Source organism: Schistocerca cancellata, chromosome 2, assembly GCF_023864275.1.
Source record: "Schistocerca cancellata isolate TAMUIC-IGC-003103 chromosome 2, iqSchCanc2.1, whole genome shotgun sequence".
Classification (NCBI taxonomy): Eukaryota; Metazoa; Arthropoda; class Insecta; order Orthoptera; family Acrididae; genus Schistocerca; species Schistocerca cancellata.
The window spans coordinates 872,522,802-872,666,980 of NC_064627.1; the positions used below are offsets into that span (position 1 = coordinate 872,522,802).

At 39.8% G+C, this 144,179-nt stretch overlaps 1 protein-coding gene across 1 annotated transcript; it reads left to right on the forward strand.

The window, feature by feature from the left end:
- Positions 1-22,888: 22,888 nt before the first annotated feature.
- On the forward strand, positions 22,889-117,304 carry LOC126162833 (E3 ubiquitin-protein ligase RNF169-like). The gene is made up of 10 exons (XM_049919595.1): positions 22,889-23,356; positions 24,415-24,566; positions 28,486-28,575; positions 38,276-38,365; positions 52,428-52,605; positions 64,408-64,524; positions 89,064-89,166; positions 99,764-99,882; positions 112,106-112,925; positions 115,482-117,304. The coding sequence occupies exons 1-10, from the start codon at positions 23,023-23,025 to the stop codon at positions 115,504-115,506; spliced, it is 2,028 nt and encodes a 675-aa protein (XP_049775552.1). The 5' UTR covers positions 22,889-23,022; the 3' UTR covers positions 115,507-117,304.
- Positions 117,305-144,179: the final 26,875 nt, after the last annotated feature.

Genomic DNA, 144,179 nt, shown 5'->3' on the forward strand with positions numbered 1-144,179 from the left:
GAACAACCAATCACCTCAATGTATAACTGTCATTTCTCGTGGTGGTCGCGGCGAGGCGTCACTACAAACGCGCGTGCCACCTCTGCCTACACGTGTTCACCATGAAGAACTGGACAGCCAGAGAGACCAACGTACACAGCGACGGCCGCGGTCCTATGAAGATGCGGCGTGGCCACCACCTCAACACAGTGCCAGAGAGCCTCGAAACAGACTGCGTGGTGCGCTAGCACCAGCTTTCACTGACATCGCGAATTTGCTGATCACTTGCAGCTAAAACTAATCACCATCCTCACGCTCGTAGATAACTTAATTAAAGCCTTTGAATCGCCTTAAATGGAGCCACATCACCACACCACCCACCTACGGCTATTCATTTGGAATGCTAACTGCACAAAGACAGAGGAGACCGAACTGACGGGTTTTCTGATACGCCATAAAATCGACTTCGCTTTCATCTCAGAGACGCATCTCCAGGCGTCAACGTAGTTGCGAATTCGCAACAAGCACGTCTATCGTACAGATAGGACAGGACAACTCGAGGACAGAAGAGCCATCCTCGTACGAGGAGGGAGGAGATTAGTGTTTAACGTCCCGTCGTCAACGAGGTCATTGACGGAGGAAAAGCTCGTGTTAGGGAAGGACGGAGAAGGAAAGCGGCCGTGTCCTTTCGAAGGAACCACCCCGGGATTTGTCTTAAGCGATTTAGGGAAATTACCAAAACCTAAATCAAGATGGCCGGATGCGGGTTCGAACAGTCGTTCTCTCGATTGTGGGTGCAACGTGCTAACCATTGCGCCACCTCACTCGATGCCAGCCTCGTCCGCCAAAAAACCAAGCATCACCAAGAACAGTTATCATAGCGTCCGAACACTGAAGCCACGGTAGTTACTATCACAACTCGTGCTCGGTAACTTAACGTGCATAGCGGCGTACATCAGCCCTAATAAACATCTACTACCTGACGACGTGCACCGTCTACTGGATGGCTTTGAACTCTCGGAGGGTTAACCCGAAAGAACAGCGGTTTTCGAATTAGAAGGCGAGATGGAGATAAATGTGATCGGCCCACAGGAACCAACAAGGATTCCGCCTTTCGCATGCCAACATCCAGATGTTTCAGATATCGCTATTGTGAAGAACATCAATGCAAATCTCCAATTACGGACAATAAATCATCTGTCGTCGGAGCGTAAGCCCGTGATTGGAGTTCTGGAGCGAGGATCACTACATCTACCCCCATAATGACGATAACTGTCGACTGGGACCAGTACCAGCACTATTTGGCTAGCAACATGAGGCCGACTATGGATGTCTCCACCAGGACAACCATCGACGCCGCCAAAATAAAGACAGCGAGAGCCAGAGCCACCACACAACTGTTTCAGCCGGACTTCGAAGCTTTCCCACCGAGACTTCAAGATATCAAGACCCAAAGAAACCGAGCCCGGCGGCGTAGAATCAAGTTCCGAAATCCGGTGGACAGGCGAGTACTTCAGAGACATAATAGAGACCTCCATAAATATATAACGGAATGGCGACAAGGGGTCTGGGAGCAAAAAAACGTTGGCCTTCTTACTTCGCACACTGGAGGAGTGGCAGATTGTCAGGAATTCACGACGACGGCCCCTACCGGAACGTGCCATACAAGGCCCTCAGTGGCTGTTGTTCGACACCCTGGCGCAAGCAGAGCCTTATGCAGACACATGTCAGGACGAAATGAAGATCACCCCACTACCACCGGTCAATAACGAACAGTTGCTCCGCTTTGAAGACCGCGTCGCTGAAGCCTTGGCAGCACGCCAAGCCGCTCCCACCCGAACATAACTGCTGCCCACCACGCCAGCCAATGTGAAGCATATCATTAGAAGGACGATTAACAACTGCCCAGAAACGGATTTCATCAACAACGAGGACTTCAAACATCTTCCTGGAAACCCGATAATCCTTATTACTGGGATCATCAACAGCAACCTTCAGCAAGAATACTTCGCAGGGGCCTGGGAAGTGGCACGCATTACACCGATTCCAAAGCCGGGCAAAGACCTCTCGCAGTCCAATAATTATCGACCCATTAGTCTTCTGCCGACTTTGGGGAAAATATTAGAAAGAATTCTACTCAAGAGGTTATCCATCCTGAACAGTTTGGTTTTCAATGTTGCTTGTCAGCATAACTCAATCTCCTACGCATAATTGGAGTCATACGAGACAACTGTAATAAACGCAAAATGACAACTGGGGTATTTTTAGATCTGGAAAAAGCGTACGATAAAGTATGACGAGACCACCTCATCCTAAAACTTCACCAGGACACGCTGATAGCGACTGTTCTGTTAGAACGATTGAACGGCAAGTCTACGTTCGACTAGCAAACAAAAATTCTGGAAAGAAATTGGTGGTGACTAGGATACCCCGGGATTGAATCATCTCTCCCACATTTTCAGCATCTATATAAATGATATCCCGACTGTACCTGATGTATCAGTCAGCTTCTGCACCGACGACACGTCCTTCCTCACTACTGGGAGAAACTTGGACCACATCATCACACGGATGCAGTGTCAAATCGACCTGATGAAGCAGTAGGCCCCGATGAAAATCGATCACTATCAATCCGACGAAGATGGTGAATGTACTTTTCATGAAACTGAAGCCATTCGTGAACACGAGCCCACAATCAACAGTGAACCTATCCAATGGTCCCCAATAGTGAAATACTTGGCAATCCATTTGGATAAGAAACTTCTCTTCACATACCACGAGACAGAGAAGAGAAAAGCAGGACTACAAATGCTTCGACCATTGGTACCATCTTTCAAGAGCACTCACCTGAACACTGGCACCAAGATACGGCTTTACAAAGCAACAGTGGAACCTACGTTGCTCTATGGTTGAACATCTTGGGGAACGACATTTACAACGAATGTCAGGTCACTTCAGGTGGTACAAAACCGATGTCTTCGGATTGCACTGGGTGCCCGTTGGTGGACAAGCACAATGGAATTTCACGACGCGTTACAGGAAAAGTACCCGCAGAAAAAAGTCAAAGCACATAAAATGTTCGGCACAATCGACAACTTACTCGGCACAACTTGGCAGCTGCAGGCGGAAGGAACAGTCCAACTGGTGACTTGGCACAAATATTGGGTTCACATCTTTGGCAACAAACATCCCGCTATCACTCTACACAGCTACATACCACCTTCAGTGAACCAACAAAGCAGGTGTAAGGACCCAAATATGAGCCCAAGTCCTGTCTTATATGAGTTATATGGGTAATAAATAAGGAAGTGTACCCTCTCACCCTATATTCCACACAAGCAGCGAAATCGGCAAGTCATTAACGCAGGAGTCACCACCACCACAAGAAAAGGTTCTGTAACTTTTTCTTCTACTCCTTTCGACTATTAGGCTTTCATCTCCTTCTACGTGCTGAATTACACATTCAGTATCCTCGTATACTTTCTCTATTTCTTCATCCTGTCATTGTGATGTCGGCATGTGTACCTGAACTATCGTTGAGGTGTTGGTTTGCTGTCGATTTTGATAAGAATAACCCTATCACCGAACTGTTCAAAGTTACTCACACTCTGCCCTACCTTCATAACGGATCCTACTCCCATTATGCCATTTTCTGCTGCTGTTGATATTATCTTATACTCATCCTGTCAGAAATCCTTGTCTTCTTTCCATTTCACTTCAGTGACCCCTACTATAACAAGATTGGGCCTTGCTTTCCTACCACGTTCAGACTTTTGACTTTCCACGCCCCTACTTCCAGAATGTTATCGTTTCGTTGGTTATTCAGTATTTTTCTCATGGTCACTTCCCCCTTGGTAACACCCTCCCGGACATCAGAGTAGGGGACAATTCTGGTACCTTTTGCCAATGGAGAAATCATTATGATACTTTTTCAGTTACAGGCCACGAGTCCGTGAACACATAATGTGACTTTAATGGATGGTTTCCATTGCCTTCTGCATCCTCATGCCGTTGATCATTGCTGATTCTTCCGTCTTTAGGGGCAGTTTCCCATCTCAAGGGTAAGAGAGTGCCCTGAACCTCTGTCCGCTCCTCCACCCTCTTTGAAAAGGCCGTTGGTTGAATGAAGGCGACTTCTTGGGCCGGTAATCTTCGGCCGCCACTCAATATGTAAGCGGTGATAAGGGTCGAAGACGGGACCGAGGACGTTCTGACTGGTAAAAAAATGACGCTACAGCTAGATCACGGTCTACATCTACGTCTATACTCCGCAAACCACCGTGAGATACTTGGCAGATGGTTCGTCCCATTGTACCAGTTATTGGGGTTTCTTCCTGTTCCATTTACGTATGGAGCGTGGTAAGAATTATCGTTTGAATGCCTCTGTGCGTACAGTAATTATTCTAATCTTACGCTCACGACCCCTGTGTGGGTGATACGTAGAGGACTATAGTATATTTATAGAGCCATCATTTAAAGCCTGTTCTTGAAACTTTGTTAATAGACTTTCTCGGGATCGTTTACCAGAGGAGGAAGTATACTTAGAAAAGGCCGGGTGATACGGAAAGATTTCAGTTAGATTACATCATGGTCGGATAGAGATTTCGAAATCAGATACTGGATTGTAAGGCGTACGCAGGAGCAGATATAGACTCAGATCACAATATAGTAGTGATGGAGAGTAGGCTGAAGTTTGAGATTAGTCAGGAAGAATCAATATGCAAAGAAGTGGGATACGGAAGTACTAAGGAATGACGACATATGCTTGCACTTCTCTAAAGCTATAGATGCAGCAATGAGGAATAGCTCGGTAGGGAGTACAGTTGAAGAGGAATGGACATCTCCAAAAAGGGAAATCACAGAAGTTGGAAAGAATAATGTGGGTACGAGGAAGGTAACTGCGAAGAAACCATGGGTAGCAAAAGAAATACTTCAATTGATCGATGAAAGAAGGAAATACAACAATGCTCAGGGAAATTCAGGAGTATAGAAATACAAGTCGCTGAGGAATGAAATAAATATGAAGTGCAGGGAAGCTAAGACGAAATGGCTGCATGAAGAATGTGAAGAGATCTAAGTTAAAAGCAAGGGCGGTAATATTAAGTGTGCGACGGGAATACCATTGTTAAATGCACAGCAGAGAGCGGAGAGGTGGAAAGAGTACATTGGAGGCCTCTATTGGGGGGAAGATTTGTCTGATGTGATAGAAGAAGAAACAGGAGTCGATTAAGAAGAGATAGGGGATCTAGTACTAAAATCATAATTTAAGAGAGCTTTGGAGGACTTAAGATCAAATAAAGCAGAAGGGATAGACAACATTCCATCAGGATTTCTAAAATCATTGGGGGAAATGGCAACAAAACGACTATTCACGTCGGTGTGTAGAATGTATGAGTCTGGCGACATACCATCTGACTTTCGAAAGAATGTCATCCACACAATTCCGAAGACTGCAAGAGCTGACAATTGCGTGAATTATCCCACAATCAGCTAAACACCTCATACATATAAGTTGCTGACAAGAATAATATACAGAGGAATGGAAAACAAATCTGTTTGGGTTAAGGAAAGGTAAAGGCACCAGAGAGGCAATTCTGACGTTGCGGTTGATAACGGAAGACTAAAGAAAATTCAGGACACGTTCATAGGATTTGTCGACCTAGAAAAAGCGTTTGATGAAGTAAAATTGTGCAAGATGTTTGAAATTCTGAGTAAATAAGTGTAAGCTATAAGGAGAGACGGTTAATGTACAATATGTACAAGAGCCAAGAGGGAATAATAAGAGTGGACGACCAAGAACGAGGTGCTCGGTTTAGAAAGTGTGTAAGAGTGGGATGTAGTCTTTCGCTCCTACTCTTCAATCTGTACACAGAAGTAATGATGGAAATAAAAGAAAGGTTCAGGAATGGAATTAAAATTCAAGGCGAAAGCATATCAGCGATACAATTCGCTGATGACATTGCTACCCCGAGTGAAAGTGAAGAAGAATTACACGATCTGATAAGTGAATGAACCGTGTAATGGGTACAGACTGTGGACTGAGAGTAAATCGAAGAAAGGCGAAAGTAATGAGAAGTAGCAGAAATGAAAACAGCGACAAACTTAAAATCAGGATTGATGGTCACGAAGTAGATGAAGTTAAGGAATTCTGCTTCCTAGGCAGCAAAATAACCAATGGTAGACAGAGAAAGGAGGACATCAAAAGCAGACTAGCACTGGCAAAAAGGGCACTTCTGGCCGAGAGAAGTCTACTAGTAACAAACATGGGCCTTAGTTCGAAGAAGAAATTTCTGAGAATGTACGTTTGGAGCACAGCATCGTGGGTGATAATGAAACATGGACTTGACTGTGAGGAAACCGGAACAGAAAGGAATCGAAGCATTTGAGATGTGGTGCTACAGACGAATGTTGAAAATTAGGTGGACTGATACGGTAGGGAATGAGGAGGTTCTGCACAGAATCGGAGAGGAAAGGAGTAAGTGGAAAACACTGACAAGGAAAAGGGACAGGATGGTAGAGCATCTGTTAAGACATCAGAGAATGACTTCCATGGTACTTGATGGAGCTAAAGAGGCCAAATCTGTAGAGGAAGTCAGACTTTGGAATACATTCAACAAATGATTGAGGACGTAGGTTGTAAGTGCTACTCTGAGATGAAGAGGTTGGCACAGGAGAGGAATTCGTGGCGGGCCGCATCAAACCACTCAGAAAATCCTAAGAAATTTTGGTCTTATGTCAAAGCGGTAGGTGGATCAAAACAAAATGTCCAGACACTCTGTGACCAAAATGGTACTGAAACAGAGGACGACAGACTAAAGGCCGAGATACTAAATGTCTTTTTCCAAAGTTGTTTCACAGAGGAAGATTGCACTGTAGTTCCTTCTCTAGATTGTCGCACAGATGGCAAAATGGTAGATATCGAAATAGACGACAGAAGGATAGAGAAACAATTAAAATCGATCAAAAGAGGAAAGGCCTCTGGACCTGATGGGATACCAGTTCAATTTTACACAGAGTCCGCGAAGGAACTTGCCCCCCTTCTTGCAGCGGTGTACCGTAGGTCTCTAGAAGAGCGTAGCGTTCCAAAGGATTGGAAAAGGGCACAGGTCATCCCCGTCTTCAAGAAGGGACGTCGAACAGATGTGCAGAACTATAGACCTATATCTCTAACGTCGATCAGTTGTAGAATTTTGGAACGCGTATTGTGTTCGAGTATAATGACTTTTCTGGAGACTAGAAATCTACTCTGTAGGAATCAGCATGGGTTTCGAGAAAGACGGTCATGTGAAACCCAGCTCGCGCTATTCGTCCACGAGACTCAGAGGGCCATAGACACGGGTTCACAGGTAGATGCCGTGTTTCTTGACTTCCGCAAGGCGTTCGATACAGTTCCCCACAGTCGTTTATTGAACAAAGTAAGAGCATATGGACTATCAGACCAATTGTGTGATTGGATTGAGGAGTTCCTATATAACAGGACGCAGCATGTTATTCTCAATGGAGAGAAGTCTTCCGAAGTAAGAGTAATTTCAGGTGTGCCGCAGGGGAGTGTCATAGGACCGTTGCTGTTCGCAATATACATAAATGACCTGGTGGATGACATCGGAGGTTCACTGAGGCTTTTTGCAGATGATGCTGTGGTGTATCGAGAGGTTGTAACAATGGAAAATTGTACTGAAATGCAGGAGGATCTGCAGCGAATTGACGCATGGTGCAGGGAATGGCAACTGAATCTCAATGTAGACAAGTGTAATGTGCTGCGAATGCACAGAAAGATAGATCCTTTATCATTTAGCTACAAAATAGCAGGTCAGCAACTGGAAGCAGTTAATACCATAAATTATCTGGGAGTACGCATTAGGAGTGATTTAAAATGGAATGATCATATTATGTTGATTGTCGGTAAAGCAGATGCCAGACTGAGATTCATTGGAAGAATCCTAAGGAAATGCAATCCGAAAACAAAGGAAGTAGGTTACAGTACGCTTGTTCGCCCACTGCTTGAATACTGCTCAGCAGTGTGGGATCCGTACCAGATAGGGTTGATAGAAGATATAGAGAAGATCCAACGGAGAGCAGCGCGCTTCGTTACAGGATCATTTAGTAATCGCGAAAGCGTTACGGAGATGATAGATAAACTCCAGTGGAAGACTCTGCAGGAGAGACGCTCAGTAGCTCGGTACGGGCTTTTGTCAAAGTTTCGAGAACATACCTTCACCGAAGAGTCAAGCAGTATATTGCTCCCTCCTACGTATATCTCGCGAAGAGACCATGAGGATAAAATCAGAGAGATTAGAGCCCACACAGAGGCATACCGACAATCCTTCTTTCCACGAACAATACGAGACTGGAATAGAAGGGAGAACCGATAGAGGTACTGAAGGTACCCTCCGCCACACACCGTCAGGTGGCTTGCGGAGTATGGATGTAGATGTAGATGTAGATGTAGAAGACCGTTCGCGGATGATGCTGTTGTTTAATGGAAAGGTGTAGTGTTACTTAGCTGTAGCGAACTAGCGAACTGTAGGAAGAAGCAAGGAAAGATGGAAGATTAGGGTTTAACGTCCCGGCGACATAGACGCTATTAGAGATGGAGCACACGCTCCAATTGTGTCAAGGCTTGGGAAAGAAATCGGCCGTGCTCTTTCAAAGGAACCATCACGGCATTTGTCTGGAGAGAATTAGGGAAATTAGGGAAAACCTATATCAGAGAAGCCGGCACGGATCTGAATCTTCGCCCTCCCGAATGCGAGTCCAGTGTGGTAATCCTGCAGGAAGAGTTACAAAGAGCCGTCGTTTGGTGTAGTGACAAGTAGGTTACGCTGAAGGTAAACAAACGTAACGTACTGAGTACAAAGAGTCGAAGATTTCCATCACTATTCGATTATACTATTGGCGGCGTATCACTTGACATAGTAATAGCAATAAAATAGCGGGAGTAACCATCTGGAGCGACCTAATGTGGAACGACCGCATGAAACAAACAAAAGGAAAAACAGATTCCCAGCAGAGATTCATTGGGAGAATGTTAAGGAAATGTAATTCAAGCGCGAAGCAAAGTCTTAACAAAAACTTGTTGGACCGCTCCTTAGGTATTGTTCATCGGTGTGAGACTCTTAGCAATTTGGATTAACAGAAGAGATGGAAAGGATAGAACTAAGAGCCACCAAGAGATTGATGCAATTTTGTCATATGATGACATGGTTGGAGACCGTGGCTGTTATTTAAAGACAAATGTTGATGGTGTTGAGACAGCAACCAGCCACAAATTTACTTTCAGTTCCTTTATTCAAAGGCTACCGTTACCTGTTTCGAATCGTTATGATTCATCTTCAAACGGTTTACATGCTTTCCTTACACCATGTGGTGCGTTTTTTTTAGATTAATTGTCCTGAAACATAAATAATACATAATTATAAGCACGCTACACAGATGGTTGCGTTACAGATTTTTCATTGGATGTGACTTACGTGAAATGTCGGTTTGGAGTGTTTGTTTTCATAACATTCGTCCAACAGATGTGAATACATTCCCACTGCATTCTTATCGTTGCACACGTAAATTTTTCTCACTGAATACCCCTTTCCTGAAAAATTTCCAAAAATTATTTTCCACCCTCCAAAGCAAATAATATTCCTACGCCTATCTGCAGATCAAGTAGCAAATTTATATGTTACTATAATTCTCATGATGCTAAATGTAAATAAATAATGTTACTATATGTTACTATAATTCTCATGATGCTAAATGTAAATAAATAATGTACTGTTTTACCCACACAGCACTAAAAAAAAGGAACAATTTTATGATTAATGTAACAGTATCCGCTCAAAAACTCACAAAATCAATGTCTCTCTGTACTAGTGTAAAAGGCGTTTCAGTTGCATAAGTGAATATATGATCTTTTTTCAAACATAGGACATCTTCAGATGTTACGATATATCATAGCATCTTTGACACTCATATGTTTGTAAGCACTTTGTACGTATCAAAACATGTGGTGCATGGTAGAAATCTTTTCTGTGACAAATCTAAAGTGTTCAGTGAGAAAAATTTACGTATGCAACGATGAAAATGAAATGTCGTGTGGCTAGGTCCTCCCGTCGGGTAGACCGTTCGCCTGGTGCAGGTCTTTCGAGTTGACGCCACTTCGGCGACCTGCGCGTCGATGGGGATGAAATGATGATGGTTAGGACAACACAACACCCAGTCCCTGAGCGGAGAAAATCTCCGACCCAGCCGGTAATCGAACCCGGGACCTTAGGATTGACATTCTGTCACGCTAAGAATGCAGTGGGAATGTATTCACATGTGTTGGACGAATGTTATGAAAACAAACATTCCAAACCGACGTTTAACGTAAGTCACATCCCATGAAAAATCTGTAACGCAGCCATCTGTGTGGCGTGCTTATAATTATGTATTATTTATATTTTAGGACAATTAATCTGTAGAAAAACGCACCACATGTTGTAAGGAAAGCATGTAAACCGTCTGAAGATGAATCATAACGATTCGAAACCGGTAATGGTACCCTCTGAATAAAGGAACTGAAAGTAAATTTGTGGACATTTGTTACAAGAGATTGTTTTGTCGTCGCGAGAGCGTTACAGAGATGCTCAACAAACTCCATTGGCAGACATTACAAGAGAGGCGATGTGCTTCATGGAGCCGTTTACTGCTGAAATTCGGAAAGCATGTTCTAGCCGCGTATCTTTGTCCGCGGCAGACGCGCATATTGAATACGCGATTTCACTCCGTGGCGGGTGTTCTCTGATAATCGATGGTTACTCAGTGCGTCCGAGAACACCAGGAATAAAAATGCAGGGGCTGCCTTCAGACTGACGTCGGAAAGAATAAGAATTCGAGAAGTGCGTTGATGGATGAGAGAACTGTATCGCCAAAGAACGCAGTATGGAAACAGACTTATCCACGGCAAGAATTTAGAAGCGGTGGAAGGTACAATTAAATATTTTTCGATTGTCATTACATGATCTGAAACAATTAAACCCGATGATAGAGCCGAAAATGAAAAAGTAGGCGTCCTATTCCGAAAAGTTATTACTTTTGTGCAGGAAGCCAGTAAAGATGTACTTTTCTTTTTTAATTTCTGCATCTGTAGCTTCATTTTGATTCCTTCCGCGCGTCCTCACGTGTATTTTTTACGCAGTAAGCTCTGTCCTTTGGATTCCACAACACCACTTTTGTTTTGTAGAGCCCTATCAGGTGAAGACACGCCTCGCTGCTCTTCCCCCCCCCCCCCCGCCCTACCCCCCTCCCACCGCGAACTATCAGCGGAGTTACCGCCTCAACTGCACGAGCACTCTCTTTGCGCGGGAAGATAGAACCCCTCCACTTCAGATCGCTGCGCGGCAAGTTCGAATGCGGCAGCGGCGAGCGACAACATAGCATCGACTGCACGAGGCCCAAGTGGAACGTGGTCGCGGACGGCTGCCGCGCTCTGTGGATACGTGGCTCAAGAAGAATCGGACGACATATTGATTCCTCCCACATGGGACTCGCGAAATGACCCGACGAGAAAATGAGGGAAATTAGAGCTTCATCTACATCTACATTTATACTCCGCAAGCCACCCAACGGTGTGTGGCAGAGGGCACTTTACGCGCCACTGTCATTACCTCCCTTTCCTGTTCCTGTCGCGTGTGGTTCGCGGGAAGAACGACTGCCGGAAAGCCTCCGTGCGCGCTCGAATCTCTCTAATTTTACATTCGTGATCTCCTCGGGAGGTATAAGTAGGGGGAAGCAATATATTCGATACCTCATCCAGAAACGCACCCTTTCGAAACCTGGACAGCAAGCTACACCGCGATGTAGAGCGCCTCTCTTGCAGAGTCTGCCACTTGAGTTTGCTAAACATCTCCGTAACGCTATCAGGCTTAGCAAATAATCCTGTGACGAAACGCGCCGCTCTTCTTTGGATCTTCTCTATCTCCTCCGTCAACGCGACCTGGTACGGACCCCACACTGATGAGCAAAACTCAAGTATAGGTCGAACGAGTGTTCTGTAAGCCACCTCCTTCGTTGATGGACTACATTTTCTAATGACTCTCCCAATGAATCTCAACCTGGCAACCGCCTTACCAACAATTAATTTTATATGATCATTCCACTTCAAATCGTTCCGCTCGCATACTCCCAGATATTTTACAGAAGTAACTGCTACCAGTGTTTTTTCCGCTATCATATAATCATACAATAAAGGATCCTTCTTTCTATGTATTCGCAATACATTACATTTGTCTATGTTAAGGGTTAGTTGCGACTCCCTGCACCAAGTGCCTATCCGCTGCAGATCTTCCTGCATTTCGCTGTAGTATACTTCTCTGTATACTACAGCATCCTTCGAGAAAAGCCGGATGGAACTTCCGACACTATCTACTAGGTCATATACAGGGTGTTTCAAAAATGACCGGTATACTTGAAACGGCAATAAAAACTAAACGAGCAGCGATAGAAATACACCGTTTGTTGCAATATGCTTGGGACAACAGTACATTTTCAGGCAGACAAACTTTCGAAATTACAGTAGTTACAATTTTCAACAACAGATGGCGCTACGGTCTGGGAAACTCTATAGTACGATATTTTCCACATATCCACCATGCGTAGCAATAATATGGCGTAGTCTCTGAATGAAATTACCCGAAACCTTTGACAACGTGTCTGGCGGAATGGCTTCACATGCAGATGAGATGTACTGTTTCAGCTGTTCAATTGTTTCTGGATTCTGGCGGTACACCTGGTCTTTCAAGTGTCCCCACAGAAAGAAGTCACAGGGGTTCATGTCTGGCGAATAGGGAGGCCAATCCACGCCGCTTCCTGTATGTTTCGGATAGCCCAAAGCAATCACACGATCATCGAAATATTCATTCAGGAAATTAAAGACGTCGGCCGTGCGATGTGACCGGGCACCATCTTGCATAAACCACGAGGTGTTCGCAGTGTCGTCTAAGGCAGTTTGTACCGCCACAAATTGACGAAGAATGTCCAGATAGCGTGATGCAGTAATCGTTTCGGATCTGAAAAATGGGCCAATGATTCCTTTGGAAGAAATGGCGGCCCAGACCAGTACTTTTTGAGGATGCAGGGACGATGGGACTGCAACATGGGGCTTTTCGGTTCCCCATATGCGCCAGTTCTGTTTATTGACGAAGCCGTCCAGGTAAAAATAAGCTTCGTCAGTAAACCAAATGCTGCCCACATGCATATCGCCGTCATCAATCTTAGCGAATGTCTCTCGTGCAGCAATGGTAGCGGCGCTGAGGGGTTGCCGCGTTCGAATTTTGTATGGATAGAGGCGTAAACTCTGGCGCATGAGACGATACGTGGACGTTGGCGTCATTTGGACCGCAGCTGCAACACGGCGAACGGAAACCCGAGGCCGCTGTTGGATCACCTGCTGCACTAGCTGCACGTTGCCCTCTGTGGTTGCCGTACGCGGTCGCCCAACCTTTCCAGCACGTTCGTCCGTCACGTTCCCAGTCCGTTGAAATTTTTCAAACAGATCCTTTATTGTATCGCTTTTCGGTCCTTTGGTTACATTAAACCCCCGTTGAAAACTTCGTCTTGTTGCAACAACACTGTGTTCTAGGCGGTGGAATTCCAACACCAGAAAAATCCTCTGTTCTAAGGAATAAACCATGTTGTCTACAGCACACTTGCACGTTGTGAACAGCACACGCTTACAGCAGAAAGACGACGTACAGAATGGCGCACCCACAGACTGCGTTGTCTTCTATATCGTTCACATCACTTGCAGCGCCATCTGTTGTTGAAAATTGTAACTACTGTAATTTCGAAAGTTTGTCCGCCTGAAAATGTACTGTTGTCCCAAGCATATTGCAACAAACGGTGTATTTCTATCGCTGCTCGTTTAGTTTTTATTGCCGTTTCAAATATACCGGTCATTTTTGAAACACCCTATATATATATATATATATATATATATATTGTGAAAAGCAATGGTCCCATAACACTTCTGAGGAGTCACACATTCCACGTCCCATTCACGAATGGAAAAGAAAAATAAATAAAATATGACACGAAAAGTACCATTCGCCACAAACACTAAGACGGCTTGCGAAGTGTAGATGTAGATGTAGATAACGAGCGTCTTGTCCGTTCGGCAGTCCGTTACCCAAGTCACGTGAATCATCACCCTAACCACAGGACCAATGTTTCCACAGCACCACACCTGACACAAACTAAATGTATGATAAGCAAGCTTCTCTCCCATAATTTGGAAAGTAAAGAGATCCATTAACACATAGAGTAGTATTTCTGTCGCTTGCAGATGGGTGTTTATGAAGGGAAAAACAAGCTCCAAGGTAAATGCAAAGATCTTCGTTCAGAAGTCAGTCCATCACTGTTATCTGCGAGGGCCGTTCAATAATTCATGCAACGCATTTTTTTCTCGGCCAATTTCGGTTGAGTAAACGCAGACTTTGCTGTCGGATTTCGTCGATTATTCCCACTTTCGATAGGTGGCGGTGCTATACGTAGCCTTCAAAATGGCGCCTGTAACGGCCGTGCATTCTAAGGAGAGAGCTGTCACTGAGCTCTTTTGGCGGAAAACCAGAGCATTGCAGATATTCATATGCGCTTGCAGAGTATCTACAGAGACTTGGCAGTGAACAAAAGCCGTTGGGTGGGGCGTCTGTCATCACCGCAACAAGGTCGAGCAAGTCTGCCCCTTCTCCCTCGTGCCAGCCGACCGCACCCAGCTTGTGGGCCCTTCAGTGTTGAAACGTGCAGATACTCTCATTCGAGGCGATCAATGGATTACAATCACACACCTCGCTCCACAACTGGACGTCTCTGTTGGTAGCGCTGTCACGCTCGTCCACCAGTTAGTGTACAGGTTTGTGTCTGCCGGTTTCGTCGTTGCCTAACAAAAGACCCTGAAGAGCAACGAATGACCTTCTACAGGGTGGTCCATTCTACTTCAACAACTACATCTACATACATACTCCGCAATCCATCATACGGTGCGTAGCGGAGGGTACCTCGTACCACAACTAGCATCTTCTCTCCCTGTTCCACTCCCAAACAGAACGAGGGAAAAATGACTGCCCATATGCCTCTGTACGAGCCCTAATCTCTCTTATCTTATCTTTGTGGTCTTTCCGCGAAATGTAAGTTGGCGGCAGTAAAATTGTACTGCAGTCAGCCTCAAATGCTGGTTCTCTAAATTTCCTCAGTAGCGATTCACGAAAAGAACGCCTCCTTTCCTCTAGAGACTCACACCCGAGTTTCTGGAGCATTTCCGTAACACTCGCGTGATGATCAAACCTACCAGTAACAAATCTAGCAGCCCGCCTCCGAATTGCTTCTATGTGCTCCCTCAATCCGACCTGATAGGGATCCCAAACGCACGGGCAGTACTCAAGAATAGATCGTATTAGTGTTTTATAAGCGGTCTCCTTTACAGATGAACCACATCTTCCCAAAATTCTACCAATGAACCGAAGACGACTATCCGCCTTCCCCACAACTGCCATTACATGCTTGTCCCACTTCATATCGCTCTGCAATGTTACGCCCAAATATTTAATCGACGTGACTGTGTCAAGCGCTACACTACTAATGGAGTATTCAAGCATTACGGGATTCTTTTTCCTGTTCATCTGCATTAATTTACATTTACCTATATTTAGAGTTATCTGCCATTCCTTACACCAGCCACAAATCCTGTCCAAGTCATCTTGTATCCTCCAACAGTCACTCAACGACGACACCTTCCCGTACACCACAGCATCATCAGCAAGCAGCCGCACATTGCTATCCATCCTATCCAAAAGATCATTTATGTAGATAGAAAACAACAGCGGACCTACCACACTTCCCTGGGGCACTCCAGATGATACCCTCACCTCCGATGAACACTCACAATCGAGGACAACGTTCTGGGTTCTATTACTTAAGAAGTCTTCGAGCCACTCACATATTTGGGAACCAATCACATATACTCGTAGCTTAGTTAGGAGTCTGCAGTGGGGCACCGAGTCAAACGCTTTCCGGAAGTCAAGGAATATGGCAACCGTCTGATACCCTTCATCCATGGTTCGCAAGATATAATGTGAAAAAAGGGTGAGTTGCGTTTCGCAGGAGCGATGCTTTCTAAAGCCATGCTGATGCATGGACAGCAACTTCTCTGTCTCAAGGAAATTCATTATATTCGAACTGAGAGTAGTGACCGCACCAAATATCTCACGAAATAAGCATCAGACGAAAAAACTACAAAGAACGAAACTCGTCTAGCTTGAAGGGGGAAACCAGATGGCGCTATGGTTGGTCCGCTAGATGGCGCTGCCACAGGTCAAACGGATATCAACTGCGCTTTTTTTTTTTTTTTTAAATAGGAACCCCCTTTTTATTGCATATTCGTGTAGTACGTAAAGAAATATGAAAGTTTTAGTTGGACCACTTTTTTCGCTTTGTGATAGATGGCGCTGTAATAGTCACAAACGAATAGGCACGTGGTATCACGTAACATTCGGCCAGTAGGGACGGTGTTTGCTTCGTGATACATTACCTGTGTTAAAATGAACCGTTTACCAACTGCGGGAAAGGTCGATATCGTGTTGATGTATGGCTATTGTGATCAAAATGCCCAACGGGCGTGTGCTATCTATGCCGCTCGGTACCCTGGACGACATCATCCAAGTGTCCGGACCGTTCTCCAGATAGTTACGTTATTTAAGGAAACAGGAAGTGTTCAGCCACATGTGAAACGTTAACCACGACCTTCAACAAATGATGATGCCCAAGTAGGTGTTTTAGCTGCTGTCGCGGCTAATCCGCACATCAGTAGTAGACAAATTGCGCGAGTATCGGGAATCTCAAAAACGTCGGTGTTGAGAGTGCTACACCAACATCAATTGCACCCGTACCATATTTCTATGCACCAGGAATTGCATGGCGACGACTTGGAACGTCGTGTACAGTTCTGCCACTGGGCACAAGAGAAATTGCGGGACGATGTCAGATTTTTTGCACGCGTTCTATTTAGCGACGAAGCGTCATTCACCAACAGCGGTAACGTAAACCGGCATAATATGCACTATTGGCCAACGGAAAATCCACGATGGCTGCGACAAGTGGAACATTAGCGACCTTGGCGGGTTAATGTATGGTGCGGCATTATGAGAGGAAGAATATTTGGCCCTCATTTTATCGATGGCAAGCTAAATGGTGCACTGTATGTTGATTTCCTACGCAATGTTCTACCGATGTTACTACAAGATGTTTCACTGCATGACAGAATGGCAATGTACTTCCAACATGATGGATGTCCGGCACATAGCTCGAGTGCGGTTGAAGCGGTATTGAATAGCATATTTCATGATAGGTGGATTGGTCATCGAAGCACCATACCATGGCCCACACGTTCACCGGATCTGACGTCCCTGGATTTCTTTCTGTGGGAAAAGTTGATGGATATTTGCTATCGTGATCCACCGAAAAAACCTGACAACATGCGCCAGCGCATTGTCAGTGCCTGTTCGAACATTACGGAACATTACTCGCTGTTCAGAGGAATGTCGTTACACGTATTGCCAAATGCATTGAGGTTGACGGACATCATTTCGAGCATTTATTGCATCAATGTGGTATTTACAAATAATAACGCTGTAACAGCATGCATTCTCAGAAATGATAAGTTCCCATGTATCACATTGGAACAACCGAAATAAAATGTTCAAACGTACCTACGTTCTGTATTTTAATTTGAAAAACCTACCTGTTACCAACTGTTCGTCTAAAATTTGGAGCCATGTGTTTGTGACTATTATAGCGCCATCTATCACAAAGCGAAAAAAATTGTCCAACTAAAACATTCATATTTCTTTACGTAGTACACGAATATGTAATAAAAATGGGGGTTCCTATTTAAAAAATCGCTGTTGATATCCGTTTGACCTATGGCAGCGCCATCTAGCGGGCCAACTATAGCGCCATCTGGTTTCCCCCTTCAAGCTAGACAAGTTTCGTTCTTTGTGGTTTTTTCGCTTGACGCTTATTTCGTGAGATACTTGGCCCCGTCACGATCAATGGACCGTCCTGTATATTGAACTGCCTGCGCGTTACGAGACTGATCGTGACAATTTTTTGTTGAACATCGTGACAGGCGACGAAACGTGGGTTCACCACTTCGAACCAGAAACAAAACAGCAATCTGTGAAGTGGAACCACACCATCTGCCCTTCGAAGAAAAGGTTCAAAGCTACACTCTCAGCCGGTAATGTGATGGCGACAGTCATCTGGGACTCTGAAGGGGTTACTCTGTTTGACGTCTTCCTCATGGTGCAACGATCAGCTCTGACGTATTTTGTGCTGCTCTCATCAAATTGAAGAAACAACTTCAAAGTGTTCGTCGCCAAAAAATGCAAAGGAACTTCTCCTTTCCCTGACAACGCAAGACCTCAAATAGATCTTCCCACTCGAAAGGGCTTCACAGAACTTCATTGGGCTGTTCTTTCTCATCCGCCCTACAGCCAAGATCTCGCACCTTCCGACTTCTATCATTTTGGTCCAATGAAGGATGCGCTCCACAGGAAGTATAGTACGTAGATGATCGGAAGGTTATTGATTCAGCAAGACGTTGGCTCCGACGTCGATCAGTAGAGAGGAACCAAGGGGGCTTCAAATAGTTCAAATGGCTCTGAGCACTATGGGACTTAACATCTGAGGTCATCAGTCCCCTAGGACTTAGAACTACTTAAACTTAACTAACCTAAGGACGACACACACATCCATGCCCGAGTCAGGATTCGAACCTGCGACCGTAGCGGTCGCGCGGTTCCAGACTGGAGCGCCTAGAACCGCTCGACCACAACGGCCGGCACCAAGAGGGCATACAGGCCCTCCCAATAAGGCCGCATAATGTCGTCGCATTGAACGGCGTTTATGTTGAAAAATAGGGTTTTGAGAGTGAGGAATAATACGGTATTCCGGAATCCAGAATAAAACCAACCTGTTTTCAGAAAAAAAAGTGTTGCATTAATTATTGAAGTCCCCTTGCACTTTGAAGAGGTGTCATGTTAAAGCTAGCATCCCTAATCTATGTGAAAACTTACCAGAGTACGGTAAAATACGAGATGAACTGTGAGATAATCTCTCCACAACATTTTCATCGTTGTTTTTTCACTTGTACTAACGCCATTCTTTGTGCAAGGGCTCCACTTCAGTCGTTAATGAAATATAATCCCTAGAAATCTATCTTACGATATTGGTGGTGCTTCATAACTGGAAAGCCTTATATTGTTCGCCGGCCGCGGTGGCCGAGCGGTTCTAGGCGCTTCAGTCCGGAACCGCGCGACTGATACGGTCGCAGATTCGAATCCTGCCTTGGGCATGGATGTGTGTGATGTCCTTAGGTTAGTTAGGTTTAAGAAGTTCTAAGTTCTAGGGGACTGATGACCTCAGATGTTAAGTCCCATAGTACTCAGAACCATTTGAACCTTACATCGTTCGGCCTGATATAATTTGTTTTGTGGAAGGAACTATTGCGGATTATTTGTGAAGAATTCTGTACACCGCTATAATTTAATGTCTTATCCATTCTATCCGTTACCCTTGATGAATCGCTCACTGCCTCATGGAAACTATTGGTCGATACCTAAATACAAGTATCGTCAGCATATTAGACGATTTTCGTAGATGGGAATAATTATAGTAAGCTGTATACAGGGTGGTCACGTACCTGAAAAGTTACCAGTATAGAGAAATTCAGTAAGCTTTGGAAGTGGCCAGAAGCTGGTTCAAATACTGACGACTGACCCTCAAGATAAATAAGCCCTGTGTAAATAGAAGAAAAGGGCGATCGGTTTGAACTCTTTACCAAGTTAAATTAACAGGTAAAATAAAGAGAACTTAAACAATCATTTGGGAAAATTACAGTTTTGTAAGTGGTGGACGTGACAAGGCCATCCTGCGAAACATTTCTGCATGCCTTCTCTGAGACCTACTTAGAATAGATTCTTCTGAAGCTCACTCATGGTGAAAATACAGTAAGAAATAAATTCGAGCTTCATGGGGATACCTACACTGAAACTTGTGTCAGTAGCGATGAGGCAGTTGTAGCAACAATGATTACTAAACTATAAAGGGCAACTAAAACACTTGGGAAGATTTATGTTCAATAAACTAGATGAGGAGGCGGAAGTGTTGTATCTTATTTAGGGACACGAAACATTTAGCCCTGGAGAGGAGTAAGTACTGTAGAAGAACTGCGGTTCAGGCCGAGAAGAATGGTTGACCATGCGCCTGATGGATATGTACCTAGTAGAACAGTTCATGATGGTACAAGCCTTACAATCACTGTAAAGAAACTTCTGAAGAACCTGAGACTACTGCATAGTAGGTGTAAAACACAGCATGGGGCTGCAGATAGAGAGATGCTGAATAAAATGCATTTGGTTGTAAGCGGGCAATGTGTGAAGCTTTCGAATGACTAGCGCGACAAAATATTATCGAAGGATCCCTTATGAAACCAAGGGAAATTCTAACAATGTGTACTGCTGTTAGTGGCACCAAAAGTCCAGCCACTTATGGACGAGACACAAACTGAAACTGCGGGTAGCCAAGCAAAAGCAAAAATGATGAAATCTTGTCCATTATAATTATCCAGGCTGTTATGCCGTGGTCGGCTGATGAATTTGTCTCAATTCCCAACGTTTCGTCTCCGACTGCGGGAGACATCTTCAAGGGGGTCCGTAGGTCGATGGAAGGTCCAACACACCCACTGGCTCGCTACAGTACTGCTTAGGTTACCGGTCCCTAAGTTTACACACTACTTAATCTAACTTAAACTAATTACGCTATGGACAACAAACACACCCATGCCCGAGGGAGGACTTGAACCTCCGACGGGGTGAGGGAAAAGTTGTGCCCAGTGGTTGGAAGAAAGCACAGACCATCTACAAGAAGAGCAGCAGAAGTGTTCCACAAAACCACTGTCCAATCTCCTTGACATCCATTTGTAGTAGAATCTTAGAACATATTATGGGCTCAAATGTAATGAAGTATCCCAAACAGTATGACCTCCTGCATGCAAACCAGCATGGATTTCGAAATCATCTGTCATGTGAAACCCAACTCGCTCTTCTCTCACGTGACATTCTGAAAGCCATGAATGAGGACAGTCGCGTAGATTCAGTATTTCTTTATTTCAGAAATACCTTTTATTCAGTACCACACCTATGCTTATTATCAAAAGTGCGATCGTATGGAGTTTCAAGCGAACTTTGTGACTGGACTGAGAATTTCCTGGTAGGAAGGATGCAGCATATTATCTTGGATGGAGGCTCATCGACAGATGTAGAAGTAACTCTGGGTGTGTTCTTGTTGTGTATTAACGACGTTTCGGACAAAAATAATAGTAAGCTCAGACTTTTCTCAGATGATACAGTTATCTATAACGAAGTAGGCTTACTGACTGAAAAAAGCTGCACACACATTCGGTCAGATCTTGATAAGATTTCAAAGTGGTACAAAGACTGGCAACATGCACTAAATGTTCATAAATGTAAAATTGCGCACTGAACAAAACGAAAGAGCATAATATCCTATGACAAAAATTTTACTGACTCACAAGTGGAAACGGTCAACTCATACAAATAACTGGGTGTGGCAGTTCGTAGTCATATGAAATGAGTCACTCAGGCTCCGTCGTTGGCAAGCAGCTGATAGATTTCGGTTCATACGTAGAATACAGGGAAATGCAGCCAGTATATAAAGATTACTTACAACACACTCGTACAACTTATACAAGAATACTGCGTAAGTGAGTGAGACCTGTACCAAACAGAACAAACAGGAGATATCGAACGTATACAAAGAAGGCCACAGGCTTATTTGAACCGTGGGAGAGTGTCACTCACGTAGACACTGAAAAAACTACAATGGCAGGCACTTCAAAATAGATGCAAAATCTCCCGAGAAAGCCTACCCGAAAATTTTCAAGGATTGGCTTAAATGAGAAATCTAGTAATACCTGTATTCTACACCCTTCTATATACCGCTCCCGCAGGAATCGCGAGGTCAAATTAGATTTCTTCCCTCGCTCTATAGGTGAGTGGAACGGGAAGAACCACTAGTAACTTGTACAGTGCACCGTTCGAATAAACAGCAAAAGTCGATGAAGTGTCTAGAGTCCCAATGTAGGATCATTTTCATAGGATACGGAAGCTCTACTACGATCTCTCCGCAGTATACTGATAAGGTAATTTTACAGCAGAATTTTGAATTTGGTGTGGCATGGAGAAAACTTCTAAAAAGCATCATATCGAAGACTTAAAGTTGAGACCATCTTCTTCTCAGCACATTTGTCCTTCAATAAGAGGTGCATTTATTTGGGGACAAAATAATTTGCCGTTCTCAAACATTTATCAAAACTTCCAAGATACCGCGAAAATGTTTGGCTCATATTTTCATCTGACGTCCTGGTGTTCTTTCAAATAAACGTGTATTTCATATTTAGGTAAGCATATCAGTCCGAAGTACTTGAGCTACACGCTTTAGAACTGCAAACATTTAAATTGCGTTATTAGTCTGTATCTATCTCTGTTTACTGCCAAGACAGGCAGCGAATCAGTGTGCGTAGACGTTTTCAAAAATTGAAAACTGGGTAGCGGAAATTTTCGGAGCGAGTAACCGTTTCTCATGAAATTTCCCAACGCGATATGTGCCTCTACTATTGATTGAAATGATTTTACACGTATTAATTATTTTGGTACTGCAGATTATTGTTCTATTTGCAGAATCGAGCCTTTATTTTGGAATATATATTTTCAGAGCCCTTACATCACCTGAAAGCTGTACTTTTTTACTTTAGCAGTTGTGTCCGATGTGCTGTTGGTTGCACTGCTGATGTATGAAGACTTTGCCGGGCGCAGATGCTGCCCTCCGATTATTTGGTGGAACTATAAACAAGTTTGAAAGAAACAAAAGGCGGTGAGGCTGTAAATAGTGTGTGTGAGTGTGTTTTTTCCGTTATGGTGTTATTTGCTTAAGTCGATAATGGCCATGGGGGTGAACAAAAATCGTGTGGTGCGGAAGCATCGTTCACTAAATAATCTGACATTGCTGAATGTTGCATGTCCAGTTTGTATGGGTATTTTGATAGAACCAGTGACATTGCCTTGTAACCACGACTTGTGTTTGGAATGTTTTGAGAAGTCTGTGGAAAATAACAGCTTGACTTGCCCTATGTGCCGAAAACGAATAGGGGGTTGGCTGCGACAAGCAAAAGACAAAAGTTTAGTGAACCAGACTCTGTGGAAATTGATACAGGAGAAATTCCCGCATGAAGTTCAGGCCAAGCTGAAAGGAGACGATGACGGCGTAGCGGACAGTACGTATATAACTGCGTCTTTACGTGATATCAGTGTCGTTTTAGATAGTTTTTCTAATTTTTATTTTTCTTAATTCAGCTATGTAGTGCTTGAAAGACTCACAGTCGAATAAAATTAGCCTATATCTGCTTAGTAAATATGGTTGAACTAGCTGTAACGCATATGTCATTAAATTTATACATTTTGTAGCCTTGAGAAACGTCATTGGCTTTATTGCGCTGTAGATCTACTTTCTTGGTAATTGTTTTTGGCGAAACTAATAATAAAGGAGAACAAAATTGTGACTCGCCAGGGGCTGGGATAATTTTTGGAGTTGCATTTTGAATGAAAATAGTTTCGAGTTCGGAATATTGTAGAATTTGCTGATTTTCAATTATCTTGACGTTCTCAGTGGAAGGCATGGCCATATCATTTGGATTAAGACATGTTTGGTAGAAGTCTTCCTTGTTTATCTGTTGTATAACTCGATTTGAAGCTGTTAAGCAACAACAGTACTATTGGATTTAAGTTTGATAGGATGAGGATTATCTGAATAACTCTGTGTAAATGTTTTTCAACTTTAAAAAGGAAATTGTTTTTGGAACACTTGTGCTGGTAAATCCTTCACTTTTGGAATAGAATTGTTTCAGAACCTGTTGTGTGAGGCTTGTTCCTGTAATTAGTAACTTGTTTTAGTGGAGAATTGGAACTTTAACTAGAATATTAGAAATAAAGATTAACCCGCAGAAGACTTGGCTTTGCGTGTAATAGGACTACACAAATGATCAGATAGTAATATAGTACATACTCTTGGAAAAATGGCATTTTCAGGACAGTGTTCGGAATTTGGGTTTAAAATTTTCATAGCGTATTGCTTGTACAAATGGCAAAGGCTATAATGACAATCACATCTGTTTTTGCTTTTGTTAAATCATGACTGTCCGTGGTGACATTCTAATAGGTTTTAGGATACTGGCTTTACTGAAAATGTTATTTGTGTCTCTCAAAATTCTACATGTTTTTAATAATAAGTCATTACACACAGTTTGCACTATTCTGAATTGGACATAATTTTCAGGACTATCTGCAATGATTCCACCTGTGTCACTATCTTCTGAAGGGGAAATTCGTGAGGAATTTGCTCTTGAAGTAAAGAAATATGAGGAAGAAATAAGAAGGAAACAGGAAGAAGAACAAAATGCTAGTTTAGAGCTTATAAGAAAGTTGCAGGTATACTACACATCATCATTTTTGTACTAAGTCTGGAAACCTAATACATGATATTAGCTGATTAATAACAACTTCATTACTGAAAATTTAATGCTTCTCTATCCATGTAACATTAAGAAGTACGTAGTTTTTAAAGATCAAAATACTGTATATTTTCCTGCTGTGTGGTTATTCAGGCCTGAAAATTCTCATAAGTAGATCTAATGGATTGATTTCAGTTCAGAAAAAGTAACCCGCAAGCTGCAGTTGTGGCATAAAGCAAATGTTGGCAATGCCCATTTATGTTGGAGGCACCCAATTAGAGCAAACATTGATCAATAAATTTTGTGGGAGAGAATGAAGACAGGGAATAGTTTACACAATCACATTCTTGTCTTGCACAGTATTGCCAAAATACGCTGCTAGTTGTGAGAGTGAACACACATGTACTTTTAGATCATTGTTATGTGTACGTTGTGGTGGTAAAGACAGCAACAGGTATTTGAAATAACCAGTCTCAGGAATATGAACAAGTAACATAAGTAATGGATAATTATGGCTGTCTTTAATGAGTGACTATTTTCTTCCAAGCGTTTTATCTACTGCCCGTGTTTTGAAGATTTTGGTATCCAGAAATAAGACTTCAAAATAAAGACAAAAGGCAGTGCATCCACAGATGTGGTTTTAATGTCTATGGTTGTGAGTGTAACAGTTCATCTGAAACTGCCTTTCTTCCTTACATACGGTTTAGTACATTTACTTCTTAAGTATTACAACTAAAATTTAGGCTTAGAGCCAGATACATGTGCACAGTATTGAGCAGTTGTTGACAGTGTGCCTGTGCCAAGTTTGAGGCGGCTAATGGGAGGATAGTGTGGAGTACCCTATGTTATGTGTTAGTCAGATGATGCCTTTATGCCAGAAAATGCAAATTACTTGGACTGTGTGGATGGTGACAGTCTTTTCAGAATCTTTTTTTGCCCCTTGTTGATATTTCTGTTATTGATAAGTGTATATTACCTGTGCTCTCTTACTATTGAAACAATTATTAACGAATGCATTTAAAGTATGGGTTCTCAGAAGTTGTAGTGGCAGATCTGCAGCTTGGGGTCTAGGTTAGATTGCAACGGGATAGCTGCTGATTTTGTCCACCCACTGTATGCTCAGGATGGGAAGGGGAATGATAATGTGCTTGTTAAGTCTTACTTGAAGATATTAGTCTAGATTGTGCAAGACCTTAAAGAAGAACTTTTGAAACAGAGTTTTGCAGCAATAATCTAGGTACTATGAACATAAATGCTAGAGGGGGACATGTAAGTAACAATTTTTATACACTCACATATTTTATACAAAGATAAACTCCGTTACTGTGGACCTGTTTGCACCTCTAAGAGGGTCTCAGCCATTGCCGGAAACAAATTTTTAACGTTACCCAAAATGATAATGGGTAGTAACTTAGTTCCATTTCTCTTGTGTCCTGAAAACTGTTCCTTGTACCTCTGTTTTCACTGTAGGCAAAAGGTCACATCTGGTAAGTGAAAAACCTTGGCCAATCTATTTTTGGCCGAAACACACACACACACACACACACACACACACACACACACACACACACACACACACACACACACACACACACACACACCGCTGTAGACTAAGAGCTTTGTCATGGTGGAGGTGCCAATCTGTCGATCACTGCACTACAGGATGAGCTTTCCACAGTGCCTCACACTAATTTTATCATTTGATGGTAATAATGATTATTAACTATGGCACACGAGGGAATAAAATAGTGGTGAACTATCTCCTTCATGCCATAAAAATAAAGCATCATTGTTTGCACATTGATTACTTTCCTGGATCATGATGATGGAGCAGCCTTCCGCTGTCTGTATTGTTGTTAATACCCATGGTTTTCGCTACTGATCATAAGAAACATAATCTACTGTTCTGTCTTGTGTGCAGCTGCAGAATCGCTGAATGTATGAAACACCACTTTCGAAAAGGAGCAGTCTGACCTAATTGATACTTTACCATAAATTTTGTATGGTCGACTAATTGAAAATGATTGTGTTCTTGTTGCACGTAGGGGGAGAATCCATCTGTATTACATCCTTGGCTGCAGGAAAGGAATTCTCATTGCTTGTCACTCCTGTATAATATTATGAAAAAAGCTGTTAATGAATGAAGCAGCGTTATAGAAATTTCCTTGAAAGATGTTGCAAATTCATTTATGCAGATAGTCACTGCCTTGAACAAGGTCATACAAGGGCAACATACTGTCGGTGGTGAAAGCTACGATACAGTCACCTTCGTGGAGTGACCCGTCTCTGCATGTATTACATCTGTGCACAGCTTTTACTATGCACTTGTTTATAATATTTTTGTGCTCACATTTCAGCATGCCAAATTATGACAGAGTGCATTTTATATTTTGACAAGAGGGCAGAAGCGAACTTGTGGGCACCAGACCACTATTTTAATCGAGAAAATTCCTTGTTGAGTCATGTCATTATGCCGTAAACAAGTGTGTGTACTGGGCTAAAATCATGTATGTCAGTGTTGGCCAGGACACATTTTCAGTATTGCTTCTATGGTTGCAAAGTGTTACATTTGCTTAGCCAGTGGGTGGATGGTTTTAACTAAAAAGTGACAGGAGAATAAACTATCTGTGTATGTTTAGTTTTGAAAGTTTGAGCTCATGAGTTTTCATAAGTCGAGTAGCTTGAGGTTATGGTTGTGGTTGAGGCAAAAGACGTTAGCATAAATTCATTGTCATATAGTTGTCCTCCATTTCATACCCATACCAGCTGGTGAGATGCCATCTTACATTCCTGTGATTACATATCATCTGTCTGTGCATAAAATTGCATAAATTATGTAGTGCAGTAACAGCCTGGCCAGATATTTGAGGGGCCAGCCAGTGTTGACTGTGTTTAGTTTTCAAGTAATGCAAGATAATGTAGATACAAAATGTGTTGTTCTGTCATACACAAACAGGCCATATTTTCTCTATGGTATGTTATTTCTTTTATTTTCGACATCACAAATATCAAAGTATAAAAGCAGTGTTAATGTGTTGAAAATGAACAATACAGATTTCACTAGTAGGCCTCTAATTTTCTGGTGCTGTTAAATAACATAACACATTCAGTGATAGCCTGCAAGACACCTCATTTGGATTGACTACATATTGGATTATGGACTGTTGAGTCTGACATGTTGACCATTCCATGTGTGGCTTATAGATTCATTTATTTCTGTGTGAAATAAAAGACAAAAGAATTATCAGAGACTCTTAAAGAGTGTTTTTTTGCATCATTCACAATTAGCTGATGTGATATGTGCTTTGCCGTACATTTTAAATGAGCATTAATTGACATTAAGCACTACAGGTTATGTTATTAAAATGTAGGTGCAAAGAGGATAAGAGGAGGGGGGGGGGGTGTTGATTTATCATTCATTATAACAAAATGCACTGTAAGTGTAAGAAGGAAGAAACTATTTCTGTACCATGCAACTAGGCCAAAACATGTCAAAGTCCCTTGATTTAGACTCTCTTCTGCTGTAAATTTTCTGCAGTAAATTTTTTTTCCTCCCCCCCCCTCCCCCCCCCCTCCCGTGCACTTAAAATTTCCCTCTTCAGGCTTTCTTAGCATGTTGCTGCCCAAGACTGTTATCTATTGCTATTGCATTTCCAGACGGTGCATTCATTTTATATTAATTTTGTGTGTGCATACTATCTCATCCTTCTTTGTTTAATTTTTTCCTAAACAGATCTCTGAGCCTTTCTCAGGCAACTTCTTTCTCCATTTCATTTTTACTGAGAATGGGTACTCTTTACAATTTATGTGAATGACTGTGACTTTTCTGCTTTCACATTAGTCTACCTTTACTGATGAATGTTGAAATTTGTGTATAAGGTTTGATTTTTATGCAGGAGGAAGAAGAACGGAAGAGATTAGAGGCTACGAAATTGCTCACAGAAGATGAAGAGATTGCCAGGAAAGTTCAAGAATCTGTAAAACAGGTAAGCCAATTAGTTGTAAATATTAATTACTCTTTTCAGTTAGCTATTTTCTTGGAAGCGTTTCTAACGGTGATTAATTTTAGAAGAGAGTACAGTTTGTTACATTAAATTGAATTTTAGGAAGCATTTCTGTATCTAAGTGGACTTATTAATCAGGTTAATGTTGGATCTGGCACTCAAAGAATATTTTACTTCCTCTGAATAGCTACCACATTAACATTGTCAGTGTATGTTTAATAAATACATGTAAGTGTGTGTGGGAAGTGCTGAGAACTGAAATGTAGCACAGAGAGTTAAGGTAGCAATGAAATTTAGTCAAGAGATTTTCATACAAACCATCATCTATTGTAGTTGTTGGCCCCATTGTTGTGTGTGTAAGTGTTAGTATACAGTTGTTTGACACAAGACAATGCTTGATCCCATTCATACCTAAACAGAACCATATGCACTGTTCCATTGATCAGGATGGCCACTATGCATGCAGCCACCACTGCCATAGCTGTGTATTTTGGGACAAAGATGAAATCGTAGAAAGAACCTCAAACACTGTGATGAGTAATAGCTTTTTTTCATATTGCGTATGTGAGGTGATAGAACAGAGAAATATGGCAAGGAATATTCTATTTACAAATTGTATTCATGATTTTGAAGTAATACTTAGTCTTGTTGGAATACTAATAGGGAAGGAAATTACAAATATACACAGATGCTGTACCAATGGCAACAAGTTTAGCTCTGATTTTTAATTCTTGCTACCAGAGACCATTACCCCAATTTGAGGTCTTTAGGATGCCCTGTGGGATTTTAAAATGAGGTAGAATTTCCCATACTATTTGGAGATTGTGAATGGCAAATATACACTTAGGTGACAAAAGTCATGGGATACTTCCTAATTAAGTGTAGGACCTCCCATTGCCTGGCTTAGTGCAGCAACTTGACATGGCATGGACTCAACAAGTCGTTGAAGTCCCCTGCAGAAATATTGAGCCATGGTGTATATGGCCATCCATAATTACAAAAGTCTTGCCGGTGCAGGGTTTTGCGCATGAACTGAAGTCTCGATTATATCCCATAAATTTTTGATGGGATTCATGTTGGGTGATCTGAGTGGCTAAATTATTTCCTTAAATTGTCCAGAACATTCTTCAGCCTCATTCCAAACAACTGTGACCAGGTGCATTGTCATTCATAAACATTCTGGGATCATGAAGTACATGAATGGCTGCAATTGTCTCCATGTAACCAAACATAACATTTTCTAGTCAGTGGTCAGTTGAGTTGGACCATAGGACCCAGTCCATTCCATGTAAACACAGCACAGACAATTATGGATCCACTATAAGTTTCCCTGGTGCCTTGTTGGCAACTAGGGTGCATGGCCAGACATAGCTTCCCAGTTGTGTAAAGTCCAACCAATATGGTCAAGAGCCCAGGAGAGGTGCTGTAGGCAATGTCGTGCTGTTAGTGAAGGTCCTCGTGTTGGTCGTCTGCTGCCATACCCCATTAATGCCAAATTTTGCCATACTTTTGTAACAGATACATATATCATATGTCCCACATTTATTTCAGCAGTTATTTCATGGGGTGTTGCATATCTGCCAGCACTGACAACTCTACGCAAATGCTGATGCTCTCGGTCGTTAAGTGAAGCCTGTTGAGAACTGTGTTGTTTGTGGTGAAAGGTAATGCCTGGAATTTGATATTCTCGGTGCACTGTTGACACTATGGATCTTGGAATACTCCCTAACGATTTGCAAAACGAAAGTCCTGTGCGTCTAGCTCCAACTACCATTCCATGCTTAAAGTCTGTTAGTTCTTGTTGTGCGACCATAATCATGTTAGAAACCTTTTCACATGCGTCACCTGAGAAAAAATGACAGCCCTACCAATGCATTGCCCTTTTATACCTCGTGTATGTGATACTGCCGCCACCTTTATATTGTTATCCCATGACTTTCATCATCTCAATGAATGGCTGTGTAGTAGTTGTACAGCAGAGGAAGCAGCTATTTCATTTATAAATACAATTATAGCTTTCTTTCATTTGATCTTTTTTATGCAAACAATTTATGAATCAAAGCGACTTATAAAGGAGCCAGGGCAGCTTTGGCCCATCAGTGGTCTCAGAAAACTCATCTTCAGTACGTGTTTGTCAAAAATATTAATGCAGGCGTCATATTTTGTTCAGTTTGTACTTATCTCTTAGACATTATAGACAGTCATTTTGTTTCAGTGTTTTGTTCTAGTCTGCTGAATTAACCAATAACAAACAACGAAATGCCAGATGCTGTTCTATCAATTACATATGTTTCTCGTTAGACCACCCGATTGTTAGAAATGTGAAAACAAATTATATTGTAATCAATAGTTACTCTGAGGAGAAAAATAATGGATTTGGTGTGTACTTCCTTGAAGATTGATATTCTCCTCTTCAAAAAAGGGATTATCTCGTAGCTTTTAATGACAACATCCGTGTCAGCCTGTTTTATAATATAAGTTGTCGGGAGCAAATTATGTGTAAATCAGAGAACATTGTACAACGGGAATCAACTGAATGATGCAGGGCAATTGTCAAGACATTGAGCCCATATTCAGGAGGGTGAAGTGTGCTCTTCCCAGCCATCCCAATTTAGGATTTCTGTGGTTCTCCTAAATCATTTCAGGCAAATGCCAAGATGGCTCCTATCTGTAAAAGCATACATCTTTATTGTCTGTGTATGTATGGTTTGAACTATTTAGTTTCATTTACGATGACAATGAAACACACAACATTGTTGGATGATCCCTGGCTGAATAAATTCAATCAAATCAACATGTAAGTGCCAGATTTTTTTATGAAGAAGAGAACACTCATGAAATCAATATTGTGTTAGGTGATTGTTGTAAAGAAAAGATTACTTTAATGCAGTGCAGTTTTCAGATACCTCAGAAGAAAACTTCAGATTTTACAAATGTGCCTTTGGTTATTTAATTGTGTGAATTTGTCCTGATATTTGAGACAGTGTTTCTTCTGTGGCAGTTGGAAACAAAAAAATCTTTTTATGACACCTACTAGCTGCTGCTTTCTAGTTTCTGAGAGACTTTCCCAGGGGGTGGAAGTGTTGGCACAAAGATAAATTTTAATGCATGTGAGAAACTGAATCTTTCGACAATGAGATGTAATAAAAGAGCGCAACAAATGAAGATAGCCCACGATTATTGCATGTATCTGCCTGACTGGAATGGGGAGACTCTGTTGCCTGTACATGGTTCCCATGTGCGCAGATCAGAGATATGTGTGGCATTGCATTCATCGCATGTGTCCGTTGCCTCTTTGCGAAACAGCTGGATGGATCTGCTGAACTCAGAAAGTTGCAAAGATGTAAACATACATTAACTGGCTTGATAAGCCAATTATCGGATAAGAGTAGGGTGAAAACTTTCCACCTCAAATATGACTTATGGCAAATCAATAATAACTGATGACTGTTTTACTTTATTTGAAGTCATTTATCAGAAAAACGGTGTAAAATGATTTATTAATCAAAATGGAATACAATAATTCATTTAAAAAAAGCTGTTAAGTATATTCACTAACAGGCAGTAACTACATATTTTGAAGGAGTTACAAACTTCTGTGTTAAGATTTTCTCAGTGCTATTGTCATGGCATGCAAAGTTAAGTTACAGTGGGGAAATAGAAACAACAGTATTTTGGAAAGGATAGATTGCTAATCACCATATAGAGGAGACACTGAGTCTTAGACAGCCATAATGAAAAAAAAAAGCTCTATACATTATGTTAGGCCTTGTTCTGAAGCGAAAACACACACACACACACACACACACACACACACACACACACACACTTCTGTATCCATATCAGATGAGTGTGGATCGTATTGTTTGTATTGATTTGTAACATAGTTTTTTTACAGTGGGAAGCATATTTAGTGCTGTAAAAATTGATTGTAACTAAAAAATGACATCACATGTTTTTCTTAATTTCCCATGGGTCCTGGGAGGTATGAAGCAGTACCTTACAGATCACTTAACAATTCTCTTTTGACCTAGAAATATTTAGAAGAATGTTGTTTTCTTTTAACAACAATAAACTGGCTAATGAACAGCAGAAGACCTGGTGTTTCATAGAAAAATGCTCTATATGTACTTGAGAATGCAAAGTTTCGTTCATTATGCTTCCAATCAAAACAGTGAATGTCGAACATAGGAAACCTGTATGGAATGGAATACCTTCATTATTTAATGTACCAGATAAGCCACCACAACTGTAGCTGAGGGAAAACTACAGAGATGTGATGATAAAACATCAAAAGCAGTAAAATACACGACACCAATTCCACCATTGTTGCTACATCTGAGCTACTAGTGGCAAGAATCGTCGGCACATTCACTTTTGAAGCAAAAGTAGTAACATATACGAAATATTCGGTGCAATGGAAAGTAGAGTGCACTGTAAGAATGTGTGAATTGTTAGCCACCATACAAAATTGTTACATGTCAAGAGAAGTGCCTGTGATAATAAGAATTGTCAACTACAGGAAAATATGCTTATCATGCATGAAATGTATGTTTATAGTTTATTTCTTTCGGTGGAGTAAGCTGGAATTATACTCTTTGAAAACATTTTGCTGTGAATAAGATGTAGCTTATGTCACTGAATCAGTGAGATTTTCTGTTTTTACATTTATTTCGTTATCATTCATGTCTCTCGATAATTCACTAATGCTTGGGTTGCAAAAGTATAATGACCAGTTTGTTAATTAAGTAGCAAAGTAACGGAAAACAAACATTAATTTTATGCCTTTTTTCTCATCACGAGGCGTGATAGTGCCATTCCACCAGTCATGTGTAACAATTTTTAGACCAGTGAGTCTTGATGTTGGTTGGTCAGTTTCATCTTCCGTGGATCATTTTGCACCTCACACTGATGTGGAATGAGTCATTTTACATTCACATTACAAATTAATTTTGTAATTATGGCTACATACTGAAAAAAATGTCCGTGTGCGAGTAGGACTTGTGCATTGATGGTTCCATACAAACTTAATTATGTATATAGGCCTTTTATCCATTTTTGGAATTAAAGGTACTGATGATTTTTGCTTTTTATTGACATTGACACTGGCAAGGTATTGGTGCCAGGGATTCCAAGACATTCGAGAACTTTTTAAGTGGGATAACAACAACAACAACAGATGTGAGTTAGGAATTCATACCCACCACCTTCTGCAAAGTAGAATAATAGAAAGTCTTCTGTGGAATAGGAGAAGTTGTCGAGGATAAACTTTTTTACTTTGCTGTCTGTCAGTCATTTTATATCACTGGGTGAATGTTCAAAAATTTTTGGTACAGCGTTGTGCATCCTTTTTTGTGCTAAAGACAACTGTAACATGCTAGTAATGAAAGTCATTTTCCCTTCTGATGTAATTATGTACATCATTGTTCGTTTTGAACTGTAGTGGATTATTTACAACAAACTGCTTCTTGAGGAACCCCATAAGTGATTTCTCTCTGGTCAAAATTACATCAGTGGGCTGTATTGGCTGAATTACTAAGTACAACTTTCTGCTTTCTTTTGGATGGGTATGCCATTATCCATTATGTTAGATGGTGGTAAGCAAGCAAATAAAATATGTCTTTCCTAAATACCTGAGGGCGATCATTAATTCAAATTTCCGGTTCTGTAGCAAGCAATACAACTTCCGAGAAGGATATCAGTGCTACAACCAATTTTTAACAACACTCAAGATTTTACAGAGGCATTAATCATATATCACTAGTTGATACTGTTTTGATAGATCTTGCAAACATATTTAACATTGTGTCTCATCATAAATTAATTGGGAAATAGCAAATATTGTTATTTACAGCAGAGTTATGCTCTTCATTTGAGGATTTCTGAAAAGACAAACCCAAACACTTAGAGTGGGAAACAAATTTTGAGATGAGATGAAATCAGGGTAATGTCAGGGGCCATTGCTCTTCCTCACGTAGCTCAAAATTCAATATGGTCCTAAAGGCAAACTTTTTACAACATTGCTTAATTCACTTAGGGCAGCATATTGATACTCATTCCTACATGCTGTCTTAGAGGCAACACTGTTTTGAAGCTACTTCTTGTTGAATCAATGTAGAGTTGCCACTTGTTCGTAATGTAGTGAAGATTTCTAAGAGTCCACACTTTTATGAAAAAAAAATGGGGTGAATATTTATTTCCTGTACTGTACCGTAAAAAATGGTTAACATGGGTCAGTAGGTTCTCTTCATTTATCTTAGAGGAATGGTACTGTTAAATACTGAGGAAGAGCCACAAGTTGAAGAAATTGTTCAGTGTAGATTATGGGGAAGTTTGACATTTTCAAATCTTTATTAGCATTCAGACTTCAGAAATGTTGTCAAGCATTACCAGATGGGGCTGAGACAAGGTACAGATATAACTGGGCAGTGAGATTAGGGCATATAGCTGTTGGGATATTTGGAAAAAAGACATTAAAATGATAAGATGAAAAGGTACCTTCTTATGTTGAAATTTTTCTTAAATACTTGATATGTTACTGGGTTAAGGACTTACTTTAGAGAAACAGTTTCATTTCAGCATAAGAATGCCAGACATTCTTTACAGAATCCTTAGTAACTCGCGGTTTGGATTTTAAGAGTGTTACTCAATTGAGAATGTGATTTACACATTCACTCACCAAATGTTACAACCACTAAATTACAAAATAGCACCAGTCGGTATTTTCTGTGACCTTTCTGTAGAAGTTGACTGTTTGAATCATGTCTCCTGGATAAACTGAGGGCTGGAATTGATTATATAACAAACCAGTGTATAATGTCATACTTAATTAAGAGAGTGCAGGAAGTTATGCTTAATATTTCAACCAATGTAAGCCGGGGATATTCTTCTGGCTGGAGAGAAATTAATTTAAGGTTCCATAAGACTCGATCTTCAGTCCAGTATTAGTCCTCGTATATGTAAACGATCTTCTGTTGAATGTACAACAAGCAGAATTAGTTTCTTTTGCGGATGACGGTAGTATTATCATCAGTTGAAACACACACACTGCAACGGAATAAATGGTAAATAATTGTCTTAAAATTATTGTTGAATGTGTTTTCTGCAACTGATCTTACTCTCAATTTCAGAAAGTCACAACCTATTCAGGTTTGCACATCTAAAGGTACTATGCCGATGACAATTATAACACATGGAAGAAAATAATAACTAGAATGGAAACATCAAAAATTTTAGATGTCCATATTGATGAGAATTTAAACTGGAAGACATAGATTTTGGAACTCTTGAAACAATTTAGTCCAGCCAGATTTGCACTTAGATTCATTGCAAATCTTGGGCAGAGACAAATCAGGAAGCTGACATATTTTTTGTGTTTTCACCCAATTATGTTGTGTGGAATAATGCTGTGGGGTAACTCAACTTTAAGGAGGAAGATGTTCATTGGTAAAAAAATGTGCAGCAAGTATAATATGTTTTGCTTACCCACAATTGTTTCGTATGCATCTGTTTAAAGAGTTAGGCATTTCGGCTGCACAGAATATTTATTCCCTCATGAAGTTTGTTGTAAATAATCCACTGAAGTTCAGAAGGAAACCTTTCAGTACATTAAGCATTTTGACATTGCTTCAGAAATCTTTTGCTAATGTCAGATTGTGGTAATTGTAGGCCTTTCCTAGACAGACTAAATGCCCAATTAACGATGGCCATTTGGTCATGGTACATCAAAAGATTTGACAATGCATTTCATATCAGGAACAAAGTTTTGACAGCTGTCATCGTTGTCCATTGTTGATCATGTGCCCCCTGGCTAATTTTCGCCCAATACACAGTTGTGTTCTCATCCTCCATTGTGTTTTCATTAGGTGGTGATAGAGAAACATACAGCGTGTACGGCCTACAATGTATTCCATAGTGTGATTTAGTGATCAATAGCATGTGGAATTGATTATCACAACAATCATAGTCAGCTTTACATAGTTGATTAAAGTAATTCTGGAAGTAGGCATGGCACAGTGGAGTGGCTTTTTCCTTACCTTTCTTTGTTGTGCAGTACAGTGGTAAGTTCAAAACCGTGGAAAGGAGAATCACCAACAAAGGAATGAAATGCGTGCTTCATAATCAAGTGCCTTTTCTGACTAAATTCAACTAAGATGATGGTGTTCTTTGACCATAAATTGAATCTTCTGTTAGTTAAAATTACCTTTTTTACATTTCCACTTTTATCTAATGAATGCATGATGTACGGTCTCCTTGGAGCAGTTTGACCCTTGGGAAAAGGAATGGGAGGGGAGGGGAACTGTCAATTCTCTTGGACCTAATAAGTTTTCTGGCGCTCCTACGAAAATTATTTCTTGTGAAATGACATACATCCAAATTCACAGACTCAATTATATAAAAAGTGGCAGTTGTAGATCTTCTCCCCATCTCCTCTGTTAGGTAAAGTCCTGGAGACACCCAGGGTAACAGTGAACACTCAAGAGTTCACAAAACTTCTTGAGTAACTTCAGTTTGCACATTTATAGATCCCTTTCTAAAGCAACTAAAGATCTGACATTTGTGTCTGATTCCGATGACTTCCTACCCAGTTCAGTCGAACAGTAGATGATACTCCTTTGTATTTTGAAAATGAGTTGCTATTCCTTACTCCAAGTGCTGATTATTTCTTGATTGTTTCAGAGTTTTACTAATGTTATTGTATATAGTTGTAACAATACTGCCCTACTTCAATGTGATATGCTCACATATTTGATTTTGAAAGTGTCTTGGTAGATTCTGCCTTTGTTAGGAAATCCACTATTAACGACTAGTCTGTAATGTGTAAACATATATTTTGTTTGTTAAGTTGTAATATGAGCTGTATCAAGACATTCTTGAAGTCAAAAATGATGTCAAATTGGGTGCCACTGTATGCATCCTTCTGAATCACATGAATGAATAGAGCAAACTGAGTTTCCAGTGATTGCTGCTCATACAGTTAGTGCTGGTTAATCAGAATTGTCAATATAAGTCTGTAGTTTCTCATGTGTATCTCGTGATGCTTCTTTAACAAGTATAACTTAAGCACTCTGAAAGTCACCTGGATGCACTGTTACTCCAACAGCACTTGGTAAAGACTGCTGGAAAGGAGGCCTCTACTTCAACAAAATAATATATACGTTTCATTATTAACCAAGGTTAAATTCTAGAAATAATAACATTCTGACTGAATTGTATTTTCTTTATTAGCGTGTCTGACTTGGGCTTTGTGCTGCCATTAGTTATTATAATTTTTATTATAATTTTTATTGTAATTGGTATCTCCAAAATAATAAATTCAAGTGTGTGGATGTGACAGTTTTATGCAGCAAGTAGATATTCATTTTATAAATTTAGCATATGAGGTATTTATCTTCACAATTTCACATTGTCCGTGTAACAGGATTCTTTTTTGTCAAAGCTTAAGAATATATGCATTATAACTTTATGCTTGCCTTTGAAACAGTATGATTGAAAAAGAAAACTTTGTCTTATTGCTTTAACTGCTTACCTGTAGAATAAAGAAAGAAAGGCCAATATTAGTGTCTTATTTAATAGGAAATGGTTTTTTGTCTGTGATTTGATGAGGAAGTTATTATTATAAGGTAATGCAGTCAGTCATGTTAAAGACGGACTATCAATACAGTTTTTTGTTAATTTATAGGAAGAAATCTTGGAAATGGAGCGTCAAAAAAGGCAGCAGGCTGAGGAAGATGAAAAAATAGCGAGGCAGCTACAGGAACAAATGATGGTGGTAAGTAGTAGTTCATATTGCTTGGATTTTGAAATAAAGGATATTCTCCAGGTTATAGTACACGTTTGAAACTTGTTGTTTACGAGAAGATATATTTTTCTTTCTCAGTTTCTCCCCCGCTGTTATATGAACTGGTATCATTACCAGTGGTCCCTGAATGAATAAATAAATATTCTCTCTCTCTCTCTCTCTCTCTCTCTCTCTCTCTCTCTCTCTCTCTCTCTCTCTGCCCACATATAGACACAAAGTAGGACTTACAATACTCTCTAATGTTAAGCCTTGCAGGATTTCTCATTAGCTAAAGACAGTGGAGATCCTCTGGAATAAATATTATGAATGAAACAATGCACAACACTGGTGTAATATTCTACAATACGTATTATTTTACAAACTGGTTTTCATGTGTTACACCATTGTTGGTTCTAAAGACAAATATATGAGGCTATAAAATTTTATGGCATCAACGATTTTAAACTGGTGCATCTGTGGAGTATCTCATTTGGTTTCAAAAGATGAAAGTTATTAAGGTTTGATTTAAGGTTAGAACTAGAAGAATTATTTCAGCAAAATTTGGTGTAAAATTATGTTGTTGTTGTTGTTATTTTTGTGCTGGTAGCCTTCAGTGCAGAGACCGGTTTGATGCAGCCCTCCATGCTACTTTATCCTGTGCAATTCTTCATCTCCAAGTAGCTTCTGAACCAGCTTAGTGTATTCATCTCATGGTCTCCCTCAACGATTTTTACCCTCCACGCTGCCCTCCAATACTAAATTGGTGATCCTTGATGCCTCAGAACATGTCCTACCAACTGATTCCTTCTTCTAGTCAAGTTGTGCCACAAATTCCTCTTCTCCCCAGTTCTGTTCAGTACCACCTCATTGGTTATGTGATCTACCCATCTAATCTTCAGCGTTCTTCTGTATCACCACATTTCGAAAGCTTCTATTCTGTTTTTGTCTATACTAGTTATCGTCCATGTTTCACTTCCATACATGACTATAATCCATACAGATACTTTTAGAAAAGACTTCCTGACACTTAAATCTATACTCGATGTTAACAAACTTCTCTTCTTCGGAAACGCTTTCCTTGCCATAGCCAGCCTACATTTTATATCCTCTCTACTTCAACCATCATCAGTTATTTTGCTTCCTGAATATCAAAATTCATCTACTATTTTAAGTCTCTCATTTCCTACTGTAATTCCCGCAGCATCAGCCGATTTAATTCGACTCCATTACATTATCCTTGTTTTGCTTTTGTTGTTGTTGTTCATCTTATATCATCCTTTCAAGACACTGTCCATTCTGTTCAACTGCTCTTCCAGGTCCTTTGCTGTCTCTGACAGAATTACAATGTCATCAGCAAACTTCAAAGTTTCATCTCCATGGATTTAATTCCTACTCCAAATTTTTCTTTTGTTTCCTTTACTGCTTGCTCAATATACAGATTGAATAACATCGAGGATCAGCTACAACCCTGTCTTACTCCCTTCCCAACCTCTGCATCCCTTTCATGCCCCTTGACTCTTATAACTGCCATTTGGTTTCTGTACAAATTGTAAAAAGCCTTTCGCTCCCTGTGTTTGACCCCTGCCACCTTCAGAATGTGAAAGAGATTGTCAAAAGCTTTCTCTGAGTCTACAAATGCTAGAAATGTAGGTTTGCCTTTCCTTAATCTATCTTCTAAGATAAGTCGTAGGGTCAGTATTGCTACACGTGTTCCAACATTTCCAAACTGGTCTTCCCCGAGGTCAGCTTCAACCAGTTTTATGTAAAATATGTACCTTACATAAAATGTTATACATTATTTAATGAACTACATGGCAAAATAGAACAGTTGTTGTGAGATGAAAAATAAGTTTAATGATATGTAGAAAACTTTTGACAGATTCAAAGGTTTTGGCAGAACAAGGTAATCTTGTCCTTAACAGATCTAGTATTACAAATGGGTAAAATATTACAAGCAAACTAAACAGGTAAGTGAAGGTCAATATTGCCCTGCCAAACTGGCCTACATAGAATCTGCCCCAGTTGAAAGTGATTTTGTATAGTTCACTCTTTTACAGAGCTGAAGCACTATCTTTACCATTGAGCAAAAAGTGTCCATTAGTATTGTGCACATAAAAATAATGTTTTAAAGTCCCTGGATTAAAGCTTTCTGTCTACATACAGAGAGACTTTTCCTAAATATGGAACTGTGCACATTTTTCAAGGGAAGTCAGATCAAAATGAGACAGCTGGGAAAAGTAGGGAAGCTGTACTTTTAATTTCAGAAGTAATTGCCATAACTGTTAATTCATTTACCTTTTTTTTCCATCTGTGTCATTTTCATTTGATGGCCCATTATATTAAAATCTTGAGGTGGTTGGTCGAGCACAGGGTAAAGAAGAGAGGAGACTGGTTTTTATTTTTTATTTATTTTTTTAATTTATTTATTTTCTTAATGGGTTACATCAAAGCAGGAGAGTAGCCATTGCTTGATGGTATGTGTTTAATTGTTTTCAGTTCACTTTGGAAGTTGTCTGGGTATTTGGCAATGTATCACTGAATGAAAGGCAGCATAAGGTCACTACTGGATGTTGAGAATTGACATCTATTACAAAGTCAGTGGTGGCAGGCTTCCTGTAGATCTTAACATGTGAATGTGGTCTCTAATATCTATGGTTAGAGCTAAATAATGTATGAAATAACCCCCTAAATCCATTGTGAATTTGATATTGTTCTAGTTAAAACTTAGCTCCTTGAAGAATGTCTGAAGTTGTCTGGTATTACCCATCCATAAGCACAACACATCAGCATACATGTGATGTTCGCCTGCTTTATTTCTTCATTGATAGTCCTCGGTGTTGATGTACTGCATTATTACACTGGCTGAAAAATAGGGGGTTTGCAGTTCAACACTGACTACTGTAAATGATGTAGCCGACAGTTGCACAGTTGCGTTTCACAGTTCTTTACTTTCACTATTCACAACCCCCTCCCCCCATATTACACAGTTATATGGCAAGTTCACTATTGGCAAATGATAAGCCTCATTAATAGCTTGCAGGCAAACTTCGGTGTACTGCTACAACAGTTTGCTGTTGAACATCTATGAGCAGTAAATACCTAACCACACAGCTCAGTTCTTGCAGAATAATAAGGTACATGTGACACACAGTTTCTCAGATAAATTGAGCAGACACTCTCATTGTTTTAACACACGGCCTATTTGTGTTACACTTATTGCACTGTTAAGTTAGTGCATTATTGTTACCTTAACCGATACAGACTTCCCTTCATATATTCTCACAAAAATAGGTACAGAAACTATACATTGTTTTTGTTCAAGTTACATAAATTACAAGTAACAGAGTACATCAAAAATTTCCTCCTTTTTTAGTTTCTTCTGCCACCAAGGTTATGCTGCATTATTTGTTTAAATAATGAAATTAACAGATATAGTTATACAAACAATACTTTGACATATCTGGTAATTATTTTGGAATTAATTAAGGGCTGGCTTTGCTAAAACGTTTTCGAATGGAGCCAAATAAATACTTTAAGAATCCTAGTAGTTCTTCTTCCAAATATTTATAATTAGTACAGAATTTATATTTGTTCATAAGTCAACAATAGCATTTAAAGTCACGAAACAATTACTAATTTCACCCTATAACAAAAGTATTAACAAGGAAGTCAAATTAGGAAATCGATTACGTACACAAAACTAAGCACAAAATTAGATCTGGTGTTATATTTCTTAGGACCGAGGGCCAACCTTTCTCTTTTATGAAAATGGAGATCATACTAATGTATGTTAATGGCAATTAGTCAAAAATGAATAAATGAATGTAAGGAGACAGATGGCAAAACAAGAGAGGAAGTAAAGAGATCCCAGCTTGCTTCGTCACATACCTAAACTGGCATCTAACTGCAATATGGCAGGGGTGAGTAGTGGATTAGATGGTGGTATCTGGTGAACAAAGGCAGCCTTTCTGGGAGATGATGTGAAGCAAGTGAAATTAATTCACAGGCAACTACGATGATTGAATAATGTACCCTCTGAACAGGAAATGTGGGCTAGTGAGACTACTTGCAGAAGTGTTTGATGTCCTGTTAGTTTGCTGACAGTGACCATGTCTTGCAAGGGCTAAGTAACTATAGGAACACATGCTCTGCACCCTCCTTCCTTTTCTCCTCCCTCTCCCCCCAAAACACACACACACACACACACACACACACACACACACACACACACACAGGCATCACTTTATAAAAGTCTGAACCCGAGTGTACATGACGCAGTATGCCAGAAGGGAGAGTAATGATGGTACAGCTCACTACATGGGACCTACTCACAAGTCGATGGGCCGAGAAAGGATACATAACTCAACTGAGAGCTGAGAAAAAGCAAGAGTTAACAACAGTATGTTTGTGGTTTTGTAGCCTCACTGTATGAATTTTTCCATTGAGCAGGTCCCACACCACCTGGCTCCAGATACTAACTCAAGTGGGACAGACATGAAAAGAACCACCGTGACTCTTACTTAGCCTAAGCCAGCGGTAAGCATCCATCACAGTTGGGAAGATGTGGCCACATAGTTCTGAAGGCAGTGGAGGTGCATTATGTTTGGTAGCCTTGACGCCAGGCTGTCAGGACTGTATAGTATTCCTCTGCGCTTTTTTCTGCCATAATGGTTTTGAGGCATCTTTGCAACTCTTATTTTAACATTAAGGTTTATTTGATTAAATTTGCTAACAGTGTTGCACTTCATATGACAATAGTAGAGGTGGTGGGAGGTTAATGAGGTGATAAGCTGCTCCAGCAATTTATATTTGTTATACAGGGTGATTCACGAAGGTATGCAAATATTTTAATATGTTATTCTGCAAGTAAAACTGAAGAAAAAGTTCATATAAATATAGGTCCGCAAATGTTTAGTTACAGAGTTATGGCTAATAAAAGGTCTTGCCTGAAACTTATAAACTTCGCTATTATGAAGTCATCGCAAAACTGTATGAGGTTAAAGCAAAGCACGATTTCCATTTATTTTGTTGTTATTTATCTGGTGAATCTAATAGAACATGTCCCAGACATGTATTTGCAGTAGTTTTCCATTTATGGCAAATTGCCGCTGGGAATTGCATTGCACTTTTGCATGTGGGTTTGCTTCAGACCATAAGTGCTAGTTATGTAAATTGTTTATACCATCTGAAGTAAACTATGCCTCATCAGTAAATAAAATGTATTTGTATAACTGCCGATTAGTATTTAACCAGTTGCACAGCCCCAAGCGAAGGGCAGGATCTCCCGGATGTAAATGACACACTTTTTGTTTATTGTAAGGATGCAGATTATTGTACTTCAGTGTATGCCATACCTTAGATTGTGAAGTGCCTAATCGTCGAGAGATATGCCGTATACTGGTACCTGGGCTACATTGAACAGCATCTGTAATATCCTCATCATTGTCTTCACATATCGAGCACTCATACTGATAATGGATGCGAAGTAGAGAACCTGTCTCCCGTAACATTCGAAATCCTTCTCTAATGGTTCGTGCATTCAGAATCCTCCAAGTTGGATAACGTACGCGATATTCGTTATCTGCAGCTGTACCATTACCATCACATTTGCCATAAATAAACACCATATTGGCATTCCTCTGTCATAAGTTTGAAAGGCATCCATGTTTCATAAATAATCTACAAACTACAATAGTTACAATGTGGTTTCACTAAAATACGCTGTTGTTGTTATGGTCTTTCACTGAACAATACAGAAAACTAACTCATTTCCAGGTTAGGAAATGACTGAGACAATTTACTACAGTTTGCGATAATGAGATAAATGTTCTTACATTCATAACGGAAAGTAAACAAATTTACTTGTTTAATAATCTTTGCTTCTCTGGATGTTCTGGAAAACAACAGGAAAATTACATATTCATTACAGTAATATTACAAACAGTAAAAAGAACTACACACTTTAGGTTATGAACACTACTTTCTCAGATAGATTATAGATCCCTAAGACTGTTTCATACTAATTAGTTACCCCAGGCAGTCACCAACATTCGATGTGTTACGTGCATTGCCAAATTAAGCCATATCTGTCAGTCATTTCAGTCTCTACTGATACTGCGAACATCACCAAACTATCAAAGAATGCTGCCATTTGTAATGTAAAACTAAATTATAGAAAAAGGTTATGTGGCTGGAGAAGTCAACCTCATATTTCCTGCTGTCGCTCACACATTCTCACATGTACTTCAGGCAAACAGTGTAATCATTTTAAACATGAGACTGACAAACATGAAGGAGCTCAGTTTTCCAGAGGTGGCCACAGAGACTTTATCTCCAGGGGACTGATGACCGCCGCTGTTAAGTTCCATAGTGCTCGGAGCCATTTGAACTTTATCTCCACTACCTTGGTGCTGTGTCTCAGCTACTTGGTCACCCAAACAGATAGTAATTTAACTGAATCGATATAGGGGTCCCACATATGACAACAAATATTCATAATGCTGTTACTCCTTACAAGAAACTAATGGTTCCAGGAAACCCCACTGGGCTACTGGATAAACAAATTCAGTGCCCACCAAACTAAATTTTGAAGTTATCAGAAGGAAAAAAAAAAAGAAAGAAACATTATTTCTGTTGTGCCAATGACAGATGGCTAGCAAGTTCACATCACCGTGTTATGGAAGTGGACATCCATTAATGGTTATTACTTTCTGGTCTGTCAGGCCAGAAACAGAAGATTATGTTTCGTGGATTAATCTTTAATGTTACTTGGTATGATTACTAAGCTTGCACATAGTGAAACAACTGCGACTGGGCACTGAAATTCCTTGAAGAGGAAAGACTCCGAGAGACTATTGATACTCATAAAAATGATGTGCATTTGAAATGAGTAATGGTGGGGCAAGAGAATTTCCCTTCCATTGTACAAAATGTAATGTGCAGCCCAAAAACGTTAAAGTTCACCATTTCCTCTGCTATTTCTACAGTGCCTCATCCCTTTACTTGAGTACTCCAGTAAGTAAAATCCAATCCAATTCAGATCACTTTGTAAATTACACTTTGTAAACTACTCACATTCTCCATTTTTCCTTTATTTCTGTTACTGTGGTTTCCGCTGTTGTGTTAAAAAATTACTTTGAATAACTGCAGTTGTTTCACTTACCCGTTTAGTTCACTTGTAATATTTTATCTGTTTGTAATATTGGACCTGTTAAGGATAAGATTATCTTGGTCTATCAAAACCTTGCAATATGTCACCAAAGTGTACAATTCATTTTTTTCTCAGAACAATTGTTGTATTTTTTCCATGTAGTTCATTATTTAATGTTTCACATTTTATCCAAGCTACATATTTTTTACATCAAATTTTACTGGACTAAATAGTTTTACCCCTAAATCAAACCTTAATAACTGTCGTTTTTGGAAACCAAATGAGATACTCTGCAGATGCACTAGTTTAAAATCTTTGATTCAAAAAATTTCACAGGCACACACATTTATCTTTTTACCTGATAATGGGATAAAAGCCGAAAACTGATTTTCAGAATAATAAATGTTGTAGAACATCACACCAGTGTCCTGTGGTGGTATAAAATATTATTCATGTAAATATCTTATCAAGAACCAATGAAACAGTCAATTAATGTGATTTAAATAAATATTAGGAGATCTGCATTGGTCTACATCGTGGTAGAACAAATGAAAGTGTAGCTGTGATGAAGAACAAACATATTGTATCTGGCCATTGTCATACCTCTCAAATATGTTTGTCTTGCTCAGCCTTCTACTTTTCTTGCCAGTTAAGATTTCTATATGGCTTATTCTTCTCAACATTAATTCCGTGAGAACTTTGTCATCGAGAATCGTAGTGCTAATCTTAATATGAATCCTCAGATCTAATGGGACAGAAATATCTGGTGTGTTGAACAACAACTTGGGAAGCTCAGCAGCAGTGTCATATATTTCTCCCTCCTTCTGCCTTGTTTGCTTTGATTGATTTTAAGTAATAGCCTTTTGTGAAATCTCATTATTCAGATTCCTCTTTCCTTTTATATTTTAGCAAAAGCAGGCTCAGTTTTTCTTGTTTTCTTGAAAGGTAAACATATGGTTTTGGTAAGGTGCATTCCTCTCCAGAAACCCCAGGTAATAGCTTTAATCTGTGTGAATGAAGTAAACTAGTTCAGCAGATTGTTTGTGCTTTCAAACTAGGATGTGCAGACCACAATTCAAATGCAACAAAAGTGAAATTAATTTGCATTTGCATTTGGTTGATTACATGACATGCACTTTGTTATCTTCGCAGCACATTCCTTTGTGTGGCAGAATTTTAAATCTGTTTTGACAACTTATTGCCCAGATAGTATGGATTACAGCAGATGTTATTGAGCTTATAGAAAAAACGCAACTGATGAACAAGGAAAAGCTGAATACAGACGACGAAGGAATTTAGTCAGTAGAGAAGCCAGGAAAACAAAAGAAAATTTTCTTGAGGAATTGTGCAGGGAAGTGAAAGAAAATATGCAAAATGGAAAAACTGATTTATCCTACAGAACAGAAAATAAATTTTTAACAAAGGTAAAACAACACTCTCAGGCACAATAGAAAATAAAGAGGGGAATATGCTGTTTGGTGAAGACATGGTGAAGAGATGGGAAGAATACATTGAGGAGTTTTATGCCGGAATACTCTTTCGGAGGAAGTAATGGGAAGAGAAGAGCAAGTAGATGAAGATGACAAGAGAGATGACATTCTGCAAGAAGAATTTGACAAAGCTCTAAAAGAACTATGGGACAACAAAGCAGTGGGTATTGATGACATCCCTGCAGAACTTATAAAGAGTGCTGGTGACAGCAGGAAAATGATGCTGCTTAAACTTATCAGGTCCATCTATAACACAGGAGAGATATTGACAGACTTCCAGAAATGCATCATTGTTCCTATACCAAAGAAGGCAGCAGCTACAAAATGTGAACAGTAGTGAACTTCAAGCCTAATGTCACATGCATAAAAAATTCTCATAAAAATAAGAGAATTGAAGAGAAGGTGGAGGAAATGCTGAGTGATGTGTTTGGTTTCAGAAGGGGATTGGGGACACAAGAAGTGATTCTGACACTGAGACTCCTTATTGAAAAGCAATTACAGAAAAATAAACCAACTTATATTGCCTTTGTAGACAGGGAAAAGACATTTGATAACGTTATCTGGCAAGAGATGTTCAGAATGCTGAGGAAAAGTGGAATGATGTACAAAGACATCTGTGTGATACTCATTTGCTCTAAGAATGAGGTGGCAGTGATTAGGAACTGTCACTAGGAACAAGAAATAAATATTAGAAAAGTGGTAAGACAAGGATGTGCTCTCTCTCCTCTTATATTCAATACTTACATCCAGGGAGATATAGACCAAGTTCAAGAAACCACTGAGGTGGGAATCAAAATTAATGGGCAGAAGATAGACATGCTATGTTAAAGCAGATGATTGCTATAGTCATGGAGACAAAAGAAGATCTAGAGGAAGTCCTCAAAACAATGGAAAGGATTCTATGCAATCAGTATGTAATGAGAATAAATGAGAAAAAGACTAAAGTGATGGTACACAGTACAGAAGCAGAATATGATAATGAGAATTGGAAGGGAGGAGATGGAAGTGACAAAGGAATTTACCTATCTGGGAAGCAAAATCATGAGGGATGGAAGAAGCCAGAAATAAATTGTGAGCAGAATACAACAGCCCAAAATTGTATTTAATCTGAGAAGGAACTTACTCACCAGTGTCTGAAAATAAAGAAACATATCATGAAACGTTTTGTTTGGAGTGTGGCTCTATATGGATGTGAAACTTGAACAATGGGAAGAGAAGATGGCTAGAGGCTCTGGAGATGTGGTGCTATAGAAGGATGATGATGATCAGCTGCAGAGACAAAGTACCAAATAAAGAGGTGCTTAGAAGAGCACAGGAAACCAGATCTCTGTGGAGGCACATCCAAACAAGAAGAGAAAAACTTGTAGGGCACATCCTACTAAGACACAACGACATCATTGGAACAATAGCAGAAGGAGGTACTGAGGGAAGGAATCAGTGGGGGGACCATGCAACAGATCATGAATGATGTTGGATGTAACAAATATGTGGAAGTGAAGAGGAAGGCAGACAGAAGAGAGGAATGGGCTCTGCTGCAAACCAACCTCAGGGTTGAAAACTCAAAGAAAAAGTAGTAGTATGAGTCTTTAACAAATGTCAAATCATACTGTAAAATAAATTATTTTTAGTTATGTGGATTTGATTCAGAGTTTTAAAGTTTAGGACATTAAACTATACTGAAAGTGTGGCAAAGATGCTGGTTACTCAATCTTCAAATCTCGATACTAATTTTCCCCCTTTTTACACATAACAAATGTGGAATGGGCTCATTCAATTGAAAAACTGATAGAATGAATAATCGGATTCACTGAATGAATGTGAACAAAGTGTTATTTATTGAAAGAATATATAATAATGGTGTATCAGAGGGTAGACACAGTAAAATTATCTATGTATCTCTTGATACTTCAGTAAATAAGGAGTAATTATGCATATAAATGTGTAGCTGCTGCTGTTTTCACTTGTGATGATATTATAAACAGAGTATTTCCAGATCCAATTAATTATTTAATTAATTAATTAATTAAATTATAACAATGTGATATGGTATATACCACTTCTTTGAAAACTCCTTAGATAGAAATGATTGGTACTGATAGGTTTGGTTCAAGAATTCGAAGATGGGTCATGTGTGATTGCACTAGATGCTGAAATGCTATTTCATACACTTTATTCCTCTTGGGTAAAATATTCCGGAGGTAAAATAGTCCCCTATTCGGATCTCCGGGCGGGGACTACTCAAGAGGCCGTATTTATCAGGAGAAAGAAAACTGGCGTTCTACGGATCGGTTCGTGGAATGACAGATTCCTTAATCGGGCAGGTAGGTTAGAAAATTTAAAAAGGGAAATGGATAGGTTGAAGTTAGATATAGTGGGAATTGGTGAAGTTCGGTGGCAGGAGGAACAAGACTTTTGGTCAGGTGAATACAGGGTTATAAATACAAAATCAAATAGGGGTAATGCAGGAGTAGGTTTAATAATGAATAAAAAAATACGAGTGTGGGTAAGCTACTACCAACAGCATAGTGAACGCATTATTGTGGCCAAGATAGACACGAAGCCCACGCCGACTACAGTAGTACAAGTTTATATGCCAACTAGCTCTGCAGATGATGAAGAAATTGATGAAATGTATGATGAGATAAAAGAAATTATTCAGGTTGTGAAGGGAGACGAAAATTTAATAGTCATGGGTGACTGGAATTCGAGAGTAGGAAAAGGGAGAGAAGGAAACATAGTGGGTGAATATGGATTGGGGGAGAGAAATGAAAGAGGAAGCCGTCTGGTAGAATTTTGCACAGAGCATAACTTAATCATAGCTAACACATGGTTCAAGAATCATAAAATAAGGTTGTATACGTGGAAGAATCCTGGAGATACTAGAAAGTATCAGATAGATTATATAATGGTAAGACAGAGATTGAGGAACCAGGTTTTAAATTGTAAGACATTTCCAGGCGCAGATGTGGACTCTGACCACAATCTTTTGGTTATGAACTGTAGATTAAAACTGAAGAAACTGCAAAAAGGTGGGAATTTAAGGAGATGGGACCTGGATAAACTGACTAAACCAGAGGTTGTACAGAGTTTCAGGGAGAGCATAAGGGAACAATTGACAGAAATGGGGGAAAGAAATACAGTAGAAGAAGAATGGGTAGCTCTGAGGGATGAAGTAGTGAAGGCATCAAGTAGGTAAAAAGACGAGGGCTAGTAACAGAAGAAATATTGAATTTAATTGATGAAAGGAGAAAATATAAAAACGCAGTAAATGAAGCAGGCAAAAGGGAATACAAACGTCTCAAAAATGAGATCAACAGGAAGTGCAAAATGGCTAAGCAGGGTGGCTAGAGGACAAATGTAAGGATGTAGAGGCTTATCTCACTAGGGGTAAGATAGATACTGCCTACAGGAAAATAAAAGAGACCTTTGGAGAAAAGAGAGCCACTTGTATGAATATCAAGAGCTTTGATGGAAACCCAGTTCTAAGCAAAGAAGGGAAAGCAGAAAGGTGGAAGGAGTATATAGAGGGTCTATACAAGGACGATGCACTTGAGTACAATATTATGGAAATGGAAGAGGATGTAGATGAAGATGAAATGGGAGATACAATACTGTGTGAAGAGGTTGACAGAGCACTGAAAGACCTGAGTCGAAACAAGGCCCCCGGAGTAGAAAACATTCCATTGGAACCACTGACGGCCTTGGGAGAAGCCAGTCCTGACAAAACTCTACCATCTGGTGAGCAAGATGTATGAAACAGGCGAAATACCCTCAGACTTCAAGAATAATATAATAATTCCAATCCCAAAGAAAGCAGGTGTTGACAGATGTGAATATTACCGAACTATCAGTTTAATAAGTCACAGCTGCGAATTCTTTACAGACAAATGGAAAAACTGGTAGAAGCCGACTTCGGCGAAGATTAGTTTGGATTCCGCAGAAATTTTGGAACACGTGAGGCAATACTGACCCTATGACTTATCTTAGAAAATAGATCAAGGAAAGGCAAACCTACATTTCTAGCATTTGTAGACTTAGAGAAAGCTTTTGACAATGTTGACTGGAATACTCTTTTTCACATTCTAAAGGTGACAGGGATAAAATACAGGGAGCGAAAGGCTATTTACAATTTCTACAGAAACCAGATGGAAGTTATAAGAGTCGAGGGGCATGAAAGGGAAGCAGCGGTTGGGAAGGGAGTGAGACAGGGTTGTAGCCTGTCCCCGATGTTATTCAATCTGTATATTGAGCAAGCAGTAAAGGAAACAAAAGAAAAATTTGGAGTAGGTATTGAAGTCCATGGAGAAGAAATAAAAACGTTGAGGTTCGCCGATGACATTGTAATTCTGTCAGAGACAGCAAAGGACTTGGAGGAGCAGTTGAACGGAATAGACAGTGTCTTGAAAGGAGGATATAAGATGAACATCAACAAAAACAAAACGAGGATAATGGAATGTAGTCGAATTAAGTCGGGTGATGCTGAGGGAATTAGATTAGGAAATGAGGCACTTAAAGTAGTAAAGGAGTTTTGCTGTTTGGGGAGCAAAATAACTGATGATGGTCGAAGTAGAGAGGATATAAAATGTAGACTGGCAATGGCAAGGAAAGCGTTTCTGAAGAAGAGAAATTTGTTTACATAGAGTATAGATTTAAGTGTCAGGAAGTCGTTTCTGAAAGTATTTGTATGGAGTGTAGCCATGTATGGAAGTGAAACATGGACGATAAATAGTTTGGACAAGAAGAGAATAGAAGCTTTCGAAATGTGGTGCTATAGAAGAATGCTGAAGATTACATGGGTTGATCACATAAGTAATGAGGAGGTACTGAACAGAATTGGGGAGAAGAGGAGTTTGTGGCACAACTTGACAAGAAGAATGGACCAGTTGGTAGTACATGTTCTGAGGCATCAAGGGATCACAAAGTTAGCATTGGAGGGCAGCATGGAGGGTAAAAATAGTAGAGGGAGACCAAGAGATGAATACACTAATCAGATTTAGAAGGATGTAGGTTGCAGTAAGTACTTGGAGATGAAGAGGCTTGCACAGAATAGAGAGAGGCTTGCACAGAATAGAGTAGCATGGAGAGCTGCATCAAACCAGTCAGGACTGAAGACAACAACAACAACAACAACAACATTGATGATTGAGAAACTACAGTTGTTCCAGTCTCTTTTGGGACACAAAACAAAATTTCCAGTTCAGAAGTCAATGAAACATGGAATCTCTTAGAGAAAACATAAAATGGTGTAATAGCATAATGCTGTTAATGAGTATAAAACTTCTTTTGTTCAGCATTTATTTATTGTTGCATCATATTAATGTCTTGCTCTAGAAAACACATTTTGCTGGGATAATATGTTGACTGAATTGTATGATGTGAAAGAGTTGTTGTAATAGAAATATTTACTTTTCAGGAACACTCTGAAGTACTGAAACCAAAATCGGCCAAGAAGGAAATCAAGCATTCTCCTTCAACTTCAGGCACTGCCTATGTTAAAGGTCCTATGGATTCATTTGTCTACCAAGTGAAACAAGGTACTCCAGACAACACCAAAGATAGTAAATGCAAGATGAAGACATTTGGAAGAGAAAGTAAGAGTCTTTTTCCTATTTTTGTATTTATTTGTGGTTTCAGTGCGTGTGGAGTAGCTTTTGCATGATTGTGTTTTGTTATTTATACTTTTAGTGCTGGTTAAAAAGCAAGTGTAAGAATCAGTTACACATGCAGAGAGAGTTTTTTGGTAGACTTAAGACATGCGGTAATCTCTAACTCCAAAGCTGCCCCCTCCTTTCCTTATAAACAGGAAGTATTGTTCACTTCAACAGATGGCGCACTTCGGCTCCTGAAAGTCCATCTCTTGCAGCTTTGGTATTCCTGGAATATGCAAGTGCATGCTAAGTCAGGGTGTATACATCCTGGGATAAGTGGGGAATCTGGGAAAAATCCAGGAATTTTTTACAGTTCCGAGAATTTTTCTTTGTTTTAGTTTTCAATTAAATTTTTGTAGTTGTGACTAATAAGAACTGGTACTCTTAACAATGAATTTTGCTACTCCAGAATAATACAGCAACAATGAAACATAAAGAGAGGAAAACACCAAAATAAAACTTAAATTGCAAAGAAAATGCACTGTTTACAACAACAAAACACAGTACTCACACAAACATCTCCCGACAGCAAATTGTGCAAAGGCTTTGAGATGAAAACTATGACTTCATAAGAACAAACTGCTTTTCATGAGCATGATGTTACAAGTGTTTACATTAATTGAATTTGATCAGTTGCCAGTGGGCTCATGCATGTGCACATAGCTGAAATCATATGATCAGCACCTTCTCTCCTCCTGGCTACTTGACATGTTACTGTTAGCTTTATAAGCTGTAGCAGCAAGCAGTCAGATGCCAGTCAGAAAAATTTTTCCAGTGCTCCCAAGCTGCCAGATTCACACATGCACATAGCAGTCAGACGTGTAGGGGGGAGGGGGGGGGGGGCAGCAGTTTCCACAGGACTCATGTTTACATTTTGTGATATTGCTGTTTTCTCTTCGTTTACAGTTCTCATGTCAAATGAAAACTAAACAGATTTCTATGACTAAGAGCTATGAAATGAAAGATGCACGTAATTATAGAAGACTAAAACATTTTATTAATTTCAGTTTTCTGATTTTATTTTCTATCCATGTTATTGGCAATCAAGCATTAATCGTCTTGCAAAGCAACAAAGTTATTTTCGTTGGTTTGCTAAAGAAATTTGGCTTTTATTGATCTTTTCTTCAGATGGATCCAATTTATTTGAAATGAAATGTTTCATTCCACACTGTTAGCTAGTCTCAACTGCTCGCCGAGTTTCAGGTGCACTTTTTCACCTTTTGGCATGCATGGCATTATGCCATAATAAAGAACCAAACATGAGATAATACAGTACTGGTACTCCAAGAAAATTGGCAGTCTGAAAACCGCATTGAAAAACTGCTCTACTTCAGTGTGAATCTGGACATACGAATGTGCTCTTTAAGCTGAATTGTGCATTTTAGTATGGAGTACGAAGTTCTATCCTCTTGGAGTATTACTGATGTCCTGTTTGTTTATGAAGTAATGTAATATCTCTTAATAGTAGATATGTACCAACATATGTAGATGTTCATTTGAAGATGGCTAAACAGGCAAATTTGGCCAGCAGTATTGAATAAAATGTTTTGTTTCAAATGCACACATCAAAAAAAGTTTTGCGTCACCTCGGTTCCGAGAGTTCCAGAACCTGCACAGAAAATTGGAATAGAGATCAACATAAACATCATTTCCACTCTTTTTATTGCTCATGAAAACCACACATTGCATGTTCTACCACCATACAGCGAGACCTCCAGAGGTGGTGGTCCACATAGCTGTACACACCAGTACTCTAATACCCAGTAGCATGTCGTCCTGCACTGATGGAGGCCTGTATTCGTCATGGCATACTATCCACAAGTTCATAAAGGCATTGCTGGTCCAGGTTGTCCCACTACTTCAACGGTGATTCAGCGTGGATCCCTTAGAGTCATTGGTGGGTCACATCATCCATAAACAGCCCTTTTCAATCTCTCCCAGGCATGTTTGATAGGGTTCATGTCTGGAGAACATGCTGGTCACTGTAGTCGAGCGATGTCCTTGTCTGGAAGGAAGTTATTCACAAGATTTGCATGATGGGGGTGCAATTTGTCGTCCATGAGGCGAACGCCTCGCCAATATGCTGCCATCCTCAGTCAGAGGATGGCATTCACAGATCATACAGCCATTACGGTGCCTTCCATGACCACCAGTGGCGTATGTCGGCCCCACGTAATGCCACCCCAAAACAGCAGGGAAACTCCACCTCGCTGCATTCGCTGGATCGTGTGTCTAAGGCGTTGAGCCTGATCAGGTTGCCTCCTAACACATCTCTGACAATTGTGTGGTTGAAGGCATATGGGACACTCATCGGTGAAGAGAACATGATGCCAATCCTGAGAAGTCCATTTGGAATGTTTTTGGGCCCGTCGGTACCATGCTGCGTGGTGTCGTGGTTGCAAAGATGGATCTTGCCATGTATGTCGTGCGTGAAGTTGCGCATCATGCAGCCTATGGCGCACAGTTTGAGTCGTAACGCGATGTCCTGTGGCTGCACAAAAATCATTATTCAACATGGTGGCATTGCTTTCAGGGTTCCTCCGAGCCATAATCCTTAGGTAGCGGTCATCCACTGCAGTAGTAGCCCTTGGGCGGCCCGAGAGAGGCATGTCATTGATACTTCCATCTCTCGGTATTTCCTCCATCCCTTGTTGAGAGCCCTTCCTGGCACAAAGTAACAATGTGGACGCAATTGAACTGCAGTATTGACCGTCTAGGAATGGTTGAACTACAGCCGACACGAGCCGTGTACCTCCTTCCTGGTGGAATGACTGGAGCTGTTCGGCTGTCGGGGACCCCTCCGTCTAATAGGGCTGCTCGTGCATGGTTGTTTACATCTTTGGGCGGGATTAGTGATATCTCTGAACAGTCAAAGGGACTGTGTCTGTGATACAATATCCGCAGACAACATGTGTCTTCAGGAGTTCTGGAAACTGGGGCGATGCAAAACCTTTTTTGATGTGTGTATATTGACATTACAATGTTTTTCGATCACAAGACATGTTTCAACACGTGTGTGATACCCCCTCTAGGCTTGAAATTATTTCTTAATTTGTGTGGTTTACATCTTAAATTTACAGAACGCCATTATTTGGTAAATTAGAGGGTGGCAGAACACTGTGTTTTATCATTGTAACTTCTCATAAGGCCATATATTTACTCTTGGAGTAGAATGTAAACAGCCAGTTGGCAGTTGATGGTTGGAGTACTGACATATTATCTGCGTATCCAGTAATTCTGGCAACTGATGGGTTATGCATGGGGATCATATCAACCTGTACTGCATAAAAAACATCCTGAAGATGACGTAATGAAGCGTTGAAACTGTTAGCAACAGAATAAAATAAAATCATAAGGACAGCTGTAGGTGTCTTTATTTTTTGTCACGATAGTATACGGCCGCCGTCCCAGAGACCTCTTGCTAGAAGGATGGACATATAAACTCCCTTTATCTTATCCATAACATCCCCCCCCCCTCCTATTTTATGACAGTATACAATGAGCTCCCATTCTTTGATATTTTTGCTGTCCCCTGTCAATCCTACCATCTGGTAGCAATCCAATACTGCTCAGCAATACTTCAGAAGAGAAAGGACAAGCACAATATTAACAGTCTCCTTAGTAGATGTGTTCTGACAGTGAAATACAGTCTTTGGATGACCTTCCTCACAATTTTCTGTGTGATAGTTCAAATTTAAGTTGCTTATAATTGTAATCCCTAAGCACGTCATTGAATAAGTGGCATTTAAGATTATGTAGTTTATCGTGTAACCAAAGTTTAACAGATTTCTTTTAGGTACTCGTGTTGAGGAACTTGTAAGTTTTATTGTACAGGACCAATTGCTGATTTTCACAGCATGCAGACATCTTGTCTGAATAGTTTTGTAATTGGTTGTGACCTCCTTTTACTAAAGTGGATTACTTCTATTTCCTTTCTTGTATATTGGTGTGATTGTGTAACTTTCCAGTCTTCAGGCAGGGAGCTTCCTTCAAACAAGCAGACATACATGACTGCTAAAAATGGCACTATTTCATCAGTGTACTCTCACAAAAACCTGGTTGGTATACAGCTTGGAGTGTGACCTTTATTGAGTGACTTCAATTCCTTCACCAAGGACATCTACTTCTATGTTACTCATATTGGCAGTTGTTCTTGATTTGAATTTTGGAATATTTACTACATATTCTTTATTGAAAGTATTTTGGAAAATGGGTGTTCAGTAATTCTGCTTTAGTTGTACTGTTCTGGTAACATTGCCATTTCTGTCAGACAGTGAATGTATTGATTGTGTCATGCCATCGGTACAGTTTACGTATGACCAGGAGATTTTTGTATTATTTTTGTATTTTTGTATTTTTTATTTTTTTTATTTTTTTTTGCTCAATTTCAAGACAGTTTCACTATAGAAACTTTTTAAAGTACCTTACATTGAAGTCCATGCTAAGGTGGGATGATCTATAACATGTCACCAATCTCAGATTTGCATTCTGGCATGCTTTTTCTTTGCATCCAAACTTGTGTCCTGTTTGTGTTTTGTGTACCATGGGTATCTGTTCTGGCTCTTATTAATTTGCATGGTATGAAACTTTGTCACTTTGTCAACACAGTTTGTTTTGAGTTTGAGCCATGTTTTGTCAACACTTGCACACTTAGTATGGAACCAATGGAAGCTGTTGCCTAGGGAGGCATCGAAGGTTTTTTTTATTTTATTTATTTATTTATTTATTTTTTTTTTTTTTATCTGGTTGTCCTGGTATTTAACCTCACTACAGTGATCTTGTGGTCAGTAATTCCTGTATCCATCATGACACTCGCAGTTTGCTCAAGATTATTTGTTGCTAAGAGGTCGTATTGCAACCATTTACATTTCATGTGGGCTCCTGAAACAAACTACAAAATAATTTTCATAGAAAGCATTTAATACAATTTCAGATGATGTTTTACATCTACCAACAGCTTCAAACATGTTTTTTGCCATTTTATTGAGGGTAGATCGAACTCTCCACCAACTAGAATTGTTGTGTTGGGTACCTATTCAAAATGACCCAGATTTTCCGTGAAACTTTCAGCAATTTTATAATTTGGGACAGTCGCTCAGTACAATGAATCAGTTGTTAATTGAATTTGGTTCTTGAGTGTAATTTCTATCCGTATTGACTCACAGCAACTATCTACTTCAATTTCAGTACAAGTAAACTATTTCTAACAGCAACAAACATGCCACCATCAACTTAATTTAATCTATACTTTCTGAACACCATCAGGTCCTTGGTGAAAACTTTGGCTGAACTTATCTTCAGCTTTAGCTAGCTTTCAGTGCCTTAAAAATTTGCTGTGGGAGCTTTGTTCTTTCCCAACAGAGCAACATCGTCTTAACAATAATACTGATATTTTCTAGGCCCATCCTCATCCTGCGTTTGACCTGCTGTCTTTTAGACTGCACTCGTTTCCCCCAGATTCTTTAACCTAAAATCGCACCCAGTCCACTCCACAAAGCACACAACCTCAGAATCCATGTGGCCACCTCATACGGATTCTCCCACCTCTCAACCATATGACAAATCAAGAAATCTGCAGCCTACGAAGTCAGGTATCCCTCTGGGACTCTGGTTCAGACCGTCTACTCAGTTGTGTGCTAAAGGTCTGTAATCAGTGTTGTTGATGGTTAGGTCTGCCTTCACCTTGCAAGCTAGACTGCTTGTTGGTACCACTTCAGGTGGCCACTGCAAACTAGAGACGATTACTTCTGATCTGAAGTGATACACATTGTTGGCACAGACAAGAGACACTACCTGCATTTGGCTGCATCCTGTGTTCTTTGTGGCTGTCTATCCGTAAGGGGCTCCATTACGTGCCAATGTTAGAGCTCCCACCACCAATAATTGCTCGCTCTGTGAATGCCCCGACCGTGCAGGCTAAAATGCTTTCTTTGAAACATAGCAAGAGCTGCAGCTGGCTCAGGATCATTATCAGCAACAGGTAGCACCTGAAATGTACTTGTAAGACAAACTGGGGAGACCTTTTGAACCTGTAGGTCTTCTGCTGCCTGCTGAGTTTGACAGGTCCCCCAGCCCTACTTGACTGAGGGGTGAGCCCCAGTGTGGGCACTAACCAGGCCGACAACAGCACTGGACAGATTGGGGATATGTGGGACATGGTGGGCATCACTTGGATCCCCACATACTATCTCCCGCAGTGATACCTATTGGCAACAACATGAAACTATATGACCGAAGCCAGCACTGCATGGAGCAGTGAGCAGAGGACGCAAACTCGGCTAGCATCCAAACACAGCATTCACAACGGACTAAGCATATTGCTAAAGATGGTGTAAATCTACATTACACAATTAATATCTGTCAGTTTAGACCTCATAAATACATGGACAAACAACATATTAAACATCAAACTTCAAAAACACAGACACAGCTGAATAAGTCACTTGCTTGTACTTAGCTCATAATTTGATGAACAAATAAGCTGTTTTTCTCTTTGTGTCAGGTAAAGCACTGTGGCATTCAAGCCAACCTTTATGTTGATGGCAACTTTGCCATTTTACCATATGGTGCCAGCACAGTGATAATATTTCAGTAGCCACTGATGGCCTTAAGCAAGGAAACAGCATAACTACTCCCAGGTTTTTCCTTTATGTCCTCAATATCTATTTATTAAATGAAACTGTTGTCTACAGTCCAGAGAGACATGTGTGCGTGAAATGTGTTCAAGCTATAAAATTCAGCTCTTCCAACTCACTGAAGCAAAGGAAAAGGCAAACATTGGTCAGAGACTAGTGGTACTCTGAGGCAGAGGGAGTGCATGAAAGATCTTTTGATAGGATGTTCACATTTACAGTAGTAAGGAAGTAGTCAACATTATTTGAGTATATTACCTGACATGTAGAATAATCTAACAAAATTTGTGTAGTAGCTTGATCAGTATATTTACACTACTTACAACAGGGTGTATACGGCCCTGGTCAACCGGGAGATGCGGGAAAAACCCGGGAATTTTTTCATCCGGGAGAAAACCGGGAAAAACCCAGGAATTTTTCATTGTTTTAGTTTTTGGTTAAATTTTTGTAATTTTGACTGGTAAGAAGTGATACTCTAACAAAGGATATTACTGTATCCCGCTACTGCAGCATAATACTTCAACAATAAAACATAAACAAGAGAAAAAAACAAAAATAACTTAAAATGCAAAGGAAATGCGCGATATACGACGACACACAGTGCTCGTGCAATGGTCTGCCAACAGCAAAAAGTCAAAGGCCTTAGGAAGACTACGCAATGCTTCATAACAACAAATTATCTCCGATGAGCATGAAGTCACAACTGTTTACATTAGATTCGTTTTAGCAGTCACGAGCGGGCTCATGCGCATGCGCAGTTGAGTCACGTTTGAGCAGTAGATTCTCCCGCTTCTAGCTACCGGAATGTGGCTATTGGCTGTGCAAGAAGACGCAGCAAGAAGCTAGATGCTACCGGGAAAAGGGGATGCCAAATTCATACTCTGGAGGGGAAAAAAACTTTTCACAAATCGCGTAGCATCCAGCACACGTTTGTCTATCGATTATTTTGAAACGCTTCCCTGTTGGTTTTTGAACACATTTTAAGTTGGTTTCTGAATGAATCATAAGTTGATTTTTGAAAGCGTGCATAGTGTGCGACTGTACGTGATGTCTCTGTCAGGAGAATCCTTGTCACATCTAGAAATAAACTTTCCGCAGATGAAAGGGTTTGGGGCTATATGAGCTGAGCAAAGTAAAGCCGAACGGATGAATGCCAATTGCTGTCTTATTATGTGGTTGGTTGGGTTTGTGAATGATCGGCGTTGTTATAATTACTAGCGAAATCCATAGATTCAGACTACCAGAGTAGAAATAAACAACTGACAGGAATAGCAGGTGAGAAAGATTACGTATTATCTTTTCGGTGTACCCAAGGAAACGAAATTTTGCCAGAAAATTTTTAGCCAGGTCGCTAAACTAGTAAGGAACAGTTGTAAAGCCCGGCTAGCAGCCGCTTAAGTTCAGTTCTAGAAGTAACACGGAAAACGTGTTGTATGAACAGGTAATAACGCCTAACCAGAAAACAATTGCGGGATAACTAAACCTGTGATTCCGACAGGGTTAGTGAAATTAATCGGCGAATAAATTTTGACAATGGCAGGAATAGCTACAGAATTGGTGATGACAAGATTGTTTGTTAGAATAAGGAAGGGGAAGAAACGGCGACAACACACAAATTATGGAAGAATCAGACAATTCCAAATTTACATAAAAATTTCGTAATATCACTTTTCGATCTCACGCTTAAGAAGTTGGTGCGTATGAATGAAATGTGAAACTATTTCCTAACATAAAGCATTTTGCTTGTAGTAGGCCTAATGTGCATTTGATATTGGCACTTCGTGAATTATATTCTGTCGTGTTATAAAAACGGCCATTTGTGCCAAAACAGTCTTGTTTATTTGGTGTGTCTTACAAAATTACTCCAATATTAGAAAGGCCTCTTGTGTTTTATCTAACAGACAGTGACAAAATAGACGTAATCAGATTGAGAAACTACACCAGTTTTGCGTACCGTAATTGTGTTAACAGCTTTTTCAGTTTTGGATAACGAAATTTTGATTTTTCATGTAGTGAATCATTTGACGAGCTTTGATGAAGTAACAGATTCTTTCGCAGAAAGGAAAGCATGCCATGTAAAGCTGTAGCAAGAATAGTGAGGAAAAAATGTTAGGAGCTAAGGATTGAAGAAATGTGTCTCTTTTCTTTATTGGTTTTATGTATCCTATATTTAATTTTATGTCACACATAACAGCAAGTTATTAGCTAATAGGCAATAAAGAGTGCAAATTTTCTAAAGAGTTCTGGTTCTCCCAATTACAAATAATCCCATCCGCTATTTAATTGCGAGAATTGTTTTTAAGAGGAGCAGGCTGTCAAACCGGCCGACTGGGAGCAGGAGAGGCACCACAGGACATTTCAACTTCCACTGTCCTGAATATAGTTTGATGGCATTCAGTAAAAAATGTACACGTTTCATTTCCACGGAGCGAAATACAGTGACGTGCGACGGAGAATGCTTTATGAAGAGGCGTGGCACTGCACTTTGGCACACTTAACACCAAATAACATGCCTTACATTTCCTCGAACATATATATTTTATGTTACCGACTTTTCGGAAAGATGTGCTCTACAAGATGAACATATTTATGAAAATTCGATTTTTTTAGTATTGACCCGGTTCGCAAATATCGTAGATCAGAGGCCGATGCGCAGAGCAATCTGAGTTATAGTGGATAGTTTTCACGTGACCCATGTTTACATTAGCGATTTTGCTGTTTCCCCTTCTTTTACTCTCACGTCAAATGAAAACAAAACAGATATCTGTGGCCGGGAGCTATCAAGTGCATTAAAGTACATTCACATAATTCATCATCATATCATCAGTTATCTGCTATATTAGCAGGTCCTTTGCCTCTCCATTTTATGCGATCCATTGCTTCCTTCTTAAGGCTGCTGTATGTCATACCGTCCATCATGTCATCCCTTATCTGGAATCTCTTCCTTCCTCGCTTCCTTTTCCCTTCTACATAACCTTCTATAACTGTTTGTATCTGTCCGTCATTCTTTCTTAGTATATGCCCAATCCAATTTCTTTTTCTTCTCTTTATTACATCTAGTAACTGTCTTTTCTCTCCCACTCTTCTCAGTACCTCTTCATTTTTTACTCTGTCCATCCAACTTATTCTTTCCATCTTCCGCCATGTCCAGATCTCAAAAGCCTCCAGCCTTTCTCTGTCTTTTTCCTCATAGTCCACGTTTCAGTGCCATATAGAAGAACACTCCATGCAAGACATTGTATGAGTCTCTTTCTGAGTTCTCTGTCCAGACCGCTGCAGAAGATTCTCTTTTTCTTATAAAATGCCTCTTTTGCCATTGCTATCCTTGTTTTAATTTCTGTGGTGCACTTCCAGTCGATGTCTATCCTGCTTCCAAGATACTTAAAATTTTGCACCTGTTCTAGTATTTCTCCATTCAGCATAATTTTTATTTCCTTATTTCCTCCTAGTGCCAATACTTTTGTTTTATTTGTGTTAATTTTCATTCCATATTTTTTTCCGTTAGTTGCAATGGTGTCCATTAAATTCACATAATTACGGAAGACTAAAATATGTCATTAGTTTCAGATTTTATTTTATTTCCTCCTTTCTGACTGTCAAGCATTAATCACCTTGCAGAACAATGAAGTTATTTTTGTCTGTTTGCTAAAGAAATTTGACTTTTAGTAACCTTTTCTGCAGAGGCAGTCAATGTATTTGAAAGGAAATGTTTAATTCTACAGTACTGGCTAGTTTCAACTGTTTGCTGCATTTCAGGTGCACGTTTTCATCTTCTAGCACTTATGGCATTATGCCATAATAAAGAACCAAACATGATATAATACTGTACTGGTGCTCCAAGAAAATTTACGTATAGAAAACCACACTGAAAAGCTTAATATCAGGTCGAGGTCTACTTGATTGGGAATCTGGACATACGAATGTGCACTTTAAATGTGCACAATTTAGTTATGCTTCACGAAATTCCGATGCTCTTGGAGTATCCTCTGATGTCTTGTTTCTTTTATGACGTAATGTATAATCTTTCAATGTTTTACACATACGTACACGCGGTCTTCCTGTGTCATGGTAGCTGCGCAAGCGCGGTGACGCCTGTTACCTGCGCTCTCTGGCAACTGCTGAAACGAACCTATTTCTAATAGGTCACGAGAAAATATTGCGAATGATGGTTTGAAAAGCGTTACTTTCAAAGTAAATATCCTTTTACATAAGTTGAACTATGTGCGAGAATGTACCATGAATTTCTTAAATCGCGGAGCTTTTGACTCTCATTTAAAAATCGTCTCTTTGATGACGAGCCATTTAGAAGAATTTCGAACCCTGGAGATCAGACATTTGTCATTATTAAAAATTTTACTGACACATTTGTGTGACATATCTTAGGTGTAACACACGGAAAAAAGATAAACATTAAATGCGAAATCGTAGCTTCTCTTGCAGCTTATTAACCTTAGAGACCAATATTATATGTGAAAGCTTTGCTTTTCTTGTAGCAACACTATGTATATTAATTTAAACTATTAACTTTCCATGTTTGTGTGATCATGCTACGTAACAGTGATGTTGCTGTTGGCTGACTACATCACATGTCCTATGCAGTGAATATCCGCTGTCATCGGCTGCCAAGGTCACATGGCATGAGCTAGGACTGGCTTACAGAAACACATCACAATCTCAATTTCAATGATTCGGAAAGTAAATTGCGTTGTTTGGTGGAATTCCAATGTATACTTTCGTAATATGAAAATACGCTACTTACATGTTGCTGCACATAAAAGATATTTCCAAAATGCGCCTTTTTCTCTGACTTTCATTTTCTAAAGTGCCGGGAAATTCTGCGCCAGTGTATAAAACCTTAACCATTCAAAGGATTGATAAGGGAAAATATACTGTCACTTAACATGGAAAAAGCATGTTTCCACCTGGGAGAAAATGTATTTTTATCTGGGAAAAATCCGGTAATTTTTCTTCCTTGTCCACGTATACACCCTCTATAATGAATTCATAGTGAAAAGAATTTTCTGGCAAAACCATTTTTGTTCTGATTACAACTGTGTGATAATAACATTCTTTGTCTGAAATATTTGATTTTTTTTCCTTTGCTGTGTTGTAGAGCGAAGCCGCAGCCGAAGTAGTGACAGCATTGATAGTGAAGACAGCATTAAACAGGAGCTGGTGCACTTTAAGCCTATTAGAATTGTTCCTCGTACACCCCCAAAGAAGATGCCAGGTAAGAATAATGCACTTATGAAGTAGCTTTGCTTGAAATCCATGGCTGTTTACTGCAATACGGCGCAGTGGAGGGTAATTGTTTTCAATTGTATTTTGTCAAATTACTGTCTGTGGCACTCAAATTGCATCATAGTATTAAGATTAAGAACAACAGAGGCCAAAATGCTTTATAATGCATTGTATAAATATTGTGAGCACACTTTGTTGGTTAGGTACTTGTTCCAAAGATTATATTCATCGTACATGTTATGATGTGGAAAGGGTCAAACATACCTACCTCGCTGTGCCCCCGCCCCAACCGAGCCACACTTTTTTTCCAGTTTTCGTAATCCAAAAATCCGCCTGCGGCTTAGAATCGAGTGCAAAGCAAGCGGAAGTTATGAAAAATGTTGGTAAGTGCCGCCACAACTAACTTCTGCCGTCGAATATATGTAGGGCGACACAGGCATGCTTTGTAGGCACAAAGATAAATACTGGCGCCAAAACCTCTGCGTCAGTAAATAAATTAAAAAAAAAAAGTGGAAGACGAGCTTTTTTTCTCCGCCGCGAGTTTCGACCACTGCATTTTCATACATTATCAAACGAAGTAAATACAAATTCCGTATTGTTCATCTTCGAATGTAGCACAATTTCAGTGTACTACGAAAATCTGACTGGCAAGACTGTTTGGGATGTTTGTCAATATGGCCAACTCTACGTTCTGAATTTTTTCCTATCTGTGAGAAGAGATGGTTGCTAATAGGAACCTGATGAAATTTGAATCACATACAGTATTCTCTTCACCATAAGAATAATACGAATATAAACATTTTGCCATGTATTCTTTTGTGTTTGCTGCTATCTCATTTAAATCCTGTCTGCCTAATAAACTACGAAACTAGAGTGAGACAACAGCAAACGCGGAAGAATATACGTATCGTGTCATGTTTATATTCGTATTATTCTTATGCCTAATAGTGATACAGTCAGAAATGAAGCACGGCAATTGACTAGATTTTTAAATCTAAGATGACTCTAATTTCTGTGCGGAATGTGATGTACAAAAGAGGCGTCTGCAAAGATTTTCAAACGGCGAAAAATTTTAGCTAAACTCTCGTTCAGAACATCTTCTATCATACGCAGTCTATTATTTGGTTCTTGTTGATCATTATCGAAGAAAGCAGCAGTGTAAGTAACAACAAATAGCAGTCTCTTGCCATTGTTTCACTAATGAGACGATTCCTCTCTTTTTTTTTTTTTTTAATTGTACGCGGCGGTAGCGCGCACAAAAGCAAGCCATGCCGCGAGCCGCGACAGGCCGTAAACACGCACTATCAGAATGCGACAAACAATGCATGACACAGTGCAGTAATGCATTTTCAGCTTAAGAGTGACGCAAACACCTACATCAAAGAAAACGGCACTTATCAGATCAAAGCAAAATAAGCAATCGATTCAAACCAGACGAAGCACGTGAAAAAGGAAGAGCACCCGTATAAATACGGACGGAGCGCCTGACGCATAGCAATGGCTACGTGGTAAAGCTTAACTGCTAAGCTTAAGATTCGAACCAAACTACTGTAGCTGTATTGTCATTCACCTAAATTGTGTCTCATATTACAATGGACCAACTTTGTTTCGATTTGGAGGTGTGGCCTAAAACTTTTCTCTCCCCTTGAATTTCGAGTCTCAAATTTCAGGTGCAGCTTAGATTTGGGAAATTTTTTTTTCCTTGATTTCGAGTCTCATTTTTCAGGTGCGGCTTAGATTCGAGTGCGGCTTAGATTCGAGTAAATACGGTATATATACGGTATACATTCAGAATCTGAATTTCAATCTGAATGACGACAGCTGCCACCCATTCCACATCAAACGGTCCCTTCCCTACAGCCTAGGCCTTCGTGGCAAACGAATCTGCTCCAGTCCAGTCCGGAATCCCTGAAGCATTACACCAACAACCTGACAACAGCTTTCGCATCCCGCAACTACCCTCCCGACCTGGTACAGAAGCAAATAACCAGAGCCACTTCCTCATCCTCTCAAACCCAGAACCTCCCACAGAAGAACCATAAAAGTGCCCCACTTGTGACAGGATACTTTCCGGGACTGGATCAGATTCTGAATGTGGCTCTCCAGCAGGGATACGACTTCCTCAAATCCTGCCCTGAAATGAGATCCATCCTTCATGAAATCCTCCCCACTCCACCAAGAGTGTCTTTCCGCCGTCCACCTAACCTTCGTAACCTCTTAGTTCATCCCTATGAAATCCCCAAACCACCTTCCCTACCCTCTGGCTCCTACCCTTGTAACCGCCCCCGGTGTAAAACCTGTCCCATGCACCCTCCCACCACAACCTACTCCAGTCCTGTAACCCGGAAGGTGTACACAATCAAAGGCAGAGCCACGTGTGAAAGCACCCACGTGATCTACCAACTGACCTGCCTACACTGTGATGCATTCTATGTGGGAATGACCAGCAACAAACTGTCCATTCGCATGAATGGACACAGGCAGACAGTGTTTGTTGGTAATGAGGATCACCCTGTGGCTAAACATGCCTTGGTGCACGGCCAGCACATCTTGGCGCAGTGTTACACCGTCCGGGTTATCTGGATACTTTCCACTAACACCAACCTATCCGAACTCTGGAGATGGGAACTTGCTCTTCAATATATCCTCTCTTCCCGTTATCCACCAGGCCTCAATCTCCGCTAATTTCAAGTTGCCGCCACTCATACCTCACCTGTCTTTCAACAACCTCTTTGCCTCTGCACTTCTGCCTCGACTGACATCTCTGCCCAAACTCTTTGTCTTTAAATATGTCTGCTAGTGTCTGTATATGTGTGGATGGATATGTGTGTGTGTGCGCGAGTGTATACCCGTCCTTTTTTCCCCTTAAGGTAAGTCTTTCCGCTCCCGGGACTGGAATGACTCCTTACCCTCTCCCTTAAAACCCACATCCTTTCGTCTTTCCCTCTCCTTCCCTCTTTCCTGATGAAGCAACAGTTTGTTGCGAAAGCTTGAATTTTGTGTGTATGTTTGTGTTCGTTTGTGTGTCTGTCGACCTGCCAGCACTTTCATTTGGTAAGTCACATCATCTTTGTTTTTAGATTCGAGTAAATACGGTATATATATACAAAGATGATGTGACTTACCAAACGAAAGTGCTGGCAGGTCGATAGACACACATACATACACAAAAAATTCAAGCTTTCGCAACGAACGGTTGCTTCATCAGGAAAGAGGGAAGGAGAGGGAAAGAAGTGGCATCAATAGTGACAAGCAGGGCACTGGCACTGTGTGGTAAAGGGACAGGAACCGTAGAGAGTAGATGGAGGAAATGATCATTATCTTTTATATAGGAGGCTAGGTTCGGGGTAATAGGTTGAATGTGTTTGTTTACAGGAGCAGAGATTCTCTCAGTGGGGCACAGTAACCGGCCACAATGGGACATCGTGGGTGGTTGGTTTTATGGACTTTAGAAAGTATGTAGAAGGTCGGACTCGGGGTAGTGGTAGAGGTGAGCAGATAGATGGACTCTGGGGAGAGGTTCTGGGATGACCTGAGGATTTGAGAAGTGACTGCTCGATCTCTCGAATGAGGTTGTTGTGGTAAGGTTTGTAATTGGATGTATCTGAAAGCTGGCAGAGTCCTTCTGCCAGGTAGTCCTTGCAGTTCTAAACAACAGTGGTGGAGCCTTTGTCCGCAGGTAGGGTTATAAAGTCGGGATCAGTTTTTAGATGGTGGACTGCAGTTCTTTCTGCATATTTAAGGTTAGTTTGCATGTTGAGGGGTTTGGGGAATGATGGTGGGGCAAGATTTGAGGTTAAGAAATTGTGGGAAATTAACAGGGCAATTTGGGGACAGTGGGGGTGGATCACAATTGGATGGAAGAGTGAACTGAGTTAGGCATGGTTCAGTATTGGTCTTTGGTTGAGTCTGACTGGTAGGATTGGTGGCGAAAAACCAGGAGAAGGTCTTTAACAAGTCCTGCAAGATTGAATTTGGGAGTGGGGCAAAATATGAGGCCTTTGCAAAGGACTGATATTTCTGTAGGGCTAAGGCTTCTGGAGCAAAGGTTCATGACTGTGTTTTGGGTCCGTTTAAGTTCTGGATTCTGTGTGGTGGTGTGAGGGAGTTTTGGAGGATAGGGTAAATATAGTAGGTCTGTGAGACAGGGGTTGTTAGCTATGAGGGGACGTGGGGGAGGTTTGAAGGTTGTTGTAGAGGTGGTGGACAGTAGTACCTCATGGCAGGAGTAGTAAGTGAGCAGGGTGGAGAGCTTTTCAAGGTGGCATTGTATATGTTGCTGTAGTTCCTGGAGGGCAAGAGTTTCAATGTGTCTTATAGGTTCTAGGAATTTGGGATTGCATAGCAGGAGAATTTTGCAGATAGGAGAAGGTACTGTAAGGAAGTTAGGGCTTGGTTGATATGGTTTTTCAGGACTATGTAGGTGAGGGCTAAGGATTAGTTGAATCTGAATAGATGGAGGTCATTGTGGAAGGAGGGATGGCAGCCAGAGATGAGTAATTTGATGCTAAGGCGTGTTTTTTTTTTTTTTTTTTTTTTTTTTTTTTTTTTTTTTTTTTTTTTTGGGGGGGGGTGATTTAATGAGCCAAGCAACAATGCAGGAACAGTATGTGGGACTGGGTTCTGGCTAGGGGTAAGGAAACTTTTCTGTATTGACACAGATGGAAGGAGCAGGGATCCATGGTGGTGGAAAAAATGCAAAAAATTATGTAAATAATGTAGAATTATGTCAGAAAAAAATCGCCAAAATACAATCAAATATGTGGGGTAAAATCACGAAAAGGATGAAATGGATGCAAAAGGCGGAGACAAGATGAAATGTGAAGGAGTCAGTGATAGCGAAAGGCGAATACTCACTAAAATTGGCATGAAGTCACAATGAGATGGAAAAAAAGTGGAAGTCAGGACATCATTGTCACAACAAAGTAAGTCTTGGAATGTCACATTTTCAGAAATATCATAGATTCTACTCCATTTATCTTTTGGTAGAATGCCTTTTCACTAGTAACTGATGTACCACAGCAGTTTAGCAAAGTATTTTGTGTTACAGAATTCCAGGCAGTGACAAACATATGAAGAGCATGTGGAATGCTCAGGCTCATCATTTCCTACCTCTCAAGCAATGAAATTATCTTTTGCACCACTGCTACCCAATGTGATGCCACAGCTTGTGGCTTTCTGTAGTGGGATCATGAGCTACCATTCACACAGGATGGCACAAATTCGACGTAGTTGGACAGCTTTTAATATGGCATCAAGTGATATCATATGGGGTGTTATAAATGTCACAGTGCAGGTTATTCATTAGAACTGTGACAGAGGAAGATGAAACCTAAAGGTTCTATTTTAAAACATATTTTCCAAAGGGATGAATCGGGTACCACAAACACATTTATAAAAGAAATAACATTCAGAGATGAAGAGGCTATCTGCAATGGCAAACTAACCAACAACCGGCATGTAAATATCATCTGCAGGCACACCATTCTTCTAAGATTTTGAAATCTTGTTGTATTCCTCGATATAGGCATTTCGAATAACTAATTTTTAGTTTTAACAGCTGCCACATCATGTTCGGGAGTGATTTCCTTCACGTAATCCACCATTTATACAATGATTGGTCTCACAAATCATGACCTTTACATGACTCACTTTTTTGGTGCAACAAAAATTGCTCCTTGCCAACTGTGACAGAATGCTCATGTTTCAATATACTATAACCAGGGAGCAGTGGTGGAAAGAAAGTAACAACAAAATACAACCAAGTTGACTTTTTGTGGCATGACAAAAATTGTCTCTCTCAAGTATCACCACTAAAAACTGAGAGTTCACACATGCAGCTGCATGCAACTGCAACAACTATGGCGACACTTTTGTAGCATGTGTGAACCCAGCTTAATAGAACGTGTTAAGCTCACCGTTTGGAGGAAGGACTACATCATTACATTTCTCATAAATTAATTTTCTCTGGGATGTACAGGGCACTGGACAGTAAAAAGCACCACTTGCCTCCCTACTGCACCCATCTTGTCATCTAAATACCTGAAAAAGCTCACAGGAATTTATGATGTCATCCAAACAATACCAGTGAAATTTAAATTTTTTGATTATAAGCCGAGGCATTTTGTCACTTCCATCACTATTTATGTGCAAACATGTTGCAATCTTTTGTTTATTTTTTTTTAATTCTGTGGCATTTTACTCACTTAATGAAACATTTTTCAGGAAATGAGTTATGAAAGACATCAATTTCATCAGTGTTGAAAATGTCTCGGGTCTCATAACCCTGTGGCAGTTGTCGCAATGTAACATTCTTCCAATAGTTTACACTTTCTATGACCACAGCCTCACTTTTTCCACTTACACTTTGAAATGGCAGTTAATGACATCTTTTAAGCCCCTATTACACAATGCACCTAAACCGTACATCTATGCACCAGCACCTCAAGCGTGCATATCTGTAACTGCAGGCTGGATCACGTAGACCTATTACACCATCCACGTGGGATATACCTGGTGCACATGCGCAGTAGATGGTAATAATGTGTGAAACGCAAATAGAACCGTCTTATCTCTTGTCAAGTCGTTCGTTCTACCGCGCGAAACACAAAGGGGACCGTGTGGCATATTGGAATGTCATTTGTTCAAATTATTTATGTGAGCTCAAGGTTCCTATTAAAAAGAAATTGTTTTTTAATCATTATTTATTGTCCGCCGCTCGTGGTCTCGCGGTAGCGTTCTCGCTTCCCGAGCACGGGGTCCCGGGTTCGATTCCCGGTGGGGTCAGGGATTTTCACCTGCCTCGAGATGACTGGGTGTTCGTGTTGTCCTCATCATTTCATCACCATCCAGGAACGTGGCGAAATTGGACTGAGCAAAGATTGGATAATTGTACGGGCGCTGATAACCATGCAGTTGAGCGCCCCACAAACCAAACATCATCAATCATTATTTATTAAGTAATTGTTTTTCTATTATGCAGGTTACTACTGTCTTGAATTACAGACTTCAAAAGTTAGTTTTATATTACTACTTTGGTAGAAAACAGGTACATGTATATTTAAATTTACATTTTGCACATGGAGGACACACTGTTTTTGGAGCTGTTGCCCTGGCAGTGACAGTAAATCTTTGGATTAGAGCAGAATGACGACAAAAACAAAAAGTCAGACGTTGTTGAGTTCGATCCAGGCTGAAAAGGAACAAAGGCAGAGTATTATATTGCTTACATAAGGACTGAGGCCTGTAGATCCGCAAGAATTTTGGAACTTCGTGAGGATGGACATAGCCTTCTTCGAGAAGCTGCTGTCTGTGATGGAATATGGAATTAGCAAGTGTGACACAGTCATGAGGGAGGCTATCTCACCTTCTCGAAAGTAAGAATTAATTCATATGTTTATATGTGACCATACCAGCCTAGATCACTGACAAAATACCAGTAGATGCCCTGTTATGTTGCAGGTTGGTTGTAACATTACGTTTGCTGGCAACTGGGGAATCTTTCAAGAGTGTCTTCTAGCCACAGAATAGCACGGCCCACCTTTTCAAAAGCTTTTGTGGGTATATGCACCGCAGTTTGCACCACTTTAGAGGACCAATACTTAAAGGTGCACTTGGTTATTTTTCCAAGTTTGGAAAATTGAATGCAATGTGGAATGTGCTACTCAGTTTTGCAGTCCTCATCTGTCGCACTGGGCGAAACTGCACGGATTTTCTTGCTATCGCTGCCAGTTTTTATTTTCTGGCATGCTGAAATAAAGCAAGAGATGCAATCGAATCAAACATGAACTTTTGTAAGCTAAGGCATTACGATACAAATCGAAAATCACTGCGTAACATTAAATGCTTATTACTCAGAAAGGAACGATTGCCAACATACTGTATTATGATATAGAGGGCCATACATACACCTTTCCTCTCTGTTTGCCTGAATTAAGATGCTTAACGCCTCTTTGCTCCGTCTCATTTCTATAATACGAAGTAATCAAAAGAAAGAATGCTTTCACAATCAGCTAGGGTAAAAGAAAGTCTACTGGCAAAAAAATTTTTTCTGCATTTATGAAAAGCAACTTACTGAAAAAAATGCGGAAAATCCCCAACACAAAAATCTAAAATTAGCTACCAGCCACCAAACAATAAGCTAATAACAAGCAGAAAACACTGCAGTCCCCCATCTACGCTTGCGCGAATTATCGCTGCCCAGTGCGCATGTGCAGATTGACGGCTGTTTACAACTGCTCTCTACTCTGGCGTGCGGATAATGTGTCTGCTAATTTTCGTAGTTTCCCCCTTTCTACCGCTAGGTGGCTGTCGCGATAGACCAGTACCGTTCGCGGCAGATCGTCATGTAATACCCACTTTAAAATGATCCAACCAGCCATTCAATGCTCTGAAATTATCAACACTGATCGTCATGGCAATTTTACAAGCCTTCTTTTGGAGTAGGTTTCTGTTGCCACTTAACATTACTTGAAACCACTTTAAAAGAATATCTGTCACATCATTGAACATAGTTACACAAATGTTCTTCCATTTGGACCCACAGGAATCATTTGCTTCAACATTTAAGGCCACTTCCATATTTTTGAGTATGCTGCACATGTATAAGGTGCTGACTCATATTTCCTAGCTGTGTTGGAAAGTTTTCTCTTAAGTTTGTCATCAACATCACAGGTGGGATTTATGGGACAGGTGTTGCATCTAGGTCTATTACAGAGGTGTGAGCCATGAGATAAGGGATTGAGAGCCGGGGCTGTGTAAGGATGGACGAGTATATTGTGTAGGTTTGGTGGACGGTGGAATACCACTGTGGGAGGGGTGGGAAGGATAATGGGCAGGACATCGCTCATTTCAGGGCACGATGAGAGGTAATTTTTATTGTGAGACAAACTGCATACACCATCAGAACATAAACAGAGAACACTATAACAACACTTTGGATTATCTTTGAAATTATTTAAAAAGATTATCAAGTGTTAAACACCCCCCCCCCCCCCCCCCCCCCCCCCCCCCCCCCCCCCCCCCCCCCCCCCCCGGACTGATATCCAAAAGTAACCAAGTTGCCTGTATAGTTTTCAATGTGGAATTTTCTTGCAATGACGTTCATGAATATTGTGATGCAATGGCTTTGTTAATAAGTCTGCTTGATTTTTTTATATGTCAAAATGTATCAAATGTCAATTCTCCAGTACTTTCTCCCTGATGAAATAATGTTTTATGCCAGTATGTTTTGTTCATGATTTCTCTATATGTTTCTTGGAGTGTATGATTGCTACTTGATTATCACACCACATTCTCCAGTCGATCCTGTCAGGTTAAGACTTTCACTAATTCTCTCATCCATACCACCTCTCTTGTGCAGGCTGCCACTGACCTGCATTCTACTCCCATTGTGCTCAGTGCAACTGCAGTTTGTTTCACATTCTTCAAGTACACTGGAGATCCTGCCAGTAATATTACATATCCTGTAACACTTTTGTATTGTCTATACAAGTAGCCTAATCGGCATCAGCAAATGCTTCAATTATTTGACCAGTGGGATAATATGCAAGTTTGTAATGCGCTGTTTACTTCGCGTATCTTAATACTGTTCTTCATGCGTGCCAGTGGTTTGTATTAAATGTTGAACAATATTGTGACAATTTTGCCTCTGAGAAAGCTATGTCTGGTCAAGTCCTCTGTGAAAGGTAAAAGAGTCCACCAACAAGCTTATGATATGGAAGATTTTTATCTTCCACGTCTAACTTCTTGTTGAAATTCAGCTTCATTTCCATTGGGGTCTTGGTGCCATTAACATTTTGAAGTCCAAGTCTATCAAGTAGTTGATTAATGTTCCCCATCTGAAAAAGCTTTTGACAATGTTGACTGGAATACTCTTTCAAATTCTAAAGGTGGCAGGGGTAAAATACAGGGAGCGAAAGGCTATTTACAATTTGTACAGAAACCAGATGGCAGTTATAAGAGTCGAGGGACATGAAAGGGAAGCAGCGGTTGGCAAGGGAGTGAGACAGGTTTGTAGCCTGTCCCCGATGTTATTCAATCTGTATATTGAGCAAGCAGTAAAGGAAACAAAAGAAAAATTCGGAGTAGGTATTAAAATCCATGGAGAAGAAATAAAAACTTAGAGGTTTGCCGATGACATTGTAATTCTGTCAGAGACAGCAAAGGAGTTGGAAGAGCAGTTGAATGGAATGGACAGTGTCTTGAAAGGAGGATATAAGATGAACATCAACAAAAGCAAAACGAGGATAATGGAATGTAGTCGAATTAAGTCGGGTGATGCTGAGGGAATCAGATTGGGAAATGAGACACTTAAAGTAGTAAAGGAGTTTTGCTATTTGGGGAGCAAAATAACTGATGATGGTCGAAGTAGAGAGGATATAAAATGTAGACTGGCAATGGCAAGGAAAGCGTTTCTGAAGAAGAGAAATTTGTTAACATCGAGTATAGATTTAAGATTCAGGAAGTCATTTCTGAATGTATGGAAGTGAAACATGGACGATAAATAGTTTGGACAAGAAGAGAATAGAAGCTTTCGAAATGTGGTGCTACAGAAGAATGCTGAAGATTAGATGGGTAGATCACATAATGAATGAGGAGGTATTGAATAGAATTGGGGAGAAGAGGAGTTTGTGGCACAACTTGACAAGAAGAAGGGACCGGTTGGTAGGACATGTTCTGAGGCATCAAGGGATCACAAAGTTAGCATTGGAGGGCAGCATGGAGGGTAAAAATAGTAGAGGGAGACCAAGAGATGAATACACTAAGCAGATTCAGAAGGACATAGGTTGCAGTAAGTATTGGGAGATGAAGAAGCTTGCACAGGATAGAGTAGCATGGAGAGCTGCATCAAACCAGTCTCAGGACTGAAGACAACAACAATAACAACAACATCTGAGAAAGCCTAATTGCTTCATCTTTGCTTTTCTCAAATTTCACTCCTAACATGTGTGTCACCATGCCCACATACTTGATTTCAAAGCAAATTTCTAAAAGAGTTTTTACCTTATGCTTTTGCACTTAGCTTGTGCACACATGGATCGATATATCGATATCATTTTGAATATGTCCCAGTTTTTCTGGTGAGTTATTTAAATGATCAGACAAACCGGAGCATAAATCTCGTTCTAGTTGACAACTTCTATTTGACTAAATCCCTTTGTGACTAAAAAGGCTTTAAAAATTGGCTTCTCAGCAACTGTATTCTTTCTAAATACCGATCTGTTCTTTACAGGAATCAACATCAGATGGTTGCTCAATCAGTTTCGAAGCATCTTGAGTTAATTTCTTCATTCATTACAACTATCCACTCCACTGATTCATCAGAATTAACTGCTTCATGATACGATAATCTTTCATCACTGTTTCTTCCTCATATTATGTGTGTTCTTGTGTTCATGCTTTTGCACCATAAGCCTTCTCTCAGGAATGAAGTGTCATTGGATGAAATTGCTTAAACCTGATTTTTCTTTTTTTACTTCCTTTCCTGGCCTGCAGCTATTTTATGAAATGTCAGCATGTTCCACAAGTTCTTGATTACCTTCAGTTTCTTCCAAATTTTCTCCCCTAACCTGAAAAACCATAAAATTCCTCTCCAGTGCTGGAATCTCCTCTTTCAATTCGTAGTTCATCTTCAATACTTGGAAACGATAATACTCCAACAGTTCAATAGATTCTTTTTGTTTCTTATTTTCAGTTAATCATTTGCCATTCAAAAATTCTTTGAATATATAGTCCCTGGATTCCACAGCCTGTTTCGTTTCTGGCATCTGCATCCTGTAGCCACTGTTATGTTGAGAATATCCTACAAGAACACCTTTTTCTGCCCTTGTGAATAATTTTGAACAACATATTTGTTCGGGAACATGAACAAAAACATTGCATCCTATCAGATTTAAATGTCTCACACTAGGCTTTTTACGTGTCCACATCCATGTGGCATTTTTTTGTTGTTATTGTGGCTATTTGTAACACGATTTCTTATGTTTATCACAGTGCACATCAACTTTCAGCTCAGCCCAAGAACTCTTCGGTAAATTACTTTCTAGTAACTGTAACCTTACCATATTCATTAATGTTCTGTTGAGGCTTTCAGCTTCACTGTTTCACTGCAGTGCCATTGTTATTTCATGCCGAATTCCTTCAGATTTGCAAAACTGTGACAATTTGTGTGAGCAGAACTCTAGGCCATTGTCCATGTGAATTCTCTTAAAGTGTTTCCTGGTTTGTCTTTCTGTTTGAATCATCCACTTCAGGAATTCTTCAAATACTACATCCTTAATTTATAAGAAATGTGCGAATATGTATCTGCTTTCATTGTCCATGATACTCACTAAATATCTATTGCCTCCAAAACATGAGATCACCATGAACAAGTTATAAAGTGTTTGTTCCTTCAATTTGTAATACAGTTTTCAGAAACGGTTTTTGTGACGATATACCCACAAACATCCGTCACATGGGTGTATTTCACCTTTATTTTCGCAGTCTAATCCAAGGACTGCTTCCTTTCTTATCATTTTGTTTATTGTACATTTACTGATATGCATCATTCAACGATGCCAAAGTCGAGAGATTTTGTGTTACATTCATTGTTTCTCAGTATGTGCACATGGCTTTGTATTTATGTAATGTAAATGACCTTTCTGCTGAGTATTAATAAGCAGTCTTCCAGCGTCATCATGCAACCTAGAAAAGAACCTTTCCATCATTTTCAATGAGCTGCCTCACTGATAAGATTCCGTGGTCGATCATGAGCACAAGTAGTGTATTGTCTGCTAAGAATTCCATAGCCAAACCTTCATTGCTAATTATATTTGCCCTTACTGTACATTTCCCTACAGCTTCTGTTTTTCTGCCACCAACTGAGATTATGATCACAGCTAAAATATTTTTGTCAACAGCTGAAAAATAATTTTCATTTGAAGCCATGTGATGAGTTTCCCTGGAATCTGCTATCCAATTATTACCATTCAGTGTAATTGTGCCACAGGCAGCACTCATACTACCAACGCCTAGTTTCTTTTTGAATTCACCCTTTTCAGGACTGTTTTTCGATATGTGACTGACTTTGTGGCAGTTGCAACAAACAAAACTACCTTTCCATGCTGCTTCTTTCTGTGTTTGTTTCTGTCATTTGTCACGTTCCGTAACTGTCATTGTTCAATACTTTTGAATACCAGCATTAGCTTTCAAGGATGTTGCTGAATGTTTATCTTCATTATATTCATGATGTGTAGCATATTCAGCAAGAAGACATCTTTTAATTGTAGCACACTTAAAATCATTATCTGGCAAATTGCACAAAGCTGTAACTACTGCATCCCTTTCGTCTGGAAGTCTTCACAGAATAGTCATTGCTAAACCTGCATCCTCAATTTCATCACCAGTGTTCGGTAGACATAATATAGTTTTGTATATCAATCTGAGATAATTTTCATAGAGTCACAATTTTTCATTTTTAGTGAATATAACTTTGTCTCTGTTGCACAGTGCGAAATTTGCTATCCCTTGGGGCCTATAAATTTTGAAATTCTTTGCATACTTTTGTTGGATTTGACAAACTTCATAAATGCATTTGCTGCCCGTTGCATTTAGAAAGTACAACTTTTGGTAGTGCCTTCAAATCTGTACACATGTTAATATACAGGGTGATTCAAAAAGAATACCACAACTTTAGGAATTTAAAACTCTGCAACGACAAAAGGCAGAGCTAAGCACTATCTGTCGGCAAATTAAGGGAGCTATAAAGTTTCATTGATGCTAAGATGGCGACCGCTCAACAGAAAGCTTTTTGTGTTATTGAGTACGGCAGAAGTTAATCGACGACAGTTGTTCAGCGTGCATTTCGAACAAAGTATGGTGTTAAACCTCCTGATAGGTGGTGTATTAAACGTTGGTATAAACAGTTTACAGAGAATGGGCGTCTGTGCAAAGGGAAAAGTTCTGGACGGCCGAGAATGAGTGATGAAAATGTAGCACGCATCCAGCAAGCATTTGTTCGCAGCCCAGGAAAATCGACTCGCAGAGCTAGCAGAGAGCTGCAAATTCCACAATCAACTGTATGGAGAGTCCTACGAAAAAGGTTAGTTATGAAACCTGAACGTCAACTACCCGAGGCGATGGATCGGTCGCCAGGCAGCCCGTGACAGAGCACTTCATCACTGGCCTCCAAGAAGCCCTAATCTTACCCCCTGCGATTTTTTCTTATGGGGGTATGTTAAAGATATGGTGTTTCGGCCACCTCTCCCAGCCACCATTGATGATTTGAAACGAGAAATAACAGCAGCTATCCAAACTGTTACGCCTGATATGCTACAGAGTGTGTGGAACGAGTTGGAGTATCGGGTTGATATTGCTCAAGTGTCTGGAGGGGGCCTTATTGAACATCTCTAAACTTGTTTTTGAGTGAAAAAAAGAAAAACCTTTTTAAATACTCTTTGTAATGATGTATAACAGAAGGTTATATTATATTTCTTTCATGAAATACACATTTTTAAAGTTGTGGTATTCTCTTTGAATCACCCTGTATAACATGTGTACAGAGCTTTTAGTTGGGCTAATTTACACAAATAGTTTCCTATTTTCTTCGTTAGCACGACTGGACCCATAACCGTTGTTGGTAGTGGAATAAAACTGCTGTATCACACACATTATTTAAAATTATTTAATTAGATAGATAAAAAAAATCAACTCACCAAGCAGCAGCAGAACACAAACACATAAAAGACTGTTGTGATTGGCAAGCTTTCGGAGCCAGTGGCTCCTTCTTCAGAAGGGTTGAAGGGGAAGGAAGAAGGATGAAGTAAAAGGACTGAAGAGGTCTAGGAAGGGGGGTAGATTTCAAGAAAGTCACCCAGAATCGTGGGTCAGGGGAGACTTATTGTGCGGGAGGAGAAGGAAAAACATTATTTTTATTGAGAGGAAAACTGCGTACACCATCAAAACAGCAACAGAGCAACACAGTAACAACACTTTTATTGCCTTTTTAAATAAAGTCAATGATAATCCAATTACATCATAAAATGGAATGATTGGATTAACAGTTACTTTACAATAAACACATAATATACACTCTTGTTAAAAAGCAAAACTAATGTGACACATGATGTTATTTATTTTTCCTGTATTCATTTCTTTCTCCCTCCTATCTTTGTCCATATCTTCTTCCTCCCCTATGTTGCTCTCCTCCTCCCTCCTCTCTGTCCATCATCTCCTGCCCCCTCTCTACGTTCATTTCGTCTCCCTCTGTCCTCCTCCTCTTCCCCCCACCCCCCACTCCCTCCTGACCCTCCCCATTCTCTGACATTGAGCCTTGTTTATCGGCTTTGCAAAGGAAATCTTGATGGGGAACTGAAATACTTATAAAACAGTACATTTTTGTGTGTGCAGTTGTCTAATAGATCAAATGCCTCAATATTATAGTTAAAACTGACTGCAAGAAAGGAAACTAAACTGCACATTTTCACACAACAACATTTTCTTTCTCTCATTTGGTTTTAGCAGAAAACCTGTATATTGTTGTTTAAAAAAAATATGTAGGCTTTGTTGGTCTGACTGAATGTTTATTAGAGTATAGTGAAACGTGAAGTAAATGGATCAAGAACTTCTTGAGATTTTCACTAACAATGTTGAACTATAATTTTTTTCATATAGAACTATAAATTTTGTAAACATATTTATACACCATATATAATAGAAAAATAAGTAGTCTATGTCTGTCCGAACATGTGTAAAAATTGGAAATAAATTGGTCAAGAACTTATCAAAATTCTTTTTCTTAACAGTAATAATAATGTTCATTTGTCCATATAAAAAGAGTTAGGCTATTTAGTCTGTCAAGTGGAGATATTTTCCAAGTCACTCAGCATCCCCTTATAATAACTGAGCAACAATAAAACTGCATCATCAGCAAACAATCTGACAGTGCTCTGACTATTGGATTAATCATTTACGGTATGTATACTGAAAATATTGTTGAGAGTGCACCGCTAGTTCCTGCAACTAATAAGGCGAGTACACCGTTCGCTTGTTACATATTTTTATGAGCTCCAAACAAGAGCGACGTATTTTCAGTTATCTGTGAAGTTACTAGTTTATTTTTGTAATTTCTTGCATGTTTAAGTGTTTACTAGGCACAACCTTTTATTCAATAACAGTGTAGTGTACAGTACCGCCATTGCTATCGACCGTTGTATCGACTCTCGTATTGTGTAGGCTTTTGTTTGTTTGGTTAGAACAGCTCAGAGTCGGTTAGACCGTCAGTGAGAGCGCACTGCTAGTTCCTGCTACTAATAAGTTGAGTACACCGTTTGCTTGTTACATATTTTTACGAGCTTCAAACAGGAGCGACTGCAGTAATGGATAGGAACTGTGATTGTTGTGTACAGATGGGAGCTGAGCTGGCAACTCTTCGCTCACAGCTTCAGGCTGCTTTGGCTTTCGTCACACAGCTTGAGGCTGCTGTCAAGGGGCATCACTGTGGGGGATCGGACACGGGGATACGAGGGACATTGAGCACGTCCCACATGTCCTCCGGTTAGTTCACTGCTGTGACCTCCCTGGGTACTGCCTGCAATGAGGTTGACCCTTCACCTGTGGTCGAGTGGGAGATTATTCCAAAGTCTGGCAGGCAGCGAAAAACTTTCCGAGGGGCCGATCGTAAGGCCTCCCCGGTTCATTTGACGAACAGATTTTGGGTGTTATCTGTGGCTGATGATGTCTCGAGCTGGATGCAGTCATCCACCCTGTTCCAGAGTAAGCCTCTCGGCCTTCACGGTCTGGGCATTCACAGAGGGTGGGGGGGGGGGGGGGGGGGTTTGCTGGTAGTTGGGAGCTCCAACGATAGGCACGTAATGGGGGCCCTTAGGAACATGGCTGCCAAGGAGGGGAAGGCCGCCAGTGTGCATTCCAGAGGGGGGGGGGGGGGGAGTCATTCCGGATGTGGAAAGGGTGCTTCCGGATACCATGAGGAGTGCTGGGTGCAGCCAACAGCAGGTGGTGGCTCATGTCGGTACCAATGACGTGTGCCGCTTTGGATTGGAGCAGATTCTGTCTGGTTTTGGGCAGCTTGCGGAAATGGTAAAGACTGCCAGTCTTGCTTCTGAGATTAAGGCGAAGCTTACCATCTGCAGCATCGTCGATAGAACCAACTGTGGTCCTTTGGTGCAGAGCCGAGTGGAGGGTCTGAATCAGAGGCTCAGGCGGTTCTGTGACCGTGTAGGCTCCAGATTCCTTGACTTGCACCATCGGGTGGTGGGTTTCCGGGTTCCGCTTAATAGGTCAGGAGTCCATCACACACAGGAGGTGGCTACATGGGTAGCGGGGACTGTGGGGAAGGGACTGGGCGGTTTTTTAGGTTAAAGGGTCTCGGGGAACCACAGAAAGGGCGTCCGTCTAAAGGTGGGCAGGTAGTAAGGTAGTTGTAGAAACAATTGGTATTGTAGTTGTAAATTGTCGTAGCTGTGTTGGGAAAGAATCAGAGCTCCAAGCCGTAATAGAAAGCACTGAAGCTCAAATAGTTGTAGTTACAGAGAGCTGGCTAAAGCTGGAAATAATTTCAGCCGAAATTTTTCAAACGATCTAAGAGCGTTCAGAAAGGCTAGATTAAATACAGTTGGTGGTGGAGTATTTATTGCTGTCAGAGGTAGTAGCAAAATTGAAGTAGATAGTTAATGTGAAGTAGTATGGGTAGAGGTTATACCTGAGAATCGGACTAAACTATTAATTGGATTGTTTTACCGACCCCCCCCCCCTTCCGAGTCAGAAGACGTAGTTGCTGAACAGTTCAAAGAATACTTGATTCTCATTTCAAATAAGTACTCCGCCCATACAATTATAGTCGGTGGTGACTTCAGTCTACCTCGATATGCTGGGAAAATTATACGTATAAAGCCGGCGGCAGGCATAAAACATCATCCGAAATTTTTCTGAATGCTTTCTCAGAAAATTAGTTCATGAGCCCATTCGAAATGTAAATGGTTGCGAAAGCATACTTGACATTTTAGCAACAAATAATCCTGGACAGATAGTGAGTATTGTAATGAATACAGGGATTAGTGACCACAAGGCAGTTGCTGCTAGGCTGAATACCATAACACCTACAATCATCAAGAAGAAACACAAATACATCTATTTTAAAATGCCTTTTTAAGAGACAGTCTTCACTCCTTCCTATCTGATCATGTAAGTGTAGAAAACTTGTGGAATATTTTCAAAAAGATAGTATCAACAGCAATTGAGAGATATTTACCACATAAATTAATAAGTGATGGTACTGATCCCCCATGGTACACAAAACGGGTCTGATCGTTGTTGCAGAAGCAACGAAAAAAGCATGCCAAATTCAAAAGAATGAAAATCCCCAAGATTGGCAAAGTTTTACAGAAGTTCGAAATATAGCGTTTACTTCAATGCAAAATGCTTTTAATGATTTCCACAAAGAATTTCTGTCTCGGAATCTGGCACAAAACCCAAAGAGATTCTGGTCATACATAAAGCACACCAGTGGCAAAACGCAATCAATACCTTCACTGCGCGATAACAACGGTGAATCACTGACGACAGTGCCACTAAAGCAGAGTTATTAAACACGGTTTTCCAAAACTCCTTCACCAAAGAAGACGAGAGTAAATATTCCTGAATTCCAATCAAGAACAACTGCCAAGATGAGAAACATAGAAGTAGATATCCTCTGTGTAAAAAAGCAGCTTAAATCACATAATAAAGGTAAGGCCTGTGGTCCAGATTGTATACCAGTCAGGTTCCTCCCAGAGTATGCTGATAAAGTAGCTCCATATTTAGCAATTATATACAACCCGTCGCTCGCAGAAAGATCTGTACCTAAAAACTGGAAAATTGTTCAGTTCACACCAATACCCAAAAAGGGAAGTAGGAGTAATCCGCTGAATTTACACGCCTATATCACTAACGTCGATTTGCAGTAGGGTTTTAGAACATATACTGTATTCGAACATTATGAAGCACCTTGAAGAAAAGGATTTATTGACATATAGTCAGCACGGAGTGCTATCGACAGGGGATGTCAAATTGATTCCATATTTTTAGATTTCCAGAAGGCTTTCGACACCATTCCTCACAAGCATCGTCTAACCAAACTGTGTGCGTACGGAGTATCGCCTCAGTTGTGCGACTGGATTCGTGATTTCCTGTCAGAAAGGTCACAGTTCGTAGTAATAGATGGAAAGTCATCAAGTAAAAGAGAAGTAATATCCGGCGTTCCCCAAGGAAGTGTTATAGGCCGTCTATTGTTTCTGATCTATATTAATGACATAGGAGACAATCTGAGTAGCCATCTTAGTTTGTTTGCAGATGATGCTGTCATTTACTGTCTTGTAAAGTCATCAGATGATCAAAACAACCTGCAAAATGATTTAGGTGAGATATCTGTATGGTGCGAAAATTGACCATGAATAAGGAAATGTGTGAAGTTATTCACAAGAGTACTAAAAGAAATAGGCTAAATTTCGATTACGCGATAAGTCACACAAATCTGAGGGCTGTAAATTCAACTAAATGCTTAAGGATTACAATTACAAATAACCTAAATTGGAATGATCACATAGATAATATTGTTGGTAGAGCAAACCAAAGACTGCGGTTCATTGACAGAACACTCAGGAGGTGCAACAGTTCTACTAAAGGGACTGCTTACACCACGCTTGTCTGCCCTATTCTGAAGTATTGCTGTGTGGTGTAGGATCCGCATCAGGTGGGACTGACGAATGACATCGAAAAAGTACAAATAAGGGCAGCTTGTTTTGTATTATCGTGAAATAGGGGAGATAGTGCCACAGACATGATACGTGAATTGGAGTGGCAATCATTGAAACAAAGGCGTTTTTCGTTGTGACAGGATCTTCTCATGAAATTTCAATCACCAGTTTTCTCCTCCGATTGTGAAAACTTTCTGTTGGCACCCACCTACATAGCGAGAAATGATCATCACGATAAAATAAGAGAAATCAGGGCTCGCACAGAAATCTTTACGTGCTCATTTTTGCTGCGTGCCGTTGGAGAGTGGAATGGTGGAGAGACAGCCGGAAGGTGATTCATTGAACCCTCTGCCAGGCACTTTATTATGAATAGCAGAGTAATCACGTAGATGTAGATGTAATGCGTCCTTGCAGTGAACCCAGTGTTATTTTCATTTGCCATCCAGTTTAATGTACCATGCTCTGTTCTTGTGGTCTTCACTCCAGAGACTGGATTTTGTGTAGCTCTCCATGCTATTCTAGCCTTTTCATCTCTTTGTAACTACTGCAACCTAACATTCTTTTGAATCTGCTTAGTGTCTCTTGGTCTCCCTCTACAATTTTTACTCTCCGCACTTCCCTCCAATACTAAATTGGTGATCCATTGATGCCCCAGAAAGTGTAGTACCAACCGATCCCTTCTAGTCAAGTTGTGCCGCAAATTTCTCTTCTCCACAATTCTATTCAGTACTTCCTCATTAGTTACGTGATCTACCCATCTGATCTTCAGCATTCTTCTGTATCACCATGTTTTGAAAGCTTCTATTCTCTCCTTGTCTAAACTATTTATCGTTCATATTTCACTTCCATGTGTAGCTACACTCCATGCAGATACTTTCAGAAAGGACTTCCTGACACTTAAATCTATACTCAGTGTTAACAAATTTCTCTTCTTCAAAAACATTCCTTGCCATATCCAGTCTACATTTTATATCCTCTTTACTTCGACCATCATCAGTTATTTTGCTTCCCGGATAGCCAAACTCATCTACTACTTTAAGTCTCACTTCCTAGCCTGATTCCCTCAGCATCACTTAATTCGACTACATTCCGTTATCCTTGTTTTGCTTTTGTTGATGTTCATTTTATATCCTCCTTTCAGGGCACTGTCCATTCCGTTCAGCTGCTCTTCCTGGTCTGACAGAATTACAATGTCGTCGGCAGACCTCAAATTTTTTATTTCTTCTCCTTGGATTCCAATTCCTAGTCTGAATTTTTCTTTTCTTTCCTTTACTGCTTATTTAATATAAGATTGAATAACATTGGGGATAGGCTACAATCCTGTCTCACTCCTTTCTCAATCACTGCTTCCCTTTCATGCCCCTTGACTCTTATAACTGCCATCTGGTTTCTGTACAAATGGTAAAAAGAGACTATTCCAGCTAACATTGTCAAAAGCTTTCTCTAAGTCTACAAATGCTAGGAACATAGGTTTGCCTTCCCTTACCCTATCTTCTAAGACAAGTCATAGGGTCATTATTGCCTCATGTGTTCCAATATTTCTGCGGAATCCAAACTAATCTTCCCCGATGTCAGCTTCTACCAGTTTTTCCATTCGTCTGTAAAGAATTTGTGTTAGTATTTTGCAACTGTGACTTATTAAACTGATAGTTCGGTAATTTTCACACCTGTCAACACCTGCTTCCTTTGAGATTGGAATTATCATATTCTTCTTGAAGTCTGAGAGTATTTTGCCTGTCTCATACATCTTAATCACCAGATGGTAGAGTTTTGTCAGGGCTGGCTCTCCCAAGGCTATCAGTAGTTCTAATGGAATGTTACCTACTATTGGGGCGTTGTTTTGATTTGGGTCTTTAAGTGCTCTGTCAAATTCTTGACCCAGTATCATATCTCCCATATCACTTCACCTATGTCCTCTTCCATTTCCACAATATTGCACTCGAGTACATCAGTCTTGTATAGACTCTCTATATACTCCTTCCATCTTTCTGCTTTCCCTTCTTTGCTTAGGACTGGTTTTCCATCTGAGCTCTTGATATTCACACAGGTGGTTCTCTTTTCTCCAAAGTTCTCTTTAATTTTCCTGTACGCAATATCTATCTTACCCCTAGTGATATATGCTTCTGCATCCTTACATTTGTCCTCTAGCCATTCCTGCTTAGCAAATTTTGCACCTCGTGTCAATGTCATATTTGAGATGTTTGTATTCCTTTTCGCCTGCCTCATTTACTGCATTTTTATATTTTCTCATTTCATCAATGAAATTCAGTATCTCTTCTGTTACCCAAGGATTTATACCAGCCCTCATCTTTTTACCTACTTGATCCTCTGCTGCCTTCACTATTTCATCTCTCAAAGCTACCCATTCTTCTTTTATTGTATTTCTTTCCCTTGTTCTTGTCAGTCATTCCCTAATGCTCCCTCTGAAACCCTCCAGAACCTGTGGTTCTTTCAGTTTATCAAGGTCCCATGTTCTTAAATTCCTACCTTTTTGCAGTTTCTTCAGTTTTAATCTACAGTTCATGAACAGTAAACTGTGGTCACAGTCCACACCTGCCCCTGAAAATGTCTTACAGTTTAAAAGCTGGTTTCTAAATCTCTGTCTTACCATTATGTAATCTATCTGAAATCTTCCAGCATCTCAAGGCCTCTTCCACGTATACAACCTTCTTTCATGATTCTTAAACCAAGTGTTAGCTATGATTAAGTTGTGCTCTGTGCAAAATTCTACCAGGCAGTTTTCTCTTCATTCCTTACCCCCAGTCCATATTCACACACTACTTACTACTTTACCCTCTCTTCTTTTTCTTACTGGCAAATTCCAGTGTCCAACGACTATTAAATTTTCATTTTCCTTAACTATCTGAATAATTTCTCTGATCACATCGTGCATTTCTTCACTCTCTTCATCTTCTGCGGAAATAGTTGACATATAAACTTGTACTACTGTGGTAGGTGTGGGCTTCGTGTCTATATTGGCTACAGTAATGCATTCACTCTGCTGTTCATGGCAGCTTATCTGCATTCCTATTTTTTTATGCGTTATTAAACCTATCCCTACATTACCCATATTTGATTTTGTATTTATAATCCTGTTTTCACCTGAGCAGAACACTTGTTTCTCCTGCCGATGAACTTCACCATTTTCTACTATATCTAACTTTAACCCATCCATTTCTGTTTTTAAATTTTCTAACCTACCTGCCCAATTAATGGATCTGACATTCCACACTCATATGCATAGAATTTTTTGTTCCTCCTGATAACAACGTTGTCCTGAGTAGTCTTCGCCTGGGTATCCTAATGGGGGACTATTTTACCTACGGAATATTTTACCCAAGAGGATGTCATCATCATTTACCCATATAGTAAAGCTGCATGTCCTCAGGAAAAATTATGACTGTAGTTTCCCCTTGCTTTCAGATATTTGCAGTACCAACAAAGCAAAGCCATTTTGATTGATGTTAGAAGGCCAGATCAGTCAATCATCCATACTATTGCCCCTGCAACTACTGAAAAGGCTGATGCCACCTTCAGCAACCACACATTTGTCTGGCCTCGGAACAGACACCCCTCCATTGTGGTTGCATGCAAGCCTCCCCACAAACAGCCAGGTCCATGGTTCTTGCTCTATCAATCAAAAATTCTTCAAGACAATAATTTTTTATTTGTTTAATTGTTTATTGATCAGTAGTGTTGTTGAGTATCTTTAGCATATCTAGGAAGACCTTAAAGGGAATGACTTTTTGTGTCCATCATGGCAGTTTATGTGAATCTGTGGACTGATATGGTGATTTGAGATTTTTACTAGGGAAAGATCAAAATAATACAGGGCTATAATATTTTCTTACTGATATAAGCAAGCTTGAGAGTAGCTTAAACAGTAACTTTTTCCCATTCAGTATATTCCATTGTATGTTGGACTTAGATGATTTTGATTTATTGTGGCAGTTGAAACTGGATGAAAAGGAAACTTGCTGTCATAATTGTTTTGTAACTTATAAACGATAATACTCATTGTCTATCTGTACACATGGTGATCATATTTAGTCCTAAAGGAGAATGCTGTATCAAACTGCATGATCATAGAAGCAAGTGTGTGTCACTATGCCTCTGTCTTCATGCATTTGTCATCATATTGCAAGGAATTTATGTTGTACATATACAATTAATTGTAGAGTCACTTCTTGATAATGACGTTTGACTTTGTGGTTAAACGGTGCCTCTGGTATCAAAAAGAGTGCAGTTGGGTTTACAGCTGCAGATTTCCATTTCATTAATTATAAGTTACTTTGCAATCTTCTTCTTCCTTGCATTTTCCCATATTCTGTGTGGTCAGCATTTGTTATATGGTTTTGGCAATGTTAGTGACAATTAGTGGCCATATGCTCTTCCTGATGCTATCACTCTTTGTAGGATGGAATTGGTGTATACTGTCTGTGGGTGGAATAATTTCATGTTCAAGTGTGAGAATGTATTTTAAATGTTTATGTAATGTATATCTGACTGGTATGTGCATACTAGCCTGGTAATTACCTAGTTGAATGTGTGAAACTGCCTAAAAGTCACATCCAGGATGGCTAGCATGTCAACCATCATTGTTAATTCATGAGGTGGATTCAATCTGGGTTCAGGCTCACCTCCCCGAATCCTGGAAGCAGCATGCGAACATACACATCTATCTTGGTGGGTGAGGGCTAGTTTACAATGACACCAGTTAGTTCTTAACATAAGAGAACCTGTTATATGGATTGTTGCTGTTTTACACTAACAACACATTCTTTATTTGTTCCAGATGGTCGTGTTTTTGAGCCACGAGTTATTGTAGCTTCTCCCCTGGGTATAAATGATTTGTGTCGTGCAGTGCGGAGAGGAAGTAATCTTAATCCAACTGCAAGGTATGTTCTGTTTTTTCCATATACTACTGCTGTTATTATTGGTGATGTCATTATGTATTAATCTGACTTTCGTCAATTCTTCGTAAGAAGTGGATCGAGATCGAGCCAGACACGACCGATTGCGGCCAGAGTGCCGCAAGGTTCGGTTCTGAGTCCCGTTCTCTACTCAATCTACACTAACGACATACCCAAGCAGGTCGGCGGAGGGATTGCTCTCTACGCCGACGATACAGCAATCTTCAGGAGCTGTAGTAACCTTGCATTCATACGGCGCAAGCTACAGGAGCACCTCGATACAATCACACAGTGGTGCAACATTTGGAAGATAAAAGTAAACCCTGAAAAGTCCCAAGCAATATATTTCACGACCAGGCTGAAACTCCCAGACCAACAACTCACCATTGGCGGTCGGGACCTAGCCTGGCGTAACCGTATCACATACCTAGGCCTCGAAATAGACAGTCGTCTTACGTGGCAACAACACGTCCACAAAGCTGCGAACAAAGGCTGCGCCCTCCTGTCGCAGCTATACCCCCTCCTAAAGGGTGACGGCCTCACCCTAAACTGCAAAATGCTACTCTGGCGTCAGCTCATGCTACCGGCCATCTTGTATGGATCGGAAGTATGGTCGATGGCGTCAGACACCACGCTGGCACGATTACAGCGACTGCAGAATAAAACCTTCCGAATCATCACAGGCGCTGACAGATATGTCCGAAACACACAAATAAGAGAATTTTTAGGCCACCCAACCATATACTCCCTCATAAAGGAGAAATCCACCATACTTTATGAGAAAACTCAAACATCGCCCCACCAACTCATACAAAATTTAGGTCACGATCACCCCCATTTTCAACATAAGCGCCCAAAACTAACACTCACCCGTCAATTTAGAGACATTTAGAGAACACAGACACACACACAGAACAAACATTTACATAAAAAACACGCACACAGCACAATATCTCATTTTCATAAATCCCCAAGCGCACTACTTGAAGTCAGACGGGCACAACCCAGTGGCACTTCGGTACACTAGAACAACCTGAGAGAGACTCGAGAGAAAGTAGTCGGACAATAAAAACAAAATTCGTTTCACCACAGATGAGTACCAAAGTTCGCATTCTGACCACACAATATTTTATAGGAGATATAACTAGATCTTATTTACACATATGGAGATGGTTTGTAATGATTTTATAGCAGATTTTTGTGACTTTTCTTGATTGTGGCATTTCAGGTGTACTGTTTCAGTAAATTACCTCAGTAACTGTACCTGTGTAAAACAGTTCTGCTGAATAATAATGGCTCATTTTTCTTCTCACATTTGTGTGTAACTAGATTCATTCTTCCAGCCACTCATCAAGCAATTTTTTGTATGTGTAACAAAACAAGGAAATTATACAATAAAAATTGAAAATCTAAACTCCAAGTTGGATGAAACTGACAACTACAGGAAAAAAGGCAACAGGACTTTGTTATTTCCTTTATTTCACAAGTGGATCCATTTTGTTAAGAGAGGAGGAAAGAATTTCACAATTGGAGAATTCTATGAGAAAAAGGAGGCTACTTGAGTCAGAAGTCATTGTCCAGTGAGACACACATGTTATGAAAGTGAGTGAAAATTGCACTGCAGATTGCAATAAATGATTCCTGAATCCGACCAAGACGACCTTGCACACATTTCTGTCTGTAACTTTTATGTTTGTATGTATGGTTTTTAAGACTGAAGGATATCGTCTACATTCTAGTAGCAGAAACTGAAACAAATTAAGCAACAATGTCAAATAGTAGTGAGATCGTATTCTTCTTATACACTGCTATTTTTCAGATTTGATGGTCTTATGTTTGTACTCTTAGTCACCATATCATATGTAACGTATGATAATTGGTGCTAATATCTTTGACCCATTTTATCTATTCATGTATGGAACTTCCATCACCTACTCAATGTATATGCTGTTCGACTTGATGATAATTACAGTGGAGCCTTTCATAGCAAGCATAATTCGTTCCAGAATCTTACTCATAGTGTGAAACACGAAGTGAAACAGTTTATCCCAAATAACTTAATGTAAAATACGATAATATGTCCCATCCAGAAAAAGTACTAAGTTTTATCTTAAGGAAACATTCAACGTGGGAAAAATATATCTAAAAACAAAGATGATTTGACTTACCAAACGAAAGCGCTGGCACGTCGATAGACACACAAACAAACACAAACATACACACAAAATTCTAGCTTTCGCAACCAACGGTTGCCTCGTCAGGAAAGAGGGAAGGAGAGGGAAAGACGAACGAATGTGGGTTTTAAGGGAGAGGGTAAGGAGTCATTCCAATCCCGGGAGTGGAAAGACTTACCTTAAGGGGAAAAAAGGACAGGTATACACTTGCGCGCGCGCACACACACACACACACACACACACACACACATATCCATCGGCACATACACAGACACAAGCAGACATTTGTAAAGGCAAAGAGTTTGGGCAGAGATGTCAGTCAAGGCGGAAGTACAGAGGCAAAGATGTTGTTGAAAGACAGGTGAGGTATGAGCGGCGGAAAATTGAAATTAGAAATTAGCGGAGATTGAGGCCTGGCGGATAACGAGAAGAGAGGATATGCTGAAGGGCAAGCTCTCATCTCCGGAGTTCTGACAGGTTGGTGTTAGTGGGAAGTATCCAGATAACCTGGACGGTGTAACACTGTGCCAAGATGTGCTGGCCGTGCACCAAAGCATGTTTAGCCACAGGGTGATCCTCATTACCAACAAACACTGTCTGCCTGTGTCCATTCATGTGAATGGACAGTTTGTTGCTGATCATTCCCACATAGAAAGCGTCACAGTGTAGGCAGGTCAGTTGCTAAATCACGTGGGTGCTTTCACACGTGGCTCTGCCTTTGATTGTGTACACCTTCCGGGTTACAGGACTGGAGTAGGTGGTGGTGGGAGGGTGCATGGGACAGGTTTTACACCGGGGGCGGTTACAAGGGTAGGAGCCAGAGGGTAGGGAAGGTGGTTTGGGGATTTCATAGGGATGAACCAAGAGGTTACGAAGGTTAGGTGGACGGCGGAAAGACACTCTTGGTGGGGTGGGGAGGATTTCATGAAGGATGGATCTCATTTCAGGGCAGGATTTGAGGAAGTCGTATCCCTGCTGGAGAGCCACATTCAGAGTCTGATCCAGTCCCGGAAAGTATCCTGTCACAAGTGGGGCACTTTTGGGGTTCTTCTGTGGGAGGTTGTGGGTTTGAGGAGATGAGGAATTGGCTCTGGTTATTTGCTTCTGTACCAGGTCAGGAGGGTAGTTGCGGGATGCAAAAGCTGTTGTCAGGTTGTTGGTGTAATGCTTCAGGGATTCCGGACTGGAGCAGATTCGTTTGCCACGAAGACCTAGGCTGTAGGGAAGGGACCGTTTGATGTGGAATGGGTGGCAGCTGTCATAATGGAGGTACTGTTGCTTGTTGGTGGGTTTGATGTGGACGGACGTGTGAAGCTGGCCATTGGACAGGTGGAGGTCAATGTCAAGGAAAGTGGCATGGGATTTGGAGTAGGACCAGGTGAATCTGATGGAACCAAAGGAGTTGAGGTTGGAGAGGAAATTCTGGAGTTGTTCTTCACTGTGAGTCCAGATCATGAAAATGTCATCAATAAATCTGTACCAAACTTTGGGTTGGCAGGCCTGGGTAACCAAGAAGGCTTCCTCTAAGCGACCCATGAATAGGTTGGCATACGAGGGGGGCCATCCTGGTACCCATGGCTGTTCCCTTTAATTGTTGGTATGTCTGGCCTTCAAAAGTGAAGAAGTTGTGAGTCAAGATGAAGCTGGCTAAGGTAATGAGGAAAGAGGTTTTAGGTAGGGTGGCGGGTGATTGGCGTGAAAGGAAGTGCTCCATCGCAGCGAGGCCCTGGACGTGTGGAATATTTGTGTATAAGGAAGTGGCTTCAATGGTTACAAGGATGGTTTCGGGGGGTAACAGACTGGGTAAGGATTCCAAGCGTTCGAGAAAGTGGTTGGTGTCTTTGATGAAGGATGGGAGACTGCATGTAATGGGTTGAAGGTGTTGATCTACGTAGGCAGAGATACGTTCTATGGGGGCTTGGTAACTAGCTACAATGGGCTGGCCGGGATGGTTGGGTTTGTGAATTTTAGGAAGAAGGTAGAAGGTAGGGGTGCGGGGTGTTGGTGGGGTCAGGAGGTTGATGGAGTCAGGTGAAAGGTTTCTTAGGGGGCCTAAGGTTCTGAGGATTCCTTGAAGCTCTGCCTGGACAACAGGAATGGGATTACCTTGGCAAACTTTGTATGTAGTGTTGTTGTTATATCCTAGCCAGTAATGCCAACCGAGCCCGCTGCCAAAAGGTTGGCAGCATCAAAGTCCGAACGCCGTCCGCATAAGCAGCGCCAGCGATACAGGAAATCGCCGCAAGTCTGCGCGCGCCACCGCTGGCTTCTGGCTTCTTAAGCGCTGGAGTCGCGAGCGCTAGGACAGTTCAGTATTCGCCACTCAGTTGTATACTCGCCACCGATTTGTGTACTTGCTAGTCAGTTGTGTGTTCATCACAGCAGAGTTGTTGTTTGTCATCAGCCGACGCTGACCTAGCCGCTCCGACTCGAACTAGACAGATTTCTGTAGACACGGAGTTCACTACTGTGTTCTGTATCTTCTTAATAAAGATAAGTACCGACTTTTATTTAATCAGAGTGTTTGGGTTTTCATCTTTCTGTTCACTGTTCCAGCGGACCGGTCGGCCCGCTATTAAAAGTGTGGTGGTGACTTCGTAAGCCGTTTCTACAACGAAGTGTTTGTCGCTACGAACGCCGCCACAAAAGTTGTCTGAAAGCTGACGCAGTCCCTCAGCCACATACTCCTGACGATCAAGTACCACGGTCGTGGAACCCTTGTCCGCCGGAAGAATGACACTGGATCGGTCAGCCTTCAGATCACGGATAGCCTGGGCTTCAGCAGTGGTGATGTTGGGAGTAGGATTAAGGTTTTTTAAGAATGATTGAGAGGCAAGGCTGGAAGTCAGAAATTCCTGGAAAGTGTGGAGAGGGTGATTTTTGAGGAAGAGGAGGTGGGTCCCGCTGTGACGGAGGACGGAACTGTTCCAGGCAGGGTTCAATTTGGATAGTGTCTTGGGGAGTTGGATCATTAGGAGTAGGATTAGGATCATTTTTCTTTGTGGCAAAGTGATATTTCCAGCAGAGAGTACGGGTGTAGGACAGTAAATCTTTGACAAGGGCTGTTTGGTTGAATCTGGGAGTGGGGCTGAAGGTGAGGCCTTTGGATAGGACAGAGGTTTAGGATTGGGAAAGAGGTTTGGAGGAAAGGTTAACTACTGAATTAGGGTGTCGTGGTTCCAGATTGTGTTGATTGGAATTTTGAGGTTTTGGGGGGAGTGGAGCTGGAAGTGGGAGATTGAGTAGGTGGGAGAGACTGGGTCTGTGTGCGATGAGAGGAGGTTGAGGTTTGCTGGAAAGGTTGTGAAGGGTGAGTGAGTTGCCTTTCCGGAGGTGGGAAACCAGGAAATTGGATAGTTTTTTTGAGGTGGAGGGTGGCATGCTGTTATAATTTGCGGTTGGCCTGTAGGAGGATGCTCTGAACAGCCGGTGTGAATGTGGGAGAGGAAAGACTGAGGACTTTTATGAAGGATAGGAGTTGACGGGTGTGTTCATTGGCTGAGTTGATGTGTAGGTGAAGGATTAGGTGGGTGAGGGCAATGGATTGTTCAGTTTGGAACTGGTATAGGGACTGATGGAAAGAAGGGTTACAGCCAGAGATGGGAACTTTAAGTGTGAGGCCTTTGGGGGTAATGCAAAATGTCAGACAAGCCTGAGAAAATAAAATATGGGAGTGTAATCTGGCTAGGGCGAAGGCATGTTTGCGGAGGTAATGTAAATAAAACTTAATGGGGTCGTTGTGGGGATGCTGTGAGGGTGACATGGTATTAGAAGGTGGAAAGTGTAACATGATGCTGAAATGAAAATGAAAATAAAAATATATGGGGAGAGATAAAGGTGAACTGGAAAGCAACTGGAGATCTGGTGTGAAAAAAGGCGAAAAAGTGTTGGTTATAGCTGGACTATGTTGATCCTGTGGTGAACTTTGGTTGGATGACAACGATGTGCACAAAGGTTAGGTGGTTGTGTTGCCGCCAAAACACGTTAAAGGGTGGAGCAATTCGGGAAAATTTCGAAAAAACTGCATGTAAATGTATTAAAAGGAGTGGTTTTGTGGTGGCAGATTGTGAAAATGAGGCTAACAATTGTCTGACGAAGAAATAATGACGTTAAAACCTGTGGGAAGCGGCTAAAAAAGATCAGTGATGTGGGAAAAACGGAAATGGAAAAAAAGGTGAAAGTTATTAGAACTAGCCGAAATGGCTGTTTAATAGCTGAAAGGAACTGTTTGTGAACTGGAAACGGTGGATTTTATAGCAGCGGTAGTGTTGAAAGTGGAAAAAAATTTTTTGGTTATGGTTTGGAAGTGGGTTACGTATTATTGAGCATATATAGGCTGGATAAAATTGTGTGTTGATCCGGTAAAGAGGAGAAGGTGAATACAAAGTGAAACTACTTGCAAAAACAGAAAGATTTCGAAATGCAACAGTGACAATAACAAACGTAATTGTTGGGTTCAAATTAATGATATGAATATAATAGAGGGAAACATTCTACGTGGAAAAATTATATGCGCTAAATCAGCAGTGCTCATACCACTTTTGCTTTTTTCGATGATTTCACGTTTAATTTCTAAGGTCATTTTCTTTCTCTTATGGGCTGTCATATTGTGGCTTTGTGTCAATGAATGTTATTAAAATTTGCACACCAAAAAACACTGTGAACACAAATTTAGAAAAACATGTGATCACTAGCTGCACTAAGGTGGTAGCAGTAAGAGTGCTAATCCCAGACTGCAGTATGTGCTAAAGACATTGTCCATATGCCGCGGCTGACAATGAAAGAGGTTGGTGTTGTTGAATGTTTACCCTGCCATGTGCAAATGGCTGGTTATGTCACACTAAATTGTCGCCACTTGTTGCGTGAAACATTGCAAATTTCTCATTATGGAAGGTACTCGTCAAGCAAGATTCCACGGTACTGTTAGGCTTTCAGGAGTGGACATGTGCAGACAGAACAAAAGAAGAAACTTCATGCCATTTTCAGTCACCCACAACTATCAGAACGTGACTTACAGAGAGAGTGGTGTGTTTGTGAATTCCAGTCTCTGTCTTGTCCTACAGTTTTTATGCTCCACAGTTCCCTCTAGTGCCATTGAAGTTATTGCGTGCTGTCTTAATACATCTTATCATTCTGCTCCTTCTGCTTGTCAGTGTTCCCACATATTTCTTTCCTATTCGATTGTGTGGGTAACCTCCTCTTTTTCAGTGGATCTAATTTTCAAAATCCTTCTATACCAGCACATCTCACACTTCAGTGTTCTGGTTTTCCAATTTTCCCATGTCCATAGTTCGCTTCCATACAAGTCTATGCTCCAAATGTACATTTTCAGGAATTTTTCTTTCATTATGGCCTATGTGTTACACTAGTAGACTTCTTGTAGTGTGAGTTTAACTGTTCTGCTGCATTAACTAGGTGTCTTACAATCTTAAAGTTCTTAAAATAAAAGAAAATGATATAGATGATAACAAACAACCAACAGAAGATGGAGTTCCAACATACTCATTCAAGAGCATTACATGACCTACTGGAGTAACACATGAGAAGATATACAATCAATTTGGAAAGGAGGAATTGGTGTGTTATAGTGTTAATGAAAGTGATTAAATATTGATTAAATTTTAATGGCTAAGTGGTACTCTAGGTCCTCAAGTGCTCTTTACAGCATGGACCATCCCACTGTTTTGAATCTTCAAATAGATAATCCCCCCCTCCTAAAGACTCTGTGCAAGTTGTTTCTGATAGTGTCAAGTTGAGACAGGAACCGTAATCAGTGATTACAAGGAAATAAAAAAACAGTAATAAACTGTGTATAACACTAGTGCCTCCAGTGAGAGATGGCGTTGTTGAACATGATGGCGTTAAAAAAGTCTGTAGAGCATAACACTAAACTACAGGCCAAATGACATGAGTGATCGAACATATTGTTAATATTTAAAGGACGAAAAAGGTTTTACTCAGAATATCTCTTGAGCCCTGCTTGACTGTAGTTGAAACCTGTTTCCTTGGTTTTTTTATGACAATGTTCTTACTAACTGAGCAATCCAGTCCTGTCTTAAGTGTCTTCTGCTTTCCAAAAACTCACAGAAGCCTTCATGTATATTCTGCTAGACTAACACTCATGGGAGAAAGAATGTTGAGGAGAATGATGTACTGACATCCTAGATATTATTTCCTGAATGAATATTTCATGATGATGATGATGATGTCCCATACTCCGTGACAGAGCATAGGGGAAAGATGCGGGAGACCCGCACCACCGTACTAGGCAAGGTCCTAGTGGAGGTGGTTTGCCATTGCCTTCCTCCGACGAGTATTTCATGCTGCGGCAAAATATTCATTGTTAATGAAGCTTCCTGGTAAATTAAAATAGTGTATTGGCAGGGATTTGAAGCCATACTATTAAATTTTATGAACAGTGCTCTATCTAGGCACAACTCATTACCTACTTTCACAGTTCCAGTTCTGTCAATGCATCTCCTACTTCTCAAACTCCACAGAACATCCTGCATTTCTTGCTGGACTAGCTCCCCTGGGAGAAAGGAAATCGCTGAGAATGACTTGCAAAATAAATGTGGCTGGGTTTGAATGTGCAAAATTCCAAGTTACAAAACAGCTCAGAGTTTTGCCTAGCTGGTTGCTTGAACAGTTTGTTCAGAGGTCGGTGAAAAGAAAGGATATGCAAATGATGTATCAGGTTGTTGACGGTTTTGGCTCACTTAAAATGATAGTATAGACTCCACCATAAGAAACAGAGCCATATACGAGGGTCAGTCAAAAAGTAATGCCTCCTATTTTTTTTTTCTACGTTTAATTGTCAGGAAATTTAAATGCAATTACATAGGTTGAAAACCACAACATTGAGGATCATTTTGTCATTTTTCAATGTAATCTCCGCCCATCTCTACAGTTTTGGTCCATCTTTGAACAAGGGCATGTATCCCAGCACGGTAAAAATCACAGCTCTGCTTCCTAAGCCATTGACGCACGGATGTTTTGACGGCCTCCTCATCTTCAAAATGAATCCCACGATGAGCTTCTTTTAGTGGCCTGAACAGATGGAAGTCTGATGGTGCCAGGTCAGGGCTGTATGGGGGATGAGGCAAAACTTCCCATCCAATTTTGACAATCTCGTCAGAGGTGTGACGACTGGTGTGTGGTCTTGCATTGTCATGCAAAAGAAGAACATCTGCCATTGATTTTGTTGGGCGAACTCGCTGAAGACGTGCTTTAAGTTTGTTGAGGGTTGTGACGTATTGAACAGAATTTATTGTGCATCCCTGCTCCAAAAAATCAACCAGAATCACACCCTCTGTATCCCAGAAAACTGTTGCCATAACTTTCCCTGCTGATCGCACAGTTTTGAATTTTTTCTTCCTCGGCGAGCTTGTGTGACGCCACTCCATTGACTGCCTCTTTGATTCGGGTTCAAAAAAATGCACCCATGTTACGTCCCCGGTCACAATTTTTTTCAGAAACTCATCTCCCTCCAAACGGAAGCGCTGCAAGTGTTGGGAGGCTATTGTTTTCCTTGCCTCTTTATTCTGATCGGTTAACATTCTTGGAACCCACCGTGCACAAACTTTTGAGTACCCCAATTGTTTAATAATCGTGATCACACTGCCTTTACTAAGAGAAATAATGTGACACACTTCATCTGCAGTCACCCGACGGTCACCACGAATGATGTCATCAACTTGCTGAATGTTGTGTGGAGTCACTGCACTCACCGGCCTGCCGCTCCGCTTTTCGTCAGTCAACGGTGTTTGCCCTTCAGCTTCCTTACAACGACGAACCCATCGTCTAACAGTGCTGACATCCACTGTCACAACACCATACACCTTCTTCAGTCTTTCATGAATGCGTATGGGCGTTTCACCTTCTGCATTCAAGAATTCAATCACACAACGCTGTCTCAAACGAACATCGATGTCGGCCATCTTACAAACTTCTGCTGTGCTGCCACCTGTTGACACAGAAAGTTACTACTGCAGTGGATTGCAGAAGAAGGTTTGAGGAATGGCGCCAAATTCAAATTTTTCACTTAACTTAATTTCTTTAAGTAGAAAAAAAATGGGAGGCATTACTTTTTGACCGACCCTCGTAGCTGAATGATAGGAGCAGGAGAAAATGCAGTATGTTTGTTCTTTTGCATGCTTTCCAATACTCCTCCCCCTTCTCTTCCTCCCCCAACCCCTCCATCCCATTTGCACTCATGTGGATGTGTCGGGTATGTGTTTGTGTTTTCTTGTAAGATATCGCATGTGTACCTCTTTTCATACGTGTGTGTAGATCGCTTCATTGTATGTGCCATAAAGCTCTTCACTTAATGCAGTTTCCTTTCTTATGTTCTGTACCTTAAATAGTTCATGATTATTTAAAAATAATCTGGGTGTTATCTTTTGTAGGAAATTGGCCGAGAACTTTATGAAAATGCAGAAGAGGCCATATGAATGTACTATCACACCACCTACGGAAGGGCGCATATCAAAAAGTGTTGGTACAAATCAGAGTTCAGCATTCAAAGGTAAGCAGTATTTCAGTTGTTATGAGAAAGTTAGTTTATGAATGCTGAGTCATGTGCTCTTACAAATGAAAGTGGCTTGATTGATACAAATTCTAGAGGCAAGCTCATTATTAATGTTGTAACAGGCCCACAGGAGTGTCATGGCAAATGGTGTAGTATGGAACAATGCATGCACGTACCTTGCAGCTTTATAAGGAACACGTACAGTTTAATAGATGAGTGTGTGCCAGACTCTTGCCACTACCAGATGAATGCAGGGTGCTTGACTTTTTCACATGTCCGTGTCTGTCCTGCTTACAATTTACAAATGTTTCTGCTTTTGTACCTAGGAAAATAGGAAATGAAGCCAAATTCAAAATTTATTTTCTTCAGTTTAGTGGAAAAAAATTCATATATTTATTATCACAGCAGTGGTGACTATAGGACAGGGATGTTCAAATTAAACCATGGGAAAGGATCGTTACTGAAATATCTTGGACAGGTGCAGTAATAGGAGGTCATTTAATTTGTTTGTGGAAGAGAATGAAGATAAAGTACTAAATAGAATTGCATAAGATGATTGTCTGTGAAACGTGTCTGGAAATATCTTTTCTGATGTGCTGACTCTTAATATCAGATCCTTCCTATATGTGGTTACATACAAACTTTGTTCTGGAAAGACAATGCTCCACTTGGGCTATGTAAGAAACTGCAGAGTGGATTACTCAGTTCTACAGCATTGTTTGTAGGTCAGTGTTGGTTTTGTGGTTTTCGTTGTGTGTTCTCAATAGGTTGGGTGCTGCACAGTCGACTTAGAATGTACACCACCATGAATGCTTATAAAGTTCTGAAACAAAAAATAATTTGAATTATCCCATCAATTTTATACATGTCACATGTTATTGAACCATTCAGCACCCAGATCTTCAACATTAACATACCAAAAGAACATTTTACAGACCTTCTTTCCTGGGATAATCCACTGTTAAATATATTAAGATTCTCATTAGTTAATTGTCTATGGCAAGACATGTCATTATGGGTTTTGTGAGAGGAAGAGCGTTAATCTTCCAGCGAAGCTTTAGGTTCCAGAGGTGTGAATGTGCCGCCAAACAGTACTTTACTGAAACAACTTTCTTTTAATAAAATGATATTACATTGTTCTAGAGATCTTTTCTTTTAATACCCTCCCATCACAATTGCAGTCATGCTCCACAATGTCAACCGATAAAAATAATCCATCTGCATTAAAAACAGCTAACAAGGCTGTGGACTGGAATTATAAAAAGTTGATAAAGATGTAGCAGGAGCTTCTTTAACCCTGACATGCACTCCATTGAAGCTATCAGGAGTTTGCTAGATTGTATACTTTCTAGTAACAACGCAGATGTTCTCATATTGCCATAATTCTTCAAATGTAGTGCGTCCTCAGAAAAAATAGGAAAACGAATACCTCTTCAACTCTAAACACCTGAAGGCTGACGGGGGAAACACACTGTATGACAGTTTCAGACAATCAGAAATTTGCCTATTGGAAGGAAGGAGAAAATAAAGACACCTATTTTGGCTTAAGTGAGAAAACCAATAGCTACTGAGAACATGACTTTGACACCACTTTATCAGGCTGTTTGCGCAGTTTTAAACATAGTGAACCGGGTAGTGCAGTGGATAAGAGCACCATTTTGAATTTTTATGTCCTGTGTCCAAATTCAATCTTGTTTCTTTTTCTTTAGTTTTTTTTGCAATGGAAGTGTGTGACAATACTTTTTTATGACATTGTTAAATACAGTGATATAATTGACAAAAGAAATCTTACTAAAAATCATATGAAAAATAAATTTTAGAATCACAAATTAACAGCTCATGTGAATGAACCCCCCATGAACCATGGACCTTGCCTTTGGTGGGGAGGTTGCGTGCCTCAATGATACAGATAGCCGTGCTGTAGGTGCAACCACAACAAAGGGGTATCTGTTGAGAGGCCAGACAAACGTGTGGTTCGTGAAGAGGGGCTGCAGCCTTTTCAGTAGTTGCAGGGGCAACAGTCTGGATGATTGACTGATCTGGCCTTGCAACACCAACCAAAACAGCCTTGCTGTTGTGGTACTGCGAACGGCTGAAAGCAAGGGGAAACTACAGCCGTAATTTTTCCCGAGGGCATGCAAACCGTAAGACATTTCCAGGGGCAGATGTGGACTCTGACCGCAATCTATTGGTTATGAACTGTAGATTAAAACTGAAGAAACTGCAAAAAGGTGGGAATTTAAGGAGATGGGACCTGGATCCTGGATAAACTGACTAAACCAGAGATTGTACAGAGTTTCAGGGAGAGCTTAAGGGAACAATAGACATGAATGGGGGAAAGAAATACAGTAGAAGAAGAATGGGTAGATCTGAGGGATGAAGTAGTGAAGGCAGCAGAGGATCAAGTAGGTAAAAAGACGAGGGCTAGTGGAAATCCTTGGGTAACAGAAGAGATACTGAATTTAATTGATGAAAGGAGAAAATATAAAAATGCAGAAAATGAAGCAGGCAAAAAGGAATACAAACGTCTCAAAAATGAGATCGACAGGAAGTGCAAAATGGCTAAGCAGGGATGGCTAGAGGACAAATGTAAGGATGTAGAGGCTTATCTCACTAGGGGTAAGATCGATACTGCGCACAGGAAAATGAAAGAGACCTTTGGAGATAAGAGAACCACTTGTATGAATATCAAGAGTTCAGATGGAAACCCAGTGCTAGCCAAAGAAGGGAAAGCAGAAAGGTGGAAGGAGTATATAGAGGGGCTATACAAGGGCGATGTACTTGAGGACAATGTTATAGAAATGAAAGAGGATGTAAATGAAGATGAAATGGGAGATACAATACTGTGTGAAGAGGTTGACAAAGCACTGAAAGACCTAAGTCGAAACAAGGCTCCGGGAGTAGACAACATTCCAATAGAACTACTGACAGCCTTGGGAGAGCCAGTCCTGACAAAACCCTACCATCTGGCGAGCCAGATATATGAGACAGGCGAAATACCCTCAGACTTCAAGAAGAATATAATAATTCCAATCCCAAAGAAAGCAGGTGTTGACAGATGTGAAAATTACCGAACTATCAGTTTAATAAGTCACAGCTGCAAAATACTGACACGAATTCTCTACAGACGAATGGAAGAACTGGTATAGATGCCGACCTCGGGGAAGATCAGTTTGGATTCCATAGAAATGTTGGAACATGTGAGGCAATACTGACCCTACGACTTATCTTAGAAGAAAGATTAAGGAAAGGCAAACCTACGTTTCTAGCATTTGTAGACTTAGGGAAAGCTTTTGACAATGTTGACTGGAATACTCTCTTTCAAATTCGGAAGGTGGCAGGGGTAAAATACAGGGAGCGAAAGGCTATTTACAATTTGTACAGAAAGTAGATGACAGTTATAAGAGTCGAGTGGCATGAAAGGGAAGGAATGGTTGGGAAGGGAGTGAGACAGGGTTGTAGCCTCTCCCCGTGCTATTCAATCTGTATATTGAGCAAGCAGTAAAGGAAACAAAAGAAAAGTTCGGTGTAGGCATTAAAATCCATGGAGAAGAAATAAATACTTTGAGGTTCGCCGATGACATTGTAATTCTGTCAGAGACAGCAAAGGACTTGCAAGAGCAGTTGAACGGAATGGACAGTGTCTTGAAAGGAGGGTATAAGATGAACGTCAACAAAAGCAAAATGAGGATAGTGCAGTGGAGTCAAATTAAGTCGGGTGATGCTGAGGGAATTGGATTAGGGAATGAGACATTTAAAGTAGTAAAGGAGTTTTGCTATTTGGGGAGAAAAATAACTGATGATGATCGAAGTAGAGAGGATATAAAATGTAGACTGGCAATGGCAAGGAAAGCGTTTCTGAAGAAGAGAAATTTGTTAACATCAAGTATAGATTTAAGTGTCAGGAAGTTGTTTCTGAAAGTTTTTGTATGGAGTGTAGCCATGTATGGAAGTGAAATGTGGACGATAAATAGTTTAGACAAGAAGAGACTAGAAGCTTTCAAAATGTGGTGCTATAGACGAATGCTGAAGATTACATGGGTTGATCACATAACTAATGAGGAGGTATTGAATAGAATTGGGGAGAAGAGGAGTTTGTGGCACAACGTGACTAGAAGAAGGGATCGGTTGGTAGGACATGTTCTCTGGCATCAAGGAATCGCCAATATAGTACTGGAGGGCAGTGTGGAGGGTAAAAATCGTAGAGGCAGACCAAGAGATGAATACACTAAGCAGATTCAGAATGATGTAGGCTGCAGTAGGTATTGGGGCATGAAGCTTGCACAGGATAGAGTATCATGGAGAGCTGCATCAAACCGTCTCAGGACTGAAGACCACAACAATAACAACATGTGAATGAAAAGCAAATAAATTCTAATATTTCAGTTTTTGCTTTGATTTTTACTTTTGTACTTCAAGAGAACCACGCTTTCCCCAAGGCAGTATGTATCATAAAAACATTCAAAGCATAAAAATTCAGAGCACCATGAGCAACATATTAATCTTATAAACTATAGTTACATTTCTTAGTGTGAATATCATTAGGAAAAGCAACCTAATTAATATTGCTAAGTATCTTGTGATCTGGCAATAATTTTCAACTAGACCAGCATTTTATCGAAAGCTAGAGCCTGCAATTTACAGTGAATCAGTATGTGTATTTAACTGTGTTGCTTGTATGTGTGGTTTCTCTTTGCTGTGAGATGAAATAAAGCACCTCTGTAATCGGTGAATGTAATTCTTCACGTGTAGATAAAAGTATATGTCACACGGTAGACAGAACACTGGAATTACTTTTAATGGACATGAACATGTTGACATTCTGATTTAAATACTGAAATTTAAATGCTTTTCATTTTCAGTTATTGTTAATAAGGCTGTAAAAGGTTTGTGGTAGTAAAATCTATTTTTAAGGTTTGAAATGTTTATTTTGCCAATAATTCCATTGTATTTAACGATGTCAAAAAATATTGTCACAAAACATTGCAAAACAACTGATAAAAGAAAGAAAGACAAACTAAGATTAGATATGAGAATAGGATGCTTAAAGGCGAATCTGTGCTTTTCGACACTTAATCTCTAATAATCTCTAGTTTTTGAATCAAAATAACTCTTAGTGCAATGTTAATTTAAAATGTGAGTGTAATCGACTTCATAAATCATGTATGAAAGAGAAATGTGTGTCACATGAAATGGTAATTAAATCAAGACCCTAAGCTGTTGACAGACGTTGATATACATCAGCGGGGACAGTTGAAAATGTGTGCCCCGACCAGGACTCGAACCCGGGATCTCCTGCTTACATGGCAGATGCCCTAGCCATCTGGGCCACCAAGGACACAGAGGATGGTGCGACTGCAGGGATTTATCCCTTGCACGCTGTGCCCCTGCCTATTGCACTCATTACTTGCGGCAGACAATCTTACCAAGTCCCGTAAGAGCTCGGGCAATGCGTGTGCATCCAGCACAGGAGGAGGAGGTCAATGGCCGGTTAGCCTTAACTGTATGATGATGGTATCTGTTATTTCGGACATGATATATGGCTCTCATTTCTGCCTTAAAAACAATTTCAACTAAAAGCAATGTCTCAAAGAGGCCAGTTCGTTATCAAGCTGCAATATCAGACTATACGGTGTACACACATCAACATTTTTTATTTAATATTTTCCTCAAAATTGGATGAGAACACATGTAAATTTCAAAACAGCAGTTTGTAATTTTTTGTGTGAAAAGTAGAAGTTTTAGTGAGAAAATTTCTACAGGGATAGATATAGCTTTACTTCATGTGCATAAGATACTAAAAAGTTGGCTAAAGCCAGAACATTTGATTATTCAAAGAAGATATAGTGCCTTGCTATTAACAACAATTCGCGTATGTGCCACACCACTGCCATTTATGTCATGCCACATGTTATGTCACTTGTCACGGCATGTCAATGGGTGCCTGCCAAAGTTATACAAGGAAAGAATAATTAAAATGTTGGAAAATGAGATTGGTGAATGAAATGCTTTTTAGAGGTTTAATTCCTGTTATCTTTAGTGCAAGCTTATGAATAAAATAAACTGTAGTGTTGATGGTTGTATTTAAAAAAATGCAATTGTTCCTTTATTGACAGCTTTTAATTAGACCATAAAAGTTTTTAGTTAAATTTTGTAGAGCAGTTTATGGGAAGAAAGTAAGGTGCAGAAGGATGGTCAAGGAGTTGGGGTAGATTCATCATTTCTTTCAACATGGGATACTAAGCAATTTTGCTGTAAAATTTGTATAAGAAAAATTGCATTTCCTACAACTCTGGGTGACTTCTTTCCAGTCTAATCCTAGCATCATAAGGATGGAAGATGTAGATAGAGGGGCTGATAATGAGTGTGTTGTAAGATTTGATATATGGGAAATGCTATTCTTTCTTCTCTTTTTTGAAAGGTTTCATATTTTGTCCCAAGGAGAGTTACTAAAGATAAAACACTGAGAGAACGGATGGTGATTTGTAGTGGTGAGCAGGAATCGCTATTTTACCAAGTGGCATGGCATAGTAATTAAGGCAAGGACTTCATGTTGAGGAGCACAGTTTAAATCTCCATGTGGCCATCCAGTTACAGGTTTCCTGTTTCATAAGCCACTTCAGGGGAAAGAATGTCTTTAAAAAAGGTCACAGCTAATTTTCTCCCATATCTACATCTACATCACTACTGTGCAGTTCACAGTTAATTGCGTGGAAGGGGTTCCTCTAACCCCATTTAAGCTATTTCTGTAATGTCCCACTCTCGAACAAGCATGCATGTAAAACAAACACTTAAATCTCTCCCTGCGTGCTTTGATTTCTCTTATTTTATTGCAGTGATCATTTTTCATTATCTAAGTGGTTGGCAACAAAATATTTTCACATTTGAAGGAGAAAGTTGGTGATTTAAGCTTCATGAAAAGATCCTGCCACAACAAAAGATGTCCATATCCATGACAGTCTCTCCTCTATTTTGTGATAATGCAAAACAAGCTGCCTTGTTTCAACTTTTTTGATGTCCTCTGTCAATCCTGTCTGATGTGGGTCCCACACTGTGCAGCAATATTCCAGAAGAGGACAGACATGCACAGTGTAGGCAGTCTCTTTAGTAGACTGGTTGTGTCTTTTAAGTGTTGCGCCAATCATCAGTCTTCGGTTAGCTTTCCCCACAACATTATCTATGTGATCGTTCCAAGAAGTTGTCTGTAATTGTAATCCCTAAGTATTCAACTGAATTCACAGTGTTTAAATTTGTGAGATTTGTTGTGTAACTGAAATTTTGTAGGTTCATTTTTGTGCTCATGTGGATGACTTTACCCTTTCCATTATTTAGAGTTAGTTGTGACTTTTTGCACCATATAGATAGCTTATCTAAATCATTTTGCAATTGGCTTTGATCATTTGATGATGTAATGAGATGGTATTTGACAGCATCATGTGCAAAGATGGTTGCTCAAACTGTCTCCCTAAATTTTTCCTACAGATTAGAAACAGCAGGAAGCCTGTAATACTTTATTGGGGAATACCAGATATCACTTTCGTTTGACTCGATCACTGTCCGCTGATTACTACAAACTCTGAGCTTTCTGACAGCAAATCACGAATCCAGTCATATAACTGAGATGGTATTCCATAGGCATGCAATGTGATTAGAAGACACTAGTGAGAAATGGTGACAAAAGTCTTCTGGAAATATAGAAATATGGAATCAGTTTGAGATCCTTTGTTGATAGCACTCATTATTATTTCACGTGAATAAAGAGCGAGTTATGTTTCACAATAACATACTTTCTGAATCTGTGCTGATTGTTTGTCAATCAGTTGTTTTCTTCACTGCAGTTCATGCTCTTCAGACTCAGTAAATGTTCTAAAATCCTATTTCAGATTGATGTTATTGATATGGGTCTGTAAGTCAGTGGATTACTCCTATTTCATTACTTCATTTCTTGAGTAATGGTGTGACTGGTACAACTTTCCAGTCTTTAGGTACAGATCTTCTGTTGAGCAAGCGGTTGTATATGAATGCTAAGTGTGGAGTTACTGCATCAGCTTACTCTGAAAGGACCTTGACTGGTGTGCAATCTGGACCAGAGCACTTACCTTTATTAACTAATTTAAGCCACCTCACTACACCGAGGATATCTGCTTCTAAATTATTCGTGCTGGCAGCTGTTCTTGATTCAAATTCTGGAGTATTTACTTTGTCTTCATTGGTAAAGGAATTTTGGAAAACGGTGATGGGTAGCTCTACGTTAGTGGCCCTGTCATCAGTAACATAACCATTTTGAGACAGTGTTTTGTGGTGGACACTATGAAAAATGTGTTGCATTGCATTAAATTTCAAGCTTCAGTAAAACATTGCTGATCTTGAATATTTTCAGTCTTTTAAATTTGGGGGATGCTTTTTTCATTGCTTTGGCTACAGTGTTCTCACCTATTTTCTGTACCGAGGGGGATCAATACCATCTCTTATTAATTTATTTGATATGTACCTCTCATATCCTGTTGATACTATTTCTTTGAATTTACGCCCAGTCTGGTCTAAACTTACATAGTCAGTTTGGAAGGAGGTGGAGACTCTCTTAGAAAGGTGTGAACCAAATTTTTAGCTGGTTTTTTTTTTTAATAGATATCTTTTTGCATTTATTTTTGGTGGATTTGAATGTTGGTACAACAGCCTTGTTGTCTTTAATTCTGGTATCCATCATGGTGCTCCCTATTTGCTCTGGAAAAGGTCACGTATGTTTTTCCAACCATTTACTCTTTGAGTGGTCTCCTGAACTAATTGCTCAAAATGATTTTTGGAGAAAGCATTCAGTACAATTTTGGACAATATTTTATGCTTACCATTGGCTTTGAACATGTATTTTCCAACATATGAGGGTAGACTGAAGCTGCCATCCATTATAACTGTGTGAGTGGGTGTACGGTTTGAAATGAAGCTCAAGTTTTCTTTGGACTGTTCAGCAACTGTATCATCTGAGTTTTGGGGACAGTGAAAGGTACCAATTATTAATTTATTTAGGTTGCCGAATATAACCTCTACCCATACTAACTCACAGGAAATATCTTTATCTATGTCACTGCATTGTAAACTGCTTCTAACAGCAATAAACACTCCACCATAAACTGTATTTAATCTATACTTTCTGAACACCGTTAGGTCCTTTGTAAAAAATTTAGCTAAAACTGTTTCTGACTTTATCCAGCTTTCAGTACCCATAACGATTTGAGCTTCAGTGTTTTCTATTAGCACTTGAAGCTCCTGTTCTTTCCCAACACTGCTATGACAATTTTCAAGTACAATACCAATTGTTTTGCTAGGTATACCCTATTCCTGATGTTTTCCGTGCACCCTTTTAGGCTGAAGACCTTTCTATAATTTCTCAAGACCCTCTAACCTGAAAGACTGCCTAGTCCCCTCTACACAGCCCCTGCTAACTGTGTAGCTGCCTCCTGTGTATAGTGGACCCCTGACTTATCAAACGGACCCAAAACCCCACCACACCATTGCATAAGGCAAGGAATCTGCATCCTACATGGTTACAGAACTGTGCGTCCTCTGATTCAGACCCTCCAGTCAGCTTTGTACCAAAGGTCCGCAGCCGGTCCTGCCTTTATCCCCCAAGCAGGATTGGCAGTTTCGACCACTTCAGCTAGCTACTTGAAATCGAGAGAATCTCTTCTGATCCAGAGTGACGCACATCGTTTGTATATGAGTAGCATTCAGTTGGCTGCACTCTCTGCTCTTCATGACATCTGGAAGCACCTGTTCAACATCAACATTGGAGCTCTCAACTACCAATAATCTGACCATCTGTGACTGCCCAGATCTTCCATCCCAGGAGGCTTCCCCTAAAGCAGGGAAAGCGGCTGCGTCTGGCTTTATCAGATGCAGATAGTATCTGACACCTGTTCATCAGATGACCTAAGGAGGTCCTTTGATTTGCCCCCTGGAAGGTCTTTCGCTGTCTGACCCACCTCAGAATAACCTCCCACTCGAACATGGCTGAGGGGTCAACGTCAGTAACAGGGGTGGGCACACTAGTGAACTGATGGAGGAACTAGTGGGTTGTGCTAGATGTCCCTTGTATACCCATGACTGGCCCCCAACAGTGATGACCATTGGCGCATGGAGCTAAGAGTTAAGGGTCAGCAACTCAGCTCACAGCTAAACACAGCAATCACAGTCCCTATCCATACTAAAGATGGCAGATAGAAACACTAAACAGTCAGTAAAATATGGAACTGTGCCTGATGAATACACAAACATGCAGGCAGTGGAAGAATTACAATGAAAAAAAAACACAGGAAAATCGAAACAAGTTACTTCTTATTAAAGGCTGTGTCAACTTACAAACAAAACAGTAGGCTCTGATGCACCACTGCAGGGACCTAACAGTATTCATTTTATCTTTATCCTGTAAGACGTAAGACAGCACCTCAAATGCTCTTTCTACGTTATCATCCACTGAAGATGATATCTTGTATATACATCTGTTCTTTCCTGCATTTTTTCTGCTTGTAGTTTCAATAGCCACAGTTCATTCAACAATAACATCTTTCAGAAATGGTGTTCTGATTTTACTTTCCATCTTTCAAACCCTGAACCGTACAGGATGTCCTGTTGCCCATGCAAAAAAAAAAACAAAAGAAAGCTGTTATCATTGTGTCGGGTATCAAGGTGCGGTGGGATGTAAAGATCTCTCTCTCTGTCTCTGTCTCTCTGGTTTGGTGTACCGCTTCTCACTGTACTATCAACTTGCTGTTGAATAGAATGAGTATCTGAAAATAGGAAACAACAGTCAGTAGTTCGACAAGTCTGAAACATCTGGTTTTACTTGCCAATTTAGTGGAAGGGAGGTATGTTAGCATATTAAGAGCATTTTCCATTAATACAATGTCTTCTTCTGGCTGTAGGACCTACCAGTATGTGAGACTAACAGAATACTAGATTTGGTTAAATTAGTTTAGACTAGAAACATCATGTTTGCTGTGTAGTGAGCAAACAGCCTGGCCTAATTATTATTTATTTATTTTTGATGACTGTATCATCCACCCAAAAGTGATAGGGATGTGTTGTGGTCTTCAATTGAAGACTGATTTGATGCAGCTCTCCTTGATAATCTATCCTGCACAGGTTTCTTCACAGTAATGAATGGGGCTATTGATATATTCTCTTTTTTTCCCGACTAACTGTCAACTAGCTGCATATGTTTGTTGTTATTTTAGCTTTTGTTTCAAGATCAGTTTCAGTACAGACATATGACATGAAAACAGTTGAATGAGACACATGTACTTGGTAGCATCTGTCACCTCTTTCTTCTGTAACATTTGGAAAGTGTCCACGAGATTCTGAAATTATAGTGGTCCATGATCACTCAACTGCTGCTCACATGTCAACATGGAAGCTGATCAAACCTGACACCAAGGTACATAAGTCTCACTCAGTGATGTTCCAGATGTGCTCAATAGGATTGAGATCAGGTGGCTTGAAGGGCCACACAAGCATCTTCATGTTTTGAGGAGTGTTCCTGTGTCAACAAAGGTGTTCTCTGAATTGCAATAGTGATAGTTTACCCTTGATAAACTAGCATTTGAGAAGGATAGTGCATCCACAGACTCAGAGATGAATGGTCATATGCATTGTGCACCTGTGATCTTGCCAGATCAGACGAGATGATATCGCACATGTTTTGAACAGCTGTCACACTATCGGCCAGAGGGAGGTCTGATGATACCACAGTCATATGACATGCTGAACTATTCCATTCACTGTTACGACAATAATGCTGTCCCTGCCTGTCCCCCATGGCTCTCTGCAGCTCAGATTCCCCCTCTCCCCAGTTTGTGTGTGTGTGTGTGTGTGTGGGCGTGTGTGGGCGCGCGCGCGTGTGCGCAATTTTTTTTTTTTTTTTTTTTTTTTTTAATTAAAATCCTTTGCCACCACTGATTTTTGTTTTCATTTTACTATGATACCTGCACTGCCACAATTTTGTCAGCTCCAGCTCTCAAATTTAAAGCTGGCTGAGATCTCTACATTATTTAATAGTTAACAAAGGCAGCAAAGAAATTGTTTTTTCTGTATTCTGTGAGAAAGTACTATAGAATCATCAGGAGAATATTTTCCCTTTCTGTTGTTTCAATCAAGCTTTCATTGCTATGAAAAATATTATTTCATTATGTATTTACTCATTTAAGCTCTTTTTTACTTATTTCAGGAAGAGACTTCATCAGGAAACTGGACCCATATAACGCACAGCTTGAAAGAAGTGAACTGACATCAGGACCAGAGAGGAAAAAACTATGTACAGACACAAAACGTTTTGATCGCAGTACTGCTGTCTCTGGCTTTTCATCCACAGCATCTGCAAACAGACCTGCTCCACAGGCTGCAGATATTGCTAATACAACAATTTCAACATTTGTATCATCTTTGGACTCTGCTGTTAGTCCAGTTGAAGTGTGCCGTGCAGCTGAGGAGGAGGATCTGCAGATGCCTGATATTTCACATGTAGCATGTAGCTATGGTGGAAGCTGTGAGAGCCCAGCAAAAACAAGCACAGATTCAGGAAAAATATCATTATGTGAAGAAGATTCTACAAAAATGCACTTCACAAATGAGGCTCCTAAGAAGATTGCTGATGGCGAAAAAAGAGTTCACGAAGCATTAATTTATCACAATAAAAAGAATGAGAATAGTCTCACTGTAAATAATAACAACAATGTTGAAGTAGAGACAGAATCTAGAGACGATGCTGTGTGTGACAGTGGCATCGAAGATGAGCGTGTGGTTGTTGAACAGGCACGAATAGAACAGCAGATACGCCAGGAACAGGAGGACCTGCAGTTAGCAATGGAACTACAGAGGAAATGGGACATGGAATCGAGAATAGTGGATCGTAGGAAAGGGACATCGAGGGCATACGAACTCCGAAGTACATCAATATCGGAGACTGTTACCAAAAAAGGAAAGAGTGTAGTGAACAAAGGGGCAAGGCAACGCACCCTTCAGGAAGCATTCCACAGAGGTAACCAACGGTAAGCAGTCATTTTTAATGGTAACTTAACTTAGGTTTTCTAAGTGGCATTCAGTTCGATATGTGGTAGATGTAGCAGAAGACTTGTGTATAAACTGTTTAGCAACTAGTTACTTATGTGAATTACGTTTGTTTTTTTAGTCTCGTACATAGTTGCCTGGTGTAACATGGTACATGCTGTTTCTGAACCACATTTCCCTTCAGTGTGACATTTTCTGCCATATTATTAAGCTTTTAGAATTAAACTAATTTACTGCTGTGTAGTCTTATGCTGTAATGAAACTTCCTTTCAGATTAAAATTGCATGTCCAGACTGAGACACAAAACAGATCCTCTTTCCTGTCATGAGCAATGTTCCAAAGGTTTGCCATGTGGTTCCCAATGAAAAAACCTCTTTTTTGAAATCATGAGAGAAATTGTTACCCATGTTGACACTGCCCCAAGTATTGCAGTGTGGTGAGGACCAGTTAGATTCAGTTTCCTACTCATGTTCAGACCAGGATGATACAGCAAATTAATGTTTTGTACATAATACTTGCTGAATCTGTTTTTTTTTTCTCTCTCATCCTTTCCATAGCTATTAACAAGTAAGCAGTTTTCTGCTGTGTAAGTGCTAACTCATCGTGCCTTGAACCATGACCTTAAGCCTGCCTTCATTATGTCTTGAACCATGGCCTTCTGCCCATACAACAAATGTCAGCAATGATGCATCAGTGGCTAAGTGCCAGACTGCAGATCCAAATGTCTGTGATATGAGCCCCAGTTAGTACTAGGTTTGTTATTATTTTCACCTCTAGCAATGTTGTTTATATAAAAAAAAGGTCAAGTTGCACTGTGACTTGGTGTTCAAATTAAATGGTAGGTCCCCCTATACCGTATTTACTCGAATGTAAGCCGCACTTGAAAATAAGACTCGAAATCAAGGAAAAAAAAGTTTCCCGAATCTAGGCCGCACCTGAAATTTGAGACTCAAAATTCAAGGGATAGAACACTTTTAGGCCGCAATTCCAAATCGAAACACAATTGGTCCATTGTAATATGAGACACAATTTAGGTCGAATGAATGACGATACAGCTACAGTAGTTTGGTTCGAGTCGTAGGCTTAGCAGTTAAGCTTTACAGGTAGCCATTGCTATGTGTCAGGCGCTCCATCCTTATTTATATGGGTACCCTTCCTTTTTCACGTGCTACGTCTGGTTTGAATCGATTGCTTATTTTTCTTTGATCTGATAAGTGCCGTTCTCTTTGTTATAGGTGTTTACGTCACTCTACGCTGAAAATGCGTTTTTGTACTGTGACATGCATTGTTTGTCGCATTCTGATAATGTGTGTTTACGACCTGTCACCGCTCGCGGCATGGCTTGCTTTTGTGCGTGCTAACGCCGCTTACGATAAAAAAAAAAGAGAGAGGAATTGTCTCATTAGTGTAACAATGGCAAGAGACTGCTATTTGTTGTTACTTACACTGCTGCTTTCTTCGATAATGATCAACAAGAACCAAATAATAGACTGCGTATGATAGATGATGTTCTGAACGAGAGTTTAGCTAAAATTTTTCGCCGTTTGAAAAATCTTTGCAGACGCCTCTTTTGTACATCACATTCCGCACAGAAATTAGAGTCATCTTAGATTTAAAAATCTAGTCAATTGCCGTGCTTCATTTCTGACTGTATCACTATTAGGCATAAGAATAATACGAATATAAACATGACATGATATGTATATTCTTCCGCGTTTGCTGTTGTCTCACACTAGTTTCGTCGTTTATTAGGCAAACAAGATTTAAATGAGATAGCAGCAAACACGAAAGAATACATGGCAAAATGTTTATATTCGTATTATTCTTATGGTGAAGAGAATACTGCATGTGATTCACAATTCATAGAAGTTCCTATTAGCAACCATCTCTTCTCACAGGTAGGAAAAAATTCAGAATGTAGAGTTGGCCATATTGACAAACATCCCAAACAGTCTTGCCAGTCGGATTTTCATAGTACATTGAAATGCTGCTACATTTGAAGATTAACAATACGGAACTTGTATTTACTTCGTTGGATAATGTACGAAAATGCAATGGTCGAAACTCGGGGCGGAGAAAAAAGCTCGTCTTCCACCCTTTTTTTAAATTTATTTACTGAGTCAGAGGTTTTGGCGCCAGTATTTATCTTTGTGCCTGCAAATATATTCGACGGCAGAAGTTAGTTGTGGCGGTACGAACATTTTTCAGAACTTCCGCTTACTTTGCACTCGATTCTAAGCCGCAGGCGGTTTTTTTGGATTACAAAAACCGGAAAAAAAGTGCTGCTTAGATTCGAGTAAATACGGTAATGGGTGGATAAATCGGCTCAGAATACAGTGGAAGACAAGGGCATACAACCTCCCCTAAGACCATGGCTAGTAAAACAATGTGGTGTTCAAACCAACCACTGGGCTGTTCACTGCCTTATCTGTTATCCATAGCTGACCACCAGTGATTTTACAACTAATTTGTTTGTCTATATGTATAAACCTGAATCTTCTTGGAATTAGTGTCATGCTCAGATATTTTGGTTTCAGGTTGATTGCCCATTCTGGACATTAGGTGGAGAAATGAAGAAAATTTTATTATTTGACTGATGTGTGTTTATTGTAATTTAATATTCCTTTCTATACTAAGTTTTGCATTTTGTTGTGTCTTCTTTTTTATATATTTCCTATGATTATTTTGAGTTGTAAAAGTGATTTTTAATGTGACAGGGTATTATTTATGATATTTTATGAAATCTGTCACAGAGAAATTTTATATCAAGATATTTATAGTCACTCACAACTGGAGAAGCTACAAAGATATTATCAGTGACCAGTTTATGATATAAATATATGTGTATATGACCTCTGTTCAAGATTTTATGTAACAGTGTGTAGAAGGGATCCTGGTCCTACGAATAAAAAAATATAGAAAATGAAAAAAAGACTATTTGTGGTTTACAGTAAATTTTTCTTGTGTGCTCCTCAGATATCTTAAAAACTATTAGAATGTAAATTTTTAGTGGGCTTATCATAGTACAGGAAAGAGATGATTACTTTCCTTTCACAATCAAATAAGATATTTCAGTGAAGATGTGGTATAACATTTATGAAAGTTAACCCCTCCACTGAAAATTGTTGCAGATTGCTGTGAAAGGTATGCATGGATTTGTTATTTCAGACTGTTTATACCAGATGAACATGTTCCTCTGCAATTGTACATCTGCATTCTGAAGAGTGTGAAGAATGAATGCAATGGTTTACCCAAAAATTGTTTAAAAGGCAGTGTTTGTTCAAGAGTGGTTGGTATATTGGAGAGAGAGAGAGAGAGAGAGAGAGAGAGAGAGAGAGAGAGAGAGAATTATAAATATGGAAAATGAGTGCTATAATGTTGATATGATATTCGCAGTGTGTGGTGCTCAATGTGACAGATCAGTGTACTCTGTTAACTTAAGCACACAGTATGACAAAATTGTCAACTGTATTAAAGATACTATAGCTAGTGGAAAAGACACAAGGGGTGAAGAAGCTTCTGATCTGCAAAAAGAACTGAAATATTTGTGAAATAATTAATTATGTAATGTCTGACAGGGAGAAAGGTGATAATACAATGTGAATGATACAGTTGGAAAGACAGTGAGATTTCCACATAATGTATCACACTCAGGGATATATTACATTTTCTTCATACAGAGAACAGAATTGTTTGTTATGTAACATTAGATGGCTCTATAAATTTGAGGCTGGTTCAAATCAGTCACAGTTATTCACTTTTGCATATATTCTTTCTTTTGAGTTACTAGTTTCTGATATCTCATTTGTATAATTCATCTCATATTTCCTCTTGATTAAGATAATACACATATACTTAGCTTAGTGTGTTCATTTTCTTATTTCTCTCAATCAGGAATTTTTTATCTTTTTATCCAGTGATGATGAAGTGAGGCATGTAAAGAATACCTCAATATTCTGCACAACTTTGCTTCATAATAGTACCGTACACGTGTTACTGGTCATTGAGTGTGGCTGCTATGTTGCCATATGTATGTAACTAATTTGAGGGCAAGGTTGTTAAATTCAGTGACAGTAAATTTTTGATATGTGAGGAGAATGGAGGTATTGTGAGTGAGTGAGTGGATATGCTCAGTTGCTTCTGTGCATATATGTTTTAGATGTTGATGTAAAAAAATTATGTTTTATTGTTACTATTAATGACTAAATAGAAGATTAATAATGTTGCCTTGCAATCAGTATTGTGATATTTTCTTTGTGGCTTCTACAGACTGTTTAATTTGGAGACAAATTCTAAATGTGTGTATTGTATACATGTAAAACATTCGAAATGTAAATAAAAGTATGCCTTATGTACAGAATGTATATAGGGATTTGTCTTATTTCTGTTCCTTATGCATTGATGTAGTATATTCTTTAATAATTTTTCTTGTTCTGTGTGGTCTTTGTGATAAAGTGGTGGTAGCTGGCTTCATATGATATCTGGTGCCTTATTAAAGTAATGGTTAATGTGACCTCCATCCAGATAGCCTGACAGATACATTATGAAGAAAAGGAGCTGAAAGCATACAGTGAAACATATGAGATTCATAATAATGAAGTTTAGGTGGGTAAATCACACAACAAATGAGGTACTGAATCGGATTTGGGAAATAGATATTTGTGGAACAATCTGAGTAAAAGAAGGGATTAGGTGATAGGACAGATCCTGAGGCATCAGTGAATCTACAGTTTGGTAATGGAGGGAAGCCTGTGGGATAAACATTGTAGAGGGATACCAATGCTCTAATACAATAAGCAGGTTAAAATGGGTGTAGGTTGTAGTAGTAATGTAGAGGTGAAGAGGCTTGCGCAGGATAGATTAATATGGACAGTTGCATCAAACAAATCGTTTAACAAAAGAAGAAGAAAACAAAAACACACATATAAGATGATGACACACTGTAAAAGAAGATTATCAGACTTGGATAGGATGACCCAATACAAAATGAACAATTAACTAAGCTGAAAATAAAACAATGGAAACTCCAGGTAGGAATATCAACAATGTAGGAAAAGACAGATTGCTAATTACTTTGAAGAAGACACATCAAGTTGCAGACAGGCATAATGTAAGATTAGATTAGATTAGATTAGATTAGATTTACTTTCATTCCAATTGATCCGCAGTGAGGAGGTCCTCCAGGATGTGGAACATGTCAGAAAAACAACAATACATGACAAATATTTACAACTAAAACAAATAAGCTAATGTACCATTCCACAGGTCCCAAGTGGAATGATCGTCATATTTTTATGAACACTAAGAGTCATTTTACAAATACTAATGCACTGAATTTAAAATAAAAAAGTTTTTTATTTATTTATAAGGTAATAAACATGTAATACAACTACTGAAATACTTATTTACAATGAACACATTACTGCACTGAAATGGTGCAGAAGTTAGATTATACTTACACACAACCACACACACACACACAGACACACAAATTTTCAGTGAACACATTACTGCACTGAAATTGTGCAGAAGTTATGTTGTACTTATATACAAATCAGTTGGTTTTACTAAGAAATTCATCAATGGAGTAGAAGGAGTTGGCCACCAATAAATCCTTTAGGCTTCTCTTAAACTGAATTTCATTGGTTGTTAAGCTTTTTATGGCTGCTGGCAAGTTATTGAAAATGTGTGTTCCTGAATAATGCACACCTTTTTGTACAAGACTAAGTGACTTTAAATCCTTGTGAAGATTATTCTTATTTCTAGTATTGATTCCATGAATTGAGCTGTTGGTTTGAAAAAGTGATATATTTTTAATGACAAATTTCATTAAGGAATAAATATATTGGGATTTTCTTTTAATTGTACCTGTCTGCAAGTTCACATGTCTTCTTTATGGTGAGTAGCTATCTGTCTTTTCCTACAGTGTTGTAAACCAAAAATAAAATGGAGTTGCAGGGGCTGGCTGAAATAGAAAGTTTAGAAACAAAACATGAAAGACTTGATTGAAGGAGACTGGGAAGAAGGGGAAAGTGTTGAATTTTTCAAATATTGGTGGATGTGTTACAGTCTCCACAGTACTGTTTAACATATATTCAGAGCATATTAGTCACAAATGGAAACAAGAAAGAATGGTGGTGTTATTGGCAGAGAGCAAAAGAACTGAGATTGGAATGTTAAAAAAATTAAATAAGACCTACGAGGAATGCAGAAAGCGAATTAATAAGAATAAGAAAAAAAGTATGTTGATAAATGCCAAAAAAAAGCTATAAATTTGGAAGGTATAGAACAAGTTAATACTTTCAAATATTTGGGAAGAAAACTTGCGGACGTGAGATGCAATAAGGAAGTGAAAGTGCATGTAGGAATTGGAAAGGAAGCATTTAATAAGAAGAGGAAGCTTCTATGTCGGTTCATGGACACTGAACTGGGGATAAGACTGGCAAAAAGGATTATGTGGAGTGTGGTATTACATGGAGCTGAGACATGGAGGAAGAAAGAAGAATAGAAGCATTTAAGATGTGGATTTGGAGGTGATGCAATAGAGAAAATGGGTAGGCAAAGTGAGAAATGAGGTGGCATTGAGAAGAGAGGGGCAAGAGAGAAAATTTATAGGCAGTCAAGAAGAGGAAAAACAGTTGGATGAAAAGAGATTGTTTACTGATGGGTGCTAATGAAGGAAGAAGAAGAAGAGGATGAAGAAGATACCAGATGGTGGATAGTGTAAGGATAGGAAACAGCTATGAGAAAACAGAGGGTAGCAAATGACAGGACTGCTTGAAAAGCTACATGTGGAGACCTGCATTAGGGCAGAACAGTGATGATGGCAGAAGAGGTATATAAGGAGACCATGAAGAGTGAAAGTAATGAGAATGTAAAGCAGTGAATGGGTGAAGAGGAATATACAAGAACTTTAATCAGTGAAGATGAGTACTTCAACAGATTGTGTAGCAGCTATGAAGAAGAGAGAAATGAAGATGGACGGGGACATGAGGGAAAGTTCAAATGGAATTGACTGGATAGTGCCTGAGGTATGAAAACCACTTACTGTTTCACTGCATTGTTCGCAAGACCCCTTGTAATTACCACAATGTAGACATACCACTATATAATTGCTCTGTTGCTGTATGATACTGAGGAAAAAAATGAGAGATTACTTCTGATCTTCAGATACTGGGGTCCACACCTGTTATGCATTCTTGCCTGTTTGAACAGTTCCTTGATTCCATTGCTCATTCTGCAAATTAAAAATTGCTAATAGCTGAGGAATATTGTTAAAGATACAGCAATTCTGTCTTGAAAAAGATACAGTACAGTATCGAAAAAAATAAAAGGATGCAGCTGAAACATGATATGTGGATGTGGCATTACTAGTATTTGTGTTGATCATTTGTGAAGTTTTAAAATGTAGCTTTAATTTGTCACAAATTGTTGGGGCATTTGTATGTGCAAAACATGGCTGTGTTGATCTCTAACAATTGTGTCTAAGAGTATTTATTCGTTGCTTCGGATGATTTAAAAACCACAGTGGCTATATCTCTCGGAAAGTAAACTCATGAAGATTAGCACAGTGGGATGCTTTACAACCGGGTAGTGCCAAAAAGAGGTTCAGATGTGGAAAATACAATTTAAAAAAAATCTATGAAATCCAGATTGATTATGTGAATGTACTCATTATGTTAACAAGTTAATAACACTTTGTTTTCAACCATTTGTAGCAATTAAATATTAGCCCTTGCTTTCTTATGCTTTCCCATAATGTTAGCAAATAGTAGAGGTAAGAAACCAACAGATAATTACTAAAAGTGGACAAGACGTAAATGGAAAACAAAGGTTTTCTTTGAATTATTTTATTAGTAAATAATAGTCTTATAATGACTTCAAGTGATCATTGATTCACTTAAACTGCAAATACTGCTTTCATTTCTTTGTTTGTTCTATCTCAATCAGCTGTAATCAGTTCAGATGTCTGTGTGTGTGCTGTACCATAATACTCAGTGCCAGTGCTTACCAGTAATTTTAATTTTTGCTTTATTTGAAGAATTAAATTAGTGTTAGTGCTGTGTGAAATGCATCAAGGCTAATTTTATATTTTCTTGTTTTCATTCTTTATCCTTAATTTCATCAGTGCAGCTTTCTATGGGAGATCAACCACATTAAATGCAAGGAAAACTTTCGTCCTATCGTGTTAAAAAGTGTTATAGTGGTGTTAGTTATCTACAGAAGCTTCCATTGTAGTGAAGGTCACAGAATTAGCTCATTTTTAAACAGTAATAATGCTCCCATAGTACTACAAATGGACATACGGCTAAAACTGGAATATAACAAATAAAATAAAATCATAATTTGGAATATATATCACAATGAAATGCTGTATTCCAGTTGTGACACTTTTTATTATTGTAAAAAGTGAATTTATTGAAGATTCGGAATACAAACTGTTGTGGGTGACAGCAAGCACTGAAGGTGGATAAAACATGGCAACTGAATACTTTTATAGACCACTGACCCAGATGTAGGAGAATTAGTGACAGGTTATTTCAGGAAATAATAATTTCAGGAATAATCGTGCTATAATAATCTTTGGGTGGGCTTAAACCTATCAGCTATGAAATGCCAGATTCACGAGATTAGAACAAATACCGGGGACTTCAAAAAAATGGTTCAAATGGCTCTGAGCACTATGGGGCTTAACATCTTAGGTCATCAGTCCCCTAGCACTTAGAACTACTTAAACCTAACTAACCTAAGGACATCACACACATCCATGCCCAAGGCAGGATTCGAACCTGCGACCATGGCGGTCGCACGGTTCCAGACTGAAGCCCCTAGAGCCGCTCGGCCACTCTGGCCGGCACCTGGGACTTTGAGCAGTTAAAGTGTGATGGTAACATCATGCTCTTCTGGTGACAGACTCAAATTTTTAAAACTGTTGAGGATGAAATCGGTTACAGCATAAATGACTATAGGGTGTAAGGAATGTTAAGGAAGATAGGAAAATACTTTTTTGTAGCCAGAGTAACAGATTATTGTAATAATCTCTGGGTCTGAAAATCTGAAGTATCAAGGGATAAAATTCAAGTGTTTTGTATAACATTCTTTAGATGTGTATATGCTGAGCAATGTTGCAAGTGACAAGAAAGGCCTGCCGTGGTTCAGTAGTTGTGTTAAAAAACTGCCACAAAGGCAAAGAAAGCTTCATCACAGATTTAATATGGAGGCTTACTGACAGTTGTTCTTTCAATGCGTCACTTACAGAAAGATCAGGAAAAGAGAGCTGGGAGCCAATTATATTGGTACTTAAAGTACCTTCTGCCGTAACAGATTGTAAGATGGCTTGTAGAATATGGAAATGGAAATGAAGTCCCATGCTTCTTTACAGAGTGTAGGGGAACGATGCGTGAGATCCGCACCGCTTTACTAGGCAAGGTCCTAGTGGAGGTGGTTTGCCATTGCCTTCCTCCGACCGTGATGGGGATGAATGATGATGATGAAGATGACACAACACCCAGTCATCTCGAGGCAGGAAAAATCCCTGACCCCACTGGGAATCGAACCCGGGACCCTGTGCTCGGGAAGCGAGAACGCTACTGCGAGACCACGAGCAGCGGACTTGTAGAATATACATGATGATTATAATTAAAGTTTCAGTTTGAAAACCCTGTAAAAACGGAACTGCTGCTGGAATGATGTCAAATTTGAACGGAATATTATCAGTGAAGGGAGGAGCGTTAAGAGGGGAAAAAATTAATGTAAATTCTCCCACTAGATAGTACTGTGAGCACTGTAATGCAGATGGTTTCAGCTACAAACGACAAGTGAATTGTAATACGAAGACTATGGTGTGAGTTGCACATTAAACCAATTGTACAATGTTCATGACTACACAAGTTTGGCATTCAACACTTGTGGACTATTAGTTAGGTAAGCCCATGCACAATGGAAAGGGGCAAGTTTGTACTACATTGAGTAGGAAGAAGTGGTTGTAATTGCCCTGAAGCCAAAAACTGCCCAAAAAGCAATAACAGCACTGGTTTATAACTGTTCTGAACCCATAAAACGTTAAAAGCAATAATGAAATTGGTTTTTAACTGTCTTTAGACTGATGCAAGACATGTTAAACATGCTGCCCAACATTTTCTGCCATAAATTGAAATCGAGAAACAGCATGTTCCACAACAGATCGGAATGCCTCGGGTCATGTTCAGAATGTTTTGCACAATGCGTGTCTTCAATTCAGCTATGTTTGTGATCAGAGCACTGAGCACAGCGGCTTTCAGATAACCCCACAGCCAGAACTCACATGGATTAAAATCAATTGGTCTGTATAGCCAGGCTGTGGGGAAATGGTGACTGATAACTCTAGCATTTCCAAAATGCTTCTGCAGCAGCTGCTTCAGAGCTGTGCAATGTGTGGAGGAGTGCCATCTTGCATAAAAATGATCCTACCCATGCAACTATGCTGTTGAAAAGTTGTAATGGTTTTGGTGCACAAAAATTCTCATAGTATTTACCAGTGACATTGCAGGTACCAGGTACTGCAATACCCATCTCATAAAAAAAAAAAGGGGGTTTACAATAAACGATGCCATCAAATGGCACCACATACTTACCTTTGCAGATTGAAGCTGGTTGGTGTGTGAGTAGGTTTTATGTTGCCAGTATTGTGCAGTTGTGTGTGTTGCCACATCCTTGGATATGGAAGTGGGCTTTGCCTGTCCACAGAATGTTCCATGACCATTCATTGTCCACTTTGATGAGAGCAAGTAATTCTAAAGCAAATGTTTGTCCTACTGGCAGGTCAGCATGAAGCAACTCCTGAAAGTGGTCAATTTTGTATGGAAGTTATGCAGGATGTCTTGTAGAGTTTTATGCACTGTGCTCACAGGCATGTCCAAATTTTGGGCAATTCTCCATGCACTGCATATTTGCTCACCACAGCTTGCTCCCACCTGCTACACTGTGGAGACATCTACTGTTGTTGGATCAGTTGTTTTCCTCTTCCTGCTACACCACATATCAAAAGAACCTGTCTTTAAGAATTTCATAATCAATTTCTCCAGACTGTTGGCAAACATTGGACCAATGTGTATTTCATACCTTTGACTTTCTGGTGAACTTGTGCAGAGCTACTGGTGCACAGTCATCATTCATGTAAAAGAGCTTTACCAGCAGTGTGCAATTCTGTATTGACAGTCATGCCAAGTGTCTCAGATGCAAACTGAGGAACACCCATGTATCTCTTGTCTTTTATTTAACATATTCTGAGTAGTACTACTTCTTTTACACTCTGTGGATATGATGCAATGTTAGAAGCTATTAAGCTATTTTCGAGATTTACAGCACCATTTGTGTGTGTGTGTGTGTGTGTGTGTGTGTGTGTGTGTGTGTGTGTGTTTAAGCGTGTGTGCATTTTTGTTTTGTCTGTGTGTATTAGGGTGGGGGATGGGATCACTAGAGCCACTCCTGACGGAATTTTACCATCTATTCAGGCATGGGTGGAGTTATGCTAGGTTTGTGTGTTGGACCAGAAACATGATTTGAGTTACTGGTAACACTGTAAAGACAGGCTTTGATAGGGAGTTAAGATAAATGGAAAAGATCAAGGTCAGTGTATCCTTAATGTTAAGCTGGTATTAGAATCATATGTAATCGTTTGGATAATTGTAAAATACACTTAATTTGCTCTCTATTGTGCAGTTATTGACACAATTGTTGGGTTGCAAGCTGCTTAGTTCAGAATGAGATTTTCACTCGTCAGCAGAGTGTGCGCCGATATGAAACTTCCTGTCAGATTAAAACTGTGTGCCGTACCGAGACTTGAACTTGGGAATTTTGCCTTTTGCGGGCAAGTGCTCTACTAACTGAGCTACCCAAGATGACTCACGCCCCGTCCTCACAGCTTTACTTCTGCCAGTACATTGTCTCCCACCTTCCAAACTTTACAGAAGCTCTCCTGCGAACCTTGCAGAACTAGCACTCTTGAAAGAAAGGATATTGCAGAGACATGGCTTAGCCACAGCCTGGGGGATGTTTCCAGAATGAGATTTTCACTCTGCAGCGGAGTGTGCGCTGATATATAACTTCCTGGCAGATTAAAACTGTGTGCCGGACCGAGACTTGAACTCATAAGTGTCGTGTTCAATTCTGGGCTGTAGAGGAGGATTTTAAAATCTAGACTGGGGAAGATTATAATTGAAATGGAAGAACAAAGTGGTTTTTGAAGAGACAGGTCATGTATATGACATCTTTACCTTAAAAAAGACATGGAGATTGGAAAGGAATCGAAGCAGTCATTTGGTCTTCATGGATCTTGAGGAGCCATATGACACAGTGACATGATATTGTTTGAGGTGCTGTGATCAGGGGAACTATCAAAAATTTATTTAGGAATTATTATAAAGCTGTACAAGTCAGCAGAATATGTCATTAAAGTGGGGACAGTGATTTCCTGAGTGACTTTCAGAATAACTAAAGAAATGAAGTAAGGATGCTATCTGTCTCTCACTTTTTAAGTTGTATGTGCGGATGACACAGGATCTTTGGCTCGGAAAGTGTGTGGACATGGGAACTGAAGTGAGAAACCAGTGTATGTACACTCTTCTCAATGCTGCCGACCAGGTTATTGCAGGAAACAATGAAGGGGATTTATCTCGCATGCTTAGGAAGTTGTTGGAAGAATACAGAGCTAGAGGTTTGAATATTAATTTTGAGATGATAGAATATTAATGTTGCAGAGAGGAGGGAAGTAACTTGGACATTGGCAGACATCAAATTAAATGTGTAAAAAGTTTAATTATTTAGGTGGTTTCCTATGACATGAAAGAAGATGTGACCAGGATATCCAACAATGTTGGATATCCAACAGGCAGGGAAGGGCCGTTATCCTTTACTTTGGTCCTCAAAAATGATTTTAAATGTTAAAATGTTTGTTGTTGTGTTCTTCGACCCCGACCCAAAGAGCAGTTTGATGCTGTTCTCCATGCTACTCTATCCTGTGCAAGCTTCTTCATCTCTGAATAACTACTGCAACCTGCATCCTTGTGAACCTGCTTACTTATTCATTTCTTGGGCTCCATGTACAATTTTTACTTCCCCCACTTGGTGATCTAGTGATGTCTCAGAAAGTGTCCTACCAAATCATCCCTTCTTTTAGTCAAGCTGTGCCTCAGACTTCTTTTAACCCCAATTCTATTCAGTACCTCCTCATTATGTACATGATCTACCCATCTTATCTACAGCATTCTTCTGTAGCACTGCATATCAGAAGTGAACTGTTTACCATCCATGAATGCAAGGCTACGCTCCACACAAATACCTTCAGAAAATTCTTCCTAACAGTTAAATCTATACTTGACAGAAAGGCTTCCTGACATTTAAATCTGTACTTGATATTAATGAATTTCTCTTCTTCAGAAATGCTTTTCTTACCATTTTCAGTCTATGTTTTATATCTGCTCTACATCAGCAATCATCATTTATCTTATGCTTCACCAGATTTTTCTTTGGTCTCCATCACCCATTACTGCTTGCTCAATGTAGAGATTGAATAACATTGCAGATAGGCTACAATGCTGTCTCACTCCCTTCTCAATCACAGCTACCCTGCCATGACTGTCGACACTGCCATCTGCTTGCTGGGAAAGTTGTAAATGGCCTTTCACACCCTGTATATTGCAACCCCCCCCCCCCCCCCCCCTCCGGCCCACAAACCTTCGGAGTTTCAAAGGCTGTACTCCAGTCAGCATTGTCAAAAGCTTTCTCTACATCTTCAGATCAGATGCTACATACATAGGTTTACTTTTCCTTACCCTATCTTCTCAGAGAAGTCATAAGATCAGTGTGTTCCTATATTTCCCTGGAATCCGAACTGGTCCTCCCTGAGGTCAGCTTCTACCAGTTTTTCTATTCTTATGTAATAATCTGTGTTAGTATTCTGCAGCCATGACGTATTAAAATTATAGTTCAGCGATATTCAAACCTGTCAGCACCTGCCTTCTTTAGAATTATTAAGGGGCTCCGGAAAGGCTCAAAATCATGAAAAGTTCAATTTTTACTTTTTTGCGTTTTATGAATCTGCAGACTATTACCTTTTAATAGATATATAATTTATTCAATTCTGAAGACTACAACTATTTTTAAATTTTTTTTTAAATGTGTTCTACAGGGGCGTGACCCACTGTGGCGCTGTTAAACTGCTGTCAAATGGTGTTATTATTAACGTCTGTGTTCATCAGGTACATTTTAGTGATGTGAGATAAAGTATGTGTTGTGGCTAACCTATTTTCAGAGACTTAGCAGCACCTGAACTGTTGAAAAAGTGTATTCACGGAAAAACTCAAAACCCCAATGAAAGTGTAAATAGTGTTATATGGTCGAGAATCCCCAAGACTGTATTTGTTGGAATAGAAACACTTCACTTTGTTGTGTATGATGCTGTTGCGACTTTCAATGATGGCAACATTGTAAGGTGCAAGGTATTTAGAAATATGGGAATGAAGATAGTTTCTAACATGGTACGAGCGATGCTTGCTTTAGACAAGGAACGCCTTTGGGCTGCAGACAGGGCTGTAAAGAGTCTAGAAATACAAGCAAGAGTAAACAGGAGGAGGAACAAGAGGAAGCTGGAGGAGGAGTTTGCAGAGGATGAAGATAATCCATCCTATGGACCTCCAATGCACTAAAAAGTTAATCCAATCTCTGTCGCTCGATTCCCAAAACTTTTATTTTCTCATACTAATTACATGTTTTCTAAGGATCTTCCAAACATATTTGTTTCAAACTTTCAGTAAATGTTACACAGTACCTTCTGCATAATTTAACACAGCCTTTTTCCAAAAAACTGTATATTTTTGAATATATAAATAAAAAATTGCAAAAAAATGTTGTGAATTTTCATTACAATTGAAAAAAATCATATTTAATAACTGAACTAAAATTTTGTAAAATCCTTGTGTTAAGTTGTAGCCCATATTCCAATAAATAATCTGTAAAAAGTTCAACTTCCTACCTCAAATACTTTGTGAGGAAAGATGTAATTTATAAGCGTTATTTTAACATTGCAAGTATAGGGCGTTCCGGAGCCCCTTAAATTCTTCTTGAAGCCTCAGTGTGTTTCTCCTGTAACATACATCTTGCAGACAAAGTGGAATGGTTTAGTCGTGGCTAGCTAGGTCTCTCAAGGGTATCAGTAATTCTGACAGAATGTCATATAGTCCAAGGGTCTTGTTTCATTTTAGATCTATTGCCTTCAAGTATATTTCCCTTGTATAGCCCTTCTACATATTCCTTCCAGCCTTAATCTTTTCCTTGCCTTCTTTGCTTAGCATTGACTTGTCATCTAAGCATTGATATTCACACAGCTGCTTCCCTTTCAATCTTCCTACAAGTAGGATCTATCTTTCCCCTAGTTATATATGCTTTCATTTCTCCTCTAGCATATACGTTTTGCTTGTTCTGTCAATTTCATTTGTAGTCATCTGTATTCCTTTTTGACTACTTAATTTGTTGCATTTTTATATTTTCTCCTTTTATCAGTTAAATTCAGTGTAGACTATGATACTGAAAGGTTTTTGCTAGGCCTTCTCTTTTCACCTATTTGATCCTCTTCCATCCCCCCCCCCTGCCCCCCCCTTTCCATATTCTCCTACTTTCTCTTCCTCTTGCTACTATCAAATTCCAGTCACCCACCACAATTAAATTTTCCTTTCCCTTAACTATCTGAATAATTTCTTTTATCTCTCCGTAGGTTCTTTCAATCTCTTCATCTCCCAAAGCTACACATTCATCTTCCACTGTATTCTTTTCCACTGTTTTGTCAATTGGTGCCAAAGGCTATGTATGAAACTCTAAACAACCTCTGGTTCTTTCAACTTATCCAGGTCCCATCTCTTTAATTTTCTACCTTATACCAGATTCTTCAGTTTTAATCTACAGTTCATAACCAATAAATGACGATCAGGGTTCACATCTGTCCCTGGAAATGTCTTACAGTTTAAAATCTGGTTCCAAAATCTTTGTTTTACCAGTGTATAATAAATGTGTAACCTTCCATTGTCTCCAGGTCTCTTTCATGTATACAACCTTCTTTCAACAAGTCACCAAGTGTTAGCTATGATTCAATCTTGCTATCTGCAAGATTCTAACAGGCAGCTTCCCCTTTCATTCCTTCCCCCAGGCAATATTTTCCTACTGTTTTTCCTCCTGTTTGTCTTCCTACTACTGAATTACAGTCCCAATCACAATCAAATTTTCCTCACCATTAACTGTCTGGATCATTTTCTTTATCTCGTTCTACATTTTTTCAATCTTGTCATCTGTGGCACTAGCTGGTTATAAACTGTGGTGGGTGTTGGCCTTGTATCCATATTGGCTATGATAATCCATTTACTATGCTGCTCATAGTAGCTCACCTGGATTCCTATGCTCTTAGTAATTATTAGACCTTTTCCTGCATTACCCCCATTTGATGTTGTATTTATAACCCTGTACTCACCCACCAGAAGTCCTGTACCACTGCCCATCAAACTCTTTGTTAATTCCAATATATATTACTCCAACCTGTCCATTTCCCTTTTTAAATTTTCTAAGCTTCCTACCTGATTAAGGGCTCTAACATTCCACTCTCTGACCTGTAGCATGCCAGTTTTGTATTTCCTGACAAGACTTCCTGCTGAGTAGTCCCCATCCAGAGATTCAAAGGGGACTATTTACCCTCTGGAATATTTTACTCAAGAGGATACCATCATCATTTAACCATCAGTAGTGCTGCATGCACTTTGAAAAAAATTACAGCTGTGATTTCCTCCTGCTTTCAGCTGTTTAATGAAACAGCAAGGCTCTGTTGGCTGATGTTACAAGGCCAGATCAATCAATCATCTACACAGTTGGCCCTGCAATTACTCAAAGGGTTGCTGCCACTCTTCAGGAATCACAGAAACCAGTGGATCTGGCCTCTCAACGGATAACCCCCTACCCCGGCCCCCATTGTGGTTGCACCTACAGTGGCTCAGCCATCTTTATCAATGAGGCACACAAGACCCCCCTCCATGCCCTCACCATGGCAAGGTCCATACAAATCAGTTGTGGAACCAATAACAAGTTGTAGGAGTGAGTGTTGATAATTCACAGAAAGAAATAAAATGAAACTTCGAGCTTTAGAAATAGACCACTTCAGTAGAGCACGTAAAATTTCCCGTGTTCACTATGTAAGAGACCCATTATAGTATTACAGATAGAACAGAAGAAAGACAGCTAGGATGGTTTGGAAATGTCAAGAGAATGAAATTAGACAGATGGCCAAAAAGAGCACTTCCTTGGTAACATCAAGGAGGAAGAAGAGGAGGAAGATCACTGAAAGGGTGGCTGAGAGTTATTCAAGAAGGGATGGAGAGAAGAGGATAAGGAAGAATGCTGAGATTGAAGCATTGGCGACAATTGAGGCATTCGGCGACAGTTGACGGATGCTGTGAGGAGATGGATGTTGCGACAGCTCTCAGACCCCTGTAACAAGAAGAAGAAACACAATAGCACAACAACTTTATTTTTACGTTAATCTGCTTTTCAACACAATTTCCACCTATATTAACGTACGTATCATAGCATATGACCTGCTTCTAATATCCAACCTCATAGAAACCCCTGACTGATCTGTTAACAACTTCTGTACTGATGTACTGGCATTGTCATCTTCTTTGTATAACTAACTGGCAAGTACAAAGTACAAGAACAAGTGATAGGCACTGTGGCACTAGGCCAGAGCTTTACAGAGGTTTATCAAATTGTTCCCAGTCATATGACATGATGAGATATGAACTGCAATGATGGGAGTGGGCTGCAGTGAAACAGTCCCTCTGCTCATCTTGACATAACTTTTGTTTTGGATTCCACAGTGCTGTTTCCTTAAGATCTTGCAGTAATTGTCTGCATTGACTGCACTACCCCGAGGCAAAAAATTGATAAGTGAAACATCCTGTCTATTCCAAAACATAGTGTTTATGATTTCGTGGGCTGAAATTACTGGAACTTCAGTTTCTTGGGTAATGTGGAATGCCTCCATTCCAAGGACTGCTGTTTTTCGGTGTAAAGCAAACAACCCATGTTTCGGTACCAGTGATAATTTGGCATAAAAACTACTGCCTTTTGAGACAGTACCTCTGGAGAAAAACCATTGCACTGGTTAAACAATTGGTTTTGTGCAATTCCATCAGCATTTCTGGGATGCAGTGTGCACACAATTTCTAATACTGTAAGCGTTCTGTTACAGTTTCACTCAGAACATTTCTTGAAACACAAAGAAAGGTATGAGATGATTTTGAAGTTGCATAGCATCTGTCTTCTCAGATTTATGAATGTTTTGCACCAGATCATAGGTAAAGAGGGCTGATTGCCCACTTCATTGCTCATCAAAAACATTTGGGCACTCACCATTGAATGTTCTAATTGTTCGAGCTCTCACAACGTTTTCTTCACACAGATCACTAATTTGTCAATGAATTTCGGCAGCTTTAACATATTTTGCATTTAAGAAAGGCTTAAAAATGTGTGTTTCACAATTGGCAACATATTCAGTTGTCAGTGATTTTAAACAAGTATCAATATACATTCATGCAAGTGAGAGCTAAGCGACGATGGTCTCATTAAATCACCTAAAACCAGTGTGGACTCTGCGTGGACACACAGCTGTGCCTGGCATGGGCCCAACATCAAACTTGACATCAGAGACTTTGATCCAGAGAACATCCATGTGAAACATGCAAACAATGATCTGATATTGGACGCTGGCTGTAACAATTGTGTGACACGTAACAGAATGATAGCTTGACAACTCATACAAACATATCAGTTACCTCCAAATGTTGATTATGCTGCTATATTTTTGCATTTGTCAGCAGATAGTATACTCACTATTACAGCTCCAAGAGAACCACAATGACAGCTACTTCACACCATGTCACAGACAGCTTCAGGTCCTCCTACTGATGTGCCATCCCAGCTGCCTCAACCTCTGCCGCTGCCTGCACCAATCAAATCTCTGCATGGCTGCTTCTGCTCACCTCAACATTTGGCACCATATCACCTGTACAGTAGGAGTGCTGCGGGCCAGTCCATAATGATGAATGGTCCAATCATGTAATGCTTCGCAGCTGGTCGTGGCGTGGTTGGCCACTTTCATCGTTTTGGACCAGCACCAAGAAACTGTCCAGCCATGTCCTGCTCAGCAGCTGGCCATGTCAAACATGTCTGTGTGAGACCCACCGGCTTGACTATGCCCACTGACCATCACTCTCCCCAGTGCTCTGCACAGTGGCGGGAGTAGGGCTCTATGGGGACACCAACAAAAATTGTGCCCCTGACCGGTGAACATACACAGCTGAGTACAATATCTGGATAGAGCCCAAAGAAGTCAGTGTGGTTTAGAACCTTGTACCATGTGGATGTCTTGTATGTCAGGTGATGAATAATAAAGTAGTAATGTCATATCAATGTCTTGTCTCTGTCATTGTTGTGATCCCTGAACCTAATGGGGGATGCTCTACAATCCATTCCAGAGATTAGGCTACAAATCCCTATGCACTTGTATTCTGGTTGACACAATGACATAAAAAGAACTTGATAAAATGTTGAACATCATAGACCTTTAAATAGTGCCAGTGTGTGTACAACAAGTCTTCAACAAGATTTCATTTTTCAATGGCGATTGCCACTTTTTCTTCTGACTAACCTCACCAACCTGTGCTGTGTATTTAACATTTTTTAATCTAACTGGAGGAACACAGCTAGACATAAGAATAATTATAGGAATGAAGCCCAGTCACACATCACTACTTGTGATGAATGCACTGTTTATACACAATAGGTCAACGTTACCCAAAAAATCCTGCAGTATAAATTTGACTCCCTTTATTGCCATTGTGTACCTTTTAATGAATAGAATCCTGAAAAAGGAATCATTACAGAGACAGTTACCTAATGAGCTTCGTAAAATAAATTTTTTGTCAAATTTAGGTACACCTACTGACAGCATCAAAACATTTGTGCAAAATATAAAAGAAAACAGTACCAGTTCTAAGTATGCTTGGGATCCCACACCCTCCATATCCACCATCCATTCATACAACACAGAGTAAGACTTAATACTTCACCACCTGATGTGAATGATAGTATTGCAAGTGACACTGACCAGCGAGCGCAAACGTAATCTGTGGACCCAGATGATGCCACCTCAGGATTTGGCATCTCCGTGATACCATTATAACATAATCTAACCAATCAGATACCATTCTCTGGGAATACAAGTGGGAGCCTTGCAAGTTTAAGTCACATCTAGTCCCTGACAACGATGACAGAGACCATAATTGAAAGCTTGGGATCTGATCCGAATTTGATACAGCAAGTTAAACAAGAACTTTCCTTCCAAGAACTTCACAGTGATGACTTCATACTTACCAAAAAACTGTATATATAATTATTATAATAATAATACATTTCTTAGATGGATGATACAGTATATGCAGTGTATTAGAAGTTAGTTATTACACCTTTTTAAATTATGTTAGGGATTTAAAAAAACATGAAGTCAAGATAATACATTAAATCTTCTTTATTTGGTTTCATTATTAGTTTTGGCTAACAATCTAGCAATCTTAAGGTCTAATGTATAAAACAGATTTTTTGTCCATGTTAGCAACATACAACAGCATACAGAAATGCACATAAAATTGTAGCAGAGTTCAAGAGTATATGCATGAATTAATTACAGAATAAATACCATAAAACATTCTTGATTAGTGTTAGTGCCATTATGGCTTCACACATCATTAAAATCTTTCCTGAAATGATGACATCTATACATGACGTAATTAAAAAACAGCTGTTTATCGTTCATGGCCAGGGTAATTGAATGATGTTCATAAAACTGAAAATATATATTAATACAAAGAAGAAGGCAAGGCATGTCAGGAGTTTGAATGTGGCAGAGGAACTAGAGAATCTCAACGGGAAATGCTAAGTCTCAATCTAGCAATAGTAGGGGTCAGTGAAGTGAAATGCGAAGAAGACAAGGATTTCTAGTTGGATCAGTCTGAGGCAATATCAACAGCAGTAGAGAATGGTATAACAGGAGAAGGATTCCTTATGAATAGAAAACTAGGACAGAGAGTGTGTTACTCTTAACAGTTCAGTGATAAGGCTGTTCTCATCAGAATCAACAGCAAACCAACACCGACGATGACAGTTCAGGTATACATGCCAACATTGCATACCAAAGAAGAAGAGGCAGAGAAAGCCTATGGGGATATTGAACCAGTAATTCAGTATGCAAAGGAAGATGAAAATCTAATAGTCATGGGGGTCTAGAATGCGGTTGTATGGGAAGGAGTAGAAGAAAGGGTCATGGGAGAATGGGGCTTGTTACTAGGTGTGACAGAGGAGAAAGTTCAACTGAGTTCTACTATAAATTTCAGCTGGTAATAGTGAATAAACTGCTCAAGATTCACAACAGGAGGGTCTATACTTGGAAAAGGCCAGGAGATACAGGAACATTTCAGTTAGATTACTTCATAGTCAGGCAGAGATTCTGAAATCAGATACTGATTCGTAAGGCATACCCAGGAGCAGATACAGATTCATATCACAATTTAGTAGTGATGAAGAGTAGGCTTAAGTTTAAGAGGTTAGTCAGGAAGAAACAGTGCACAGAAGTGCTAAAAAATGAAGAGAGATGCTAGAAGGTCTTTGAGGCTATAAATACTGCAATAATGAATAGCTCAATAGGCAGTTCAGTTGAAGAGGACTGGACAGCCCTAAAAAGAGCAACCACAGAAGTTGGAAAGAAAAAGATAAGTACAAAGAAGAAAACTGTGAAGAAACCATGGGTAACAGAAGAAATACTTCAATTGATCAATGAAAGAAGGAAGTACAAAAACGTTCAGGAAAATTCAGGAACACAGAAATACCGTATTTACTCGAATCTAAGCCGCACCTGAAAAATGAGACTCGAAATCAAGGAAAAAAAAAATTCCCGAATCTAGGCCGCACCTGAAATTTGAGACTCGAAATTCAAGGGGAGAGAAAAGTTTTAGGGCGCACCTCCAAATCGAAACAAAGTTGGTCCATTTTAATATCAGACACAATTTAGGTGAATGAATGACGATACAACTACAGTAGTTTGGTTCGAGTCATATGCTTAGCAGTTAAGCTAAGCTATGCGTCAGGCGCTCCGTCCGTATTTATATGGGTACCCTTCCTTTTTCATGTGCTTCGTGTGGTTTTGAATTGATTGCTTATGTATCTTTGATCGCATAAGTGCCGTTCTCTTTGTTATAGGTGTTTACGTCACTCTAAACTGAAAATGCATTACTGTACTGTGTCATACATTGTTTGTTGCATTCTGATAATGAACGTTTACGGCCTCTCGCGGCAAGGCTTGCATTTGTATGCGCTACCGCCGCTTAAAAAAAAAAAAAAAAAAAAAAAAAAAAAAAAAAAAAAAAAAAAAAAAAAAAAAAAAAAAGAGGCATTGTCTCATTAGCGAAACAATGGCAAGAGACTGCTATTTGTTGTTACTTACACTGCTGCTTTCTTTGATAATGATCAACAAGAACCAAATAATAGACTGCGTATGATAGAAGATGTTCTGAATGAGAGTTTAGCGAAAATTTTTCTCCGTTTGAAAAACTTTGCAGACGCCTCTTTAGTACATTACATTCTGCACAGAAATTAGAGTCATCTTAGATTTAAAAATCTAGTCAATTGCTGTGCTTCATTTCTGACTGTATCACTATTAGGCATAAGAATAATACGAATATAAACATGACATGATATGTATATTCTTCCGTGTTTGCTGTTGTCTCACTCTAGTTTCGTAGTTTTTTAGGCAGACAGGATTTAAATGGGATAGCAGCAAACATGGAAGAATACAAGGCAAAATGTTTATATTCGTATACTGCATGTGATTCACAATTCATAAAAGTTCCTATTAGCAACCATCTCTTCTCACACCAGTTGGTGTCTCCATGTAAAAAAAAAAAAATTAAGAATGTAGAGTTGGCCATATTGACAAAAACCCCAAACAGTCTTGCCAGTCGGATTTTCGTAGTACATTGAAATGCTGCTACATTCCAAGATGAACAATACGGAATTTGTATTTACTTCATCGGATAATGTATGAAAATACAGTGGTCGAAACTTGGGGCGGCGAAAGAAAGCTCGTTTTCCACCTGTTTTTTTTTTTTTCTTTTTTTTTTTAATGACGCAGAGGTTTTGGCGCCAGTATTTATCTTTGTGCCTGCAAAGCAAGCCTGTGTAGCGCTACATATATTCGACGGCAGAAGTTAGTTGTGGCGGCACCTACCAACATTCTTCAATACTTCTGCTTACTTTGCACTCGATTCTAAGCTGCAGGCGTTTTTTTGGATTACAAAAACTGGAAAAAAGTGCGGCTTAGATTCGAGTAAATATGCTACAAGTCATTTAGGAATTAACCAGTAATTCAGTATGTAAAGGAAGATGAAAATCTAATAGTTATGGGGGTCTGGAATGCGGTTGTATCGGAAGGAGTAGAAGAAAGGGTTATGGGAGAATGGGGCTTGTTAGTAGGTGTGACAGAGGAGAAAGTGCATAGGAAGTGCAGGGAAGCTAAGACAAAATGGATGCGTGAAAAATGTGAAGAAATTGAAATTGAAATAATGGTTGGAAGGACTCACTCAGCATACAGGAAAGTAAAAACAACTTTTGTTGAAATTAAAATCAAGGGTGGTAACATTAAGAATACAATGGGAACTTCACTGTTAAATACAGAGGAGAGAGTGGATAAGTGGCAAGAGTACATTGAAGGCCTTTATGATATGTGTCTGATGACAAGATGGAAGACAAAGCAGGAGTTGATATAAGAAAGATAAGGGTTCCAGTATTAGAATCAGACTTTAAAAGAGCTTTGGATCTCAGAAGATAGAATAAGGGAGATGGAATAGATAACAATCCATCAGAATTTCTAAAATCAGTTGGGGATGTGGCAATAAAATGACTATTCTCATTTGTATATAGAATATATGAGTCTGGTGATAAACAGTCTGACTTTTGGGAGACCATCATCCACAAACTCCCAAGATTACAAGAGCTGAAAAGTGTGAGAACTGAGAATTATTGCACAATCAGCTTAACAGCTCATGCAGCCAAGTTGCTGACAAGGCTAATATACAAAGAATGGAAAAGAAAATTGAGGACGTATTAGATTATGATCAGTTTGGCTTTAGGAAAGGAAAAGGCACCAGAGAGGCATTTCTGACATTGTGGTAGGTAATGGAAGCAAGACAAGAAAAATCAAGACACATTCATAGGATTTGTCAACATTGAAAAAGCATACTGAAAAAGCACTCAATAATGTAAAATGGTGCAAAATGTCTGAACTTCTGAGAAAAAAGGGATAAGCTATAGGGAAAATGGGTAATATACACTATGTAAAAGCACCAAAAGGGATTAATAAGAGTGGAAGACCAAGAACAAAGTACTTGGACTAAAAATGGTGTAAGGCCAGGATGTAGTCTTTCACCTCTACTATCCAGTCTATACATCAAAGAAGCAATAAGGGAAATAAAAGACAGGTTCAAGTGTGGAATTAAAATTCAAGGTGAAAGGATCTCAATGATAAGACTCACTGGTAGAATTTCTGACCTCAGTAAAAGTGAAGAAGAATTATAGGATATGCTGAAAGGACTGTACAGTCTAATGAACACAGAATATGGATTGAGAGTACACTGAAGAAAGCCAAAAGGAATGAGAAGTAGCAGAAATGTGAACACCATAAACAATATCAGCATTGGTGATCATGAAGTAGATGACGTTAAGGAATTCTGCTATCTAGGCTGCAAAAACCAATGATGTACAGAGCAAGGGAGCCACAAAAAGCCAACCAGTACTGGCTAAGAAGGCATTCCTGATAAAGAGAAAACTGATAGTATCAAGCATAGGCCTTAATTTGAGGATGAAATTTCTGAGAATGTATGTTTGGAGCACAGCATTGTATGGTAATGAATCATGAACTGTGACAAAGCCGGAAAAGAAGAGAATCGAAGCATTTGTGATATGGTGCTTCAGAAGAATGTTGAAAATTTCATAGACTGAGAAGGTAAGGAATGAGGATGTTCTACGGAGAGTTAGTGAGGAAAGATATATATGGAAAAGGGAAGAAGGGATAGGATGGTAGGACATCTGTTGAGACATCAGTGAATAACTTCCATGGTACTGGAAGGAGCTATTGAGGGTAAAAACTGTAGAGGAAGGCAGACTGGAGTACATCAAGCAAATAATTGACGACATAGGTTCCAAGTGCTACTCTGAGATGAAGAGGTTGGCACAGGAGAGATATTCCTGGGGGGAGAGTGAGTGAGTGAGTGAGAGAGAGAGAGAGAGAGAGAGAGAGAGAGAGAGGCAGTGAAAATAAAACAATATTTGCATAGGGAACTATCCACTAAAATGACTTCATGTAAAAGGTATTCTCTTACCAAAGGTTTTATGCTATTACGTGTTAGCAACTGACACAGTATTTGAATCATATACATGTTGCTGTGATGTGGTACATGTTTATAGTAAGGCAGCTGATGCCCATTACAGTGTAAAAGAAACACAATGTTCAGCATATACATGGTATACCGATATGTGGACAATACTGTGGTGAAGTGGGGATTGAGGGCCACTAGGTTTACACATTTCACTTGAGGCAAAGACTGCTAGGTGGCGTTAGCAGCTGACTATGTAACTTACATATAATCTACATGTTCTAATAACAATTTAAGCAACAATATCTAAGTTTAATTAAAATGAAATAATTGGCATCAATATTTTAACAATGATAACTAACATGATAGGACTCTGCTGATGTTATACAGATAAACCAATCAATGTAATTTATGTAGTACTTTATCATATTCATTCTTTACAATAGATTGTTGGCCTTAGCCAATGCATCAAAATATTTTAATTTTTATTTTTAATACATGTCCACACAACAAACAAAATTGTAAGGAACACTGCCGACCTACAACACCGTGGACTACAACAACTGATTTGTAACTAATGACAGACAATTTTTCCATAGTTGTGATGGTAGTGGTAATAACAACATTTCCGTCTTGTTCTTGAAATTGTTATGAAAACATGTAGGTTTTATGAAATGTAGTCAGCTGCCAATGCCACCTAGCAGTCTTCACCTCAAGCAACATGTCAAAACCAAAAAACTAAGTGGCCTCCAGTCCCCATTTCGTCACAGTACTGCCCACACATGGGTATATGCCAATGTTTCATTTCTTTTACATTGTAATGGGCATCAGCTACCATATCATTCACATGTACCATGATATCTTTTACATTAAGTCATTTTAGTGGATAGTTCCTTATGCAAATATTCTTTTATTTTCACTGCCTCTTCTTTATATTAAGGCACATTTTGTGACCATTGTTCAATTACACTGGCCATGAACGATGAATTATTTTTAATCATGTCATACATGGATGTTGTCAATTTGAGAAAGAATTTAAAGATATGTGAGGCTCTAATGGCACCAACACTCATCAAGAATGTTTTGTGTTATGTATTCTGTAATTAATTTGTATGTATATTCTTGAAATCTGCTACAATATTAAGATGATGTATGTTGCGAACTGGAAAAAAAATCTCATTTATACCTTCAATCTGAAAATGACTGGACTGTTAGCTGAAACTAGTAATTAACCCAAGCAATGAAGATTTCATGCATGATCTTGATTGCTAGGTTTTAAATTCCTAACATAAATTTAAAAAAATTACGACAGATCATTTATCTCATGGTTGTCATTGTCAATAAACTTTATTAGTTTAGTAACAGTTTGTGAGAGTTAATTACAAGAAAAAGGAACAGAAGAAAAGCAGAAAATCAACCAAGTGTCAGAATTATGCAAAGTTAAATAATAATGATAATGATAATAATAATAATAATAATAATAATAATAATAATAATGATAATAATAATACTAATAATAATAATAATAATAATGGGAGAAATTGGATGAGTTAAGAATTTCAGATATCTCGGTGAAGTCATCCAGGAGAATGGATTAGAAGAAGAAGCAATCAATGTCAGTATAAGGAAGTTAGACCAAGCATACCAATTGACAAAGAATACCTATAACAAAAGCCTATGAGTATAGGGGCCAAGTTCCAACATTATAATTCAGTTGTCAAACCTGAGGGCTTATATGCATCCGAAACTTTGACCATGAATAGATAAGGTCAAGCTGAGTGGCTGGAAAAGCTTGATGGACAATGGCAAATGAGAGCAAATGAGGACTTGTACAGCAAGACAGAACCTATCACAGCATCCATTAAGATGAGTCAATTGTTATTTTATGGTCATCTCATGAGGATGGACGGTGATCAACTAACAAAAAGAATATGGAGTTTCATCCAATCTAAGAAAACAAGGCTAAAATGGTTTGAAGAATGTGAAAATGATCTTAGGCAGATTGGTATCTCAGAGAGAGAAATTCCTGACAGGAACAAATTTAGAAGATTGGTGAACAACTACCATGGTTTTAAAATGGTAAAATGGCATCAACATCCAAAAGATGGAGAGGACCATTATCTGAAGAGCATAAACAGGCAATTCTTCTTCTTGGTGGACTCGGGAGGTACTGGCAGGAAGTCAAAGCTGGAATAAGAACAAGACCTGGACACTAGAGTGAAGTTGGTTGTTATCATCCAGTCCATGGCGGCTCAACTTGATAAAAAATCTGCAAATCAAAAAACAAAACATGGGCCACATGGAACATCATCTGATCTGAAACACACACAAAACCAGTGACAAAAAATATTAACTTAAAATTGGAAAGCAAACAAGTGTCCGATGCTACCTCTGTAGCTAATATCTTCAATGAGTACTTTGGCACAGCTGCAAATGATCTTATCCAAAGCAACTTTTAGAATACTAATATGCACTACACTGAGAACTGTAAACCTCCTATGGGGTCTATGTTTCTCAAGCAGGTCACACAGAGTGAGCTCATCCTGACAATGAGCTCATTAAAGAAACTTTCATGTGGTTTTGATGAGATTCCAGATTGTATTATAAACCAAACAAGATATCATATTGTACAACCTCTGAAGCATATTGTTAATTACTCCTTTTCCACAGGTATCCTCTCTACTTCGACCATCATCAGTTATTTTGCTTCCCAAATAGCAAAACTCCTTTACTACTTTAAGTGTCTCATTTCCTAATCTAATACCCTCAACATCACCCGACTTAATTCGACTACATTCCATTATCCTCGTTTTGCTTTTGTTGATGTTCATCTTATATCCTCCCTTCAAGACACCATCCATTCCGTTCAACTGCTCTTCCAAGTCCTTTGCTGTCTCTGACAGAATTACAATGTCATTGGTGAACCTCAACGTTTTTATTTCTTCTCCATGGATTTTAATACCTACTCCGAATTTTTCTTTTGTTTCCTTTACTGCTTGCTCAATATACAGATTGAATAACATTGGGGAGAAGCTATAACCCTGTCTTACTGCCTTCCCAACCACTGCTTCCATTTCATGTCCCTCGACTCTTATAACTGCCATCTGGTTTCTGTACAAATTGTAAATAGCCTTTCGCTCCCTGTATTTTACCCCTGCCACCTTTAGAATTTGAAAGAGAGTATTCCAGTCAACATTGTCAAAAGCTTTCTCTAAGTCTACAAATGCTAGAAATGTAGGTTTGCCTTTCCTTAATCTTTCTTCTAAGATAAGTTGTAGGGTCAGTATTGCCTCACATGTTCCAACATTTCTATGGAATCCAAACTGATCTTCCCCGAGGTCGGCATCTATACCAGTTTTTCCATTCATCTGTAAAGAATTTGTGTCAGTATTTTGCAGCTGTGACTTATTAAACTGATAGTTTGGTAATTTTCACATCTGTCAACACCTGCTTTCTTTGGGATTGGAATTATTATATTGTTCTTGAAGTCTGAGGGAATTTCGCCTGTCTCATACATCTGGCTCACCAGATGGTAGGGTTTTGTCAGGACTGGCTCTCCCAAGGCTGTCAGTAGTTCTAATGGAAAGTTGTCTACTCCCAGGGTCTTGTTTCGATGTAGGTCCTTCAGTGCTCTGTCAAACTCTTCACACAGTATATCTCCCATTTCATCTTCATCCTCTTCCATTTCCATAATATTGCCCTCAAGTACATCGCCCTTGTATAGACCCTCTATATATTCCTTCCACCTTTCTGCTTTCCCTTCTTTGCTTAGAACTGGGTTTCCATCTGAGCTCTTGATGTTCATACAAGTGGTTCTCTTATCTCCAAAGGTCTCTTTAATTTCCCTGTAGGCCTTGTCTATCTTACCCCTAGTGAGATAAGCCTCTACATCCTTACATTTGTCCTCTAGCCATCCCTGCTTAGCCATTTTGCACTTCCTGTCGATCTCATTTTTGAGACGTTTGTATTCCTTTTTGCCTGCTTCATTTACTGCATTTTTATATTTTCTCCTTTCATCAATTGAATTCAATATTTCTTCTGTTACCCAAGGATTTCTACTAGCCCTCGTCTTTTTACCTACTTGATCCTCTGCTGCCTTCACTACTTCATCCCTCAAAGCTACCCATTCTTCTTCTACTGTATTTCTTTCCCCCATTCCTATCAATTGTTCCCTTATGCTCTCCCTGAAACTCTGTACAACCTCTGGTTTAGTCAGTTTATCCAGGTCCCATCTCCTTAAATTCCCACCTTTTTGCAGTTTCTTCAGTTTTAATCTACAGGTCATAACCAATAGATTGTGGTCAGAGTCCACATCTGCCCCTGGAAATGTCTTACAATTTAAAACCTGGTTCCTAAAGCTCTGTCTTACCATTATATAATCTATCTGATACCTTTTAGTATCTCCAGGGTTCTTCCATGTATACAACCTTCTATCATGATTCTTAAACCAAGTGTTAGCTATGATTAAGTTGTGCTCTGTGCAAAATTCTACCAGGAGGCTTCCTCTTTCATTTCTTAGCCCCAATCCATATTCACCTACTACGTTTCCTTCTCTCCCTTTTCCTACACTCGAATTCCAGTCACCCATGACTATTAAATTTTCGTCTCCCTTCACTATCTGAATAATTTCTTTTATTTCATCATACATTTCTTCAATTTCTTCGTCATCTGCAGAGCTAGTTGGCATATAAACTTGTACTACTGTAGTAGGTGTGGGCTTCGTATCTATCTTGGCCACAATAATGCATTCACTATGCTGTTTTTAGTAGCTTACCCGCATTCCTATTTTCCTATTCATTATTAAACCTACTCCTGCATTACCCCTATTTGACTTTGTGTTTATAACCCTGTAGTCACCTGACCAGAAGTCTTGTTCCTCCTGCCACCGAACTTCACTAATTCCCACTATATCTAACTTTAACCTATCCATTTCCCTTTTTAAATTTTCTAACCTACCTGCCCCATTAAGGGATCTGACATTCCACGCTCCGATCCGTAGAACGGCAGTTTTCTTTCTCCTGATAACGACATCCTCTTGAGTAGTCCCCGCCCGGAGATCCGAATGGGGGACTATTTTACCTCCGGAATATTTTACCCAAGAGGACGCCATCATCATTTAATCATACAGTAAAGCTGCATGCCCTCAGGAAAAATTACGGCCGTAGTTTCCCCGTGCTTTCAGCCGTTCGCAGTACCAGCACAGCAAGGCCGTTTTGGTTATTGTTACAAGGTGAGATCAGTCAATCATCCAGACTGTTTCCCTTGCAACTACTGAAAAGGCTGCTGCCCCTCTCCAGGAACCACACGTTTGTCTGGTCTCTCAACAGATACCCCTCCGTTGTGGTTGTACCTACGGTACGGCTATCTGTATCGCTGAGGCACGCAAGCCTCCCCAGCAACGGCAAGGTCCATGGTTCAGGGGGGGGGGGGGGGGGGGGGGAACTTTCATATATCCCACTATAAACAACAAAATGAACATGCATTGAAAATAAACAACAAAATTGTGTAATTAGTTGATGATGTTAACTTCCTAGGAACATATCTGCAGTGTGATCTCAAGTGGAATACACACATGAAAGCTCTTACAACCAAGCTATCATCAATCTGTTACATTCTACAGATACTAAGCACAAGCTGTAATAGAGAAATAGTAATACAGGCATATCGTGCAAATTTACAGTCAGCAACACCCTGTAGTCAATCTGTTTTCAAAACCCAGAAACGAGCTATCAGAATCAT

Bases quoted from the DNA above. Each gene is read 5' to 3' on its own strand.
- LOC126162833 (XM_049919595.1), top strand. From the start codon at position 23,023: ATGGCCATGGGGGTGAACAAAAATCGTGTGGTGCGGAAGCATCGTTCA. The intron at 38,366-52,427 runs GTAAGTAGTAGT...TTTACTTTTCAG, and splicing joins TACAGGAACAAATGATGGTG to GAACACTCTGAAGTACTGAA. The intron at 64,525-89,063 runs GTAAGAATAATG...TATTTGTTCCAG, and splicing joins ACCCCCAAAGAAGATGCCAG to ATGGTCGTGTTTTTGAGCCA.